We start from the raw sequence: 142,901 nt of genomic DNA on the forward strand, positions 1-142,901 counted from the left end.
CTGCGCAGCCCCGGAAGCACCCCGGAAGCACCCCGTTTCAGGGATGGGCTTACAAAGCAGAGACAGAACAACTGAGAAGTGACCAAAGGAGGAGGGGGAACCTGGGAAGCGCTGATCACCTGCCCCGTGTGGGTGCGTGTGGACTGTGTTCCTAGGTGCGGGAGGAGGCTGGAAACTGCCCCTGGGGGGCTCGCTCTCCACCCGCCCACCCCTCCTCGTGCCACTGCAGTAAGCAGAGGGCAAGAGTGGCCAGGACAGCCCATCACCTCTGCCCGTGGAAGGTGGGGCACTGAGCAACAGGAGGTCAGGCAGGTGGGGGGCGGGGGGATGTGATGGGACTCAGAGCCGCCCTCCCCTTTCCAAGCTCTGGCTTTTTGGCCCAGCCTCCTGAGGTGAAGTTTAGCGGGGGGTGGGGGGGTGGGGGTGTCACAGGGCCCCTGAGGGCGAAACGCCAGCCACCTGCCCCCCAACCAATCCCCTCTCCCAGGGGACCCCCAACCAAGGGCAGAGAGGAACTCTGGGCCGCGCGGTGCTCCCCCCAGGAGCACAATGGCTCTGGGGCACAGCTTCTGGAAGCCGCCCCTTCCCCGCGCCCCTGGAGCCCCCACCCCCTCCACCCTCCACCCTCCACCCCTACCCCCTCCCAGACGCCGCGAGCTGGAGCAGGTGCGCAGGGCCCGCACCACGCCCCCCGCCCCTCACCCCTGCCCGCCGGGTCCCGCCCCTGCCCGGTCCCCACCCCACCCCACCCGATCCCTGCCTCCGCCCGGTCCCCGCCCCCCCTCCGGCTCGCCCCCGCCGCCCCCCCCCCGCCCCCGCGCTCCCGCTCGGCTCGGCCGCCGCCCGGCCTCCTGCGCCCCGGCCCGGGAGAGGTGAGTGCGCCGGGGCAGCGGGGCCTTGCGGGCGGGGACCAGAGCGGCGGGCGGCCCAGGGGACCCCTGACCTTCAGCCGGGCCGGCCCCCCGACCTCTCCTGCGGCGGAAAATTCAAAATCCAGCCCGGGATTAAGGCCTCCGGGGAGCGCAGGCGGAGAAGCGCGGGGATTAGGTCCCTGTCGTTCCGCGGTCACAGGGATGGTGCCCGGGGCCCCAGGGACCCCCCCGGAGCGTGGGGCACGAGGGTGCCGTTGGGGGGCGCAGCAGGCCAGGGGGCTGCCCCGCCCAGGGCCCCGCGGTGGCCGCGATCGCCGAGATCCTACAGCATCCAGGTCCCCGGGGGACGCGCCCGACCCTGCGGCACCGCCGCTGAGGCCCGGAGAAGAGCCCTGGGGACCGAGTCCAAGGACCAGGTCCGGGCTGGAGACCTTCCGGGGGGGCGGTGGGCAGCGTGCTGCGGGCGCCTGCGGTCTCAGGCTGGGGCGCCCCCGTCTCCGCCCCTCCGGGCTGGAGCCCCACATGGGGGCGCTGGCCCCGCCCTTACATCACACCCCAGCAGGAGTAGCTGCTTCTCCTTCTGCCCTAAATCATCAGAATCCAGGGGGCGCCCACCCCCAGCAACATGTCCCGGCACTGCCGGGAAATTCTTAAGCCTCCACCATGGACGGCAGGACCCGGTCTGTATCCACAGCGCCACACCCACCTGTCCCCCGGAGGATCCCCAGCAGGCCTCCTCGGTTCCCTGCAGGTTTCAGTTTAGAAGTCACCTCTTCCAGGAAGGCTGCCCTGACTGCCTCCTCTTGATCAGGTTCTCTGGCAGCTCGGGCTCCTGCAGGGTGGCCCTCCCCACCCATCCTCCTCCACTCATGGCTCTTATCAGGGTATGCTCAGGGCTTTCCCTCCTAGGTCACTTTCAAAAACTCAGCCATCCAAGTTCCATTTTATTACATACGTAACATTTCTCTTGACTATTTTTACTTTGGAAACTGGATTATTGGGGAACCTCTAGTCAGGGAACAGAAACTTGAAACTTAATGTCTTGGGACCACTATGGTCAGATCTCCCCCTGGACTGCCCCACAGCTCCCGGGCAGAGTCCATCAAATTTTTGGTCCCTTGGGTACAAGCCCTGATACCCCAGAGTGACCCCTGGGGCTCCCACCTGAGGGCAAAGAGAACTTCTATTCTGAAGAGGGGATGGGCACCAGGGCCCCCTCCCCATCCACTACGTGGGGGCAGCAGGGAGAGGCCACCATCCGTGGCCCATGGTGCAGCCTCCCCCAGTCGTGTCCTCTCACTGCTGTCATCTCTCCTCTCTGGCCCTGATGGCACCTGGGTGGCCCCTCGGGGGCGCAATGTGCAAGGTGCCCTGGGGCCTCCCTGCTGTCCAGACCCTGACATGGGCACCATGGCTTCACAACGGCTCCCCCCACTGCTCCCTTGGCCCCTGCCCCCGACAGCCCCCTGGGAGCCCAGCTCCCCCCTGGCCCCACCCCCCGACAGCCCCCAGGGAGCCTCCTGCCACACATGCCCCCCCACCAGCCTCTCAGGCCCGCAGCACAGGTGGAGGCTGTGCGGGCCGCTCCCTCTGCCTGGCGGTCTCTGCCCCTCTCCAGGCTTCTGTCCTTCCCACCTGAGAGGCGCAGGGAGCCAGGGGGCCGGCATGCTCCTGCCCGCGCAGATGGACCCCTGGGTGCTGTCTCTGTAGCAGCCCCCACCCCCCACCCCCCGCCCCGAGAACGCTCTTGGGGAGTCTCAGCCTCCCAGGGCTTGCCCACCCGGGTTTGGAGATGTGTGTCCGGGTGCAGATGAGGATGTGGAAGTCGCGGGGGGCAGAGGGGGGCACTCAGTGTGGCTGTGTTTGTCTTCAGCTGGACCCCAGTGCTCAGCTCCAGGGCAGAAAGGAGAGCCCCCCACCTCCCAGCTCCCGACCCACTCATGGTTCTGTTACACTTAACTACACTTATTTTTAAAAGGAAATTGTGTCCCACTCGCCAAGCTGGCACATTAGCACCCTCTGCCACTGAAGGCAGTTAAATAAAATCAAGACAAACCAAGCAGTGTTGGTTTTCAGCTCAGGTCATAAGCACCTGTCGCCTGCAGGGCACACCTGAGGCAGCTCCCTAGTTTAGGGAGATTAGCGAGAATTAGGAAGTAGAGACACACTAACCCCCAGCTAAGACTTTCTCCTCAGTGCAGTAAAACAGGTTAAGAGAGAGTTGGATGGGGAACAAGAGATACATGGCTGCACTCCTGCCAGCGAGCACCTACTGAATACAGAGCCTAAGTGATACAGAACAGGCCTTCCGCTTATCAGCCCCTGAAGGGCCACTTCCTCCAGGAAGCCCCCCACCATGTGCTTCCTCAGCCAGCTGTACTTCTGCTCTAAGGGTTGTCCTGCTTTACCTCATGGGTATTGGCTTCCATCCCAACCATAAGTTCCTAAGAAGCGCCACCAGGTCTGGGGCACTCACTTCTCTATCCAGGTGTCTGCCCCTGGCCACGGGGCCTGGAGCCCCAGTGTTGAACAGATGTGTGAATAACAGGGTGACCTCCTTGACGTTGGTCCTGCTGGGCCCCCTCCAGCGATGCCTTTCCTTCCTCCTCCTCCTACCTGCTCAAACCCTACACCTTCTACCGGCCCTGCTCGAGGGTCCAGCTTTTCCAGGAGTTTTTCAACCCACTGAGCCCAGGCCGAGCTCTCCTGCTCTGGGATAGTCAATCCCTGATGCTCCCTGTGCCCCCGGGATGGTCTGTGCCATGGTCCCGTGTGGTCACCACCCCAAGCAGTATGGTGACTCCATGGATGCTTAATAGCTCCTGTGGACTGATGGGCGTGGCCCTCCTTCCAGGGTGCAGGTGTGGGCTGGGGTCTGGGCAGCTGTGTGAGGCCCCGGTGCCGGTGCCGCTGCACCAATTATGAGCTTAGGGGCTTAGAACAATGCAACTTAGTCTTACGGTTTTGTAGGTCAGGATGGGCCTCGGGCCGCAGCCACAGTGGAGCTTCTTTGGAGGCCTCAGGGGAGACCCCACCTCACTTCCTCTGCGTGTCTAGGGACTGCTGCCTTTCCTGGTTGGTGGCCGGCTCCCATCTTCAAAGCCGACTGTTGCTGGTTGTGTCTTTCCCCCCATGGAATATCCAGAACTCTCTCCCCATCTCAAGATCCTTAAATGAATCATCCCTGCAAAGTCCCCTGTTGTTGGTAGTTGTTTTTCTTTAAAGATCCATTTATTCATTTGAGAGAGAGAAAGAGAGCAGGGGGTGGGACAAGCAGGCTCCCCCTGAGAAGTGAGCCAGACGAGGGGCTCAATCCCAGGAACCCGGGACCACAACCTGAGCCAAAACCCAGAGTCCAACCCACGGAGCCACACTGGTGGCCCATTCCTTTTTCTTTTTTTTAAAGATTTATTTATTTGAGAGAGAGAGAGAGAGCAAGCATACTCTGCTGAGAGTATGGGGAGGGGCAGAGGGAGAGACTCTCAAGCAGAACCCCCCAGCTGAGCGCAAAGCCAGACACACTATTCGATCCCATGACCCATGAGACCATGACCTGAGCCCAAACCAAGAGCCAGAGGCTCAATGGACTGAACCACCAGACGCCCCTGCCAAGTCCCTTTTGCCATGAAAGGCAACATAGTCACAGGTCCCAGGGATTGGGACATGGGCATCGTTCTGGCTGCCGTTGTTCTGTCCTGGTCAGAGCGTGTTGTGGCTGGAGGTGTATTAATGGTCACTGAGATTTACTGAACACTCACTGTGGGCCAGGCACTGTGCTGAGCACCTTCCACACCACTCTGAGGTAGGTGGGAGCCACTGTCACCAGCCTCACCGCGCAGGTGAGACACTGACAGATGAAATAGTTTGGCAGAATAGCGGAGCTGAGATTTGTACTGGGCAATCTGGCTCCACCGTGTGCATCCTCCTAACCTTGGGGCCACACGGCCTGACACCACTCTCACCTCCAGTCTACCTGCCAGGATACAGAGCCTGGGAGAGGCCAAGTCCATGTTCCAAGGCCCAGCCAAGATTCAATCCATAAGCAGGAGGCCCAAAGCAGAGGCCGGCCCCAGCCTGGCCCACCCTATTTTGGTCGGCCAAGCCCCTTTTGTACCTTCCCAGCAGAGTCTGCTCTCTTTGTACCTGCTAGGTTGGGCCTCTGGTTTCTTGAGAGCACTTTTATATTTCATTCTTACACAGACCTTCACTAGTACCCCCATTTTTACAGGAGGAAAAACAGGCACAGGGAGACTGCAAAACTTTGCCAGAGCTCTCCCAACCAGAAAGCTACGGGTTTGGGATTTGAACCCAGACGTTCAGATGTTCCCCCACTCCCGACTGCCTGAGCCTGAGCAAGCTCAGCCTGAAGGGGTGCTCCAGAAGTCTGTGGTCTGGCCAGGCATGCAACAGGGTTTCCCCGGCTCGCCAGATGTGTGTGCTTACACTTCATCTGGGCTTGCGGTCCCTCCCCACCAGTCTCAGAGTTTCCTGCCTTCAGGTGGCCACATTAGTCACACTCTGTCTGAGAGCCGAGGTATGAGTGGGAGAGGAAACAACCCTGTGTTACTCAGGTCAGTCTGATTAATCAGTTCAGGCCCAAGCCTGCTAGAGTGTAGCTGATGCCAGGAAATGATAATTCTCAGAACAACCAACTTCTTGCTGCTTGAAACTGTCCAGGGAGCCGCTTGACTCCACAGTGGCAAGTGCTTCTCAAAAGGAGAGACGTACGCTCCAAAATGAGCAGCCAGGAGGCTCACCGTGACAGGAAGCTCAGGACCGAGGAAAATCTGCAAGAGGCAGAGGCCCCGGGACTGAGCAGGGGCCACGAGGAGCTGGCGCCAGAGCAGAGTGAGAAGCAGGGACCTTGTTATTCAGGGGATCCAGGCAGAGTTCCTCTGAGGCTGGCCAGCTGTGCTAATTAGAACTGGAAAAACAGTCATTTCTTAAAGTCAATCATCTGTGCACATTCTAAACCGTGTGCATAGTCTTCCCTTAGCATGTGCAGTGGAGATGCCCCCGGTCGCCCACCGGGGTCGGTCAGGGTCTGGCGGGAAGCAGAGGCCCAGCCCGGTGACCGAGCCCAGGGAACACAGGGACGCTTTGCAGAGGTGTGGGCAGGGTTCAGGGAACCGGTGCAGGACGGGGTCTCAGGGCAGCCGCACTGCCCACGCGGGAGGAAGGAGAGCGAAGGGCAGGGCAGGACTCCCGCAGGAGCTAATGGGAGGCAGCCAACCTGACGTGACCCTGGCAGGGGATAAATACCCCTTTCCCTCCCCTCTCTTGCCCTCCTCTGACCTCAGTGGGTGCTTCCCACTGGCCCAGCCTGGGGGCGAGGGAGGCGGGGATCCCACCCAAGCAGGAGGATGGAGGCAGGTGGATCAGGATGGATGGATAAAAAGTCCTCATCAAGGGCAGCCCGGGTTGCTTTGTGGTTTGGCACCACCTTCAGCCCAGGGTGTGATCCTGGAGACCCGGGATCGAGTCCCACGTCGGGCTCCCTGCACAGAGCCTGCTTCTCCCTCTGCCTGTGTCTCTGCCTCTCTCTCTGTCTCTCATGAATAAATAAATAAATAAAATAAAATAAAATAAAATAAAATAAAATAAAATAAAATAAAATAAAATAAAATAAAATAAAATAAAATAAAATAAAAACAAGTCCTCGGCACACTTCCGGCCCGGGTGCGATCACCTCTTTCATTCATCCTGTCTTTTGCCATTTCTGAGCACCTGCAGGTGCTTCCCTAACCAGACACAGGGGAATCCAGATGCTGAGACCAAAAACCCACGAGAGACTAGAAAAGCAGCAGTGGACGTAAACGTCACCTGGGCCAGGTATGGAGACATTCTGCCCGCATCTCTGGAGTCCAGCCCGTTGTGGGAGATGATTGCTATGGGCAAGAAAGCCGGTTATTAGTGCCGTGTCTCAAATCAGCATTTCATGAGCATGGGCCATAATTTGCCATTCCCTAGGACCAGGAAGGTTCTGGAAAACAATACATGCTTCATTTTAACTTACTGAGCTGTTTGTTGTTTGCAAGGCCAATGCCCGCTTTTATTTACAAAAGAACGAACCCTGCCACCCCTGCTGAGGACTCGATGGGGTAACACCAAGAGACACAGCAAAGTCTAGCCCAAAGGTGACATTGTAGGCAATGCGATGCCTCTCTTTGCTTCTCTAAATCGAGCATCTTTTTTTTTAAGATTTTATTTATTTATTCATGAGAGACACACACACAGAGAGAGAGAGAGGCAGAGACACAGGCAGAGGGAGAAGCAGGCTCTATCCAGAGAGCCCGACGTGGGACTTGATCCTGATTCTCTAGGATCACGCCCTGGGCTGAAGGTGGCGCTAAACCGCTGAGCCACCCAGGCTGCCCTCGAGCATCTTTTTGAGGGGAGCACGGCCAGAGATGCCGACCCTATATTCTACAGGCCAAGTTGGGATCTTTAAGTAACAAGTGGGAGGTGCCATGCTGTTCTCATCTCTAAAAAGTGGAGCCTGAATCCAAACGGAGCTCATGTTAATTGGAGAGTATTGACACTTGTAAAAGGATCTGTGTTTGGAGATCTGCACGCAGCCCGCGTGCTAAGAAAAGGCAGGGAGAGGGGGCCGCCATCTGATAAGTTATGGTGTGTATGCCCCAGCACCCCCCCGGAATCGTGCATCACGGCAGCCCGGACAGGATTCACTTTGTAATAAACTGTCTAAACGGCATACGCTGTATGTACCCTCGGGAGCTGGGGTCCTGGATTTGGCGATTGGTGATAGGCTTTACAACACCCCACTTCTCTCCTGGGGAGCTAGGAGGATCATTGTTGTCAGAAGCAGCTTCAGTTGGGAGTCTATTCAGGTCCTGGTTCAGACACTCAGGATTGAGTGGCCTCGGGTAATTCGCCGAACCTCAGTTTCCTGATCTGTAAAGTGGAAAGGATAAAACGCTTTGTTCGAATTCAGAGACACCGTGCATAAGCGCTAGGGACATGGTAAGAGACTCATAAAGAAGGTCTGTAGAGGGGACAGTAACAGCGAGCCTCCCTTGAACCCTAATATCTGCTAGGTGTCAAGCTGAAGGCTTTGCGTGATTTAGTCATGAAATCAACCACCTTTTGAAGCCTTGTCCCCATTTCGCACATGAAGAACTCGATATAGAGGGGTGGAGGGACTTACCCAAGGTCACCCTCCCTGCTGCAGGTAGCAGAGCTGGGACTTAAACTAGGCACCCTGACTTTTGAATTTTTTTTTTAAATTTATTTATTTATGATAGTCACAGAGAGAGAGAGAGAGAGAGAGAGAGAGGCAGAGACACAGGCAGAGGGAGAAGCAGGCTCCATGCACTGGGAGCCCGACGTGGGATCCGATCCCGGGTCTCCAGGATCGCGCCCTGGGCCAAAGGCAGGCGCCAAACCGCTGCGCCACCCAGGGATCCCAGCACCCTGGCTTTTGAAGGCGAACTCTTAACAACTAGTCTCAGGGTAGCGATCTTTAAGAAGTAGATGTGCGTTTTTATGGCATGAATAGATAATCCAGAAAACTCCATCTGTGAAGATTTTGCAAGAAGGAGGAGTTTCAAAATGAGGACCCTCGCAAGGGGCTGATGCAGCCTCTGAGAAGAGCTGGCAGGGAGGTGCTTGCTCCCCCGCCTCCCCGGCCTCCCCCGCCCCCCCCCCAGCCAGGGCATTTTGCCCACTGCCCATGTCCCTCCAGAGACTCACTGAGGGGCTGAGTCACAGCATGGGTGACCTGGAGTCACCCAGAGGGCTTAGGAGAAGGTGAGACGTCCATTTCTCTCTTTGCCTCTGCTGCCCGCTCTCCGGCTGCCCTCCATCCTAACCTAGGCCCAGTGGTCCTGGTGACCATGGCACAAGATTCTGCACATGCCTGCAGTGACCCTCCCCAGACACTCATTGCACAAGCAGGGGCAGGGTACTCCCCCCCCGAACCAGGCGCTGGGCCAGGACTGAGTGTCCCGCAGAGGGATGCTTTGTGCCAGTGACCCCAGTGCACAGTGCAGAGATGCTGGGAAGGGGCCTAGCTGGCAGGGTACAGACTGGGGGGAGCCAAGAAAGCATGAGCAGGCTCTAAAGACTGGGGCTGGAGTGCAGGGGACAGGGACAGGAGTGCTTTTGAATGGGGGGGGGGGCTAGAAATCAGGTAGGCAGCTGCGGAAGAGCAGAGCACACAAGGAGCAGCTAAGGGTAGCCTGGGGCGGATGCTGGCTCTGGGCTCCCCTGCCTGGGTTTGAGTCTCAGTGCCTCCACCTATCACCTGTGTGACCTTGGGCTTGTTCCTCGGCCTCTCTGTGCCTCATCCCCCCATGGGCGGCAGGTACCCAACCCACTGGTGAGGATCAAATGAGCCTTGTGCCACTAAGTGCTTCACATAGTGCCTGGCACACAGTAAGTGCTCAAGTGGCAAGCCTGGCTACTGTCACTGCTCTGGGCGTGTGGGGTGGGCACGCAGAGGGCCATCAGGCCTCCCTGAATTCTCAGCAAACCGGGCAGGACGTCCTGCTGTTGTGCGCACCACCCAGGCTGGGAGGCACCGGGGCAGGGAGCCTAAATGCAGACCCCTGGGCGGCGGGAGCGGAGGTCAGGGGAGGTGGAGGTCAGGGAGGAGGGAGGCCCAGGGCAGCAGCGCCCCAGGGCGTCCACCCGAGCCGCAGATGCGCGGGCGCCCAGGTTGTGGTGAGGAGCAGAGACAGGTGCTCCGCCGACTCTCCTGTCAGCCTACCCAGGGGTGTGGCTGAGGGGGACCCTCGTCCTCTTGCGGCCAAGGCCAGTCTGAGCCCACACGTGGCGGCTCCGGAGCCTGTGCTGGGGACGCGGTGGCGGCGGGGGTGGGGGTGGGGGTGGGGGTGGGGGTGCTGTGCCTCTGGGGCAGGTCTGAGCGACTGCGGTTCTTCCTGGCAGGCGCCTGGCCTGTGGCTGGCGGTCAGTGAAGGGCAGGGCAGGGACCGGCAGGGCTGGGTGTGCCGGCGGGGGGTGGGGGAGATGGGGGAAATCGGGGCACAGGGAGGAGGAAACGGCCCCGCCGCGCTCCCGCCCCACCCCTGCCAGCAACCGGAGGACGCAGCGCCCACCCTGCCTGCTGCGCGCCGGCCCCAGGCGGGGGCGCGGGCCAAGCGTGGGGTGACTGCGACCGGCTGCCGGCCCTCCACCGCGCAGGTACGTGCCCCCGCAGCCGGGCTTCTTCCTGTCCCCACGGCCGTGGGGGTCCCCAGCGCACAGGGCACCGCTGGCGGACGGCGGCCTGGGGCCTCGGCACTGGCGGCCACTTCGCCTTCCCGGCGGCGCCGCGGGCCGTGGGTCCAACCAGGTGTGGGTGCGCGGGGCGGGGTAAGGTGGGAGGGACCGCGGGGGCGGGGAGGGGGCGGGGGGACCGCGGGGCGGGGAGGGGGCGGGGCTAGTACGGGAGGGACCGCGGGGGCCGGGCGGGGCGGGCTAGTACGAGCGGGACCGCGGGGGCGGGGAGGGGCGGGAGGGACCGCGGGGCGGGGAGGGGGCTGGGGGCGGGGCCAGCGCGGGAGGGACCATGGGGGCGGGGCCGGTGCGGGAGGGGACCGCGTGGGCCGGGAGGAGGGGGGCTAATGAGGGGGCGGGGCTAGTGCGGGGGACCGCGTGGGTGGGGTGGGGTGGGGCGGGGGCGGGGCCAGCGCGGGAGGGACCGCGGGGCGGGGCTAGTGCGGGGGACCGCGTGGGTGGGGTGGGGTGGGGCGGGGGCGGGGCCAGCGCGGGAGGGACCGCGGGGCGGCGCTTGTGCGGGTGCGGGTGCGGGGGCCGCGGCCAGAGGAGCGCGGGGTGCGGGCGCCCAGCGGACGCGGGCGTGGGGGCTGCGGCCAGGCCCGCCCGCTGTCTGTGCCGAGCGCCCGCCGGCCGGGCCCCTCTGGGCTAGCGTGTGTCTGCCCGCGGTCGCTGCCTCCGTGTCCACCCGGTAATTACGCACCAGCACACACGCGCGCGTGCACGCACTCGCACAGAAGCTAACTAACACCTCGTTTCCCGGAGCTGGGCCAGCACAGGTGGCGCAGAGACTCGCGTGGCCAGGCCTGCCTTTCCCAGAGCCGCGCCGCGTGCCTTCCGTGAAGGGCAGGTGTCCGGGACGCTGCAGGGCCGCCGGATGGATGGGGGGACGGAGCTGGGGAACAGCGAGGCGGCGGCCAAATGGCACAGGGAGGAGGTTGGGGTTTAGGAGGGGGGCTAGAGGACGGAGCCCTGACTCGGAACCAGAGACTGTGTGACCCAGGGCAGGCAGGTCGCTTCCTGTGGCCAGGGCGCTGTGCAGAAATACCTGCTGGCTGCGGCCACCACCTGAAGCGGTGTGAGGACAAAAGAGATGCGAGAATGGTCCGAATCTGAGATGCCGTGATTGGTTTTGCCCCCACCCCCACCCCCGCCTTGCACACAGGTGAGCTTCTTGTGCTTAGCAGGATGCCACGCTGGAGCAGTGTGGGCGCAGTAGACCCCGGCCTCTGCCGCTGAGAGCCATTCCAGAGCCAGATGAGTGCGTCCGCGTCTCAGCCTTTTCTCTTATTACACCTATCACCGTAAGCAAATCAGTTACCCTGTTTTTTGAGCCTCGGTGTCACTCTCTGTGAAATGGGCACGATAGTGGAGCTTGCTTCCTAGGCTTGTTGTGAGACCATGCAAGTGAAGTCAGATCTTGCCTTGAGAGCCTTGCGGTTCCCCCTAAACGTTAGCTATAAACATCGTTGTTACCCTTGTGTTGCACCCATTTGGGGTACAGTGCACACTGTAGGGAGAGAAGACTCGTCCAATAGCAATCAGTAGAAAACACGTTTTATCCCTCCTAGCTGACTTGTCTCAAACAAGCCACTTTCCCTCTCTGAGCCTTAGTAGCTCATGGAAAAAAATGCAAATTATTCATACCCATCTCACGAAGTTGTTACAGAAATTAAAATAACAGTATGAATGAATCCAGCACGTGATAAGCCCTTTCCTGATTTTGAAGCAAAAGAATACTTGCGTTCCAGTTATCTACTGCCGTTTAACCAACCACTTTGAAGACAGTTGCTTAAAAAACAGCACTCATCTATTTTGCTCAGGAATGTGCCATCTGGGCAGGGTTTGGTGGGGACGGCATGTCTCTGCCTTTTGCACCACCTGCCAATAGGGCCCAGCTAGGGCAAGAGGATCTTCTTCCCAGATCCCACACTCATGTGACCAGCCCTGGATCCTAGCCATCAGCTGCAACCGTTGGCCAGGTTCTTTGTTCCTCTCAATGGGGCCACTCTGTGAGGCTGCTTGGGCCTCCTCACAGCATGGCACCCAGGTTTCAAGAGCAACTCTTCCCAGTGATGGGAAGTGGGAGCTTCCAGTCTCTTCAGACTTGGACTCAGAAACTGGCACAATGTGGCTTCCACTTTATTCTATTGATAAAGTAGTAACAGAGGCCACCACGGTTCAGGAGGAGGGGACTTAGACCCCTTCTCTTAATGAGAAAACTATCAAATAATTTCCAACTATCTTGACTCTACCACTACTTGAAAGCCTTCCCTTGTGCTTTTGCTTTTTTTTTTTTTTTTCTCAGTGACACAGTGACAAATTAATTTAACTTTGCAGAGAAGACCAGCAGAGATCCGGACATATCCCTCATTTGGGCCTTATCACAGAGCCTGTTTTGGTGAGTGTCCCCTTCCCTGGCCCTGATTCCAGGCTGACAGGGCAGGCATGCTATATTGTGGCTTCTCTAGTGTCTGTTTCCCTGGAACCTCTGAGGTTTCGATCACCAGTTCTGCCAACCTCTTGTCTTTAAAACAGGAGGGAGAAGCCAGGAGGAGGGTAATTTGGATTCAGAGAAGTAGATTTAGCAGGTGGCCCAGGCTGAGTGTAACGAGCATTTATGCAGCTCTCAGTTCTCTAGAGAAATCTGTTTTTCAAGAGGGTTGCTGCCTGGGTGTTTGGAGTGACTGTTGTCCTACATTATTAGGTTATTAGCTGATGGGTTGGAGTACCGTGGGTGGGGAGGCAGGAGGCCAGAGAGGGCTGCAGGCCCCGGTGAGTCACTATGGCAACCTTCAGGTCTGTAGTTTATGCTTTGGCTCCAGCAGGAAGGCTGTCCCAGACAGTGGAGACCTTCTCAGAGAGACCAAAGTCTCTCTCTTCAGCCATAGGTTTCCACTGTACTGTGTTTTCGTACATGGTCACCCACCCACATTCTCAGAGTTAAAACCAACCCTCTTCCTGTTGCCTCATCCCAGAGCCTGACTGTCTGCCCCAGTCTATTAGCTCCTGACTTCACTTTCAGCCACACTGGGCTACTGAAAGGAATGGATTTTAGGTTCATTTATTCATTCAAACATTCAACACATTTTTGTTGTGCATTTATTTTGGGCCATACCAAATCCTCCCTGAAAACAGACCGAGCCCCTCCTTCCTCATGGGGCTTACTGTCTAGAAGGGGGGATGGACACGATCAGATAATCATACAGATTCCCATGCATTGGATTGGTAATTATGAAAATATACTTAATTTAGACTTGAATAGCAGTGCTGCCATGAGCCAGCCCTGTGGCCCTTGGTCTCTTTGGTGGTGAAGCCAGGATAATAATATTTACCTTTGAGGGTTGCTGTGAGGCAACATCAAGGCTCTGGGATGCACAGCACCTCGCACATAGTGGTAACTCAAAGTATGGAAGCCCCCCCCCCCACCCCGCGTCCTCTTGTCCACACCTGCTTGTTGTTTGGAACTCACTGGGCACCTGTGTCTGTAGGAGGAGCCCTGGCCCCAGCTCCCTGGCAGTCACGGCGGTGAAACGCCCAGACCTCATCTTTCGGAAGTCTCAAGTTGGCCAAGGAAGGACAAAAAGAACCCAGGAAGGGATAGGTGGTGGAGGTGGCATTTGGGCTGTGGTTCTTCGACTTTGGTGTGCGTCAGAAAAACCCAAAGGAATCGCTCAAAGTGCAGGCTCTTGGACCTCATCCCTCAGTGACTCTGATTCAGCAAATCCAGGGCAGGGCCTGGATGCAGGTTTTCCTGAAGCTCAGCTGGGAGACTTGCGGGCAGCACTGACCGGAGATTTGGCCTCAAAGATTAAGGAGAAGAGGCGAGCAAGTGGGTGGGCCATGTGTTGGGCCTCAGAGCAAGGGCTGCTGGGCCTTCTCTCCTTCTTCCCACTTCCACCACCTGCTGCCCATCCTGCCTCCCCTCCCCTCTCGGGGCCCAGCTCCAAGCCCACCCCTGCCCACAAGCTCTGTCAAAACTCACCACCCTTCACAGGTGGCTCTACTGATTGGGCCACATGGCTTTGGTTCCATGGCGCTCCCTTCTTGCTTCCTGTTAGTCCTTGTCCTGGATTCAGGGTGGGGCTGGGAGACCATGCCCAGGTATTTGCTTCCTTCCTTACCTCCTCCACCCCGCAGCCCCTCACTCCAGCTGCCCCCACGTCCAGTTATCAAGCACGTATTAATGCCAGACCCTCAGGCAGCAAGGTACCGGGCACATGGGCCTACAGGAGAGACAGAGACAGGCCTGGCTCAGGGGCCTGGGGGCCTGTTAGAAGTGCAGAAGCTCAGGCCTCACCCAGGTCTACTGAGCCACAATCTGCACATAAACCAGATTCCTGGGAAATTCACACCAACATTTGGGAAGCAGTTGTTCTATAGGGTTTTTAATAAGTGCCACATGGCGGCATGGTCGGCAGAGTAATGCCCCCCAATGACATCTACGTCATATTCCCCCGAGCCTGTGAATATGTCACCTTTTGTGGCAAAGGGAAATTAAATAGCAGATAGAATCAAGCTTGCCAATCAGCTGACCTTTAAATAAGGAGACTGTCCTGGGTTATCTGGGTGGACCTGGTACGATCACAGAGGTCTTTAGAAGTGGAGGAGTTGGGCAGCAGATCAGAGTCAGAGGAGATGTGAGGCTGGAAGTAGAGGCCAGAGTCACACAGTGTGACAGGGACTCAACCCATCACTGCTGTATTGGGAGTTGAAGGGGGCTGAAAGCCAAGGAATGTTGGAAGCCTCTAGAAGCTGGAGAAAGGAAGGAAACCGATTTTCCCCTAGAACTTCCAGAAGGAACGCAGACCTGCCAACACTTTGATTTCAGCCCAGGGACACCAATGTCAGACTTCTGACCACTAGACTACAAGACAAGGAGTCTGTGTTGTCCTTACACTAGGTTGGTGGCAACTTGCTCCAGCAGCAACATGAAACTCATACCATGGTCAAGAGTCTTTGGAGTCAAACAGCTCTGCTCTTTCCCAGTGAGGGGACCCCGGGCAGGTTCCTAGCACTCTTGAGTCTCCATTTCCCTATACCTAGAAGACGGGCATAACCGTGCCTCACACGGTGGGTGCAAAAGTTAAAACAGGAAGCATCTGAAAGGTGCTCATACCAGTGCTAAGCTCATGCTCCCCAAATGGCAATGACTACATTCCTTGATCCTAAGTGGTTCCCACCTCTTCCCTGACTCCACCAGGGCTGTGGTGCCAGGCGCTCTGGGAGGTTCTCTGCTGGTTCTTTTCTTGGTCCTTGAAGCCGCCTTGACTTCACACGTGGCCATCTTTGAACCTGCAGCAACATGGCACCTTGCATGGGCTCCTCCGACGTAAGCCTATGCCAACGAAGAAGGCCTGAGGAAGGCCAAGGCTGGCCTTCAAGACACAAGTCAGGAAGGTCCCTGCCGTCAAAGATGACTCATGATAAGATACTTCTTGTGCTTGTTAGAGCCCTTGGGCAGCCTCCGAGGTCTTTACCCCAACTAGCCCCAAACTGGTAGAGTAGCCATGGGAATGAGGTAGCGCACCATAGTAAACACCTCACAGGGCCTGCCCTTCCTTTACTCTTTCTAGGGTAAATCACTGTATCCTGACTAATGCCAAGAACCTACTAGGTGCTGGACACTTGTGGGACCTCATCTCCTTTGGTTCTCATAGAAGGCCCTTGGTCAGCAGCTGTGCCATCTCTCAAGGTCACATAGCCATAGCCAGACAGTGCCATTGGACCTGTGCAGTCTGGCCCAGAGCCTGTGCTCTTATCCTTCATCCCGTGCCCTTGGGTTTGCTGCCATGTACTGGAGGTCTTGCATGGGGCCACCAGCCCAGGGCGGACTCCACAGTCCTCCATCTGATTTTCAGGTTGCCTGGACTTGTAGGAGCAAGTGGGTGCCCAAGAGCCTTGTGGCCTATTGTCCTGTGGCTCAGAAAAGTCCACTAGCCCTTCAGAACCAGGGTCCTCGAAGTAGAGGTCTATGCTGGGGGCAGACAGGGATCCCCAGGGCTCAGTCTGACATTCTGGGGGTTTCCATTCTACTAGGGGCCCCACAGTGCTTCCTGGCTGTTGTTTTGGAGGGCTGAGAGAGGGACAGGTGGCAGGCCTGGCACTGCTTTGGCCTTATGTCTTTTCCGGATGGAAGGAGCCACCAAGGTGGACCCTGGCAGCCCCTGTGAGGTCACCGTGCCTCCAGAGCTCAGGCAACCTTGCCTTTCACTTAATTCCCTGCTCTGCTCAGTGGCAGCTGCAAGATATTGCCACTCTGGGCTTGAGGACAGGAAGTGTGAACGGGGGTGGGAGGTGGGGAGGCAGGCCAGGGGCCTCTCTTGAGGCCATGTTTTTATTACAAACTCATTACTTTGTACTTAGTTGTAGGTCTATTTCGTGAGGTTTGGGGGAGTCGAAGTCATGGGGTCCCAAGGACCCCTCAGGCCGCTGCTCCATGCCTGGTGTCATTATAGTTCCTAGTCCTTCTTTCTTGTTTTAGGTTAAAGAGAAAATTTTGGCACCAAAGTAGAGCACAGCATGGGCTCCTTTTTTCTCTTATTGAGTGGGTGTCTTAGAGGATGTGGGCTCAGCTGATTTGAGTTGATCTAGAGTAAGCACCAGCCCTCCACCTGCAGTCCCAAACTCCTCCAGGGAGGAAGAGGGGCTCTCCGGCCCTGCAGAGAGGAAGGCTCGCCACTCCAGGTGAGATGCAGTCCATATCGCTTGCAGAGGGGAGCAGCTCCTAGGGCGGGGGTCCTGGGGGGCGGAGGGTGTGCATTGTGGTCAGTGGTTCCTGCGGGTGTGGCCAGTCTGTGCCTGTGTGTCCTGTTAGGCTGGACCACCCCATAGAGACAGCTAGAGGCATCCGCCGGTCGCCAGACACTCACTAGTAAGTTGACCGGGAACTCGTCACCCACCGGTTCCTTCCTGCGACAGGAGGGAATGCCAGCCACCTTCCACGGCTGGGGAGCATGTGCGTCTACACACGCACTAGCACGCCATCATGAGGTGCAGCCTTGTAGCAGCTGACATAGAAGCATTTGCTTGGAGGGCCCAGGCCCCACAGAAGGGGATTTTTTTTTCCTGAGACCCCTACCGATATAGTCCCCCCGAAAGACTAGAGTGACCCACCCTCCGGAGAGGGTGAGTCCCACAGATCACCCACTGGGGCGAGCACCTGCACTTGCTTGGGGACTCCCATGACTGGCGGATGTTGGCTCTCTGGCTCTGGCAGTCCTCCCCTGAGTAGCTTCCGAGGAGATGGTGTCCAAGGGAGGAAGCTCTGCCAACCTAGCATGGTGCCGGAAGTCAGCAGCACGTTTCGAAAACGGCAGCTCTATCCTTTAGCTTAAGGCCCCGGCCTAGGGCCTTTGCCCCCATGTGTCTGACTTCCCCTGCTCATAAAACGAGGGGCCTGAGCTGGGGAACCTCCAGGGGTCCTTTCGATTCAGCTGCACCGAGAAAGTTCTATACGTGGTCCTGAGAGATGGAGGACCCCACGAGGCCTGAGCCCTGCTGGCTCCCTGCTCTGGGCCACGCTGCTTCCAAACACTGACGCTTGCCTGATTTCTAGCCCAGAACCTTCCTCCGGGCCCCTGGCTCTGCTGGCCTGCAGAACAGGATCTAGCTTGCCTCCCCACCACATCGAGTGCTCCTCCACCTGGCTGCCCGCTGGAGTTGTCCCGAGACCTTTTAAAAACATTGGTGCTCGCACCTGGCCTCCAGAAAGTGTGATTTAATTCCTGTGAGGTAGGGCCTGGGCAGCGGATTCGTCTGTGTAAGCTCCCCAGGTATTTTCTCAGGTGAGGTGTGACCCACTGACCCACATGTTGGTTCTCCGCGGCGGAACCAGTCTGGGGACAGGAGTGTAAATCATCTTCCCCTGCCCTTGCCCGTGGCCCGGCCTTGCTGCCGGTGTCCACAGTAGATTCCAGCTGCCTGAACGGCTCAAGCAAGGACCCCCGGGGGGGCAGGGGTTCAACATCCCACAGCCCCTCTGCTGGTGTCCTGTGGGTGTTCAAGGTGGTCTGGTGGGTGGGCTCCTCCAGCATCCCCCCTCCCCACTCCCCGGGCCTCCTGCCCCTGACTCAGGCTTCCCCATCCGCTGAGGGGTCGCCCTGCCCCCCCCCCCCCCGTGGGAGGAGGATGCGTGGAAGGAGCACTCCCCAGCTCCCGTCCCTGGCTGGGGAGTGTTCCTCGGCAACCGCCCAGCCTGATACCGGATCGGAGTTCACATGATTCTCCCTCGGCTCCAACGGGCAGCCTCCAGCTGGGGTTTTCTAAGCCCGGGCTGGGAGGTGTGGTCTATGGAAAATCTCCGAGGGGAAGCCCGGGGCCGGCTGCAGGGCGTCCGCCAGTCCCCGCAAGGTGGGTCCAGTCTCCTCCCCCAGGCCTCCCGGAGCGGCTTCGGGGAGCCCGGCTGTTGGAGGTTTGAGGGCAGAGCCGGGTGGACAGAGAAGCCGCAGGTCCGTAGGGCTGCGCTCCCTGCCTGCTCCTCCCGGCCGCCCTCCTGGGGTCTGCAGGCTAAGCAGGCGGGGCATCGTGCCAGCTGTGTTCAGACGGAGGAGCATGACTCATGAATGGGTCGACAAACCCATTTAGTAGCTAACGATCCGCGTTTTAGAAAACCTAATAGCGATGATCCGGGTGCCCGGCAAGTAGCAGGGTGAGTACTGCTCCGGGGAAGTTGGTTTCTCGGGCCGCTCCGGCCGCGTGCTTGCTTGTGCACCCTGCCTGTGCGTGCTCGGTTACAACGTCAGGTGGGTTCTGACGGTGGCTTGTGGTCACAAGAGCTGAAAAGGGAACCAACTCGTGCTGTGGTGCCAGGTTCGGGATTCGGATCCACCCAGCTTACTGTGGGAACCTGAGCCACCAGGTTCTGCGCAAGGAACGGCAGTGCCAGCCCCACTGGCTTCGGGGCCACCCACCTTGGAGGCAGTTACGAGGGTTGTAAAGGTGACACTGTCTCCCTGCCATTGTTGCTGGAGGGAGGATATTTATTTGGGAGCAAGGTGGGGGAAGGAGGGCTGTCCCAGAGGGAGGTAAATGTGAGGCTCCAACCGCGTGCGTGGGGAAGGGCGCCGAGGGGCAGGGAAGCTGGGCCTGCAGGAAACCCCGGGCTCGTGGGTAAGTGCGTGCGAGCGGCCCTCAGAACAGACGCGGGGATGAGATCACCGTCTACACGGCCGCTCAGTGCCAGCGGCAGGCGCCTCCGCCCTCTGGCAGGAACGCAGGACACTGGCCTGGTGTCCAGGGGGCGCTTCCTTCCTGCCGGGACTGATCTCTGGTGGTGGTTAGAGTCCCAGGAGATGGTGCTGAGGCGCGTCTGTATCCAGATTCACTTTTAGGTGTTGGGCTGTCTTGCATATACAGCCTTCCAGCTTCTCAGCCGGATGATGAGGCTCGGGGTGGGGGTGGGGGACACAGGGGCCCTCGTGTCGGTTCTCTGCCCCGACCCCCACTGCTTGGGCATCTGCAGGACCCGGTGCACACAGGGTTCTGCTGGCGGAGAGGCCAGCGCAGGCCTCAGCCCAGGGCACTCGTGGGGCATCTGAGGACTGGGGCTCGGAGAAGCCCCAAGGTGGACGGTGACACGCTCAGTGGTAATCGTGACAGACGGAACGAGAACGTGACGCGGAAGAGAGCCTGGGCCCATCTGAGTTCAAAACCTGGCCTGCTCCATCATGACTTGAGTCCTATGCAGGTCAGTTCACCTGTCTGAGCCTCAGTTTCCTTGTCTGTAAAATGAGCCCCAGTGAGAGTGGTGTGGAAAGAACGTGTGCACACAAGTGCCCCCGGCCGGCGGAGGGCTCTCTGCTGATGTGGCTTGGCTCTGCCATTCTGTCTGGGTTTTCCCATTTACATATCACTTCTGCACCCACTGTGTCCCCTGATTTATGAGGAGCAGGTTTCCTATGGGGACCAGGTTGAGAAAGGACACCCCTGGCAAGGCATAGTTTCCACCCGGGGGTACCTTGGGAAGCAGTAGAAGCGGAGGCTGACTGTGATGATAAGACCTGGGTGATCTGGGGATCCCTGGGTGGCTCAGCGGTTTAGCATCTGCCTTTGGCCCAGGGTATGATCCTGGAGACCCAGGATCGAGTCCCACATGGAGCCTGCTTCTCCCTCTGCCTGTGTCTCTGCCTCTCTCTCTCTCTCTCTCTCTCTCTCTCTCTCTCTCTCTCTGTGTGTGTCTCTCATGAATGAATAAATAAAATCTTAAAGAAAAAAAAAAAGACCCGGGTGATCAAGCTGGAGTCTCTGACCACCTCCGGAGGCCAGAGCAGGTGCCAGGCTGCTGGAGGGGAGGCCACAATGAATCTTCCTTCTTACTTTTCTATTAATGATATGCCTGCTGTCCCAGCACCCAACCTCAAAGCCACCCATCCAGCTACTCACCCATTCATCCATCTGTCTGTCCATTCAGTCACTCATCTATCCATCTACCCCCTCATCCACCTGCCCCTCCGTCTTTCCACCCACCCGCCTGCCTACTTGTCCACCTCTCCATCCACCTATAAATAATTTTTGAGGCCTCAGGATCAAGTGCTGAGGAGCATCTCAGATTTGTCCCTGACTGGGCTCCCCAACCCTACCTCCCTTCTAAATAGTAGTCAGTTTCTCCAGCTTCTTGTCTCCTCTCTGGCCCTGCTTCCTCCTACCTAAACCCTGTCATGCCAAGCTACTCTACCTAGACCCTGTCATGCCAAGCTACTCTCGGTTCTCCAAGAGTGCCAATTACCTCTCTCATATTCAGCCTGTTGCACACATTGTTTCCACAGACAGAAACCCCCCTCTGCTTGGGCAGCCCTTCCCCCTTCTTCTGTCTTAGCCTAACTGGCTGCTCAGGAAGGCTTTTCTGGCTGGGTCAGGGTACCTCTTATGAACTCCCTTAAAATCACATGCTCTCCACAGGAGCTGGTTTCACCTGTCTTCACCACTGTCCCAGGAGAGGAAAAGAAACTTGAGTTACACTAAGTGACTGTCTAGCGCAATGGCTTCCGTGCAACAGATACTCAATAAGTATCTGTTGTGTGAATGGATAAGTGAATGAATAAATGGGTGGATGGATGGATGGATGGTTGGGTGGATGGATGGATGGATGGGTGGATGGAAGGTTGGAGAGCCTTTGAAGGATTTGAAGTAGGAATGATTACATTAGATTTGCATTTTAGAGGATGGCTTAAAGGGCGGTAAGAGGGAGCCAGAAAGTCCAATAGGAGGACATTGTACTGATTCTGAGGATGAATTCCTGACCAAGCCAATCTAGAGCATTGGTGAGGGAACAGAAGAGGAGGAGACTGTTGGGGAAAAATTTAGGAATTGAGAATGCTAGAACTGAGTAATTAATTGGATGCTTTGGATGAAGATGAGGAAAGAAGCCAAAAGCCATTCAACTAGGCAGGTAGAGATGCCCTTTCTGAGAGCAGATTAGTGCAGAAAATGATGGGAGTTGGGGGGGGTGGTGCTCACTGAGCAGGTCCAGTGAGGCAGCAGGATGCTAGTTGTGTCCACTATCCACCTGCTGGGAGTCATCAGAGTACAGATGGGGTTGAAACCACAGGGGCATGCTGTCCCACAGAGGATGTGTGTGGAATGAAAAGTACAAGCCAACATTAAATGTGAGTGTGAGGGATGCTCACAGCACCACTGTACCCTGTCTCAGGTGATAGCTCCTGTTCTATGAGATTGGAGGCTACCTGAGGGTGGGAGAAACAGAGAAACTGGACTCTTGGGCAAGCCACCCCATCTCTCTGGGCCTTGGTTTCCTCATCCCTAAAATGGGGGAAAGAACAGGGCTGTTGGGAAGACAGGGGAGGGCAGACATGAAATGCTCTGTAAACCATAAAAGATTTGGCAAATATGAGGCATAAGTACCCTGACAGTTCTGGTCACTATTTCTCGAGAGACTGAAGCAGGTTACTGACCTTCCATGGGCTGTATCCTGGCTCTGCCCACAAGGTTCTGCTAGGTTTTCAACTTCCCTCTCAGGCACCTCTGCTCCCCAGCTTGGGAATGCATGTTATCTGGACACTTACCCTGCCCCTTACCAGGAGCCAAATCGCTGGCCTTCTGGACCTCCGAGAGCCTTGCTGCTCAGAATGCGCTCCGTGGGCCAGCTGCCCCGACGCCACTAGGAGCGTGAGGCAAACTCCCCAGCTCCACCCCAGACCCACTGACTTGGAAACTCTAAAGGTGAGGCTCAATAATCTGTTTTAAACAAATCTTCCAGGTGACTCAGAAGCACCCAAGTTCGAAAACCATTGCTGTGGAACACCCAAATCCTCTTTTCTTGCTACAAGCAAACGTAGGAGGTGCTTTAATCTAAACATAGTAAATGTTTCTTCTTGGCCCTGCAGGCTTGACTATTTTTGACTTTGGTTGCCCAAATTTGATTATTGCTGGCCTAGGAAAGAGGAAGGGACAAGCTGTTGCCCTGGCACCCAACCCCCACGTTCCGTGGTGCCCCCCCCCCCCCCCCCCCCCCCCCCCCCCCGCCCCGCGCCAAGTACACTCACCGCTAGTAAACAATAGGCTTCAGCCTGGTGACTTTCAGTGAATTCCTAAGACCTGAGAGCACCTGTTCCTCCCCCCCCCCCCCCCCCGCAATGGCTCCCTTCGCCCTGTTTTGTTAGCACCTGGGGGTCTGTGCTGATGAATGATCTTTTCTTCTTCTTCTTTTTTTAAGATTTTATTTATTTATTCATGAGAGACACACACACACAGAGAGGCAGAGACACAGGCAGAGGGAGAAGCAGGCTCCATGCAGGGAGCCCAATGTGAGACTCAATCCTGGGTCTCCAGGATCACACCCTGGGCGGAAGTCAGGTGCTAAACCACTGAGCCACCCAGGGATCCCCTGAATCTTATCTTCTTGCAGGTGGACTTTATCTGGACTGCAGAGCACCTGAGGTAAATGCAGAGATGGGCGCTGTCCTGGGCAGGTGCTCCTGGGGACTGTTGGGGACCTGTGTGGGCATCTACTTCCTCGTATGGAAGCCAGCTGGCTGTTTGGCCCCACAGGGTTGGGCTTGGGAGGCAGGGATAGGAGGGCTGGTGAGTGGAAGGTGAGTGCAGCTGAAGTTTGATGCGCTGGGCTGCTTGCAGAGTTTTGGGGTTGTGGGGCTCAGCCACCCCCTTTCCCTTCCTCTCACCATGAAAACATATAAGCAAACCCAAAAAGTAAAAAACCAAAAAACAAAAAACAAGAAAATGCCCTTGTGCGCTGTTGATGGGAATGTAAAATGGTGCAGCTGCTGTGGAAAACAGAATAGCAGTTCCTCAAAAAATTAAAAATAGAACTACCATATGATCCAGTTATTCCACTTCTGGGTATCTACCCAAAAGAACTGAAAGCAGGGACGCAAATAGATACCAACCTTCCATGTCCATAGCAGCATTATTCACAATAGCCAATAAGTAGGGTAGAAACAACTCGAGTGTCCATCGACTAATGAATGGAAAAACAAAATATGGTAAATACTTGCAATAGAATCTTATTGAGCCTTAGAAAGGAAGGAACTTCTGTGATATGTTGCAACATGAATGAATCTCGAGGACATTTCTTCGCTAAGTGGAATAAGCCTGTCACAAAAAGACGAGCCCGGAACTGTTTCCCTTATACAAGGTCCCTAGAATAGTCAGATTCCCAGAAATGGAGAGTTGAGTGGTGGGTGCCAGGAACTGGGGAGCAGAGGAGGATGGGGGACTTAGTGTTTAAAGGGACGGAGTTTCAGTTTGGGAAGAAGGGAGTGTCCTGGAGGCGGCTAGTAGTGCACGCACGTTGCACAAGTATGAAGGTCCTTTGCATTGCTGACCAGGGCACCTAAAAATGATTAATGTGGTGAATTTTATGTTATATAGATTTAACCACAATTAAGAACAAGAAGAAGCACTCCCCCCCACCACCATCACTGAGACCCCAGGCTGTGTCCTGGGGAGGATGGAGAGCTGAGCCCCACCGGGAGGCCTCTACTTCTTGAGGCTGAGAGGTTGGGAGTGAGTCTCAGGTGGGGGGACTGGCTGGCAGGGGGCAGGGGGGGATTGGACCTGGAGCAAGGAAACCTGGTTTCTTTCTTTTTTCTCTTAAAGATTTTATTTATTCATGAGACACACAGAGAAAGAGGCAGAGACACAGGCAGAGGGATAAGCAGGCTCCTTGTGGGGAGCCCGATGCGGGACTCGATCCCAGGACCCCAGGATCACTCCCTGAGCCAGAGGCAGACGCTCAACCGCTGAGCCACCCGGGAGCCCCGGGCCTGATTTCTAATGCATATGCTTCCTCCCTCAGTCTGGCTCTGGGCAACCTTGGTTTCCTCACCTGTCAAATGGGGAAGTGGCAATCACTCATTCATTCCAGAAGTGTTTGAGGGTACCCGTGAAGAGCCAGGCACTGTTGGAGGCACATGTGGCCTCGGCCTCTTGGAATTCAGAATTTGCGACCATGGAGACTGTACATTCTGAAGGCAGGGGGGTGAAGTTGGTTTGTGGGTGGGGTGAGGAGAATCTTAGCTATTACAATGATGTGTCACCCTTCAAAGGGCCACAGCACGTAAACAGGTGTGTCGTGTGTCTAGGGCATTAAAATTTCATGGAAAGGAGGCGGTCAGGGGGAGCAAAGTGTTTAATGTGGCCTGCTGGGAGGATGATTCTTAAATAGAAAAATTGAAAAGTCCTGATTTAGATGCAGTGATTTTTCAGTGGAGCCAGAAGGTTCAATCAATAGAGTAGTTTAGGGGGTGCCTGGGTGGCTCAGGCGGTTAGGCAGCTGCCTTGAGCTAAGGTCATGATCCCGGGGTCCTGGAGTTGAGCCCTTGGTCAGGCTCCCTGCTCAGCAGGGAGTCTGCTTCTCCCTCTGCCCCTGCCCCTGCTCATGCACACTCTCTCTCTCTCTCTCTCTCTTGCTTGCTCGCTCTCATAAATAAATAAAAATCTTTAAAAAAAATAGCTTAGGGCTTTCGTTTTGATAGATTAATTTCTAATGAGGGCTTACAACAGAAATCTTTATTTTGTCTTGTTCGGACGTACCTGTATACATAGCAGGCGCCTTCTCTTTGTTAAATTCTTGACAACGCGAACTTCTCACGAGTGTAAGACCACCGTCTTTTCCCCTGCCTCTTTGCCTCTAGCTAAAGACAATGCTGTAACTTTGGCATCCATCCTTTTACGGGGCCCTGACACTGACCCAAGGGCAGGTGTTTCCACGCCCACATCACAGATGAGGATGTGGGTGCTCAGAGAGGGGGAACCATGTGCACAGCCTGGACAGGGCTCACCCCGGCCGGGTGCTCGTGTCTGAGGACCTCGCCTTGGGTCCTCAATTCAATGGACAGGTTGTGAGGCGGCACCGCCTGAGGAGCGCCCCGGAATCGAGGCAATGCCCCATGGGAAGCACGGTCTTTGTGTCTTGCCAGAGCACCACAGGACAAGGCAAGGTTGGGCCTCTTTGGGGCTGTCTGGAAAGGCCCCCAGAAGGATCTGTGGCCTCAGTGTTCCTGGGAGCAAGTAGGAAAAATGTGAATGATGCCTAGTGCGCTGGTAGGGAGAGTGGCTGGGGCCCTCACTGTGTGTGTGGCTTGCGATTGATCTTTACCTGGGGCGTCGCGTGGAGAGAGGGGGCCCGGGAGGAGTTTGTGCTCCCAAGAGCTCCCAGCCTTGCTCGCTGCCCTGAGATACCAGGGGAAATGAATAAGGGATGGGGAGCTGGGGAAGAGGGTTAGGGAGGCAAAAACCACGGTTGAGTGTCTTAGTGTGTGACCAAGACCGTGAACCGGACAGTCTAGCTGGGTTGGCGTTGGTCCATCTTCTCAATTAAGGGAGACCCTGAGAACAGCACCTGACATACAGCAGGTACTACATAATGGTAGCTGCCCTTATGTATCCTGAGCCTCCCCTGCCTTTACCTTTCAGGGGCTGGTCACCCACCGCCGAGGAGGCCCAGCCTTTGCCCAGCTCCAGCCACAGCCTCTGAACACGATGGAGGTCGAGCCCCGGGCCGGTCCCTGAGCCCCTGAGCGGGGAGGCCCCCGAGGCCCGAAGATGGGGAACTCCACCGCCGAGAACAACTCCCTGTGCACCATCGACCACACCATCCACCAGACGCTGGCCCCGGTGGTCTACGTGGCGGTGCTGGTGGTGGGCTTCCCGGCCAACTGCCTGTCGCTCTACTTCGGCTACCTGCAGATCAAGGCCCGGAACGAGCTGGGCGTGTACCTGTGCAACCTGACGCTGGCCGACCTCTTCTACATCTGCTCGCTCCCCTTCTGGCTGCAGTACGTGCTGCAGCACGACCACTGGTCGCACGGGGACCTGTCCTGCCAGGTGTGCGGCATCCTCCTCTACGAGAACATCTACATCAGCGTGGGCTTCCTCTGCTGCATCTCCATCGATCGCTACCTGGCCGTGGCGCACCCGTTCCGCTTCCACCAGTTCCGCACCCTCAAGGCGGCCGCGGGCGTGAGCGCGCTCATCTGGGTCAAGGAGCTGCTGACCAGCGTGTACTTCCTGATGCACAAGGAGGTGGTGGAGGACGAGGACCGGCACCGCGTCTGCTTCGAGCACTACCCGCTGGAGCCCTGGCAGCGCGGCATCAACTACTACCGCTTCCTGGTGGGCTTCCTGTTCCCGCTGGGCCTGCTGCTGGCCGCCTACCGCGGCATCCTGCGCGCCGTGCGCCGCAGCCACGGCACCCAGAAGAGCCGCAAGGACCAGATCCAGCGGCTGGTGCTCAGCACCGTGGTCATCTTCCTGGCCTGCTTCCTGCCCTACCACGCGCTGCTGCTCGTGCGCAGCCTCTGGGAGGCCAGCTGCCAGTTCGCCAGGGCCGTCTTCAACGCCTACCACTTCTCCCTGCTTCTCACCAGCTTCAACTGCGTGGCCGACCCCGTGCTCTACTGCTTCGTCAGCGAGTCCACGCACCGGGACCTGGGCCGCCTCCGCGGGGCCTGCCTGGCCTTCCTCAGCTGCGCCGGGCCCGGCCGGGCCGGGGAGGCCTACCCGCTGGGCGCCCCCGACGCCTCCGGGAAGAGCGATGAGCCCGAGCTGCTGGCCAGGCTCCACTCGACCTTCCAGACCCCGAACTCGCCCGGAGTCGGGGGGTCCCCCGTGGGCGGCTTGGCCTAGCCGGGGGGTGGCCCACCGTCGGGGGCCCCGTGGGGCCTGTGCTGGCACCGCCCGCACCCGCTCGGCCAGGAGCCAGAGCCTCTTTCCGCTGTGGGGGATGGTGGCCTGGGCCGCGGCGAGACCCCTGGTCCCAGGGAGCCTGCTGCGGCTTGCTGAGCCCGGGGGCGCGGGGTGGGCCCCGTGGGCTCCCGGGTGTTGCTGGGCCTCTGTGGAGGGGAAGACAGTGAACTGTCACCTCCGTGAGGTTCTCCAGGAGAAGCTGGGGAAGGGGTGCGTGTGCAGAGTGAGGACGTGAAGGGTGGGGACCTGGAGATGGGAGCGGGTACCTGGGTGCGCACCTGCCGGGACCTGCCAGTGCCATCGTCACAGATGACGCCTGTGCAGACGCCCTGGAGCTTCCCGAGGACGTGACACATGTGGCTGTACGGTCGTTAACACGCGGGCCCCAGTCCTCTGTGGAAAGCTGACCGGCGGGGGTGGCATGGGAAGGGAGGTGGGGAGGCGTTCGGGCCCTGGCACTGCGTGGGGGGGACAGTGCAGGGAGTGACGGGAGAGGATGTGCCCAGCTCCAGGAGAGAGTTGAGCGGATCCCCCAGGCCCGGGGACTAATGGAAGACAGATCCCGGGGCGCCCTGGGGCTCCCTGGGGCCATGCCTGTGGGCCTTTTAAACAGCCAGTACTGAAAGCTCAGGGTAGAGGCCTAAAGCCAGCGTGTCTCACGGAGTTCCCAACACACAGTCTAATGAGTTTTCCGTTTCCATCTGCCCAGAAGCACTGGACACGGAAGCTGCTGTGTGTGTGCACATGCGTGTGTGCACGTGAGTGTGTTCACGGTTAAAATGCCAGGGTCTCCGTGACTGCTGTGTGCCATGACACTGAGGCGAGGGTTATGTGCCTGCTGGCAGCATTGCTCCCCCCCCCACCAGTTCCTGCCTTTGTCCCCTGCCACACACCCTGTGGAGTGTCGAGCCGGTTCAGAGGGGCGCGTGGCATTCTCTCCGTGTTCTCACATACAACAAAACAGAACAGAGACACGTTCTCCAGCATCTCTCAGCCCAGAGGCCTGGGGTTAAGCTCCCCAGTGGTTTAATAGCCCCTGGGACAAGGAGAGGAGGGGGCCCTGGGCTTGCCCTCCCTCCTTGGTCCTCCAGCGAGGACCAGGAGGTCCTCCCTCCCCTCTGCCAGGGGCCCTCCTCACCACCTGGAGAGTGAGAGTGGGCCCGTGAGGCCACCTGTACCCCAGGGGACTGACTGCCATCTTTTGTTCTGTCCTGGAAGGTTCAGCGCGGGCTCATCTCTCCCACAACTTTGTGCCTGACCGCGTTGAGCCTCCACCCTGGTGAACATACCAAGGACCAGAAGAACTTCCTGTTGCTCCAAGGATCTGTCCACCTTTGCGGAAAGTGCTAGCCCTTCAGATTTCCTGGTGGGCGAGCTGGGGCCGGCTCTGACTTCCCTCCGAGTTCTGGGATTCAAGCCACCCACGCCCAAGGGGCTAGGTGGACTCGAGCCTTGGGAGGGGCCAGGGATCGGGAGATACCAGCTGGTGTCCACAGAACATTTCTGGAATCTCCTGAAAGGAAGGCCAAGGGGAACATCTTGAATCTCTCTTCCCCTCTACCCCCATCCTTCTCTAAAAGGTAGAGTTATCCAGAGTCTCTTACTCTCCAATGAGAAGTACCCAGAGGCTGGATGTGCCCAGGGAAGCGGCTTTGGCTTTGAGTGGGTAGCCCTATTCTAGCTCCTTATGGAGAGCCAACCATAACCCGAGGAGCTTCTCTTCCCCTTCCTGGAGAAGGAAGTGACCGGATCTGAAGGTGGCAGAAATGGCCACTCTGCCAAGGAAAGTCTACCCAGCCCCAGCTCAGAATCAGAGTGGGGCAATGGCACTGGTTGAGGCCTCCATGCCTCCTCACCCCAAATTTCCCCCTATTTTGACCTTAAACGTGGGTGTCCCCGTTGGGATGGACTGGGATGAGCTGAGGGTGGTTTCTTTTCCTATCAAGAGTTGTATTTTTGTATTGTCCTCTCTTTTATGCCAAGTATGTGTGTGTTGGACTGTGCAATGGATTTATGTAGTAAACTTGAGTCTGCAAATAAAGTAAAGTAACCAGCCACAGCTGGAGTGTGCTGCAGTCCTTATGGGGAAGGGGGGTCTTTCAACACCAGGGGGATCTAGAGGGCTCTGTGAAATACCCAACAGAGTCAGGAATTTCCAGGGATCGGCTTTCTTAGGGAAAACTCAAACAGAGAAATTAGGGTATTTGGCCTTGGTTACCCAGCAGTAACCAAAAAGAATGAAGCCCTTCAGTGAAGTTGGGTCTTCTCTCCCTCCTCTTGAGACTCAATCAAGTATCTTTAGCTCTTTAGCACATTGTTGCAGATCCACTCTGGGACTTAATTCAGCCCCCTTCCTTTTGAGGACAGAGCCCAGCCCTGTGATCAGGGGACTATCACACCCTCTGATCCCTATCTCCTCCCAGATCCCTGTTCCCCACGATGAGAAAAGGCTTGATCAGACCCTCCACCCTCCTCGTTAGGGAAGATTGCCAAACTAGAAAGACGTGTTGGAGTCATCTCTTGGGGCTGTCCTCACCGCTTGGGCTTTGTCTGGGGAGAGTCACATTCGTTGACCAGCCTTTTAGGTTTTAGCATCTTCTTGACAGGGACAGGCTACATGTTTATTGCTCAAGATCAACTGCATCATGTTAAAACGTAAATTTGGTTTGGGTTACTTAATCCTTCCCTGGGTCAGATTCCGGAGTCCTGAAGTATTCTGCAAGAATTGATCCTTCTTCCAAACAGACTAAATGAGGACATCACTGGGGATTAAGCCTCCTTTCTCCCCCGAGAGAATGGATGGACGAAAAGGCCCATCTGGTTTGGAAGGAAGGTGACAGAGTCATTAGATTCCTTTCTTATTCACCAGTGTTGCTTAGCAAGAGGAGGGCTCATCTTCCTGTTTATATACACTGGTCTGTGGGTTGGCCAGACAAGAGTGGGAGAAATTTTCAGCACAGAATACATCCCCATCTGCTGCTTTCCTCTGACTGATACGACCAAGCGAGCCAGAAGGTAGTCCACTTGGTTCAGTGCTTTTCTGAAAAACCTACTTCTTGAAGCTGGTGACCCTGCCACCTCCATTCCTGGAATTCACCTAGCAAGACAACAGCGTTGGATGGCACCCACCCCGAGGTCACAGTAGTACCTAATAACCTGGAGAAATGGTAGGATTTCAATTCCATCAGCTTTAATTCAACAACTCTCAGGACGCTGCTAGATTAGACATTAGACGTCAGTGCTGGAGTGTACCATAGAGATCATGAGATCCAATTTTCTCTCCGCTAACTTATCCCAGGTATATCCCCACCCCCACCCCCAAATGATGGTCCAGTTTCCAAACAAATACCACCAATGACACCAGTTTGCTCCTACCCAAGGGAAGTCATTCCAGGATCGGGGAGAAAATCCTAACTCCTAACGACAAAGCAGAACCAGTTTCCCCACTGGCCTTTAGAGCACATGAGCTGTGTCTCTGGGGCACATGGTCCTTCAGGTACTGGCATCTAAAGACGGTTTTCTTAGACTCCTTCTCAGTATTAACCCTTCCAAGCTTGTATTAGACAACGCCGCATTATACCGTAGTCATGAATATACCCCCCTCAGATCACAGTGCCTTCGAACAAGAACAATTTGTCTCCTGTTCACGCAAAGTCCAATGAGAGGCTGCTCATTCTGCCAAGTCTTCATCCAAGTAATGGCAGTGATTTAGGATCATTCCATCAAGAGATTCCAGCATCTTGAGGTCTTCTCCTTCCATCCACACAGGTAGGGGAAGCGGCACAAAGAAAATCTCTTGGGGCATTTACGGCCAACTCTGGAAGTGGCTGCTATCCCTGCTGTCCATGCCGCCCCAGACGTGGACACAGGCTCTTCATCGAAACACTGCCGAGACTGGGACGAATGTGAGCAGAACTTTACTAAAGGCTTGACCCAGAATCATCCTGTGGAACAGAAACACATGAAAACTAGATTGTGGAACCCAGCGCTCCAGTGGTCCCTGGGCTGGACCCTGCTAAGGAGTCTACTCTTGGCTTTCTTGCATCCTTGCCCTTTCCTCCCTTCAGGGCCGGGGGGTGTAGATACCTCACCCCAGAGCTAGGACCCTCATCCTCAGCCTTCTCCGGGCTCCCCCCGGTCTCAGGCTCTTTCCCAAACAACTTCATCATCTCCCCGTAACCTCCTAGCCACAGTGCAGATAACCTATGACACAGTCATGCCTTCAACTGCTCCAGGCCAGAGCGGAGCTCTGTTATTACTATTGCAAAACCAAAGGCCCATTAGCGTCTTTCCCCAAAATATGAATCAGAAATGTGATGGCAGCTTTACCAAGGTGAGGTTTCCTCTCTCCTAGCCATGGAGACTTCAGAAATGCCAGGGACGCTCTCAGAGGGCCCCCGTTCCACGGAGCTCTGCAATCGCCAATCAGGGACGAATATATCCCTGGAGGATGACTGGCCCGTGAAGCTGAGAGCCGGGAGGGGCTTGGGGAGCTGTGAGAAGTTGCAGATGGACAGACTGGGAGCTTATCTTGCCATGAGCACGTCAGCCCTGAGCCCACGTCAGCTGAAGCACAGACCTGTAGGTGGGGGCTCCTCGCCCAAATGACAAGGGAAAGTCTGGACAGTCCCAAACCCAGCTATTTCCGGCCAGGGGCTAGGCTGTGCCCCTGCATAGGGAGCACTGGAAATTAATCCCAGATTGCTTACTGATACTTAACTTTAACTTCTGCAGTGGAGTAGGCAACTTAAAGTAGCATGTGTTCCGTGCTTTACAACTAATTCCCCTTCAAGAACTGAAGTAGACATGTTTGTTTTTGTTTTTGTTTTTTTAAGATTTTATTTATTGATTCGAGAGACAGCAAGAGAGCACAAGCAGGGGGAGCAGCAGAGGGAGAGGGAGAAGCGGGACCCTCGCTGAGCAGGGAGCCCCATGTGGGACTCGATTCCAGGACCCCGGATCATGACCTGAGCTGAAGGCAGACGCTTTACCGACTGAGCCACCGGGGTGCCCCTGGAGTAGACGTGTTTGAGGAAATAAAATGAAGCAGGCCTAATAAGCGTCTGGGGCTGTAGCTGGGAAGCTGGACTACCCCATCTGGATGAGTCAGCCATCACTCAGCAGGGAACTAGCACAAGACACTGTCCTGGTGCAGCATGGGAGTGTAATGGGATGTGGTCAGTGACTCTGCTGTTAATTTTTTGGGAAATGTGCAGCGGAAGATGGTAAAGGAGATAAGGGCGAGCTGACTACAGCTGTCCCAGAGGATCCTGGGAGCCACCTGAGCCCCTACAGGGTCCTGACCCACCCCCCAGCTCCAGGAGCCTGGCTGCCCTCCTAGGCAGGGAGGCCAGAACCGCCGGCTCTGGGCTGGGTCTGAGCACATGGGGAGGAAGCAAGGAGTAGGGTCTGGCTCTGTGGTGAAGGGGTGTCTGGACCCATGGGGGTGACCAGAGGTGAGTGGCAGACAGGAGGTGATGGTGATAAATGGAAGGTTTGAAGGCCCAAGTAAACAAAACATTGTTTGAAAAAGAGCATTTCAGAGGTATAAATATTTTGGTGGCGGTGGTCAAGTCCTGAGCTCTGTAAAAGTACACTACATATTTGAACGTTCTATCATTTCTTAATTAGCCTGGGGGATTATTCTCGGCCCTGGTCATGCCTACTCTTGTGTCTGCCTGGCCAGCAATATTTTTTGCGGGTGTGCCCACAAATGGTTGGTCAGAGAACCCTCGGAGCAGAACCATGTGGGCGCCCTGAAGGCGCCAGGGTGAGGAGGGTGGAGATCAAGACCTCTTGGAACTTAGGAAGAAAAGAAAAAACCAGAAACCCCAAAGAAATGTTCACCTTGGTCCATATCAGCTGCACTATCCTGTCCCAGACAGGGGCCTTGCCGGGGCCCGGGCGTGGCTCACCCAGGGCCAGTGTTTCTTCACAAGGCCGTTGGGGAAAACTGGGGGGTCCTCAGGGAACTCCCCCCCGGGGTCCAGGCATGGCCACTGTGTGCACAGTCACACGCACCGGGTGACATCCACCAGCCTCTGGATGACCCGGGCGTGGGTGGTGTGGAAGGGCAGCCTGTCCACCTCCATGCCCACGTTGCCGGAGACCCCGCTCCAGACTCTGTGGTGCACCAGGATGCCCAGCATTTTTTCTTCCTGGAAAAAAGTTGAGGACAGAGTCAGAAGTAGTGGAGGGGGAGGAAAAAGAGAGACAGACACACGATTACGAGCGCGGGAGGCATGTTTGGGCGCAATCTCTCTCTCTCTCTTTTTAGAGCAAAATAAAATTTTGCTTTAGCCATGGGAATGCCCCTGAGAGACTCATCACAAAAGTCCTGCATCACGTTGGGCCTCGTCTGCCCCAAACCCACTGCTCAGAAGCAGCACCTTAGAACAGTTTGGGGTGCTTCTTTTGGGAGTCACCCTCCTGTAACTACATATGGTTCTTAGAAAACCACGTTTAGCGTTTGTTAAAAACACTGAAGATTCACTTCTGCGGATCTAGCATGAGTTACTCCCTGCACCCTCGTCCCTGCTCAGCTCCCATAATGTGCCAGTGGCCTGACTGCCAGAAGGGCTCCCAGTCCCCTGAGCCCCCAGCCTCCATGGGCCTGTCCACACGCCTGCTGCAGCCGTCCTCTCGACATCACCTGGTGTGGACACGGGGGCATCTGCAAGGAGCAGAGCCAGGGAGAAGATGCAGCCCGACCCGGGGCCCAGGAGGCAGGGTTTGGGATCACACAGATCTGACTTGGGTCTTTCCTGCCAGCCTCTCCACGCCTCAGCATCCTCATCTGTATAATGGGGATGTCCATGATAATAATAGCATTAATGCCCCCTGAGCGGCTTGTTTTAAGGATTACATGAGAGAATGCAAGGAAAGCACCCAGTGTGGTCCTTGGCGCACAGCAGGTGCTCATGAAATGAGGTGAGTTGTTACTAGCAGGGCTGGGTCCCCTGGCCATTAGCCCAAAGCTTGTTTCCTTTGACATACTTGCTGATTATTATTATTATTATTATTATTATTATTTAAGTGATTTGATTCTCCTCCTCTCTCCCACTGAAAGGTCCCGAAGAACCACTTGTCTACTCATCCACCATGCATGTCTCTCAGGCTGAAAAGTTCTGGTCCCCCTGAGGAAGGTGGGTCTTAGGTGAAGACACGAGGAGAGGGGATGGAGGAGAGGGGATGGAGTCCAAGGGGCCATGGTGAAGCGCATCCTCTCCCTCCTCCTCCACCAGCAGAGGAGGGGGACAGTGCCAAGACGAAGGACTCTACAACAGGAAGGTTAGGACGGGTCTGAGAAGGGCTCTCGCCTTCCTCCCCGGGTCCTTGCTCATTCATTCCATTGCCCATCAAAGTTCTCTTGAGCACCTGCTGTGTGCCAGGCCCCAAACCAGGGATACGTTGGGAATGTGATGTAGTCCCTGCCCTGGGGGGGGGGGGGGTCACAGTCTAGGCGACTGATGAGGCAGACACAGTCCGTGGGGATCACAGCGCAGAGCAGGGGCTCCAACCTCGTTTATCAGAGTGGCTCAAGTAAGACTTTCCGGAGGAGGAGCAGCTAGGACTACAGGTGAGGAAAGAGCAGGAATGAGCCAAGCCAGGGGCGGTGAGGAGCACTCGCTGAAAACTTGTCTGAACAGCACAGAAAGTACTGGCAAAGGTCACATGGGAACTGTCTACTCCCAGCTGGCCCGAGAGCCTGCATTTCCATAATGCCCTGGGGGCCATGGTTGGAGGGCCACCCTAGGGCATTTCCTGGCATCTCTTTGCCCACCTGCCCACAATGCCATTTCCTGCCCTTTGTCTGGGTTTTATTTTCCATTTCTTCCTCTCTTGGGTCATATCCTCCCTTTATAGGGGAATGCTTCTGGGACCCGGGAGTTAGTGTGGGAGCATTTCCTCCCAGCACACTGCCTGCTGGCACCATTCCCATCCTTTGGGGTTCTGGGGAGGGCCTAGGGGGTGTCAGGCTGCAAGTGACTGGTCAGCAGTTTAGGAAGAGCCCCAGGGAGCTGGCACTCAGCCTCTATGAAGAGCCCCAGGGAGCAATCTGGCCAATGGTGCCCACCTGCAAATTTCCAGGAGTCACAGAATGACCACGTGGTCTTCAAGGAGACCCCAGCAAGTGGAGGTGGTGGCACAGGGAGAGAATGGACCTGGAGGCTGTGACACCGGCCCAGGCTGAGACAGTGTGACATGAGAGGAGGGACAGAGGCCTGAAGTGAGACAGAGCGGCCAGGGCTTGGGGTCCAGTGTGTTGTGAGTAGGGACGGAGGCCCTGGATGACTTCTGGGCTTAGAGGCTGAGTGTGTCGGTGGTCTCCGTGGTTGACACGGGAGCATGGCAGGCTGATATTCACGGGCAGGTGGTGGTGCTCTTCAAAGTGGGACTGGGGAACGAGGCCTTCTAGGAAGTTAGAACTGTAGCATGATCTTGGCAGTAGCTGCATGGATGTACACATATGTAAAAATTAATCTATTGTCCACTTATGGTGCATGCACCTCTTTATTCTATGTAACTCAATTTTAAAAGGCTAGGAAAGAAAGTGGAGTGGAGGGATCCCTGGGTGGCGCAGCGGTTTGGCGCCTGCCTTTGGCCCAGGGCGCGATCCTGGAGACCCTGGATCGAATCCCACATCGGGCTCCTGGTGCATGGAGCCTGCTTCTCCCTCTGCCTATGTCTCTGCCCCCCCCCTCTCTCTGTGACTATCATAAATAAAAATTAAAAAAAAATGTTAAAAAAAAAAAAAAGAAAGTGGAGTGGAATGGAAGTGCTAGAAGAGAATGGGAACCCAGGATAAAGCCATGTTCCTGTCTCTCTGCATTATCCATCCACATATCCATCCATCCATCCACCCATCCCTCCACCCATCCATCTATCCATCCACCCACCCATCCATCCACCCATCCATCCATGCATCCACCTATCCATCCATCCATCCATCCATCCATCCATCAATCCATCTATCCATTCATCCATCCACCCACCCATCCATCCACCCATCCATCCATGCATCCACCTATCCATCCATCCATTCATCCATCTATCAATCCATCTATCCATTCATCCATCCATCCATCCATCCATCCATCCATCCACCCTTAGTCCCTCCTGTAAAGTGTCATCAATCAGCTCTTAGCTCCTGACAAAGTCTGGGGAATGCTCTCCAGCCATTTGCTATGCCCTCAGACAAACATCCTGGGCACAGCAAAGAGCTACAGTGGGCAGAGTGTGCCCTAGATGTTGGTGGCCACCTCCCCCGGCTCCTCAGCATGGTACCCACACCTTCCACAGTCATGATCAGATCAGACCCCTAGGAATTGTCCCTCAACATGGGAGGCCCTGCTTGTAAGCAACTTACAGAGCAGAGATGAGGGACATCCCTCACCCCTTCAGCAATCAGGCCACACCGGCTTCCCAGGCCACAACTCTGCCCAGCATTGCTCCGGGGCTCAGGGATGCCCAGTGAGTGACGTGTGGAATTCTAGTACGACGATTGCAGTTCTTCCTCCTGCATGCTGCATGGCTTCATATGCCTGCACCTTTGCTTATGTGAGTCTTGCTGCCTGGAAGATCCTTCCCACCCTTCCTTACCTGGTTACTTACATCCTACTTGCCCTCCAGGACCCAGCTTAGTGTCACCTCCTCCAGGCAGCCTTCCTTGAGGTGAGCTAAATGCCTGTTCGCTGTCCCTACACAGCAGCTTGCTCTGCACACTTCCATCCTTTCCTGTGTCCTGCCCCAACCCCCAGTGGATCCTGAGCTCCCCACCCAGGGCCTGGATCTGATCCCCCATTGTCTCCCACAGCAAACCTAGCTTGGCCCAGAGGAAGGGCTCAGGGGCTCAACACACTTTTGCTTTGAAAATGTTCCCTTCTCTTTTCCTCACAAGGGTGATGCATTATTAATGTATTTATGATGGACTGTGTAGAAACCTGAAAGGAGAATTTTCCATCCCTGGCGGGTAAGCGCTTGGGTTGTGTGCATTTGTTTGGGCGGGTTCATTCCTTTGTGTCTGCGTGAATCAGGAATCATGTGTGAGGCAGCCCCCTGAGTGAATGTTTCCAATTCAGATCCAGGAAATGCAAAGAAAGCACAGAAGGCCCTCTGGGCCCCACAGGGGCAGACCATTTCCTCTGAAAATGTCACTTGAGCCGCTCTAGTCCCCCCCACTCCCTGTGGCACCCTAGCATTCACCAGGGACAGGAAACTTCTGAGCCATGGAAAGAGCCCAGAGAATGGAGTCAGAGGTCCCAGTGCCCCCTGGTCTGGGTGTGTTGGGCAAACCATCCCTGCCCCCACCACCTGCTGGAATCCCAGCTCCCTCATCTGTAAAGTGGGTATAACATCAATCCAGAGAGGTGTTGGAGAGAAACATGGTTTCAGGAGGGAGAAAGAGACAGAGAAGCCGAGGGAGAGACAGGGCTCTGGATGGGCTCTGGGCCTCAGCGACCGGCTGCCTGGGGACTCATCCCAACCACTAGGCCCATCTGAGCTGCTGTGTCCAGGCTCAGTGCTCAGGAACCTTCCTGCCCTTAGACTGCATTCCCTTCTCCCCAGACCAAGCCTCTAATGCAGGGTCTCAGAATGTGGTCACCCAGAACATGTCGGGGATGCTCTTGTCCAGCTCACCTCCAGCCTACTGAGTCAGGACTCCTGGGTGGGCTTTGCGCTCTGTGATTTAAGATGCCCCAGAGGTGATTCACATGCCTTTGAAGTTGGGAAACTGCTGCCCTGCATCCAGCCACCCACTCATGTATGCATTTGTTCACTTATTCATTCATTCCAGGAGAATTTACCAAGCGCCGTGTTTCCCTCTGCTGGTTGTTGGAAAAGCAGACATGGAAGACCTGGTTCCTGGTGTTGCAAGTAGTAATCGAGACCTTTGGGGGACCAGACTGTGAAAGTGAGGCCATAGGTTGCAGGAAAGCTGATTTTTTGGACTGGTTAGGAGTGGCCGAGGGGTGGGGGGGGCCCAGCATGACTCAGCACGGGAACCCCTCCCTAGGCCTGATTGGACCCAAGTCCTCCTCCTCCTCCTCCTCCTCCTCCCTGAAGAAGGCAAACTCTTCTTTTCACTGAACCTCAATCTGCTCTTGTGACCCCTAGGTGTGAGGCCTGGAGTGGGGCTACTCTTCTGGGCTCCAGCCAACACACCCCAGCTCCCTCCACTGTTTCTTCTCAGACTTTGCAGCCCTGTCACCTCCTGCCTGCTCTCAGGTGAAGGGGAAGCTCAGGTAAAGCTGCAGCTCACAGGTGAAGTCATTTGGGGCCTGGGGTTTAGACCTAAAGTCAGGGCTTTCGATGCCAATTTCTCAGGATCCAAATGGATCCAAATGACTCCGGGAAATTCCCCCCCGAAGGTGCTCTAGGCTCTGGGAGGAGCCAGGGATGGAGAGAGGGTTTGAGCCTGGAATCCGCGTCAGTGGGTGTGGCCAAGGGAATGGCAGAGTCATGGAGTCCTTCTGTTTTTTGTTTATTTGATTTTTTTTTTAAATAATCAGCCTAAAATAATCCATACACCAAAGGGCCAACATCTTCTGGTGGCAGAGTCTGCTCCCCTAGGGTGAGGCTGCGGAAGGGCAGCAGTGATGCTGGGCCTGCGCCCCTAGCCTGGAACCTTCCTCCCGTGGGTGTGGCCTGCTGGGTGTGTTACCTTAGCAAGGACAGAAGGGCCTGATCCCAGTCCCCTTTCCCAGGTGCTCCTGGGCCCAACTGCCTTCGTTAGGTAAGGTCTGTAGTTTAGGATGTACAGCGTGCACAGGCCAAGGCATAGCCTCCCCAGTTAGAAACACCTAGAACAAAAAAAGATTCTATCATAGAAGTGGAGAGGTGATGGGGTCCGTCATCCTGCCTCTAAGCAGCAGGACTCGTCTCCAAGAAGGGCCCCACACTCAGTGGCACCAGCGGCCCCTGAGAATTGGTGAGAAAAACAGATTGATGTGCCCCAGCGCAGACTCATCAGAAACTCGGCGGGTTCGGAAAAATAAACCCGTACAGCCTGCAAAAAAAAAAAAAGAAAGAAAAAAGAAACTCGGCGGGGAAGGCAGGGGCCACATTGAGGGTTCATGAGCCTCCAGGTGATGCTGATTCAAGTTAAGGTTTGAGAACCCCTGCTCCACACCGGCTGGGTTACGTTCTGTTAGCGACCCACCATCAGGGAGATTGGCTCTAACCCTGGGGAGCTGTTTCAGGACTTCTGACCTTAAGGCCTGGCCCTCCCACGTGGCCGACCTGGGTCGCTCATGCTGCCTGGGAGCCGGTCCTCTGAGGGGTTCACTGGCTGTGCGGCATCGCCTCTGCCTGGAGGGCGCCCCCAAGCCAGCCTCTGGCCTCCTGCCTTCTCTGTCAGCTAGCCCCAAGGTGCCTATTCCCCAGGCTGGGCACCACGTCACTGGCTCTTCTCTGAAACCTGCCCAAGTGCTCCATTCGGCTGAAGGAGGACTGATTTTTTTTTTTTTATAAATTAATTTTTATTGGTGTTCAATTTACCAACATACAGAATAACACCCAGTGCTCATCCCGTCAAGTGTCCCCCTCCGTGCCCGTCACCCATTCACCCCCACCCCCCGCCCTCCTCCCCTTCCACCACCCCTAGTTCATTTCCCAGAGTTAGGAGTCTTTATGTTCTGTGTCCCTTTCTGATATCTCCCACACATTTCTTCTCCCTTCCCTTATATTCCCCTTCACTATTATTCATATTTGAAGGAGGACTGATTAAGGACCTCCTGGACTGTAGGTGTCAGAGCCAAAAAAAAAAAAGAGAAGAAAAGAAAAGAAAAAAATGAAGAGCCCCCAACCAGGGAAGAGACTGAGGTGCTCACAGGATGATGGGAGCACTCAGGAGAGGCCTGGCTTGGGAAAAATTCACAGAAAAGGGGTCATTTAATACGGCCTTGCAGGATTTGGCAGAGAAAAGGTAGAGAGTGGGGCACTTCAGGTAGAAAAAAATCCCAACATGCTGTGTGTACAAAGGCATGTGGCACACAAGTACAGGCACGTATCAAAACGTGGGACGTGAGGACCATGCAGGCTGGGGGTGGGGAGGTCCAGGGGGAGGGGTAGAGGGAGAGGGAGAGGGAGCCCAGCAAGGAGCCTGACATGGGGCTCGATCTCACCACCCTGAGATCATGACCTGAGCCCTTACTATTTTTCTGCCTGCTGGATCTGTCCCTGTCTGACAGATGGTGATTAAAGTCTCCATGGATATGAGAGTGGATCCATCCATTTCTCCTTATAGTTCTATTTGTCTCACATATTTGACACTCTGTTTTAGGAGCACCCACACATTAAGAATTTTACATCTTGGGGCGCCTGGGTGGCTCCCCAGTTGGTTGGATATCCAATTCTTGGTTTCCACTTGGGTGGTGGTCCCAGCGTCACAGGATTGAGCTTTGTGCTGGGTGCAGAGTCTGCTTGGGATTCCCCTCCCTCCCCTTCTGCCCCTCCCCTTGCTCACACTCACTCATACACTCCCTCTCTCAAAAATAAATGAACAAATAAAATCTTTTAACAAAACTGATATGTCTTTGGGGTACCTGACTGGCCCAGTCAGAAAAGCAATGAGACTCTTGACCTTGGGGTTGTGAGTTCAAGCACCACATTGGGTGTAGAGATTACTTAAATAATAAAACTTAAAAAAATAAAGAATTGTTATGTCTTCAAAAACGAACACAAACAAAAAGAATTGTTCTATCTTCTTGGAGTCTTTACCCCTCTACATTATGGAATACCCCCCTTTGACCCTGGAAACTTTCCTTGCTCTAGAATCTGCTCTGAGATTAGCATAGCTACTGATGCTCTCTTTCAGTTCTTGTTAGCCTGATATATTTTTTCTTCATCCATCCACTTTTAATCTATATTTATTTTTAACGTGGGTTTCTTACAGACAACTATAGCTGTGTCTTGGTTTTTGATCCACCCTGACAACCTCTGCCTTTTAATTGGAGTATTTAGGCCATTGACATTTAAGGTGATCAATTATGGTAGATCAATATCTGCCACATTTGTTACTATTTTCTGTTTGTTGATGGAGTTCTTTTTTTTCCCGTTTTTGTCTTCCACTCTTTTTCTGCCTGTTGTGGTTTTCACTGAGCACTTCATATGATTTTATTTTCTCTTCTTTCTTAGCATATCAATAATACCTCTTTTTGGGGCACCTGGGTGGCTCAGTGGTTGAGCATCTGCCTTCAGCTCCTGGCATGACCCAGGGGTCCTGGGATCAAGTCCCACATCGGGCTCCCCACAGGGAGACTGCTTTTCCCTCTACCTGTGTCTCTGCTCTCTCTTTCTGTGTCTCTCATGAATAAATAAAATCTTTAAAGAACCCACCTCTTTTTTAAAAAATTATTCTTAGTGGTTGCCCTAGAGTTTGCAATATACATTTATAACAAATCCAAGTTCACCTTCAAAGAACTGTTTCACAGGTAGGGCAAACACTTGAGATAAAACACTCCTCATTCTTCCGTCCTATCCCTTGTATGATTGCTGTCGTCCACTTCACTTACATACATGAACATGACTGAATGTGTCGTTGCTATTATTATTCAGAACAAAGTGTTATCTGTTAGATCAATTCAGAATAAGAAAAACAAAAGTTATTTTACCTTCATTTACTTATTCTCCGTTCTTGGTATAGATCTGAGTTTCTGACCTATGCAATTTTCCTTCTCCCTGAAGAATTTCTTTCAACATTTCTTGCAAGGCGGGTCTCCTAGCAACAAATTACCCTCCGTTTCTGTCTGTCTGAGAAGTTCTTTGTTTCTCTTTCACTTTTGAAGGATAATCTCACAGGGCACAGAATTCTAGGTTGGTGGGTTTTTTCTGTCAACACTTCATACATGTCATGCCACTCTTCTTGCTTGTGTGGTTTCTGAGGAGAAGTTGGGTGTAATTCCTACTTTTGCTACTCATTTATCTGGCTGGGTGTTCTCTGAACTTCCTGGATCTATGGTTTGGTGTCTGACATTGATCTGGGGGGAAAACCTCAGTCATTATTGCTTTAAATATTGCTTCTCTTCCTTTCTTCTCCTGCTGATATTCCCACTACATGAATGTTAGCAATTGTTCCACAATTCTTGGATATTCTATTATGTTTCATCCAGTCTTTTTCTCTTAGCTTTTTAGTTTTAGATGATCCTATTGTCCCCTCTGCAAGGTCAGAGGTGATTTTCTCAGCTGCATCCAGGCTACCGGTCAAAGGAATTCTTTGTTTCTGTTGCCGTGGTTTTGATTTCTGGCATTTCTTTTTTTCTTAGAATTTCCATTTCTCTTCTTATATTATCATCTGTTCATGGCATGTTTGCCATGTTTGGATATGTTTGGATATTTCCCTTCCCCCAGGCAGGTTAGGCTCTGATAAAATCCCAGCAGGCTTGGCTCTGGTAAAATGGTTTCTCTTGAGGGCAGGTCTTGTCAAGAGCAAAGTGTTCTGGGTGGCTCAGTGGTTGAGCATCTGCCTTCAGCTCAGTGCATGATCTCGGGGTCCTGGTATCGAGTCCCACCATCCCACCATCGGGTTCCCCGTGGGGAATCTGCTTCTCCCTCTGCCTGTGTCTCTGCTTCTGTGTGTCTCACGAATACATAAATAAAAAGAACAGAGTGTTCTGATGTATTTTCAAATGGTTTCTTCCCTCTACCCCCTAAATCACAAGGGGATTTTTCTCTGATATCCATGGTGTGGACTGGATAGAACTCATGGGGGGGGTAAAGGTCACAAACATGTGGCGACCCCCTGTGACCTGGACCACCTGGAGTTTTGAACTCAATTCATCAGTTGCAGGTTTTCCTACTTTGACACTCATTCCCTCAGGGATTTCTGCTTATCTCCAGGCTCCGTTTTGAGGATGAAATTGGAAAGCCTTTTTTAGGTATTTGTCAAAAGTACTGAAACTTGTGGTGCTGTCAAGGGAGGAGAGGTAGGGCCTAGAAGGACCCGGATACCAGAAAGATCAGTCCTGGTAGGGAGGGGTGAGAGAGGGCAGCCTGGGGCAGAGGTAAATTTGAGGAGAGGTGAGAAGTCTTTGCTTCCTCCAAACATCTAACAGATTGTTCTCTTCCTTTCCACCATGCGGGAGGAACCGAGAAAAGCATGGATGACCCCTCCTAGGAGAGGCCTTCCCTGACCATAATCTAAAATGTCCTGCCTCTCCCTGTCTCTCATCTACCCATAGCTCTCAGCACTATTTAGCATGAGCTGGGTACTTCTTTCTTAGAGCTCCTTGTCTGTCCACCACCTGCAAGAGCCTTGTGGAGTAGAATCCATGTTAACACCAGGATTCTAGAACAACGCCTGGCACACAGTCAATGTTTGTTGGATGACTGAGTGAGAGGCCAAAGGCTGAGAACCAGGTCTCCCTCTTGCTCTTGTGCCCTGGAGCCCCCACTCCCAGAGGAGAGGAGACTCCGGCTGGATGGATTCCAGGCCTCCAGGGCCCTCCTCCTGGGTAGCCGGGCCTGATGGACCTGGTGATGACTGCAAAGTCGGCCTCCATGTCACAAGTGATCACATCTCCATTTCATATGTGTCTCTTCACAGCCTCCTTGACTTTGCCCATCCTGAGCTCGTTGCCCCTGTAACTGACCCCTGAAGGGAAGTGGAACCATATCAGGCAGTGTTGAGGACTGACTAATATGGGAGTGGTTGTGGGGCAGGGCAGCCCCTCAACATGGAGTTTGTTGCCTTGGGGAGGGGAAAGGGTTGACTCTGGCTATATTTTCAGACAACCAGGAGATGTACATCTCCTTCAGATCGTCGAAAGACTTTAGTTTGGAACTCAGCAGTGTGGGGCCATGTCCCCAACTGATTCACACTCTCTAGTCACAGATGGAGCACCCCCTATCCTGCTGTGACCATCCCTGTGGGAGATGTGGGGTGGTGGTCCTAACTCTTGAATGGCTCCTGCTCAGACCAGGGCTGCAAGACCCCGAACCCCATCCGTGTGACGGGGAACTGGTATGGATCATTAAGCTCAACTCTGTAATTTACTTTTAAAAGCTTCTGTTTAAAGAGTATGAAATATCTGTGTGCCAGTTTATCTTAACCTACAGCAGAGGGTGCCTGGTGACCCACAAGGTAGCTTAATCAGGAGTCCACACCACAGGGGGAGGTTGGTTAGCACATGAAGGACACCAGGTCTGACTGAGCACCGGGTGTGGTACTATATGATGGCAAATTGAATTTATAAATAAATAAATAAATAAATAAATAAATGCCAATCTGATCATCAGCACCTGCAGACTTGTAATTGGCATAACAGATGCTTGAACAAACAGCTCAAAGTACATCAGTGTTAGAAATTACTGAATTCATTGGTGAAACGAATGGTGTTGAAGGTGGGCGAGTTGGCTAAAAGGAATGACCAGGGGTAGCCTGGGTGGCTCAGAGGTTTAGTGCTGCCTTTGGCCCAGGGTCTGATCCTGGAGACCTGGGATCGAGTCCCGCGTCGGGCTCCCTGCATGGAGCCTAATTCTCCCTCTGCCACTCTCTCTCGCGCACGTGCTGTGTCTCTCATTAATAAATAAATAAAATCTTAAAAAAAAATGACCAAGCAAGTCCACCATCACAGGAACAAGGTGACAAAAATCTAACCCAGCCTGCAGCCTGCTGCTGTCTGAGGTGTTGCTAGAGAACGGCTGTTGGTCCTGTGTCCAGGTATTTCTGGAAGAGTCTGTAGGTCAGAGGTCACCTGAACCTGCCTCCAGGGCCGTGGCAGCTGCCCCAGGATAACCACTCACCAAGGCACTGGTCCGAGTGCCTCAAGGCCTGAGGGCCAGGCCTGGCGAGCCTGCCGCACGGTTGCACGGCTATTTCTGTGTCTGTCTCTGCGAAGGCCTGGAACGCGTGGAGGGAGCCCACCCGACGAGGCCAGCATTCATCACGAGGTGGCTGTGGTGGGGGAGGGGGCTGGAGCTACCCCACCTCGAGCACTGGACACCTGCCTGTGGCCAAAAGAATCCGACTGTTTTGGCCAAGGGACCTCAGGTCCCCATCCTGAGCATGTCTCTCAGAATAATTTTCTAGGCCCACAGTAGCCGACTGAATGGAGGGAAATGACCACAAGCCGAGAGCTGCTGCTTGTCTACCTGTTTCTGCTCTTTCGAATTGTCTGAATTTCGTCTTGTTTGCTCCTCAGTCCTGACTGTGGCCTTGTCATCCTCACCTGGTGGCACTCCCGGGGCCTCCGAGAGGGGAGGGCCCCTGGGTGCTGAGTGGAAGGCCAGTGCTATGTCCACAAGGCAGCTGCCTGTGGAAACTGAGGCATGGGGTGTGGATGGAGCAGAGGAGAGAAAAGACCAGGGGTGGCCTGCTGGGCAGTGGGCTGTGGGGAACCACAGCCTGAGGGTACCAGAAGTCTCTAGGGGTCCACCAAAAGGGCAGTTTGAAGGCATAAACAGCCAGCTCCACCCGCTTCCTTTAGGCTCTTGGGAGCAGCCTTAGGGGGACCAGCAAAGATGAGGAGGACCTTCAGCAGGAGGAGAGCAGCTCCTTTGAATCGTGACTGGCCCTTTGGGCTTGGAGACCCCTTCCGCATGCACCAGGGCCATTCCTCCCTCCAGCCCCCAGGTCCCCAGCCTGCCCAGCCCACAGAGACAGGAAGTAGGAGCCAAGTGTGCCGTGGGTACCACACCCAAGGCCTCTTCTGGGAAAGACCAGGCACTTTGTAGAAACTTTCTACTCAGCCAGGAAGACTTTTATTGTCTCATCAAAGCCTCAAAAGCCAAAGGTGACTAATGAGTCTGGGAAACACTCTGAAGTGTTTGAATGAAGAGAACAATTAAACACAGAACAAGAAACTTGCCTTCATTACCTAGGACTTTGCCTACCCTCAGGGGAGCAACACTGTTCTGGGAGCTGCTTTAAGCCTTTTAGAAATTCATTAAGGCAACATGACTCCACGAAAAGCATGTCGGAAGGGGTTCCGGGAGTCCGGACTTCCTAATTCTAGACCAGCCACACTAATGGGCTAAGCGACCTCAAGGAGCTTCCCTGGGCCTCATTTTTGGACACTATCTGCTTCTCTACTTGCCAGGGCTGTAAAGAGGCTTCAACAATATATGGATGTGAAACCTCTTTGAAAACAATGAAGTTTTGTACAAACACAAATGGTCACATTATTACGTTCCCAACAATCAAAATATTGCACTAGTCATGTATTTAAGTCATACTTAAAAATTAATGCGCTCATAAGATGAAACACAGTAGACACGGTACATTCATCCTGTATGGCCAAAAGAATATACCATGTCCCAATTTTATTATCACTCTTTTTCTTAGTTTTTTTTTCTTTTTCTTAGTTTTAATAGTTTAGAGCTGGACGAGTACAATACACTCTATTACGTGTCATTTCCCTTCCTTGCTTGTGGGAATGTCGGATTTCTACGTGACGGTGTCTTTATCGTCTATACCGGCCGTAATAAATAAACATCATCTCTGGATGGTCCCCATATAACTCCTTCTTGTCATACATCCCCCTGTCAATAAAAAGGCAGTTAGTGTTGACACATTCTTATTGAATTCTCAGCTCCCTGCTTACCAGTTGACGAGATTCCAGGAATTTTCTGTGTTGCAAGGAAAAGGTCATCAATGGGGTCAACCAAGTGTTTGATGTTCGTTTTCCTGGTGTTGTAGTAATTGCCATCGGCAGCCCTTCCTGAGTGGTCTATTGCCACCAGATGGTCGAATCTGCCAGAAAGCAAGGGCATAGGGGACTCATGGAGAGGACGGCTGCCTTGTTGGCTCGGTCGTGTATTTGTGTGAAGATCCTCGTATTCTGTATTTGATCCCTTCATTCTTACAGAATTTATGAATAAGTGACAAGGACCTATGCTGGGGGTTAGTCTATCATATCCTTTTTAAAAATACCGTCAGAATCTTAGGGTGTCCGGGTGGCTTGGTTGAGTGTCCAACTCTTGATTTTAGCTCAGGTCTGATCTCAGGGTCATGAGATCCAAGCCCCATGTCTGGTACCACACTCAGCACAGAGTCTGCTTGAGATTCTTTCTTCCTCTCCCTTTGCCCTCCCCCACCCCGTGCTCTCTCTCTCTAAAATAAATAAATAAAATCCTTTAAGAAAATAAAAATAAAAGTATCATCGGAATCTTTAGCAGTTCATTAGTCAGAAGTTGTGAGATTAGGAAGGCTGATGGTCAGGGTCACATGCTGGATGAGGCTGGCAACCTGGCCCCGATCTCCACTAGCCAGTGGGTGCCAGCACCCAGAGGTCTACTCAGTGGTTGCTATTGGTACACTGATGGCTTCTTCCAGGATCTTGTTCCATTTATGTGCACAAACAGACTTAGAAAGAGTTGGAAGACAAAGGAAACTAATGCAAGAGAGAGATTAGACAAGAGGCATAGACTGGTGGCAGTAAGCTTGCAGAATCAGGAATCAAATGGTGTAGGCTTGAGTCCAGACCTTCACACTCCTGGCCATGGCCAAGTGCTTAACCTCTCAGACTGCCATTTGCTACAATAGGACCTGTCTCATACAGTGTTGAAAGGAACCTCCCTGCACCTCATCTTTGGACATGATACCTGCATTAACTACTTTACAGGGTTTTAAAGAGGGTTTAATAATATAGTGGAGAAAATGCACAAGAGGTGCTTTGTAGAGAACCTTGTACCTACCCAGTGCTTGGTAAGTGGTAGTATTTGTGGCTGCTATCATTATTAGGAGGAATATTGTCTTGATAATCCAATTTAAAAAAGTGAAAATTGCAGTTTCATATCTTCTAAATTCCCCCATAATGGAGTTCCTTATTTTTTTTAAGATTTATTTATTTTAGAGGAGGGGTGGAGAAGGGGCAGAGGAAGAGGAGAGAGAATCTTGAGCTCGGAGCCCAAAATAGGGCTCAATCTTACAACCCTGAGATCATGACCTGAGCCAAAATCAAGAGTCAGAGGCTTCACTGACTGAGCCACCCAGATGCCCCATGATGGAATTCCTTAAAATCTTTGCTGTGGAAAACTGTGTGGAGGCTCCTCAAAAAATGTGAAATAGAATTATCACCTGATCCAGCAGTCCACCTCTAAGTATGCACCCAAAACAATCGAAAGCAAGGTCTCAAAGAGACACTGGTACACTCTTGTTCATAGCAGCATTATTCACAATAGGCAAACGGTAAAAGCAACCTGGCATCCACTGACAGATGAACAAAGAGGCCAAATGTGGTATGCGCAAAAAGGGAATATTATTCAGCCTTAAAAAAGGACGGAAATGCCGACATATGCCACAATATGGGTGGATCCTGAGGATAATTTGCTAACTGAAATAAGCCAGTCACAGTAGGACAAATACTCTATGATTTCACTTACATGAGGTATTAGAGCAGTCAGTTCATAGGGACAGGAAGTAGAATGGTGAGTGTCAGGGGTTGAGGTCGGGGAGAATGGGAGTCAGTGTTTAATGGGTACAGCATTTCCATTTGGGAAGATGAAAAAGTTCTGGGGATGGATGGTGGGGATGGTTGCACAACCATGCAATTAATTAATGCAATGCCTTAATGCCACCAAACTGCACACTTAAAATGGCTAAAATGGTAAAATTGATAATATGCATATTTTACTACAATAAAAAAGTCTTAAAAAAATCTAAATTCTGAATGCCTAGCTTTGCCCCCTGGTTGCGCAGAATGTGGTGGCCTCATATATGCTTGGAATCAGGCCACTGAGTAGCTTTTGGGATGTAATCCTGAGGCTACATGCCCAGGGCAGAAAAAGGCCACCACTAAGAAGCAGAGTCAACAGGAGGAAGGAGACTTGACCCTGAATCTCCCCTGGATTGACATCAGTGGTGATGAAAAGCCTGTTTAGAACAAGACCTCCAATTGAGATCAATATGTTCTCTGTTCTTCAGGGACAATATCACCTCTGGACCTTTCCCCCAGGAGAATTCAGTTATATGCCTCATAAAGGTGGATTGATTTTTTTTTCTTTTTTTAGGCCAGCAGGCTCCATTTAGTTACAGTGGGAAGTAATTGACTCCTGGGAAGCCTGCTCCCTGGGAAGAGTTAATGCATCATCTCCAAAGACAGCACGAGCCTCTCTCCCCACCATCAGATCTGCCCCACCTCCCTCCACTCTGAGAACAGAGCAGCACCTGCATTAACTGGCACTGGGGATCCCACCCAAGAGTACTTTCTAGCTTCTCCCTGAAGATCCAGGGCTTTGTTTATATGTCAACCATTTGGAGACTATAAACATCTCTAATATGAACCACACATGTTTTTGCAGCTTTAAATAGCATATGGGATCCACAATTGAACTTTTCTTGGTGACTCAGGTCCTCATTAAGCTCATCAAATTCTGCTGTGAGCTGCAGCACAGCTATGTCCTCCAAACCTCTTAAAGCAGTGTTTTTAAGCTCTAACTGGACACTCATTAGTGGATTGTGAAATAAATTTAGTAGGCCAGGTTGGCATCTCCAGAAAAGTAAAATAGAACACTCTAGAATTAGAATACAACCAACTGGAATGGAAAATGTCAGAATATATTGCACATAGCAAGAGTGAATATTGTTTTTTACATCTTCTGTTTTGGTTGTGTGTGCATGTGCTTGTGTGTGCACACATATTGGTTTCCAACGCAAAAGGTATTACCTTGTCAAACCGGTTTGAAAACACTGTATTAAAAATGATACGGCCTGCAGTACATCCCTACATACCATAAAGATGTATTTTTCAAAATATCTGATCACAACACATAGTGAAAAAATACACACCCTTGCACAAGTTTCCTGAGAGAGTGCTCACCATTGTACGATGCGGCATTTGTCTCTCTTCCCCTGCAAATGGGCTGGTTGTTCCCGCTAAAAGGACACACCGCTCTCTCACGGGTCCTGACCCAGTTTGAGAAACTGTTGGTTTTGGGGTTTTATGACTTTCCCATCTTCTCCATCTATCGGGAAGGCTTGCCATCTCTCGGGTGTGCCAGGCCCGGAGAGCCTCTGCCAAGTGCCCAGTGCACCTTGAACCCCGGCGGCCCGGCCCGTCAGGACCCCTGGGCTCACGGCTCTGCTGTCTCTGGAGCCGTCTAAGTTAACAGTACCCTACGCTTCCCCAGGTAGGCTGGGATGGGATGCACACACCTGGGGGGCTTGGGGTCCCCATCTTTGCAGAGGAATGCTGGAACGACTCCCACCTTGGAAGGTCAATACGGGGATCTGGGTCTTCAGAGCACCTTGAAAATGAAGGCAAAGGGTTGGACACATCATTTTGGAAATTCATGTTGGCTTTTCAAAAGCTTCTGTGCAAAGCATCACAGTCATTCCTGGGAAGCGCCTGCCCGTAGAATACACTTGGCGGGGAAAGCCGAGCCCTCGACGCCAGAACACTGGGTTACTCTCCGTCCTGAGTACACCCTGCAGCTGGCATAGTGGGTGACCCTGAGTGGTGGTGGAGCTGGGTCAGTGTCACCGCTATCAGGGGGCTAGCAGATATGCTGCTTGTACATGCCCATGACACCCCGTGAACAGAGGCCTCTTCTGGGTGATTGCCATCACGAATGTGGGGGACATGTGGCACCCAGGGTGATGGGGAGTTGGCCCTCCGCCGAGCACGGGACATGCATGCTCTCACTTCATTGTCACAACAATTCTATGTGATAAGAACCATCATTAACCCCACTTTACAGAAGAAGACTGAGGCCCAGGGGTGTTGGGTAAAGCCAAGGATGGAGGTCAGTGCCACAACCCCAGTTTCCACCCCAAGTTCTCATCTGCTCTCCCGCCCCGCATACCTTCAGGGAGGTCCCAGAAACAACGGTGGAGAGGCCCCAGAGTCTGGAGTTTGAGTCAGCGATCGGTATTGGAGGGGTGGCCAAAGTGAACAGGACTCTCAAAAATAGCACCTTTTCCAACGACAATGATAGTACATGTTAGTGTAGACTGCGTGGGAAGCACTCACAAATCCCACAGTAAAATAAAAGTGACTTGGTGTCCATGAACGGATCCATCTTGTAGCACTTGGGGGTAGAATGCTTGTGAGGTCTCCCCGCAGAGCCTGTGGTGGCTGACTGGGCCGGCCACAGGGCAACCCCAGGACCTATGGCCTCACTGGTCTGCAGGACCCCCCAGGCCTCTCTGTGGACCAGAGGGGGTGTCGCACGTCCATCATCAGCCCCTCACACCCCTCACGCGAACCCAGCCCCAGTCAGCCCCCCGTCTATGTGAGAACCACCTGCTTGTCCTATAAATGTGGTTTCATGATGCCTGCTTCTCCCCACAGCTTCACCGTATGGTTGCCCCAAGCCCTTTGGGGGCTACCCCCCAACCCCCAAGGGGTACAGGAGCCGGAGTCATTGTCAGACACCCTAAGGGGCCTCCAAGGTGGCTCCCTCCAACCTCCCTGCCCAGTCCCACCCCATGTCTAGGGGAGAAAGACAAGTAGAGGACAGGCCGTCCACCAGGGGATACTCACAGAGCACATTTTCCACGGGACAAGGGGGGAACGGGGGTGGGAGTGAAGGTGGAGTGGTCCCAAGAAGCTGGAAGACCCAGACCCTTTCTATGCTGTGAAGAGGTGACCCTGTGAGCAGACTGAGTGCAGCCAAACAACCCTGGGTGGGAAGCAACATTCTCAGCTGTGTGGACCTTGGACAAGCCCGCCCAAACTCCCTCAGCTGTGCTCTCGTCTTCTGCAAGGTGGGGCTCACCTCCCCCAACTCCACCCTGGTCCCAGGTTTACTATGGATGCAATGATGAGAAACGGGCTGAGCAGAGCCGGGGACCGGGCAAGTACTAGGTGCTCAGTTAAGGCTGGTGCTTTCTTGCTTCCTTGGCATTGGCTGGAGGGTAGAGGATTCTCCTAAGAGGGCCCCCCCCCCCCGGGGTGCCAGACAGGGCGGGAGCATAACACCGCCCCCAGGGGCACACGGAGAGAAAGAGGCTCAGCTAAGGACCCTCAGGGCGAGCAGAGAGCCCGCCCCCGCCCCCGAGCTACAAACAACCACTTTCTGCAGTTGGTCCATTAACGCCTGAGACTAAGGGGGAGAAGTGACTAAGGCTCTTCCTTCTTTAAACCTGTGCAGCCTTTGGTTATAAAAGGAACCGAAATAATTCTCATTAAAAGGCCAAATCTCTTTCACGTTCTTTGCCCACAGGTATCAGAAGTTCTGCAAAACCCAACAGAGCAGATGCCACCTTGTGAGGCAGGCGCTGGCAAGCCCCAGTGGGGGGGATGGGGGTGCCGGCGGGAGCCCCTGGGCCGGCCGGGAGAGGGGGTGGCTAAGAATACCCCAGCCGGTCGTCAGGCGGGAGACACTGCCGGCCTGTTGGCAGCGGCTGGCACGGGGGCCTGTCCCTTCTCCTTGGTGACAACTCGTCCATCGTCCTCCATGGGGCTCCTTTTCGGCCTCCCTGGCTGGTTCGCCCCCTCCGCCCCCGCCCCAGGGTGCCAGCCTGGGGCCTTTCCCCGCCTCTTGTCCCCTGGGTGATCCCAGCCTGTGCCTGGACTCCACAGGCCGTCAGGATGCCAGCCGCTCTCCGGCCTCCCCCTGCAGCCCAGACGGCCCCCCTGAGCTGGACGTGCACATCCGTCTATTGACGTCTGCACTTGGGTGGCTGGTAGATGCCTCACTCTGAGGCTCGGACCCGCGCCTTTGTAAAAATCTTCAAAAACTACAATTGTAGGGATCCCTGGGTGGCTCAGCAGTTAAGCACCTGCCTTTGGCCCAAGACGTGATCCTCGAGTCCTGGGATCGAGTCTCGCATCAGGCTCCCTGCATGGAGCCTGCTTCTCCCTCTGCCTGTGTCTCTGCCTCTCTCTCTCTGTGTGTCTCTCATGAATAAATAAATAAAATCTTTTAAAAAAATACAATTGTAGGGGCTCCTGGGGGGGTCTGTTGGTGAAGCGTCTGCCTTCGGCTTAGGTCACGGTCTCAGGGTCCTGGGGTCGGGCCTGCATCGGGCCTGCACTCAGTCCACCTCCCCTTTGCCCCGGGCCGCTCCTCCTGCTTGTGCTCTCTCTCGCTCGTTCTCTCTCTCTCACCAATACATAAATAAAATCTTGTTAAAAAATTATAACCGTGAGGGCAGCTCGGGTGGCTCAGGGGTTTAGTGCCACCTTTGGCCCAGAGTGTGACCTTGGGGAGCCGGGATCGAGTTCCCTGTCCGGCTCCCTGTGAGGAGCCTACTTCTCCCTCTGCCTGTGTCTCTGCCTCTCTGTGTCTCTCATGAATAAATAAATAAATAAAATCTTTAAAAAAATTATAATCGTGGTAAAACACATAATGCACATTTTACTTTCTTGGCCAATTCTAAGTGTACAGGGTCTAGCCTTGCTGTGGGACCATGTCCGGAACTTTCTCATCTTCCTGAAATGAATTGCTGTCCCCATCAAACACGAGCTCCCCAGCCTCCCAGGACCCCCAGCAACCGCCCTCCTTCTCTCCATCCCTATGATATTAGTCACTCTAGGTCCCTCGTGTAAGTGGGGTCCTACGGCATCTGCTCCTTTGTGACCGGCGTGTGTCACTTAGCAAGATCTCGCCCAGGCTCCCCCACGGGTCAGAATCTCCCTCCCCTAAGGCGGAACATCCCCCCGCCCTTCTGCAAGTGCCACCCTTGCTGTCCGCAGCCGCCCCTGGTTGCTCCCGCCGCCTGCCTGCTGGGACCCTGCCTGAAGGACCCTGCCTGAAGGACCCTGCTCCCCCCACGGATGTGGGAGGATGCCTTTGCATCCCCTGCTTTCCATTCCTCTGGGGAGCAGACACCCAAAAGTGAGGTTGCCGAGGCACGTGGGATTTTCCATATTACACCCTGGGGAGCTGCCTTACTGGCAGTCATGGCACCACAGTGCCCCCCGCAGCATCTCCCCGAGCGGTCCCTGGCAGCTGTGCCCTCAGCCACCTGCCCAACCGCGGGCCGGGCCGTCCTCACCTCCGGTCGCACACCTGCCTCCAATCCACCTGGAACCCACGATTCTACCGTCAAACTATAGACAGACCTGTCTCTGCCTCAAAGCCTCCACCTGTACCATTCATCTATCTGGGGACCCCCGAGGCCAGAGTCTGACACCCAGATTTGGGCATCAGGTGGTGTACTTGGGAGATGGGCCCAGGGGGCAGGTGGGAGGAGTGCAAAGTGAGGAAAAACCATGAGGAGGCTTTGGGCACTTTCGAGGTCACCGCTCTGGGCAGTGGGGGCCCAGTGCAACTGTCTCCAAAGGACAAGAGGCAGCAGGGCGGTGCCCCCTGGTGGAGGGGCTCCCAGAGGCATTCTCTCCCTTACTTTGGGCTGAGTGGTTTTGCAGAGCTTTGAAGAAACCCCAAAGACACTGGCTGGTGATGGGGCTCCGTCAGTCAGTGTGAACCAGAACTCCACTCCAGCTGTGGCTGAAAACTCTGGGGGCCACAGGGGCACCAGGCCACTCTGTACCCCGCTTGCAGTGACCCGGCCAGTTTCCACCCTTGTCCCTACAGTTCCTGGGTGATCCTTAAAAACTGAAGTTAGAGCGTGGCCCTCCTCTGCTCAGTGACCTCCTAGGGCTCCCCACCCCAGGAACAAAAGCCCAGCTACTCACGTGTCCCTTGAGACCCTTCCAGGCTGGCATCTGTGACCTCTCTGTGCTCCCTTCTGGGTTCTCTTATCTGCAAGCCTGCCAGGGTCCCCGCTCCACCTCACGGCTCTGCTCGGGCCTGTGTGACAGGCAGTCTTATCCATCGGCGGATCGCCACAGCCCCCGACAGTGCCTGGCACACAGTAGGTGCCCCGTACACATGTGCCGTGTGAAACAGCCTGTTTGTTCAGACACAGCCTTCTGGGACCTTACAGTGTTACGGTGCTACAGAGCATACCTTATGGGGGGTTCAAACCTGTTTCGGGGCTAAAAGGGAAAAATATGTCCCTTAAGAATGTATTTTCAAGGCCATAGAGAGCGGCAGCGGGGGTGGGGGGCAGGTTAGAGCACCAGCGCCCAGCTGATGCCTGAGCAACAGTTGCAGAAAGGAGGAGAGGTGACGAGCGGAGGCTCTCAGTGGACCCCGGACTGACTCTGGTGCACAGACAGCGGCATCGTGGCCCTTGCACCCCCTGTGGTCTCCAGGGACCTGTGTAGTGTGGGCCATTCCTGCCCACGTGACCCCGGGGCGCAGGAAGGGGGGGAGGGGGAAGGGGGACACTTCCGTCTCCGTTCCTGACTACCACACCTCCAACCTGGGACGTACAGAACTGGCCCGGCTTGCCGAGTCCTCTGCAGGCCACACGTGGAGGGGAGCGGGTGCACAGGATGACCCTGGGCTCTGGAGCCTGGAGGACCCAGGTTCAAACCCGAGCTCCCCGTCCCCCCTGGGGAAATCACTTGGCCCTGGCAGAGACTCAGCTCTTCAGCCATAAAACGGGGATAATGCTGCTCATGCCAGAGAGGTTCCAGACAGGCAGGAGAAGCCCCACGGGTGCTTCGGGAGTTCCCCACTCGCTGGATCCCCTACTCTCTGCCCATTTGGGGAGACGGCCCATCCTCATCTCACGCCTCACCTTGACAAACTTCTCAAACAAACTCAGGGCTCTCAGGTTGACTATCATGGAGACCTCCTTCTCCGAGGCCTGCAGGAAGGCAGCCAGAGCCATGGCTCCTGGGGGGCTGTCCATCTCTTCGGGGAGCTCGTGGCTACATGCATGGGGATGCCAAGCTGGTGGTGACCAGCACTGAGCAGGCATGGGACAGTGACAGGGCGGCTCTCAGCAGCTTGTCTCTGCAGACCAGGTGTCTGATTCCCCGGTGGTCTCAAATGATTTAAAAATTATTCATTTTCTCTTAGAGAAAGAGAGTGAGCAAGGGGAGGGGCAGAGGGAGAGGGGAGAGAGAGAGAGAGAGAGAGAGAGAGAGAGAGAAGCAGACTCTGCACTAAGCAGGGAGTCCAACACGGGGCTCGATCTCATGACTCTGAGATCACAACCTGAGCTGAAACTAATAGTCGGAGGCTGAACCTACTGGGCCATCCAGGCGCCCCATTATTTTTCTTGAAAAGTCGCAGAATAGCATGTGTTTTAAGTAGAAGCTTATGTAAACAGCAGTTTGGTTTTTAATTTACTTTTGTTTCTGAAGTGGGACCGAGGGACGAGGCAGAGACTGCGGTTCGTTCCCCGGAATGGGCCCAGGTTGTCTCTGCCAGACGGGGAGAGCCGGCCAAGGGAGAGCGGGGGTCCTGCGTGCCCTCTCTGCGCCCCCTCTGCACCTGCTGCACACCTCCCTTCCTTGGTGCCCGGGGGGGTCACCTCCTGGGGGTCACAGGGTGTCACGGCAGGGCTTCTGGGTGGAGCAGGTCCCCTTCCTGCTGGAGCCCAGCACTCCGTGGGGAAGGCCCGTCCTGGACAGTTGTGCGAGAGGCCCGCACTCGCATGGTATTTGCAGAGAGCACCCTGGGGTTACTGGGTTGTAGCGAGCCAGCGGACTAACGCAGGGATGTCCATGTAGGAGAGGCAGTGGGACTGCCCTAGTGGGGGATTCCCCAGAAGAAGGCCCTGGGACAAGGACTTGGGGGCTGGTGTTTCCATGGGAAGTGAGCCCAGGAACACGAAGTCAGAAGATGGAGGAAGTGTAAAAAAAAAAGGGAGAAAGGCCGCTGAAGAATGAATGTGTGAGTGAGCAAATCAACCGCAAAGCAACTGGGGCTTGGTCTTGTCCGAGACCCTCTAGGAAACCAGGGGTCCCTCCTCCGGCCAGAGGACAGGGGGACCTGGCACTTATGCACCTGCTGAGGTGGAGGGTGTCTGTAAGTACAAGAGCGGCCTCCGGTGGAGGGACAGGGGGACAGCTGTCCTGTGGGAACCCCAGAGGCCGGGCCAGGTGAAGCCCAGGGGACGGGGGAGACAGGCCCAGTAGCTGGTGCCAGCCGGGCAGCACAGCCTCCCAGGGCCCGTCACGTGTCATCGTGCCCCTGTTCATACCCAGGTCACCTCAGAGCATGTCTGTGCCCCGTGAAGGCAGGCTGTGACTGGGAACTTCCCCCCAGCCATGGTCGAAATGACAGGGAGGCCGAGGAATGTGGCCAGAGGACGTCGGCTTGTCCCTGAGGTACTTGGGGACACTGTGAAGAGACAGGGTTGGGGTTCCTGTCATGGGTGGACGGTTCCAGACTTAGAATCTGGACACTTATGGTAAAGCTCAAAGTAGCTGTGTGACCTTGGCCTCATCCCTTGATTGCTCTGGACCTCAGTTTACCTGCGTGGAGCATGGGGGCGTCCAGGTGGAGGGGGGAAGGCTGCAGGAAGGGGCCCTCCATGTGCCTGCAGTGGGAGTGGAAACTGGGACATTTGTCTGGAGGGGGATTTGTCCTCAGATTTGTATGTTCCACCGCATGAGCTAATCACATCTAGGAGTTTTACCTCAATAAAGGGATGGTGGAGACGTACTCCCACGTGGTAAGAAGGTGTTCATCGAAGCCTTGTTTATGGTGTCAAATAATGGATGTTAATAAAAATAGTGCGACATTTGTGGAATGGAATTCTATGCAAGTATTAAAAAGAATGCTGTAGAAGATTAATGACATGAAAGGATGTTCACAATATATTAAAAAGGAAGATATATATATAAATAATATATAAATTATTTTTTCAGTCTTACAGGTTTAAGACTGCAGAAAAAGAGGTTTTTTTTAAAGATTTTATTTATTTATTCATGATAGTCACACAGAGAGAGACAGAGAGGCAGAGACACAGGCAGAGGGAGAAGCAGGCTCCATGTACCGGGAGCCCGACGTGGGATTCGATCCCAGGTCCCCAGGATCGCACCCCGGGCCAAAGGCAGGCGCCAAACCGCTGCGCCACCCAGGGATCCCAGAAAAAGAGTTTTAAGGACAAATATCCAACTGTTTGTCAATAATGGTTCACTGTGATGGGCTTCTGGTCGTTTTCACTGCCTCTTTACATTCATATATTTTCTGATGTTTCTACAGCGAACATGAATTGTTGTTGGCAGATGGGGAGAGAAGAAGAATATTTTTTAAAGAAAAACGACTGGAATGTAACCTATTTCACAGGATGTGATAAACATCCAAAGAGAGAGGAGAGGAGAGAGAACTTTGTCGAATTCAGAGCAGACGATGATCTCGTCATTTGTGATGATTTTATTATGAGAGCAAATGATGTCACTATAAATAAACTTTGTGTTCCTCGTATTCCCCAGGCACCTCAAAGGCAAGCCAGCATCCTCTCAAAAATGATTGAGTGGCTTTATTACTATGCGCAGGGAGCGATGCTCATCTACTGGCATTAATCTCTCTCTCTTTTTTTTTTACTGGCATTAATCTTATATCTGCTTACCTAATATAGTAGGCATCAAAAAGTCTGTTGTTCTTGAGGATTAAAGATGCCATTAAGATACTCCTTAATAGACAGGATTGACTTGCCCGGACAATCATAAATCCACCTTTCCCCACGCCTCACTCTTCAAACCTAGACACAGTTTGCACAGGCACCCTAGGGGGGTTTTGTGGATGCCCTCCCAGGTCATTCTCATGAAGCTAGGATGCACTGGGTCTGCAGTAAGTTTACTTGCCACCTTTTTTTTTTTTTTAATTTGGGCATTTGGCGGAATTTATATATCATCTTCCCTTGTGACCCTTGTGCTGAATAGAAGAGCTGTCAGCCTGGGTTAGAATGTTCGTGGGGGAGACAATATCACAGAAATTTAAAAAAAATATCCACCCAGGAGATCAACTATGGAAGAGGCCCTCTGTGTACAGAGCCAGGAGTTTTCATCTCTACACATGCATGTGTCCTAAAAGGTGCATAGGTGCGTAGGCATGGGTCCCAGAACCACTGTGGGTTTCTATGCCAAATAAACCGTATACTCTCTGCAGAAGGAACAAACGAATGAGCAATCTGACAGACAAAAACGTGAAAAAGCAATGCCTTACAGTTTTGAAGGAAGTTTTGCTACTGAAGAACTTTGATCCCAAGCCCATAGGAGAGCTCATTTTTAAGGCTGTTCTGCACTGTTAGATTCTTGGCTGAAGGATTAGTCAGCCCAAAAAGGGACCCAGCTTGGTGGCTCGGTAGCTCTGCCCAGGTGCTGTTCTCTGTACCATTGTCACTGTAATCTGCCCTGTCTGGGTCCTGGGCCTCTGGCCAGGAGGCACAACCTCTCCAGGCTGACCTCACGCCGCTGTCTTCCACGAGGACCCCACCACCATCTATTTAGAGATCTGCTTGGCAAACAGGGGACAGATGGGCCAGCAGCGAGACCACATATGCCTCCTTCAAAGTACAGAAAAAACCCCACCGAGATCAAGACTCATGGCTTGTGAGAAGGTGTGAGCCAGGGGAGGCAGGAGCTGTTTTAACTGGCCCGACGGGACTGTGATCTACCATTTAAACTCAGATGCCGATTTATCCAACCCTTTATTGATCGTGGGCCTTGGAGTCAACGTCTGCCCGGATCACATGCTAGGTTATGTGGACTTGGGCAAGTTTCTTAACCCTACATGCCTCAGTCTCCTCATATGTTAAAGGAAGTTCTAATAGCTGCCTCGTAGGGTCAGTGGAAGGATTTGATAAGAGGAAATGTGCCAAAGCTCTTAGCACATGTCTGGTCCAGGGTAAAACTCAGTGGATGATAGCTGTCATTCTTATTACCGACCACAGCCCTGAGAGGGAGGTCTAGTGCTTATTTCTCCTGTTCTGCTGAGGAGAAACAGAGGTGGAGAGCCCCAGGGAAGGCTGCACCTTCACTCTTTTGGGAGCCTTTGCTAGTAAATGGATTGAATTTCTGTGCATGTCAGCATGGGATTAGACATGCTGCTCTTCAACGACGGTGCAGGGCAAAGAGAAGAGCCCCTCAACTAGCTTGCAGCTGACCTCCTCCTCACTGGAACCAAAAGACCCTCATGGATCCCATGTCTAGAGAGCCAGTGGGTCGCAAGCCACAGAAGGACTGTCCTTTCTCTGAGATGCAATATGCTATATATGTGTTGGTTGCAAGCCCTTGTGAGGCCATCACTTGCAGGGCTCTGCCCCAGCAGCATCCTCAAGGGAGTGGGAGCCAGACCCTGCACCCACCTCTGCTGCCCAACACACACACACAAGAATCTATTCTACACCCAACCTCGGGGTGATGGCACAAAAGGAGGAGATTAGGGACACATGGATGACTTTGTTTAAATGGTGGCAGTTGATGAATTAGGAACAACCACACTCCTTTTTTTTTTTTTTTTTTTTTTTTTTTACCTTTCCAGTCCCAATTTAGTGGTGATGGCAATGTGCCCAGTTAATAAGCTTACCTTCCAAACCCTCTCTTATGTTCAGTGTTGAAATTAGTGTGTGTGTGTGTGGGGGGGTGGTAAATAAATTAAAAACCCCAAAAAGTATTCAAAATCGAACCACCAACATCAGTATTTTGTGCATTCGCTTCTTTTGGGAATTCACGAGCACTATTTGCATTTAAAAAAAAATCAGCACTGGTAATTGCACAAAGCATTCCCACTTAATTTTTAGAGAGGCAAGAACTAAGGATTTTGATGAATGCAATCATGATTTTTCTGTGTTTTGGACACGACCTAAGACCGGGCCCTCTCATGTCAGGAGCACACCAGGACAGTCAGCTCAGAGCATGACCCAGGGCTCTGCTCCATCAGCTGTGAGGTGCATGGCAGCTAATCTAACACTAACAGAAGTTTAAGTATTGAAGTCTGAGCATGATTTTTAAAAAAGATTTATTTATTTTTAGAGAGAGAGAATGAGAGAGAGAAAAAAGAGAAAGAGAGAGAGCTAGCTTGGGGAAGGGCAGAGGGAGAGGGAGAGAGAAGCAGACTCCCTGCTGTGTGCAGAGCCCAGATGTGGGGCATGACCTCAGGACCCTGAGATCACGGCCTGAGCTGAAATCAAGAGTTGGATGACACCCCAGTTACAGCCACCCAGACGCCTGAGTGTGATTTTTATAAAGTTAAAAATATTCAAGGTCGTCCCTAAACAATGATGTCATTTGGCCTCATTTATAATCAGGTGGGCTTTTTTGAGCCAGAGCTAATGGGCTCGAGTTTGCTGGGCTGCCCAAGGCAGCGGGCCCTCTTCTGCAGCACCTCCCCCCCCCGGCCCCCGCAGTTGGCGGCAGGACGGGGATGCCACCGTGCTGGACAACATTTACCACACGTGTGTGGGTGTGTGAACACATAGGAGCACATACACATTCAGGAATGACCACAAACTTCTGAGAACGGCACCTGGTCTCGTGCAGCGTTTTATTCCCAAGGTCTGGGTCCGTGCCTGGCATGTAGTAGGTGCCCAATACATTTAATGTCAAAGAAACAAATGAATAGAATTCCATGGACTTATATTAGAAATTATATTAGACTGCTATATTAGAAATAATCTTCCTCTATCATGAGGCCATTCTGATAGCTAAACGTATACGAGTGCTTTCAAAAAAAAAAAAAAAAACTGAAGCAATACTCAATTCTATGATTTGTAGCTCAGGGTGGCTGGCCTGGCTAGAATTTTCTGGTGTCTACCAAACAGGCTTCAATAGTTATTCTTAGGATCTTTCTTTCTTTCTTTCTTTCTTCCTTCCTTTCTTCCTTTCTTCCTTCCTACCTTTCTTTCTTTCTTTCTTTTTCTTTTTTTTTTAATTTATTTTTTAAAAGTTAACATGTGCCTAAAAGGAAACTGAAAAACACAAGAAGCAAAGAACAAAGTCATCCATAATCACAAGCAGTTTACAGTTTGACTTCTAGGTCCCATGTGTGTATCTAATACAAGTAAACATTTTAATGTAATTGAGATCGTACAGTTATGTATCATGCTTTTTTTTTTTTACACACCATGAAAGTCCCCAGACTGTGAGTATTTTGGTAACCAAGAATACACTACACCAGCTCCATCTGAAAGAGAGAAAAATGTAATCCTGCCTTCCTTGAAAGGCGACAAAAATGGCAATGGGCCTCTAGACAAAGATATTGGCAGAGTTATAATTAAAATACTGCATTCCCTTAATGCTCAATTAAAATCAAGGCATAAAGTAACAGAGTACACAACAGATAATATGTTTCTAAATGTTCCTAACACACCCCTGCCTCACTGTGAGCGAGTTAGGGCACCCTCGTGTGTCTCTCCATTGTAATATCACCCCACGTCTTTGAAAAAAATAAACGGACAGTATTGCTTTAGCCAAGATACATTCCAAGACCCCCGGTGGAGGTGAAACCGCGTCTAGCCCCGAACCCTCTATAGACGAGGTTTTCTCCTATCTGTACCTCCCTACAATAAAGTTTAATTTCTAAATTAGGCACAGTAAGAGATTCATGGCAATAACTAATTAAAAAACAGAACGATTAGAACAATATACTAGAATGAAAGCGTTGTGACTGGGGTCTCCCTTTCTAATAAAGATCTTACTGTCCTGTCCTCACCCTTCTTCTTGTGACCATGGGAGACAGTAACATGCCCACGTGATGAGAGGAGGCAAGGGCAATGACACAGGCGTGTGACGTGGCGTGAGGCCACAGCAGACCTCAGGGGACGGTAATCTGCTTCTTGACTGCAGCTGGCTGCAGGTAACCAGCCTCCGGGGACAGAGCTGTGAGGAGCAGGGGACCTGCACCTTGCAAATACATCACATGGGGTGTTTAGTTGTGTCATTGGCCTTCGCTCCTGTTTTCAAAGTCCCACCAGCCTTCAAAATGTTTCAGAGAGTCACGTTAAGTATCTGTCTTTCTGGTAGGATGGACTGGGAGCCTTCTGCAGATGGAAATATATTTAATCAAAACGTATAAGCTGCTGGGGAGACCCAGCCCTGGGCAGAAGAGAAGGAAGCCCGTGGACTCTGCATGTTCTGTGTTTTGTGTTGGGACTCTGCTAAGTCACTGCACTGAAAGCCTATGCTCCCAAGAATGAGAAATCCACCCGTTCCCATCCTGGGTCTCAGGATGGAACATCCCCCTGGAAGCCCTCTGGAAGCCTCCTGGAAGCCCGGACGTATTGCAGCTGCTGACGGCCTCAAGACTGGTCATCAGAGAACGCCAGAACCCTGGAACATCCCCTGGCTGACACACCACAGGATCCGCATAGTCAGGTTTGGAAAGATCTTTGATTCCCAACCATCCTGCAAATGGAAAAGGAAAATGAATTCCTTTGGGTCTTGCCCTGGTAGGTCCCATCCAAGTTGAACACGTCAAGTGGTTTATGTCTCTTTCTCCCAGAGAAACTCTTAGTCATGGGCTTGCTGTCAATGGTACTGGAGAAAAGGAATAGAGACTTGAACAACCCAGGACACCCTCTAACTTCTAGTCCATTCTGAGTCGCACAGCTTCAGAACACAGCATCTCGAATGCCTGGTTGCCAGATGGGCCCGGGATGTGCTGAGCCCAATGCCCAGTGCCGATGGCTAAGCAAGCCAGCATTTGTGAGCTAGTGTTCATTGTGGTACAGGCTGGGTCACCGAGCACAGACCTAACCCCACCAACAGCATCCCTACCCCTGGGCCGGCATCTGAAGGCTGGGAGGACAGCAGAGATGGATGTGTTGGGCCCAACCCATTCACGAGAAGACAGTTCAACTTTGCCTTGGGTGGTCCTGAGGTCATCTTTCTATGAGGAAGGCGGCTGGTGCTGACTACGTTGTCACAGAACACAGGTCCATCTGAGCTACTTGTCACACACTGAGCAATTCAGGCACACTGAGCCCTGACTCTCAACCAAGACCCAAACCTGAGCCTTCATGAGGCCCTCTGAGAACCACCTAGATGGCTGCCATGCTTGGAGCTGCTCACTCAGGCTCTGACTAAGTTAATACACTGGAGATCTGTTCGAGCCAACCTTTGGAACAAGGCCCTTCCCTGCCGAGATGTGCTACTGAACAACAGCCCTGAGCTGTTAGAGGTTGCCCTGAGCTCAAGTTCAAGGACAAATAGGTCAGCGGTCACTCTCTACCACCCGCTCCTCCCACCCCAGGTTCACCTGAGCTTGGGTGAGGTTGGCTGTGAGTCTGAGCCTCATCCAGGATCCCCCACCCACCCCCACCCTCCACCACCCAGGAACTCCTGGGGAAGATGAGGACAAGCTGGAGTTGCTCAGGAACTTAGCAAGTTTCCTCTCTTCTTGGGCCAAAGTTCAAGGGTGGCTGTCAGAACCATGAATGAGAGTGGATGCTCACCCGGGTCACCGATATGAATGGGTCGTCCCGTGTTCCCCGTGGAGAAGCTGGCCCGCACTAGCTGGTCCTTGGGGATGGGGCTCACTGTGACCACCAGCAGGCACCAAAAGCCAGCCGTGGTGGTGCAAGGCACCGTCGTCTGAAATCAAGGCAAAGAGGTGGAAAACAGAATTAACAACAGACGGAAACCCTGGGCCCCAAGAGTTCAGGGCAGCCGATGAAGGAGGGGGTCCAAGCAGCTATTATGGCTTCTACTTTTATGTGACACAGAGATGAGAACGTGCTGGTACTGAGAACCTGAACTTTGTAGGTGCTGTGGACCCTGCTGGTAGCCTGCTGGGCTCCGGAACCCCCGCCCCCTGCTCAAAGTAAAGTCTTTAACTGGCTAAAGGGAAATGCATAGGTTTACAGAGGAAACCGACTCTATTGCCAATGCTGTCATCAGATTATGGGAAAGTATGATACGGTGCTATGTGTGCCTCCCGAACAGCCTAAGGAAGCAGGTGACCATGATAATTTTGAAGCAGTGACCAACTTTGAGGATATTTTTGAGATATCTAGAAGACCTGCCACGGGACACGAGCATGTGCAGGAGTTCTTTGGGCAGCCACGAAGTCATGAAAATAAACACGTAATATTTTTTCATCCAATTCCATGGGCCCCCTGACTTTCCTCCACAGACCTCAAGGGGCCCGTGGATCACAGGTGAGGACCTCTGGGAGAGTCAGAGGTGGAGCCAAGGGCAAAGGGTCTGGAAGGAGGTACTGGGGTCTGCTCTGCCTCCTGAGTCCCCGAGTGGGGTGCGGAACTGTGCCCTGGCAGTGCTGTTTTCTCCCCTGGGTGGTTTCTGGCTGTGGCAGTGGGGCTTACGGAAGATTTAGGACACGGCCAGGATGCCGATCCCCTGGGACAGTCTCGGCTGTGGGTGCCGAGGGGGGCAGTGTGCCACCCCCACACATGCCACTGCGGCACACTGAGTGCTTCGAATTAAAGTTACCTGAGAAGTTGTCATGCAAGACAAAGACTCTGACACCCGTCTCCCCCTGAGAAGTAGGAAAGAAATCCCACATGTGAAGGTCCCGTCCCTGTACGGGCGTGCGGAAGGCCACCCCACGGCCACCGATGGCACATCCAGGGCTGAGGGGCTCTAGCAACAAACCTTGCGACTCCCTCGCTACTCTACTACCCCAAGCCCGACTTCTTTGTCTGCTCAATCCTTCACAAATGTGTTGTTGGTTTCTTTGTCTGAAAGGCATTAAAGGCCTCCTGCTTTGGTTGCGTAGGTATGAAATTAAACTTGTTTCTCTCTTGTTAATCTATCTTATGTCAGCTGACATAGGAGAGCAGCCAAAGGACCTAGAAGGGAAGAAGGGGCAGGTTTCCTCCCCTGCAGCGCGCCTGGCAGCAGCGGGGCAAAACCTGGCCGTGCCCGAATCTCAGGATGTAGAAAGGAAGGGACACGTGGCAGGGGCTTTCTCAGGGCATGGGCAGTGCTCCCTGAGGCCTGCTTCCGGGGGTGCTTCCTCCTCTCTGGGCCCCACGGAATCCAAGATGCCTGCCTGGACCATCCAGACCCCAGGCCCAAGGTGACCGTACTCAGTCAAAACCTACTGGGGCCCCTGGGTGGCCCAGCAGTGGAGCATCTGCCTGCGGCTCAGGGAGTGATCTGGGGTCCTGGGATCGAGTCCCAGGTCGGGCTCCCTGCATGGAGCCTGCTTCTCCCTCTGCCTGTGTCTCTGCCTCTCTCTGTGTCTCTCATGAATAAATAAATAAAATCTTAAAAAAAAAAAAAGAAAGCTATTGGTAAGTGTGATGTCACGGACAGCCAAGGCTGTGCTGAGCATGCACCAGGGGCCAAGACCAGTACTCTGTGCCAAGCATCCCTTCCTCCATCACTGACACTTTACAGATGGGAGCTGGGAGTCCTGGGTGCCAGGCTGGCTTCAGGGTGTGGGCAAGTCCTTTACTCTCTCGGGGCTTTAAGCTCATGCAAATGAAAAGCTGCACATGATGCACCTGCTGCAAATGGTGGTATGTTTGGGGCCCTCTCCCCCACCTCCAGCCCCAGAGTAGCAGCCTCTGTCCCCCTTCCTCCCCTGCCTTTGAGGAGACCACTCAGGCACATACTTCACACATGAAAACTGTTTCTCCTCAGAGGCAGCTTGGGCCTACCTGGCAGGAGCCCCAAATGAGTGGGTTTTCCTAAACGTTGGGGAGGCCATGCCCAAATCTCCAGTCTGAGGACCTATGGGGGAGCCCGCAGAGGACCATGGGTGCTGGCTGTTCCCCCAGCACTGCAGCCTGTCAGTCCTTACACCGAGGTCCTGGAGGGGTCTGTGGCTTGGGGGAATCTGGTCCTCTGGCCTCAATGAGCAGCAGCTGGGCAGGACTTCAGGGACCCGGCTGGGAGGCCATCACTGCAGCAGGTGCATCTCGGGGAGGGGCCACCACACTGTAGTTTTGGCCACCAGGGGCCACCGCTGGCCCAGAACAGCACCCAGCCCTCCTGACAGAAAGATGACCCTGCTGCCACCCGGCTGGCCAAGGCTCTGCCCCGAATCCCTGGGCGTTGGACCAGTGGGGCCCATTCTCCCCGACCCCAGGAAAAGTTTGAGCCCAGGATTTTTTTCAAAAAACTCACTGAGATGCTCTGGGTTAAAGGAGCCAGACAAGTTTCTAAACAGGGTTGGTTTGCACAGCTGCAATAGTGTGTAAGTGCTCAAGGCCACATGGGGTGCTCACGGCCCTCCCACAGGTGGACGCCCCACTTTCCAGAAGAGGGAACATGCTCAGAGAGGCTAGCTTCCTGTCCAGGGCTGCACACCTAGAAAGTGACTGAGCTGAGGCCACGTAGGGGTCCTGCATCCTGGCATCAGTGCTCTCCCTGGGAGCAGAAAATAACGCGGCCATCTCCATTTTCAAGTCATGCCACCCTTGTAGATCATGCCCCTACCTTGTATCCCCACATGGGGCTGTGGCCTGCTGAGTCTCTTCTGGGGAGGCCCACCCTCTCCAAGCCTGCTTCCAGGGAGAAGCCACAGTCCAAGAAGAAGGCCACCATGTCCCTCAGCTGCTCCGTGTACCCCTCCAGTGAGGTCAGGCTCTCCATGCAGGTTCAGGGATGACACTGAGCCAGAGCCAGGTTACTAAGATCTTTTATTATTATTATTATTTTTTTATTTTTTTAAAATTAATTTTTTTTTTAAATTTTAGAGAGCGAGAGCAAGAGACTGAGCACATATACATGTGAGCAGGGACAGAGGCAGAGGTGGAGGGAGAAAAAGCAGACTCCCCGCTGAGTTGGGACCCCCCCCCCCAACACAGGGTTCGATCTCACGACCCTGAGATTTTTTTTTAAGCTTTTATTTATTCATGAGAGACACAGAGAGAGGCAGAGACATAGGCAGAGGGAGAAGCAGGCTCCTGGCAGGGAGCCCGATGCGAGGCTCCATCCCAGGACCCCGGGGTCACGTCCTGAGCCAAAGACAGATGCTCAACCACTGAGCCACTGGGTGCCCCATACAGATCTTGGTACCAGGCTAAGGGGCAGCCATGGAGAGACACTGAGGCATTAGGAACAGTCAGTCTGTGGGTGAGGAGAGGCAGAGAAGGCGTGAGCTGAGCTGGGAGAAAGGTGGGCCCACTGGGGAGCTACCGCAGGAGCAGCATCTATAGGGCCCTTTATGCCATGTGAGTCCGGGAGGACACAGGCGTGGTGTCAGTGGTGGCTGTCTGCGGGTGTTGCTAACACCAGTGTTTTTATTTTCTTCTGCAAGCTGTGCAGACAGGTCCCTGGCCTGGGCCATGACGTGACTGTACTTCTGCAGCCAGGGCGAGAGGTTCTTGGTGACGCCCTTGGGCTTTAGAGGTAAACCAACCTGTGCTTGAATCCGGATCCTGCCCCGACCAGCAGTGTGGCCCTCAGCCTTAGTGCTCCCTTGGATGTGACGGTGGTGATGACACCCACCTCAAAGAGAACCCCCAAGTGTCTCCTCATGTGTCAATCACCAAACACACAGGCAAACCAGACTTAGGGATTGGAGTTACCTTCATCCAGTGGAGTCCTGCATAGATAATTAAAATTTTGGTACGGAAGGAATAGCTAATGATGTTGGAAGATGTTTTTAGCATACGGTTAAAGGAACACCACCAGGTAACAAAACACTGTTTGGCATGGTCTCCTTTTTGTAAAATTGGTGACAGAAAGAACTAGGAGGAAATACATCTAAATATGAATCATGGTTATCCCTGGTGACAAGACTGACTGTTTTTTTTTTTTTTTTATGTTCTCTTTTGGGCTTTTCTCAATACTCTAAAATTCATGTAATAAATAGGTATCATTCTGTAACCGGAGGAAAAACACAAACAAGAAACATCATTTTTTTAAAGGATTATTTGCTTTAAAAAGACCTTCCCAAAGAAAAATGTAATTATGCCGTTTTGGAGAAGTAGCCCTGGTGACAATTCTCCCAGATGCTCGATTTGCTGTATCGACATGTGGACGTATCTTTCCTACAATGACACTGTCCGCTAATATTTAGAGGACTTGCTACATGCCAGGCTGTCCGCGCTGAGTACTCTGTAGATGTCAATCAGTTGTATTTTATACGAGGCGAGCAAGGCTCAAAGGGATGAAGTGACTTCGCACAGCTGGTGTGTGGCACAGCCAGGATTTCAGTTTGTGATGGGGGCACCCCTGAGTCCCTCTTGGGTCACTGTGGGGCTGCGGGCACCAGGCCTCCCTGGGGTGGGTCCTCCACCCCCTCTGGCACCTTCCTCCTCGGGGATGGTAGGATATAAATAGAGCGACCACCTGCGGGGAACATTCTAGGACCCACTTCTGAGCTCACGGCCTGGGACTCGTGACATCCAACCCCCGGTGTCTCTGCCAAGGCCACAGACTTCCAAAGTGAGGACAGACTGGAGGACCTGCCAGTCCCGGACAGCCCAAGGAGGCTGACTGCCCGTCTTGAGCAAGCCCAGCGTGTGTCCCAAAATAATCTGGACGGAGGGGGAAGGGAATTCAGGGGCCCAGACGCCTGGCTTTCCTTAGCCACCCCTTTCTTTCCTCCAAAGCCTGTTGTGAGAGCAAATTGGATTTTTTAATACCACAAATCAGAGAGGTATGTGCACAAACTGTCTTTGTTTCTTTTTTAATTAAATGTACTTCAGAGGGCGCTGTGTTTTGGTTTTGTTCATCTCCACTGTGATGGTGGAGAGTGTCTGAGCTGTCCCCATTAGGAGCAGCACGCCCAGGGAGGCCTCTGCGGCAGGTGGCTTTGGGACGGGGTGGTGCGTGTGCGAGGGGTGCAGAGAGGTGATTCCTCTCCGGCTCCAGCTAAGGTCACGGAGGCTTTTTCTTTGTGAAGAGAAATGAAGTGAGTCTTCTGAGTCCTTTTACCTCAAGGAAACATTTTCCTTATATATTTTTTTTGTTTGCTTGTTTGACTTAATGCCAAGAGAGAGGGGGAAAAAGCCCCTTTAATGTTCCTGATCTGGGGATCCCTGGGTGGCGCAGTGGTTTGGCACCTGCCTTTGGCCCAGGGCGCCATCCTGGAGACCCGGGATTGAATCCCACGTCGGGCTCCCGGTGCATGGAGCCTGCTTCTCCCTCTGCCTGTGTCTCTGCCTCTCTCTCTCTCTCTCTCTGTATGACTATCGTAGATAAATAAAAAAAATAAAAAAATAAAAATAAAAATGGGTTGGGGATCCCTGGGTGGCTCAGCAGTTTAGCGCCTGCCTTTGGCCCAGGGCATGATCCTGGAGTCCCGGGATCGAGTCCCGGGATCGAGTCCCGCGTCGTGCTCCGGCATGGAGCCTGCTTCTCCCTCTGCCTATGTCTCTGCCTCTCTCTCTCTCTCTGTGTGACTATCATAAAAAAAAAAAAAAAAAGTTCCTGATCTGATGCAAAGCCCTGGAAGACATAGTCCCAAACTGGGGTGTTCCGGCCGCTCTGCAGAATGAGCCTCTTTCCCCGTGGAACATTCCACGTCGGCGGCTAACTCGGGTGGGCCGTCACTCCCCCCGACGGCTCCTGTTTCGTCCAGTTCACAGGAGCCGAGGGAGTCACCCCGCTCACCGGGGGCTCTGGCCTGTAAGGAGCAGAACGGGGACCCTAGCTCCCCGGGCAATGCTCTCCTGGTGACACCAAGTTCCAGCAAGCAGTGGGGTTCAGCCTGTGTTTGCGGGCGCTGCGGGGACAGAGGGGTGCCGGCCTCTCACCCCGGTGGGTCCCCACCACGCAAGTTCGCAGCCCCTCGTGGCTGCTCCCCATCGACTCCTCTTTGGCCCCACGCGTCGCTGTGTCCGCGGGACGCCGGCAGGTGTTCAACAGGTGCTCGCACCTTGGGCTCATCCTGACCTCCTGGAGTCCCGACTGGGTGAAGTCTTCCGGCCACCAGAGCCGGAGAGGCCCCTGGTGACAGGGAAGCTGGTGCAGCCCGGCCATGCCACGCAGGCAAGGCAGGACCCCCGCGACGTTGCCGCCCCAGCAGACACGACACCCCCGAAGCAGAAGAAGCACCCGCGAGGCCCAGCCTCATGGCACAATAAGGTTTACGCTGCTGAGCCTGGGGCTGCTTTGTTCTGCGACAGTAGACGATCCCGATGGCCCAGAAACGGCACCAGAGTCACACGGGTCGATCAACGATGAAAGCTGTCCCGCTCAGCTCTTTGAACCATGCTACCGGCTTTCTCTTTGGCCGTTCCAGTTACCAGAACAGTCTCTCTGGTCGTGAAATCATGCTGGGCCTCGGGTCAGGGACAACTTTGCTGGCTTTCTCTCACAGAACCTTTCAGAGCCTTGAGTGTCACGTGTCATCGTGGGAAGAGACCAAGGCGATGGTGCACCTGGGGGGACCTGGTCTGAATCAAAGTCAGATTCAAATGCAGTGTCATCTGGGGACACTTTTCCCCCAGAGGAAAAACCTGTCACATCCTTGGGGGCTCTCGGCGGTTCTCGCCATGGGGTGACCCATGCGGTGACCACGTGGAACTGGGGGTGCCGGAGCCGTCTGATGGGGTTTGCACACCTGAGTCCGGCCCAAGTGCCAGACCTCCTCCTGGGAAATGAGGTAGCCACCAGAAGTAAAATCATCCCGCTCTTACTTCTTGCTTCCCAAGCAGAAGCTAGAAACCCCAGGGATTCCCAGGCCCCGCACAGCTGGTATGTCTAAGGATTTTTTTTTTTAATTTTAAAAAACTCTTGGCCCCACTTACCCCAGCCATGTTGGACACATTTCTGATGTTTGGTTTTGTGTGTAGAATCAAGGTCCTCATGGCAGCGGGGAGGCAGGACTGCAGGTGGAATGGGAAGGCCATCATGCCATCTTGGAATGGGCCAGGGTGAAGGAAAGAAGGGGAACAAGATGAGAAGCTGGCTTCCCCGAAAGGCGGCAGATTCAGCGTCAGGTGCCTACCTCCTCCCCTCCTGCCCTTCCCGGTCCTGCCCCCAGGGGGCATTGTTTGGAGCAAATTCTGGCCCCCACACCACATTCCCTCTCCCTTTGTGTCTCAGTTTCTTTCTTTCTTCCTTTTAAAATATTTTTTTAATTCATATTGGGGGGGGCAGAGGGAGAGAGAATCTCAAGTGGACTCACCACCAAGCATGGCGTCAATGCAGGGCTCGATCCCATGACTCTGAGATTATGACTTGAGCTGGATGCTCAATGGACTGAGCCACTCAAGCACCCCTCATGACTCAGTTTCTCATGAGAAATTCCTAACACGTCAAGAACTTTGCTCATGCCCTTCCCCTGGCCTGGCATGGCCTCCCTCCCTCCCTCCTGAACACCTTCCATTCCTCAGAACTTCTGGGATCTTCTGCCTCTATGAAGCAGCCAGTAGGCTCACACTAGCTGGGGCTGGGCCTTCTTGCCCCCAGAATGTTCTCTGAGCCACTGACTTGGGCCTGATGTTAATTAGGCTCTGAACTCTCCTCTCTCTTTCCCAGGGAGATCCCAAGTACCTGGAGATCAGGGCCTCGTCTTGGGCCTATCCCAGTGCTTACCACGGAGCACAGGACTTGGGCTGGCCATGAACAAGTGATGGCAGGCCACATGCCATCACAAATGGAATAGGCCAGATTTTCTGTCTACGTGTGACTTCTTTATTTAGACTTAGTCTTTTAATAAAGACAAAGTCTTTATTTAGACTTAGTGCCCAGAAGGAACAGGATTTTACGTTTTCCTCTTTATATCCCACCACCATCACCTCCACCACCACCTGCTGCCACTCCAGATATACCACCTTACAGAGATTTTTGGCAAATGAAAAAAATGCCATAGATTTTTATTTTGTTTATGGTTTCCTTTTTATTGGAGTTCAATTTGCCAACATATAGCATAACACCCAGTGCTCATCCCATCAAGTGCCCCCCTCAGTGCCTGTCACCCAGTCACCCCCACCCCCCACCCTCCTCCCCTTCCACCACCCCTTGTTCGTTTCCCAGAGTTAGGAGTCTCTCATGTTCTGTCTCCCTCACTGATATTTTCACTCATTTTTCTCTCCTTTCCCCTTTATTCCCTTTCACTATTTTTTATATTCCCCAAATGCATGAGACCATATAATGTTTGTCCTTCTCCGATTGACTTACTTCACTCAACATAATACCCTCCAGTTCCATCGAAGTGGAGCAAATGGTGGGTATTTGTCACGTCGAAGCAAATGGTGGGTATTTGTCATTTCTGATGGCTGAGGAATATTCCATTGTATACATAGACCACATCTTCTTTATCCATTCATCTTTCGATGGACACCGAGGCTCCTTCCACAGTTTGGCTATTGTGGACATTGCTGCTATCAACATCGGGGTGCAGGTGTCCTGGCGTTTCACTGCATCTGTGTATCTTTGGGGTAAATCCCCAGCAGTGCAATTGCTGGTTCATAGGGCAGATCTATTTTTAACTATTTGAAGAACTTCCACACAGTTTTCCCGAGTGGCTGCACCAGTTCACATTCCCACCAACAGTGCAGGAGGGTTCCCCTTTCCCTGCATCCTCTCCAACATTTGTTGTTTCCTGCCTTGTTAATGTTCCCCATTCTCACTGATGTGAGGTGGTATCTCATTGTGGTTTTGATTTGTATTTCCCTGATGGCCAGTGATGCAGAGCATTTTCTCATGTGCATGTTGGCCATGTCTATGTCTTCCTCCGTGAGATTTCTGTTCATGTCTTTTGCCCATTTCATGATTGGATTGTTTGTTTCTTTGCTGTTGAGTTTAATAAGTTCTTTATAGATCTTGATACTAGCCCTTTATCTGATACGTCATTTGCAAATATCTTCTCCCATTCTGTAGGTTGTCAGATTTCAGGTTGTACTACAAAGCTGTGGTCATCAAGACAGTGTGGTACTGGCACAAAAACAGACACATAGATCAATGGAACAGAATAGAGAATCCAGAAGTGGACCCTCAACTTTATGGTCAACTTAATATTCAACAAAGGAGGAAAGACGATCCACTGGAAGAAAGACAGTCTCTTCAATAAATGGTGCTGGGAAAATTGGACATCCACATGCAGAAGAATGAAACTAGACCACTCTCTTGCACCAGACACAAAGATAAACTCAAAATGGATGAAAGATCTAAATGTGAGACAAGATTCCATCAAAATCCTAGAGGAGAACACAGGCAACACCCTTTTTGAACTTGGCCACAGTAACTTCTTGCAAGATTCATCCACGAAGGCAAGAGAAACAAAAGCAAAAATGAACTATTGGGACTTCATCAAGATAAGAAGCTTCCGCACAGCAAAGGATACAGTCAACAAAACTAGAAGACAACCTACAGAATGGGAGAAGGTGTTCGCAAATGACGTAGATTTTTAAATACAGAGGTGGCGTCTGGGAAATTACACTCAGAAAGGAATCCTGTTTGTTGATGTCTCGTGGAAATTAAATAAAAGGAAACCTTGAGTTTTTTTCAGTGTATAGTTTAAATGGAGTAGTTTAAAGTGGAGTCGGGAGACCAGCAGGAGGAGCTCTCACACCCCACCGCTGGGCGGACTCAATAGGAGCCCCACACCCTGCAAGTGCCACACTCCTGTAGCTGCTATTTCGCTGCCCCGGTGGGAGGAAGGAAGGTTTCATCCTCTCCCACGACAGCCCAGTCAATGACAGTCACGGCTCCGCCAATGAAGAGCCACTGTCCTTCTAACTCCCGGTTTGCCCCAAAGGACTTTCTGGTTTCTGTAACCGCCCTCCCAGTGTCCCCCCCTTCCCTCTGGAGGGGAGCTCTTATCTCTCCTTGGTTCCTTGGACCCGCCTCTGGACTTGTCTGTGGTTTTGCCACAACTTGCTTATCTTGAACTGCAATTCCCTGCTATTTCCAAATAAGCCCATTTCTGCTGGTAAAATAGCTGGCAGCTTCATCTGGAAGGTTAACATGCTCTGGAAAGAGGTCTCGATGTGTCAGCAGAACCTAGGGCTCGGAAGATGAAAAAATGGGGGGGGGATAAAAGAACCTATAGAATGGTCAGATCGGTATTTGTACACCTGAAACGAACATAACGCTGGATGCCACCTATACTCCAACTACAAAAGAATCTAGGGCTAGACAGTCAAACTGTGTTGGCCTCCAAGGCACAGCCCACGACTTCTTCATCTCAGTATACCAGATGCCTAACGCAATGCCTGGCACAAAAATGGGAGTTCAGTGTTTGTCGAATGACTAGCTGACTGTGAAAGGGATGAAAGCAGGATTCAAAGGCAGTGTCCACAGCAGAGGTTCTGGATAAGCAGGATTTCCCACAACCCTTGCTATCTGGAGAAGAACCCCAGGAAATTCCAAACCACCAATGTATGTCTTCAACTCCAGCTTCATAGATAGAAAACCATGCAAACCCCAGAGTCATTTTGATGAAGGTTTTGAGCTTGTACGAAAACTCTCACAAACAAAACAGAAGAAATACTCCCCTGGATGGGGCAGAGATGCATTTTAAACCAACTGTGAGTGCTTTGATAGCCACAGAAGAAAGTGCTTCGGGGACACAACGGAGAGGACAGTTGGTCCCACAGGGCTGAGGTGGTTTTGTGCCGGGAGGGTCAGGTGAGTTTGGAGTCCATCCCCCAGTTGAAGATACTGAGTATTAAAGCAGCTGCTTTGGCAGATCAAGCCTGAGCTTTCCTGCTGGACTGAGAGGGCCCTCCCGGACCCGGCGGGCCTGACCTCTGGGTCAAGCATCCGAGGCACCAGCTGAAGTGGAGATTGGTAGCTCCCCCAAGGTCCCAGCAGAAGGCCTAATGCCTCAAGCCAGGCACTCAGCAAAGGTCGAAGAGGGAAGCATTCCAGAATAATGCAGGGACGGTGGCCAGACGCCGCTGATGTTGGCCTTCACTTCCTATTTGAAGGAGGGAATGGATTTTACCCCAAACCTACCCCCCAAAGGGTACCTGGTAGCCCTTGCCCCTCATTACTATTACTCTATAAGGCAGCCTGTAGAAGTCGGGTGCTGTTTTGCAAATAAATTGTAGCCAAAATACCAAAATCAGAGAGTGATTGCTATTCCTTTCTTTTTATTATTTATTTATTTATTTAAATATAAATCCAGGGGATCTAGGTCATTCCTGTAACAATGTTGTTTTTCTGGCCTGGAGATAAATGAGAGTGGCTTGAAATCCTGCCCTGTGAAATGTACACTGGGAGTGTGCCAGGCATGTGAATATCACCCGCTGTGCATGTCGGGAGGGAAAGAAGACTGAGAACCCTTACCTCACAGAGTCATCCCCTCAAAGCAGGGGTCAAACATGAAGTACATGCCCATTGGCTCATTGCCACAGATGTGCCCTCAATACCCCAACCAGAGAATGCCCAGTCATACAATACCCAATAGCAGTTACCATATATGAGAACCCACTATGTGCCGGGCACTGCACTGGACCCTTTACCCTCATTGGTTTACAATCATTGGTTCCTCACCACTGCTCCAAAAGAAGACATTGTTAACCCCATTAGGGGCAGGGAATGGTTCTTGGGGAGATCCAAGAGACTCCCTAAAATCCCATACCTCGTAAGTGGTAGAGCACAACCCCCCAAACAAGGTCTAACTTTATGCTTGTTTGACTGATATATACCTCTCTATGTCTATGTATCTGTGTATTCATCCCTCCCACCATCCCTCCCTCCATCCATCCATCCCTCCATCTATTCCTCCATCCCTCCCTCCCTCCATCCTTCCATCCATCCATTCCTCCAACCATCCATCATCCCTCCCTCCATCCATCCATCCCTCCATACATCCATTCTCCATCCATCTATCCCTCCCTCCATCCATCCCTCTGTTCATTCATCCCTCTATCCCTCAGTCCTTCCCTCCATTCCTCCATCCCTCCATCCTTCCATCCCTCCCTCCATCCATCCCTCCATCCCTCCATCCTCTGGTATTAATAGGAATCACATCTTTGGGCACCTGGGTGGTATAGTCAGTTAAACATCCAACTCTTGATTTTGGCTCAGGTCGTGATCTCAAGGTCATGAGATTGAGCCTCACATCAGCCCCAGGCTCAGTGCAGAGTCTGCTTCAGATTCTCTCTCCCTCTCCCTCTGTGCACCCTGCTCATGCTCCCTCTCTCTAAAATATAAATAATAAATCTTAAAATAAAATGGGGAATCATATCTTCAGTAGGAAGAGTAGGGGACCTTCCCCTTTTCCCCACAAGGTGATTCCAGAGCCAGAGTCTCTTGAGTCCATATGTTTCTGTGGAGACTAAACCCAATGGTAGAGCATGGGTTCAAAACACATAGACCAAACAAACTGAAGTTTCTCAAGCTTTCCACCAGGGCCTCCAGGGAATTCAATATTGAGTGGCTGTGAGTGGCCAAGAGCCTCAATACCCAGTGAGGTCTTACCCTAAGTAAGGGATCTAATCAATGAGCACTGACTGCCCCGAAAGAAGATACCTTTCCACTGTGAATTCTCTTTTCTCTTTAGAGAGTAACAAACTCAAAGCCCACAAGTATCATTGCTAGCCTCGAATCTACCAGAGAGGGGCCCATAGACAGACCATCAACTCTTTAGAAGCATCTAACACACCCCAAAGCTCAGTGTCAAAATAGCTCAGCTATGCCTGTCACAGATGACTGAAATTCCACCATTAGAAAGTCATTTCTCAGCCTTACCCAAGTAATCCAGTTCTAGGAAGGCAAAGCTCCAGATGTTCTCAAACAGTGGGGCGGAATCGTGGGAGCACACACAGCACCATTTGTAATAGAAACCATTTAGAAACAACCTAATAGAGGTTGATTACATACATGGAGGACTGGTTAAACGGGAGAGTCGCTAAACTGTGGTACCTCCACACCATACAACTAAAGACCGCATAATTATTAAAAAGAATGAGGCTACTCTACACACGTCATATTAGATAATCTCCCAAAGACCTAAAATGAGCAATGGAAAATGAGTAAAACGAACGATGCAAGGTAAAGATAGTCTATGTTGAATAACACACATATTCCCATGCAAATGTGTGCAGACAGTCTCTGGAAGGTTGGAGAAGAGCATGGTATCGGTTGTGTCTGTAGAGAGAGAAATTAGGTGGACGGGGCCCTGAGCAGGGGCATGTATTTCATGTGAATGGTGCCCTCTGGGGTTATACCATGGGGGGCCCTGGTGGAAGAGGGAGTTCCTGCTGTTTATCCTTTCTTTTATTTATTTATTTTACTTTTTTATTGGAGTTCAATTTGGCAACATATAGCATATCACCAAGTGCTCATCCTGTCAAGTGCCCCCCTCAGTGCCCATCACCCAGTCACCCAACCCCCCGCCCATCTCCCTTTCTACTACCCCTTGTTCATTTATCCTTTCTTCACCTCTGAGTGGGACAACATGTAAGTATCACATAATTAATCCATCATTTATTTATTTATTTTTAAAATATGTTATTTATTTATTTATTTGACAGAAAAAGAGCACAAGTAGGGGAGGGGCAGGCAGAGGGAGAGGGAGGAGCAGACTCCTTGCCGAGCAGGGAACCCCATGCAGGACTCGATTCCAGGACCCTGGGGTCATGACCTGAGCTGAAAGTCGATGCTTAACTGCTGACTGAGCCACCCAGGCGCCCAGTATTTTGTGATATAGAAGCAGCATTTAATTTAAAAGTATAGAAAGAAGTTAGAATCCGATCCTTTTTAAGTAATCTCTACACCCTGTGTGGGGCTTGAACTCACAACCTCGAGACCCGGGGTTGCACACTCTACCAACTGTGCTGCCCAGGAACCCCAGGATCAGGTCCTTTTTTAAAAGAAATAAAACATTATGATACAATAAGTCATTCCTTGGGTGCTTGGGTGGCTCAGAAGGTTAAGCATCTGACTCCTTTTTTATAAAAGATTATTTATATTTTTTATATTTTTTAAAGATTTATTTATTTATTATAGACAGAGAGAGAGAGAGAGAGAGAGAGAGAGAGAGAGAGAGGCAGAGACACAGGAGGAGGGAGAAGCAGGCTCCATGCCAGGACCCCGACGTGGGACTTGATCCCGGGACTCCAGGATCGCGCCCTGGGCCAAAGGCAGGCGCTAAACCACTGAGCCACCCAGGAATCCCCAAAGATTATTTTTAATTTATTTATTTGAGAGAGAGAGAGAGAGCACAAGCAAGGGGAAGGATAGGAGGAGGAGCAGACTCCCCTCTGAGCAGGGAGCCCCGCACTGTGCTCGATCTCAGGACCCCGAGATCATGACTGGAGCCGAAGGCAGATGCTGAACCAACGGAGCCACCCAGGTGCTCAAGTGTCTGACTCTTGATGTCAGCTCAGGTCACAGTCTCAGGGTCAGGAGATCAAGCCCCACATTAGGCTCCGTGCCGGATCTGAAACCTGCCGACGATCCTCTCTCCTTCTCCCTGTCCTTCTGCCCCTCTCCCCCACCCCTTCTCTCCCTCTAAAAAATAAATAATAATAATAAATAAAAAGTCATTCCTTATACTTCTTTCACAAGTTTTCCCTCCATTTGGGAAATATTTATTTAGCCCCTGCTGTCCGGGGCAGGCTAGCACACAGAGGAGACTGAAGCAGGACGCAGCCCCATTTAAAAGTCCGGCAGGCCTACGAGTGTGGACACCGTGGGGATAACAACAGGGTGGCTTCCTGGGTGCCTGCGGGTGCCTGGCGTCCAGACGCAGACCATCCTCCACCTGTCATTCAACGGGCATTGCAGTGCAGAGCCCAGGCCAGGCTGCCCGGGTCCTTAACCTGCCTCTATGATGAACAGAGGCTCCCTAGCATCCCGGCGGCTGCTTTCTCATCCAGAGACGGGCTGTGGTAACAATACGCACCTCCCTGCGTTGCGGGGAGCCTGGGGTGAGCTAAGACCCGGGACAACTTCCTGGCCAGGCGCGGTCAGCACCCCGGAAATGGTGCCTGCTGGCTGCTCCACACCTGCTGCAGGGCGAGGCAGCCGGGCCATGCACACAGGTGCCTACCCTCCCACCCCCCGGGCCCCAACGGAGCATCCCTGCGGGGGGCCCGTCTGCAGCAGCTCGGACACCAGCACCGTGTGCTGAGCGCTCCCGGCCGCGGGGAGTAGGGGCCGGGCCGGCAGGGCCGTGCACTCTGGGCCTGGGGACGGATGAGCAGCCTCAGGGAGGCACAGGAAGGGAAGCTGCTGGAATAAGGGGTGGGGGGGGGGAGCCAGGCTGGGAGAAGCCAGCTGCTGGGCCATCCAAGAGCAAGCGAGAGAGTGGTCCGCACTGGAGTGACCTGTAAGACTCTCCTTTCATTAAGAAGGTTCTGGCTGCAGGTCGGGGACCGGACTGCAGGGCAGGTGAAGTAGAAGGAGGGCAGAAGACAGGGGAGGCCAGGTGAGGGTCCCTCGGGGAAGTCTCCCTCCCAGACAAGAAACCTGAAAGAGAGACGATGTTTTAACCACTCCTTTGCCCGATTGGACCCGCCAGTGCTCAACAGCCTTCTGGGCACTGGCACAGCTTGCTCCTCCGAAACAGGGATCTGAGCTCACACACACACACACACACACACACACACACACACGTACACAAGGGGGAAGGCTTTCTCTGCCCCTTCAGTTCTGCTTAGGAAGGACTTTCGACCTGCTTTACTCCTTGCACATCTAGTACCTACAACAGTGCCTGGCACGTGGACAAGGCCCAGTACACGTGCACTGTTGGAGGAGGCAGGCAGAGCGAACGACATGCACAAAGCTGACTGCAATGAGAGCCAGGGAGGTAGGAGAGCAACCAAGTGGCTCAGAAGCCAAGGGAAGCAAATACTGCAAGAAGGCGTTTGTGGTCGTGGAGGTCAAGGAGGATAAAACCTAACAGGCAGCCCTTATGGCCAAGTCATCACGGTTCTGTGGGTTAACAAGCATGGGGGGCCCCATGCCACAGCAGGATTGTGCTTAGCACCTGACCTTGAAGGGCACACAAAAATAGGAGGAGACCCAGTCCATTCCCTTGATGTTCACAGTCCAGCCAGGAAGATCTCAATTATTCGCAAGCATAGGCAAATTCACAATAAAACTCTATTTCTGGTTTCTGTAGATGTCCCCTGGATCACTCGCTCGCAGTCCTACAACTTGATAATGGAAGAACAGAATAAGTAGGTGTACAGACCTCGTCTTCACTCATTAATTTTTGTGGTGGGAGTTGCTCAACATTTGCCAAGAGAGTGGCTGGTGACAGCCTAAATACAACTGCACATTTGCAAAATAGATGTTGCCACAAGGGAGAAGCCATCCTAACTGAATAAATATTTCATAAAGTTTTTTTTATTACAATAACAGAGGCAAAAGATTAGGGGAAACGCTGGCAGTCATGGTTAGTATTGTTTATCTAATAAGTCAGATATGAGGGCTCCCAACAAGCAAAAGATTGTTAACAAAACAAGTATTTTCAACCAAATGGTGGTCCCTTTTACTTCCCCTTCCTAAACAATTCAGTCCTAATGTCAGTAGGTAGAGCTGAGTGAGCTACGAGTCTATGTTGGGGCATGGAGGGCAGGGGCCATGGTGGCCCAAAGCAAGGGATCGGAGCTCAAGTGAGGAGGAGGACACCCTCAGGGAGGGTGGCCGGGGTTATGGTGTCACCGCCTGACCAGGGCAAGGAGGGATGCTTCATAAGGATGGAGAATGCCAGCCGGGCATGTGCCACGTGTGCATGTATCCATATATGTGTGTGCACGTGTGCACGTGCGCGCACATGCACATGCAGGGAAGCATATATTCCTGAGCTCTGCCTGGGACCAGCAACATTTCAACAGGAACGTGCACGTCTGGTGCCCAAACCTTGGATTCTAAATACCATCTTCCATTAAAATGAATCAAGACTCCTTGGAAAAAATGGTTGATTCCACAACTGGGGCCAGGAAATCAGAAGGTAAGCCTAGAACATCTTGTTGTGCTGGAAAGTAAGGGCGTGGCTCAGAGAATGAGGGCGCCATCTGGGAAGAAGGACACAGAATCAGAGAGCTCTCAGTGGTCAAACTGGGGACAATGTGAGCTTTAAATTAAATAACAATGGAAATGGATAAAACCCACTCACTTATATGGGAACCCATAAGTTCACGTGGAGATAAAAAGTAATTAAAGTTGATGAGGGATCTTTACACAGTTGCAAAGTAACTCCCCATAAAATAGTTGTCCATTACAAAGAGGAAAAGACTAGTTTTATAGTGAAGACACGTAGTAGATGCCGCCTTAATGACGTGATCAAAGTAGAGGAAGAAATCAGAATGGAGGACCCTGGGGGTGGGTGCAAGGAGAAGAATGCAGTGTCACTACTATGATATTCCTGCCATAATGCATGACTTGAACCCAATCAGGAGGAAATGTTAGACCTTAACCGAGGGACATTGTACAAGGTCTGATCTTTAAAAGTGTCAAGGTTATGAAAGTCAAGGAGAGACGGAGGAGCTGTCCTCCCAGACTGAAGGGAGACTAAACAGACATACCTAAATCCAAGAGTGATTCTGAACTGGATCCTCTTGTGATAAAAGACACTACTGCAATAATCGGCAAAACCTGCTTCCCGGTTTTGACGGTTGTGTTGTGGTGAGGCGGGGAAGTGACTTCGTGTGTAGGAAAAACATAGGAATGTATTGGAAGATGATGGGATATCAGGATAATTTATTCCCAAAGAGTCCAAGGAAAAGAGGATTTTTTTTCCTTTGGTGCCACCCTTGCAATTTTTCTGTTACTTCGGGATCGTTTCAAAATTTTAAACTGATAAGGAACAAATGTAGAAAAATTAACTTGTAAATAAACCAAATGCGGCATATACACACAATGGAATATTATTTAGCCTTCAAAAGGAAGGAAATTCTAACAGATGCCGTGACATGGAGGAAGCTTAAAGACGTTATGATAAGTGGGACACCTGGGTGGCATAGTTGATGGAGCATCCAACTTGGTTTCAGCTCAGGTCGTGTCCTCGGGGGGTGTGGGAGCCAGCCCTACAACAGGCTCCATGCTCAGTGCAGGATCTATTGGGATTCTCTCTCCCTCTCCCTCCTCTCTCCTTACCTCTCCCTTCCCACTTATGCTCTCTCTCTTTCTCTCCCAAATCAATCAATCAATTAATCATCTTAAAGGAAAAAAGGCATTATGATAAGTAAAATAAGCCTATCACAGGGACCAAATACTGTATGGTTCCACTTATAAGCTGTACCTCAAACAGCTCTTGGAGGAGCGCCATGTGTGTAGCAGGAACAGATCGTAAGTTTGGGATGTTGAAAAGCTCTGGAGATGGAGGGTGGTGACAGTTGTACACCAACACAGATGTGTTCAACGCCACTGAACTGTACACCAAAAGCTGGTTAAAACAGTAAAATGTTATGTCTCTTGTAGCACAACACAAAATTTAAATTAAACAAAAGAAACCGTGATTGTTAACGTGCATTCACATCCAATGTTTAGTTTCAAATCGTTGCTGTGAAAAGCGACACCAGCATCGGTGTGTGTCTTGAATATCAAGTATGCCCTAACTCAGGGTTTCCTTTTGCAGCTCCATGAAAAGGAGCTTATCTTGGAAGAGGAAAGGTTTGGCTTCCCAGGGCCAAACATTAAGTTTACAGCTCTGTGGAAATTTAGAGAAAACTCCTTCTGCCAAACGTGGCTGTCAATGTCCGTTCTCCGAGAGTTCTAGAATGGTTGAGAGCCTCCGTCTTCAAAGTCAATCTGCTTTTTAGTTACTTCGCTAAATTAAGCAATCCAACCTGGTGGCAAAACTCCAAGGTCTGACGTTGCTGCAGGCAAACAAGGCAAGCCCTTCCATTGCGTAGTTTGCTCGGGCTGTAGAACCGGGGCACATGTGTCTGCTTATTTATTACAGAGGTGCCGCGAGGCCCTGTGGGAGCAGATTCCTGTAGCCACAAAACAGGACACATGAATCCAGATAGAGGTTAAGCATACGATGTTAACCGTAAAAATGCTTCATGTGGTTCCACAGGTGAGGCCTCAGGATAAAGCGAACCGTGGCTTTCATGTCCAGCTACCCTTCCCCTGCGCAGCCCAACCGATGGCATGACCCATAAGCCTTCAGGTCTGGGCAGGGGTGCTGGGGGCTCCATGTACTCCCACCACTGGGAAAGGCTTAGCCTAGCGGCCCTACGCTGACACAACACATAAGACACAATGAACCAAACTGAAAAGCACTTTGACTCTTTAGGCCAGAGTCCCTTTGTGTCAAATGTCAGACTTGCCAGGATAGCCTTTTTTTTTTTTTTTTTTTAAGATTTTATTCACTGATTTGAGAGAGAGTGAGAGCACTCAAGTCCAAGTAGGGGCAGAGGCAGAGAGAGAAGCAGACTCTCTGCTGAGTGGGGAGCCCAAGGCAAAGCTCTATCCCAGGCCCCAGGGACCATGACCTGAGCTGAAGGCAGACGCTTAACCAACTGAGCCACCAGGTGCCCCGGGAAAGACATTCCTTTAGTGCCTTCCAATTCTATGGCTTTCATGATCTGTAACTACTTAGCCAATAATTTATGAGTTGATGGTGGTTCATATTGATTATTAAAGGTCTTTTTTTTTTTAAATTCCTTTCTTAGTGCATGTGCGGGTGTGTGTTTCTTTGAGAGTAACATCAACTCTTAGTTGGTCAGTTCTTGGAATTATTGATCTCAGGACTGTACATTAGTCCAGAATTACACTTGCCTTACCCCAAAGAAAGTCTTCCACCTGCTAGCATAATTGTATGGCAATGAATATATATAGGACTAGAGCCCCATTCCAGAAGTGGAGATTATGGGCCAGATAGAACAACACATGCCCTTTAGACAATCCTTTTATGCCAGGCCTAATATAATTCAGGCTTAAAGGGCATATGTCTCTATGGGTCACATTTCAGAAGACCCCATAATGGATCTAAACCCAAATAAACATGAGTTAAGCTTGGACCCATTTCATTTAGACGCAGCTATCGACAGCTGTACAGAGACGGTTGTGCAAATGCTCGGGGATGGCTGGGGCAGTTGTTTCCAAGGGTCTTCCAGCCCCATTAAGGCTGGATCCAGAAATAGCTGAGACTGGGCCCCAGCCTGTAGGGCTGGAGCTTTCACGGGCTGGAAACTACATTCTCAGAGTTGACTGTGCCCTTCCCTGGTCTGAGTTCTGGTTGAGATTCTCTGAGATTTCCTTTCAGGAGTATTTGGACCCAGGGTCAGTGGCACATCTCGCAGACTGGCGATGGTGCAGGGGACAGTGCTCTCCTGGTGGCGGCGGGGGGGGGGGAGCACTGGCTGTGTCGGGTCAGAGCCCCCGAAGCCCCTGATGGCAGTTCCACAGGAGGAAGGCCCTCGGAGAGACCTTGACAGTCACAATGAGCAAGTTAGGAGCTTCCTAGGGCCAACCCACCGTGGCACCTTCCCTCCGACAGAGGAGTGGGCAGGTACGACAGGTGCAACGGCCCCCCCCCCGGGGGTCCTATCCTACTCAGCAGCCACCCAGCAGAATCGCGGGCTCTCCCTAGCACCCAGTGCATTTCCATGGGAACAGCTCAGGAGCCCCGCGCTAGGCGGTGTGTTCCATCTATTTCTATGGCACCTATCACCATGGCACCTACTTGCTCTGAAAAACACAGGCTAAAAACAGAACATACAGGAGAGGGGGGCAAAATCCACTTCTCTGTAGTCACCTTCCACAGCTGCTGTTAGACCTAGGGCTGCTCACGCCGACCTCGGTGTTCCCAGTCTCTGTGTGTTTGTTGTGGGTGGCCTTAAAGGACAACAGGCTGGCTCCCTGCACCACATCCTGCATCCTCTCGGGGTAGCGGGGCCTGAGGCTCTAGGGAGTTTGCGCCCCACTCACCGCAGGGGTGAATCCCCAGGCACAAGGAGCACCTCGGAAAAAGTTACCCCCGGGGCTGGTTCAGGGTCTCCCATGACATGTTCAGGGAAGGCGGGACAAGTGGGGAGTAGAGGAAGGGGAAGGTGACATCAGGGACACAGAGGACCCAAGAAAGGACTCATATTTGTTCCAACCAAGTGGATCTCGAGCTTCTCTGGGCCCACATGGGACCCTCTCTTCAGAGGCAGATCTGTGAAGCCAAATAGCTTCCCTGAAGGTTTTCCCTAAATACAGGTCCACCCTTTACAGCACAGCCCTTAACCCAGACTCTGGAGACAGGCAGAGCATGAGTGTGAATCCTGACTCAGGTGAGATCCGAGAGCCGCGTGTGAGTGGTGGGTTAATATACCATCTGGGAAATGGGCATGAGAAGGCACAGCCCTCAGGGCCAGGCCACCCCCTGTGACCTCAGCCCTCCTGCTCGTTTCTTGCTTTGCCCAGCTATAAAATGGGGGCAGTAACTGGCCTCGAAAGAACTTTGAGACCGTGGAGGAGACGATACATGTCAAGCATCAAGCACTGAGCAGAGCGCTTGGAGCTGCTGCAGAGGATGCCATGAGGACGTGGGTGGTGACATGGGCCAGGACAGGAGGCTCAGCCAGCCCTGGTTCTCCTGGGCCCGACCTCCCGCCTTGGTCCTGATGGGGCAGGTATGAGCAGGGTCCCCACCTCCAGACGCTCATGGTCATCAGTGTGCCTGGGCATGACAAACAAGCTCGCACTCCACAGGAGGAGTCACTGCGCAGCAGGGTCATCAGCTGGCGCTTGCTGGGACACACGGGATGGTGAGGTTCTCATGAACTGAAGGAAATCCCAACTCTGTTCCCTGCTATGGGCTTTTGGAGTCAAGCAGCCCTGGGGACTCAACCTTCCCTCTGCCTACCTATTGACCAAGTGACTCAACTTCACCTCCCTTTCCTTCCCCCTCCATGAAATGGGGTCATGCCTCCTGTCACAGAAAGAGGTTAGGGCATTAAGGGGGGGGGTGCATGCAGGAAGAGCCACCAGCCCAGAGCCAGCACTTAGTGGGCTCTAATCCCCCCACTGAATGTCTTAAAGTGGAGTAAATACTCTTTTTAGTGAATTAAGGGTTGGCCTTTATAATAGAAGGAAACAGGCGTGTTTCCTGAATTTGCTGAGATGCTGGTAAATGTTGGTAAATGCTGAAACTCCCAGATTCACACCAGGCGGGGGGAGGGGGCTGGGGTTGGCATACCCACCTCCCGGGGCCTCCACGGCCCTTTCTCACCACCCCCTCTCAAGAACGCTCTGCCAAACTAGACAGTGGGCTTGTGCTCACACACTGCTTACTAGTTCCTTTTTTTGTGTTTTCTTTTAAGATTTATTTATTCACTTGAGAGAGAGAGAGAGGAGGGGCAGACGGAGAAAATCTTCAAGCCTACTTCCCACCGAGCACAGAGCCCCATGCAGGGCTCCATCTCATGACCCCAAGATCATGACCTGAGCCCAAAAAAAGAGTTAGACATTTAACAGACTGAGCCCCCCCAGGCGCCCCTACTCATTCCTTTTTATTTATTTATTTATTTTTTATTTTTTTAAATTTGTATGTATTTATGATAGTCACACACACAGAGAGAGAGAGAGAGAGAGAGAGAGGCAGAGACATAGGCAGAGGGAGAAGCAGGCTCCATGCACCAGGAGCCCACGTGGGATTTGATCCCGGGTCTCCAGGATCACGCCCTGGGCCAAAGGCAGGCGCTAAACCGCTGCACCACCCAGGGATCCCTCCTTTTTACTTTATAAAAGTATTTCCCCTGTTGTAAGCGTTGTGGCCATCTCCCTGCCAAATCCCGCCCCCCCACCCCCAAGAGGGCCCACTTTCCACTTGAGGGTTCATGGGCTTCTAAGAAAGTGGACTCTACTCCAAGGTGCTGGGGACTGAGTTGTGGTCTGAGCCAAGCCAATCACATAATTCTAACCCCTGCGTGCCAGGACGGGTTCATGTGGCCTCAGTGGGTCCAATCAGAACATCCCTTGGGAGGTCCTGTGAACGAAGAACAGAAGGTCCAGCAGGGGCTGTAGATGTGAGGCCTGGATGACTCTAGCCATTCGACCGTCATAAGCAAGGCCAGCCTGTGAGCAAAGCTGACGCATGAAGGGGGACAGCCAAAGCACCGCCAGGACCTGGAGCTGGTGCCACGATGGCTTTAGAACACCTAGATCAAACTGATTCTCTGCCCCTCAGACTTTCTTGGGCCTGGGAGTCAATGCATTCCACTCCCGTTTAAACTGATTTGAGTTGGGTTTCCCACCATGCAAGAAAAATGCACCAGGAACATGATTTCCTCTTTAGAGTTCCAAAGCCCCCGTCACGTTCAGACCTCTGTTCCAACGCTAGGTCTTGAAGAAAGCTCACCTAATGCTATTACCTCCTTCCCCCTTGGCTCCTGTGTGCTGCTTATTTAAAACTCAACCACGCGTGCCAGCCTCACAATAAAACCGGTAGTGTGTCTAATTCCCCACTGAGGACAATGAGGCCCCAGCAAAAGCATTTTCTCCAAGGTTACCTATTGAGTAGCTGGTAAGATCCAGACTAGAAATGAGGACCCTGTGTGCTAGGTAGGCCATTACTAAATTCTTATTTCTTTTTCTAAATGTGAAATGATTTTAATTCCCCAGTTGGATTCTAATTTTCTTGAGGCCAAAGCTATTTTTTCCTTCCTATTTCCACCATCCATTGTAGTCACTTGAGACATGTTTGTTACCCGGTGACCAAGGGAACCTCCTGCAGCCAGAAACACAATGCCCGGAGGTCTGCCTCGTATTTTAAGAAGTACCAGGCACTGGGCGAAAGGCTTAACACATGTATTCTCATTTTTTTAAGAGAAGGCTTGTTGTATTTACATTACTCTTGGGCCTGAGGGCAAGTGGCTTTTCATCAAGGCTCCAGCAGAGCCTGTTTGGACTGAAAGTGTAGTATCTTTCCTAAAGAACAAACACGGAACACAGTGGTCCTTTACTGTGCACATGGTTGTGTGGAAGGGCCGAGGACTCTGCGGTTTGATTCCTGACACTACTTCTTATTATCTGGGTGGTCTTGGGCAAGTTACCCTGTGTATTTGTGCCTTAGTTTACTCATTTGTCGAATGAAGATATAACCCCAACACCTCTGTGGGCTGTGGGAAGAGTCCATCATATCAAACACCCAGCACACTGCCTGGCATCATTTTGCTCTGTTCCTGCTATGTTTCTTCTTTGCTGGGCACTAACCAGTGGCTGGCCCTCACAGGTGTGTGCCCCACACCCCAGCTTCATGGATGAGAGCCAACCCTACCCAGGGGCCAAGAGAGAGAAGTTCAAGGAAACACTGGCCACCAGGTGGGAGAAGTTTCCATCCCATTCCTTGCCAAACAGATTTGCTGCTGGAAAGCCCAAGCTCGCCAAGGAATGGTTGTGGCCCAGGCTGCTTTGTTTCATTGCAAATTCACTGTGTTTGGATTATAACAAAGCGTTTTTCCTTTTGTCTCTGCCCTGCAAACCATGAACTGTTCCAGATCTGACAGCCTGAGCACCAGCTTATTCAAGAAAGGAAAGGGGATTTGCTGGGTGGTGCAGTATGTATTTTTCAATTACGATGGGAAATTGTTCCTCCGAGCAGCCAGGCTTCCCCTCAGATTTTGAGCATTATCGTATAACCAGTTTACACTTGCTCAGGGCTCTTTGTCAGCCAAGGGGAATGTTCTACCTCTTTTAGTAAATGAGACTGAGCAGCACTTCTCTGTGGCTTAGGCGGGGAGTAGGGTAGGGAAGCCAGAAGGACAGGAAGAGATAAGATGCCTTATATTTTATCACTTCTTCTAATCTCCTCCTCTATTCAAAGAAGGCAGGTAGGCCCAGCATAGTCTTCCACCCTAGGATGAGGCTTCTGGTGTTAAATAGTTCTACATTTCTGCTGGAAGAAGCTCAGTTTCTATTTATGGGAGGCAGTGTTCTCAAAGTATAGATCTCCAGGACCCTTGCATCAGAATCCCCAAGTGCTTGATGAAATGGCAAATTTCTGGCCCCATAGGATTCCTGCTGATGAGACTCTACCAAAGATTGAAAACCTTGTCCGGAAGGTGAAGAATATGTTTTTTAGAGTTAGATCAGTACGGACTAAACCCCAAGCTCCAGCTCCACTATCTACTACCTGTGGACCTTGGCCAGGTTATGTAATCTCTCTGGGTCTCAATTTCATCACCTATAAAAGGGAATGCTGAACAACCAAGAGAGATGGAGCTCATGTGGCTGTTACAAGGATGAAGGGAAATAATGCTTGTTTAACCATGCTTGGCCTGTTGTAAACATTCCCTACATGCTAACTCCTCCTTTTATATAATACCTGCACTCAAAAAGTCTTAGGACCTTGCTATTTACAAGAAATAATACACTTGGCCATCACGACCAGTGTTACGAGTCCTGCTAGTACTTTCCACGGCTACAGGTTTTGACAAGTCTACGGACCACCAGCAACCAGACTTGGAGGTATCATGAGCCACAAGAACTCCACCAGGACTCACATCTAATTCTCAACAACGAGCCAGCCAGGAGAGGGCAGCAAGAGAGAGCCAGAGTCTAACCGACACCATTTGAATCACAATGCCTGAGTGTCAGAGGCACTTGGTGTGGTCCAGGTTGGTGCTAGTTTGAGAAGACACTGGATCTGGTGGGTGGAGATACGGTAGTGTGGATTTCACGCTGGGTGGTGTACATTAGCGTGGTGGGTGGTGGCTGTCTCTCTGACTCAGGGCTTCCAAAGATATTTACTTTAAGAAATTACACGAGCATCACTCTATTGTAGGAAGCAGCAAAACTTCATTGAGATGGGGGATAATCTAAACCAGGGATTAACAAATTCTTTTGTATAGCCTGGGAACTAAAAACGGTTTTTATATTTTTAAAGCATTGTTTAAAAAGAGGAGGAGGAGGGGAATAGTATCAAATAACAAACAGCAAAATAAAAATAATAAATACAAAAACAAGAACAATATTGTGATAGTTAACTTTTTTTGTCAACTTGACTGGGTCATGGGGTGCCCAGATAGCCGGCTAAACATTATTTCTGGTGTGTATGTGAGCGTGTTTTGGGATGAGATTAGCATTTGAATCAGTGGACTGAGTAAAGCAGATGGCCCTCCCCACCTTGGGTGGGCATCACTCAATCCTTTGAGAGCCTGAACAGAGCAAGAAGGTAGAGGAAGGGAGATTTGCCTTCTGTCTGATAGTTTGAGCTGAGACATTGGTCTTCTCCTGCCTTCTAATGAGGACCTACACCACTGGTGCTCCTGGTTCTCAGACCGCTGGACTAGCTGAGGCTGAAAGTACACCACTGGCTTTCTTGGGTCTCTGGCTTTGCAGATAACAGATTATGGGACTTCTCTGCCTCCATGATCCCTTAAGCATTTCTTCTATATTATATATAAGATATAATAGATAATATAGATATATCTCCTATTGGTTCTGTTTCTCAAGAAAAGAAAAAAGAATTTAAAAAACCTATACCATACTTACTGATGAAATGTTGAAAGCACTACAAGGCCTAGGAAGTCCCATTATCACCACATTATACTGGCCTGTATAGTAGAACAAGGAAAAAAAAAAGCAAATCGAAATGCATAAGGATTGGAAAGGAAGGGGGGAAAAAACCTTGCAGGTCTTACGATTGTCTGGATGGAAAACCTAACATTATCTACAAATAAATTATTAAAATTGGTCTGAGAATTCAGGAAGTTTTCTGGATACAAAAGCAATATGTAAAAACTTGATTGCATTTCTATTTATCAGTAACTGTTAGAAAATGTAATTTAAAAAGATACCACATATAATAGGATGAGCAAATACCAACACTCAGGAGTAAATCTAACAAAACATGTGAAAGCCCTTACGGAGAAAATCATAAAACTTTACTGAGAAACACTTTAAAAGGCCTACATAAGTGGAGTGACAGCATCTCATGACTGAAGGATTCAATATTGGAAATATATCAGTTATCCCCAAATTGATGTTTATATTCTAGGCAATCCCAGTTAAAATCCAAACAAGGTTTTTAGAAAGAAACCCAACAAACTGATTCCAAAGTTTATTTGAAAGAGCAAAGGGCCAAGACATGCCAAATCATTTTTAAAGAACAGACAAGTACATGTCTGCTTGGTGGCAGGGTATATTTCCTCAAACAGACATCAAGACTTCTTATAAAACCATAGCAATTAAGATTAAATGAAAGAACTCCCATAACTCAACAGCAAAAACAAAGTAACTAAAAAAACAAAACAAAGAAAAACCCTCAACCCAATGAAATAATGAGAAAGGACTTGATTAGACATTTCTCCAAAGAGGCAAATAGGCCCATGAAAAGATGTTCAAATCACTTAATCATTACAGAAATGCAAAGCAAAACCACAATAAAATACCGCTTCAGGGGCGCCTAAGTGGTGCAGTCAGTTGAGTGTCCGACTCTTGTTTTGGCTCAGGTTAAAACCAAGATCTCAAGGTCATAGGACCAGGCCCTGAGTAGGGCTCCATGCTTGATGTGAAGTCTGCTTAAGATTCTCTCTGTCCCTTTGCCCCCCACCCCCACTCTCTCTCTCTCTAAAATAAATAAATACATCATTTAAAAAATATCACTTCACACCACACCCATTTGGATGACTATTATTAAAAACAAAACACAAAAACAGAAAATAACAAGTGTTGGCGAGGATGTGGAGAAACTAGAACACTTGTGTATTGCTGGTGGAGATGTAAAATGGTGGATAACATTTACTTAAAATCATTAAACATCAAACTACTATCCCACTTCTGGGTATGTACCCAAAAGAATGGAAAGCAAGAACTCAGACATTTGTTCACCCATATTCAAAGCATCGTTATCCACAACAGCCACAATAGGTGGAAAATTCACAATATTCTACAACAGATGGAAGCAGTCCTAATGTTCACTGATGGATGAATGGATAAACAAAATACGGGATATACACATTCCAGGGAATACTCCAAAAAGGAAGGGCATCCTGACACATGCTACATGGATGAACCTTGATAACAGTATGCTGATGAAGGAAGCCAGGCACAAATACCATATGCTTCCACTTATCTGAGGGACGTGAGCTAGTGAATCAATAAAGACAAAAGTAGCGTGGTGATCTCCTCCGTGGGAAGAGGGAGAGATTGGGGAGTTACTGTTTAATGGGGACAGAGGTTCAGTTCGGGATTTTGAAAAAGTTCTGATGAGTGGTGTTGACGGTTGTATAGTAAGCGAATGTGCTTAATGCCACTGAACTGTACACTTAAAAATGGTTAAGACAGAAAATTGTAAGTTATGTATATTTTACCACATTTTTAAAAAAGATTAATTGGGTGAAAGGCACCTGGGTACTCAGTCGATTGGGCATCCAGCTCTTGGTTTTGGCTCAGGTCATGGCCTGGGATTGTGGGATAGAACCCTGCATTGGGCTCGACTCAGTGCAGAGGCTGCTGGAGTTTCTCTCTCTCTCTCTCTCTCTCTCTCTCTCTCTCTCTCTCTCACACCTTCTGTCTCCCACCACTCCTCTCACGTTCTCTCTCTCTCACTCTCTCTCTCCCTCTGCTCCCCCCCACCACCACCACTCCACTCACATTCTCTCTCTCAGGTAAATAAATAAATAAAATATATTAAAAAAGAGATTGGGGTGACATTAGAGCAGTTATAACAAATGTATTAGTAGAGTCGAAAAGTAGCACTACTCAAAGTGTGGTCTGTACATTGCTTGTCGTCTCTGAACTATTTATCACGTGCCCATAATCTGTACAGACATGAACAGCAAGCATTTGGAAACTTGGATAGCAACCTGAAAGAGTAAGTTTAAGTTTGTTGAATCTAATAATAAAGACTTGGGCCCTTGATTTTGTGTGTCTTTTTAAATTTCATTTTTCTAGTAAGTGATTTTTATTATATTTGTAAAACTATTGATCTGAAATGGATTATGGGAAAAATTAGCATTCAACACAGAAAGTTTTGGAGCTTGGAGGTAAAAAAAAACAACCACTCACACATGGAAACTTGATTTTTGATGGAGAAGACATTGCAAATAAGTGGGGGGAAAAGTAAAACTGAGAGCCCATCATCTTAGAGCAATCATGAAAATCAAATCTAGGTAGATTAAATATTTCAAACATGAAAGATTTAACTCTTCAAATATGAAAGACAAAATAAAAAATTCTTAGAAGATAATATTGGAAAATATCTTTATGACCTCAGCCTGGTAAAGGTATCATGGGCAAGAAAATTTCTCATGAAAATGAACAGCTTCTGTTCACATCACCGTAAATAAAATGCAAAGGCAATCCCAAACTGTAAGTGGATGTCTCAACGTACAGAACTGATATTGGATTATAATCCTATAAATCCATAAAGAGCTCTTAGGAGAAAAAAATTTTTAAAAATACCAACAGCCCATTAGAAAATAGGGAAGAGAAATACACAGGTATTTCACAGAAGAGGAAAAAGAAAGAATCTCCACATCAGTGGTAAGCAAATACACGCGAATCACAACCATAATGAGACACAGGCCATGCCCATTTGCCTGACAAAAATCAGAGTTGACAAGAATGAGATCAACCAAAACACTATCATTAACAATTAGCAGAGGCATATATTCTTACAATCACTTCGAGGGGGGGAAATTAGCGTCACCCCATAGATGTGAGGGTGTGAGTACCCTTCAAACTGGCAGTCCCAGGCATAGGTATACACTGGAAAGGATAGAAGAGACACATGCACTGTGGGAAACTTCCACCATGGAGTAGTAAAAATGAACTACGGTGACTCGCATCAACATAAATGAATCTCAGAAATGTGGTGTTGAATAAAAGAAGTCACAAAATATATTCTTAAATATAGCATTAAAATAGGCATGCATGCTCTGCAGGACCAAATCTGCTTAGAGATATGTGTGTGTGCGTGCGTGTGTGTGTGTGTGTGTGTGAAGTAAAACTATAAACAAAAGCATGGCTGACGAATTTTGTTATAGGTTCTCTCTGATGGAGAGGGGAGTATTTACTGGGGAGGAGCATTCAGCGGCTTCTAAGAAACTCACACTGTTCTATTTCTTAACTTGGGAGGTGGGGATGCAGGTGCTTGTTTTACTATTCTTTAAACTGAACATATGGCTTATATGTATGTATGATATATTTTGCAATTTCAAAAAACTACCATAAAGGATAAAAAGCCTCTCCGTGATGGTTGAGGATGTGGGAGACAGGTCAAATCCCCTGAGGGTGCAGGCAAAGGCTGGGTGGGTCATCATATTCCAGACCAATGGGAAAATGCAGATCAAGAAACTGCTCAGAGGCCTAACTTCTGAACATTTGCTTTTGCCCCTCAAGCATTTTTTTTTGCTTTCATTTTTTTGCCTTTCCCAGGAACCCAGAGGGGCTGTCCAGTGGGCATGTGACTCAGGACAGTTAATCAGGGTACCTCTACTTGTCTGGCCTCAGTGGTTAATACGGGGATGAACAGAGGTCCCAAGCTAGCCCCATCAGAGCTGTCCACGTCCTGTAGGAGCAAGCAAGCAAGGGGCAATATTGCCACGTGTAAATGCGTGGCAAATCTAGAGTTCCATGAAATCAGACTAAAAATGAAGCCACCAGCGAGAAAAGCAGAAAAGAGGACTGAGGAGTCACAGAGGGGCAGAGAGAGGGGTGAGAGAGAGAGAGAGAGAGAGAGAGAGACAAAATTCTCATCCCATCATTTGAGTGTCTTGGTCTAACCATTCCTGATTCCCATCCGTAGACAGCTGCACATCCAGTTGCGATCAAAAGTGTGTTGTGTGGCATAGGATTTTGTATCAGGAGCAGGGGTTTGCAAGTGACAAGCTCTAATATGTGGCATTGGCTCTGTTGGGTTGGGGAGCAGGGCAGCGTGAAGTCTTCCTCCCCGACCAGGAAGTTAGCAATATCTGTTAAGTGCAGCAAAGCCACTAAACTCTCTCCCGTTGAGTCTGGGGATTCAAACCACATCCCCAGTGAGTTTGGAAATTCAAAGAATCTGTTAAAACAAAAACCAGTCAGGTTATGGCGTGCAATGGCTACTTCTTCTGTCTTTAGTTCTATAATCTCAGCTGGCCTTTCAGAAAGCAGGGAAATGGGAAAATAGAGCCACAAGATCCTCCTTATGCCTGTGGCCAGTAATTCAACTGAGCTGAGAACCAGAAAATCATCTTTCAGGATTGCAAAAGTCAGATCCTTGCCCAGGACTAATGTCGGTGCCAGCACAGACCAGGAGAAGGAAAACACAGTGGGAGATAAGAGAGGAAGCCTGGAGAGGGCTTGTTCCCCTCCAGCAGCTCTTGCTGGGCCCTCCCAGACTGGTCAAAGTGGCCATTCCCCAACTCCCCTGGAGACCGCCATCCACTGGGAAAGAGCCTGAGGGCAAGTGGCCAGATGAGCCCTGCCTCTCCCCCACTACCCAGTGTGTCCAGGACAGAGGCCAAATGGCTTCAGTTTAAATGAAAGTTAGGGGAGGGGAGAGCACAGAGATATTAGCAGACAGACATGGTGAGGACAGGGTCCAGATTCCAGAGCATGACTTGACTGGGCTCCAGCTCTGGTTGCCTGCTCACTGAGTTATCAGAAAACCAACTGCCCAGCAACTGTCTCAAAGTTTAGAGAGCCATTCTGCCAAAATGACTGGTGCCAGACACCCCTGTCTAGCAAACCACAGCATGAGATCGCTCAACTGCTGGGGCCAGCCCCAGACTTCTGGACTCAGATCTGCACACAGTGGCCTGCGAGAGTATACAGTTTCCAGAAGGCTCTTTCTCTCTGATGCCACTCAAGGAGGATAATGAGCAAGGGAGAGTCTTCCAGACAGCAGAAGCCCAGACACCCCAGATGACTGAGGAACTCCCATCTTGCAAGACGTGGCTTCTGGCCAATCCTCTTCTGTAGTACATTGGACAAGTGACCTCAGAGGGCTGTTTCCCTGATTCTCTTTACTAAAAATGCCAAGCGGTTTTTATTTTTTTATTCCAAGTATCTTAAATGCTAGGGTGTTGAACTCAATAATTTGGCTGTCAGCTGACTGGCGCTTAAGAGTAACATCCAGGTCCAACCAAGAAGAATACACATTTGCCAGCCTTGCTTACATGGGGGCAGCATGCACCATGTTGGGCTGGTGCATTTCTGAAATTGTTTATATGGGAAAAAAATGTTTGTATGGTGGTGCATTCAAATTGTTTATATGCTAAGCAATCAAGGGGTACAGTAGTGGTTACCTATTACTTTCTTTCTGCCCTATGATTAAGCTGAATTATACCCCCTGGCAAAAGATAACATCTAAATCCTAACCAGCTCCTGTGACTGCAAACTGATTTGGGAAAAGGGCCTTTGCAGATGTAATTAAATGAAGGATCTCAAGATGAGTTCATTATGGGTTAATCAAGTGGGCCCTAAATTCAATGACAAGTATCTTCATAGGAGGACAAGACACAGAATAAGAGGAACACAGAAGGAGAAGCCACAGGATGGTGGAGCCAGAGACTGGGATGAAGCTGTAAACCAAGCAACACCAAGGACTGCCTGGGGCCAAAGAAACTGGAGGAGGCTGGGAAGGATTATTCCCTAGAGCCTTCTCAGGGAATGTGGCCCTGCTGACACCTTGCTTTCAAACTTCTGCCCTGCAGGAGTGTGAGATAACACATTTCTGTTGTTTTTAGCCACCAAATCGTAGTGATTTATTGTGGCAGCCCCGAGAAACTCAGATATGTCTGGACATTTTTAAGACTGTCCTTCCCCTGATGGGGCTGTCACCCCCACCCAGGTGACCAATCAAAAGACTCCATCCCCACCAGGGGATGGAGAGATCACATTGGTTGGTTTGGGCGTGGTCAATGCAATGGACTATTTATCTGTCCCCAAAACTCAAATATTGGAATCCTAACCCCAAAATTCATATATTGGAATCCTAACCCCCAGAGTGATGGTCTTAGGCGATGGGTCTCTAGGAAGTGATCACGTCATGAGGGTTGAGCCCTCAGGAACGGATTTCATGCTTTCCACAGAAGAGACCCCACAGAGCTCCCTCCCCCTTCTGCCTTGTGAGGACGGGGTGAGAATACACCTGTAAGCCTGGGAGTGGGCTCTATCCAGACACCAAATCTGCCCCCACCTCGACCTGGAGTTTCCCAGCCTCCAGGACTGTGAGGAATACATGGAGGTTGTTTAACTACCACCACCACCACCCCTACCCCACTACCCCCACCCTGGACTGTGGTGTTTTCGTTTCAGCAGCCCAAACAGACTCACATAGTTGCCCGACCCCGGAGAGGCCATCAGAACTTCGTGTGGAATTACAATGACTGTTAGGAAAGAACAATCTTTGCGGCCTGAAATGGCTAGATGCAGGGACCCTTTCTGGGGAGGGGGCTGGCCTGGGAAGGAGCTACTTCTGGGACTTTGCAGCCAGTAAGTTCATCTTTCTGGCCTAAGACATCTTTCTGGCCTAAGTCACCAGTCGGGAGCGTCACCATCACCCTGGGTCCCGCTCTGTTCGTTCAGTGAGGCATCTGATCCCAGCCCTTCTCCCTTCTCATCTGGTCCCTCGTCGGGTGACAGGGACGAGGCTCCTGACATCCTTGGCTCGGGGTCTGGGCCAGTGGACCGGTCTCGGTCTACACAGCCGGACAGCCAGCTGTGGTGATCACCGAAGACCAGAGGCAGACTCCCGCTGTTCCCAGCCGGCTGGGCACCAAGGAAAGCTCAAGGTCGGTGGGTAAAATCGCATCACGGCAGACAACAAAGGCTGCTGTAAAATGGGGCGATGTGCTGCTGTGAAGCGAGGAATCCCAGCAAGGTGCAAACAGCCATCCTGGGGCCTGAGCCCTCTCTGCCCTGGGAGCAGCACCTTGTGGGGGGAGGCCCAGCTTTCACTGTGGGGGGCGGGGGGGGACAGCACCTTCCCAGCACTTCCTCCAAGGCGCTGTTCACAGAAAGTCCACTCCACCATGAGTTAAGGAGCAGCTATCCCCGGGGAGACCATGTTTCCCACCCGAGGCCCTAAATCCTGCTGAATTGCCAACCACCCAACCACCACCCCCAGGCCGAATGCAGTAACTAAATAAATTCAGAAACCCTGGAGAATACAAATTCTCCAGGGCAAATGCAAAAATACCATGTATTCTTAGAGCCCAGAGAAAGAGGCAGCAGGGAGGAGGGACAGTGGTGTTCCCCTCTGCCTAGCTCCTTGGGGGGAAATCAGCCAGGCTGTCTGCTCCACCCCGTGCGGCTGGGCTGGTTGTCGAGGCCACACCATGCTTCCATGAACAAATCAGACACAGGGGCACCTGGGGGCTCAGTGGTTGAGCGTCTGCCGCTCAGGCTGTGACCCCTCAGAGTCTCGGGATCGAGTCCTATATCGGGCTCCTGCATGGAGCCTGCTTCTCCCTCTGCCTGTGTCTCTGCCTCTCTCTCTGTGTCTCATGAATAAATAAATAAAATCTTTTTTTTAAGTGGGGTGTGTACAAGAGTAGCTAGGCTCTAGAAAGAAAGAGTCACCTCAGGAAGGGAACCCCCAGCTGGACCTGGGGAATGGCCACCTGTCACATTAGCTTGGGCATGTGCTCCCGGGGACCTACACCAGGTTGCAGTGGGGGATGGAGGACTGAATGAGGACTGAATGGGCAGGTGGGCGGTGTCCACAGTCAGCATAGATGACTCTTTGAAGAAGGTTGGCTGTGAAGCGAGAGAGAAAAGGAAACTAAGGGAGAAGTTAGACAGAAATAAGGGATCCAGTACAGAGGACTATCTGGACTGGAGAGATAGATGAGAATGTGGGTAGACAGGATAGCACAGTGACTGAAGGGAGCTTCCAGGGGAGATGGGACAGCACCTGTTGCACACGGAGAAGGTTGGCTGAGGGCAGGAGCACACCCCTTCCTGCAGCGAGAGGAGCAGAGAAGCAGAGTAGGAGACATGCTGGGGGCCTGACGACCAGGGAGGACCTGGAGGGTTGCTTGGGTTCAGTTTTCCCCATGGACAGAATGGGTCCTCCGTCATGACAATGACAGACAACGAAATGGAGGTTCATCTGGGGGTTGATGGAACAGGAACAGTCAGGAGGAGACACCAATGACAAAATTGGTGGGACAATTTTGGGATTCCAATTCCCATGGGACAGGGGAGGGTCTAGGGACACCTGGGAGGGCCTTCCCAGCAGCCTTGGGAGCCCAGGACTGTAATGGTCCAAATGACGTGGTGGGCAACTCCTCCAGCAGCAGCCAGAGCCCCAGGAAGGAGCAGGGTGGTTGAGTGGGAGGAGCGCACACAGAAGGGTAAGTGGGCAAGAGGGAAGAGAGAGAGATGTGGGCTAGAGCGAAAGCCCAACCGCCATGGTCAAGTGAAGCCAAGTCCTGAGTTAATAGCAGCCACTGGTTCACGTGTTAGTACAGGGGGTCAGGTCACTTCTCCAGTGTCTGGGGGCAGATGAAACAAAAATGGAAAGAGGAGGAGTTTTAGAATCAAGGAGGCGCAGCGTTAAAACCATCCCTACCATTTCCTTCTCTGAGCTCACGCTTGGCACCCACAGAATACGAAAAATGCACGCTTTGCAGAATGTACAAGGCTTAAATGAGATGGTTAATGCAGAGCACTCCTGCTAAAGTGTAAACGCCATCAGGTGCCTGTTTTATTATTTAGAGCTCTCTGGCTTCCGCCTTGAACAGGTGCTTGGTGCGTGGCGGGCCCTCAACAAATACGAATTTCCTTCTTCATCTGTTATGCAATATACATCAAAGAACCTTCCCTGTCCCTGGAGTAGGCTCCCCCTAGACCGTGAGTATTCCCTTTTTTGGCCCATCCAGGCTCAGCTACTTGCAGTGGTAAGAATGGAACATTGAGCTACACTTCCTTTCCTCGAGCCAGCTTGTTATTTAACTTAATGCTTTCAGGAACGTATACACCATGGATGTTGAACTCTAAGACCACAGAGCTGCAGGACCATGTGGCTGCCCATTCACCCACCAAACATGTGGCTTATTTCTTTATTACAGCCCTGTGGGCTCCTAAGTAATATTTGATGGGGTGGGGAGAAGATTCCCTCCTCAACACATGTGAGCATGGCCTCCAGGGAGTGGAAGGAGAGCAGTGGCTTTCCTTCCTCAGCCACTCTGGACTCAAGATCACAAGGGGTAGTGACTCTCTGGAGACAACCCCTGGAGCATGGGATTGACATTGCATGTTGGGGAAGTTGTCAAAAGATCCAGAAGAAACAAAAAAATTAAACAGAGCCAATGCCACCCTTGCTAGGAGGTTTGGACAGTGAGGGGACAGGCTGCCAACCCAATGGACAGTCAGTCAGTAGGACCAGCCGACAGGAGATACCCATGCTGCTGCCAAGGACTGCCCTGGATTTTGCTACAGAAGAAATGCAAGAGAAGGTCAGGCATCCAGTCGGAAGGAGAGCTCACCGGACTGAGAAACTGGCAGCCTGAGCGGGCACTAGTCACTTTAGGCACAGGTCCGAAGTGCACATCTGTGGTGGTATGGCCCTGTGGCCGGGAACTATTCCCAATTTCCACCCTCCCTTCCTTCCGTTCAGGAAGAGAATTCTTACATTCTCCTTGGGCATCCTAAGTGGGCCTGGCTATTGGCTACACTTCCCAGACCCACTCGCAGCCAAGTGTGCCCGAGTTCTGGTCCTTGAGGGATACAGGTGAAGGGGCCTGAACCCCTCCTGAGTTATGTCATCAAGAAGGGGACTGTTTGCCTGCAGGCAGGGGCGGGAGGCAGACGCAATGCCGAGCAGCTACGACTGGGCACAAGAGGCAGACACCCTAGGGGATGGGGAGGAAGGAACACAGTGCAAGAAACCGGGTTCTCGAGGGACCCTGTGGGGCAGAGTCATTCACCTGCCCTGCGCTGACCATCTGCCTCCTGGCCAGTAGGTGAGAGAGAAATGCACTTCTCTCCTTTGGGAGCCACTGTATTTTGGGGTCTTCTTGTTACAACATTTGCCCTAATTCATATGCAGAGTGTTTTCCAAAGGTACAGAAAATAATAGCACTGACAGTAGTATTTATTAAAGACTGACGGCGTGCCAGGTATTGTGCTAGACACTTTGCGTATGTTCTCTCACTTGATCCACACAACGCTCCTTAGATAAGGGCTGCTCTCCCCATTTCACAGGAGGCACAGCGAGATCCAGTAGATGCCCAGCGATGGAGAGGCCTAACCAGGGGTCAAACCCGGATGGAGACCCTGCCCTTAGTCACTCTGCTTTTCAAAGCAGAACGTTTTACACTTCCACGCGGCATCAGAGACATGGCTTACTCTAATCAACGTTTCTTCAAAATTGCTGCAGGACCAAGGCAAGTCATTTAGTTACTCTGCTGTTGTTTTTCTCCAAGGGAGCCCAGGGAAAAAGACCCAAACTATCGACCTCACGGAACTGCTGGAAGGAGGAAATGAATTCACTTACGTTTAAGAAATGCTTTAGAAGCTCTCAAGTGGGGGCATACGTGAAATATCGCCTCCATGCAGGCCGGGAAATACTGAACACCAAACTAAGAAAATGCACTCCATTTCTTAAATGCAAATGCCATCTAGCAATTTGGCGGATCGCCTGGGAAGGCTGTGGAATCTGCTAAGGAGAGGGGTATGTTTGGTTTTGTGCATCTGTCATCCTCAACGGAAAAGGGGAGAGATTAATTGAAATTCATTGAAAGAGAGCATACCCGGGTGCCTGGCATGCACACACACACACACACACACACACACACACACACACGCACACATAGGCTCACGCACACACACTCAATAGAAGGCTCAATAGAAGAGAATCATTATCAAGACCAGGAGCAGCAGCAATTTGCAGAGCCCATGGGAGCCAGGCAGGTGGGTGGGTGGTGGGGGGACTGGGGAAGGCAAAATGCGTTTGTGGGAGTGAGGACTGCCAGGTGAGCCTGGTGTTCAGATCTTTCGGAGGTACAGGTGAAGTCTCCCCATTTTCCCAGGATGCTCAAATTAATAAATACGTAAAACATCCCAGGGTCGAGCAACTGATCTCTGGGATCTAGCCCCACAGCCAGCCGGATGTCACATCTGCTCCTTTGAATGCTCCATCATCACTATGGATAAGCCACAGGGAAGCTTTGTCTCACCCCACCCCACTCCACCCTGCCCCGCTCACTCCAGGCCCTTCCTCTTCCTTCTTCCTCATCTTCACCTCATCTTTCTCTTTGCTCCCTACTCTTGGACCTCCCCTTCCCTTCCTTCTAGTTTGTGCCCAGTTGTCTTGAAGACACAACGTAGCTTCCCTCCTCTGCGTGCCAAGCAAGGCCAACCCTCTTCTTTCTGCCAATGTAATCTCAAACATGCTTCCCGCCCCAGTGCATGGTAATTTTGGCACACGTTCTCAGGAAGCAAAGTGGGTCCTAGCTAGTTCTAGACTGTCCGGGAGGAAGGAGGGGGGCAGGTAGGCCCAACTAACGTGAGGGAAGAGACGCCCAGAAGTTGCAAGGCTTTGCCTTTAGCATTTGGTGGCACACACGGGTCAGAAGCACGCCACTGTAGCCACCTGTGCCAAGTGGGTCCTGCCCCCACCCCCGCCCCGCACCCCGAGTGGAGACGGACCAACAGGCTCACAGCCTGGAGAAAGCCTGGCACAGGGTTTACAGAGCTCTGCTTCCAGCCCAGGGGGTAGGGGTGATGATCCAGCTGCTGCCTCCCCTCCACACTTCCCTCCTCACACAGGCCTGGGTCCTGCAGGTGCCCGGGAAAGCTTGCAGGCCAACCGCCCCGTGTCTGCCATACGGCCTGTGGCCATCCCCGGTCATTCTAGCCATTGGCGTCCTCGCCTCATCCCCAGCAAGCACATGGCCCAAAGCCTGACGGTTCAGCAGACGGGTTTCGGTTTTCCTTTCTCTGTTTTCACACGACCTTGGTATACTCAGGGCCGTGAGGTGGACCTCAAAGAGGACGGCCACCCACTCCTGAGGGGTGGTGGGTCATCGGATGCTACCTGATGTGAGCTGAGCCCTGACTTTCAGGACCACCTCCCCCCAGCTGCCTGGAGAAAGAAGCCCAGGGAACAGCTCCTGGGCAGCCCCCCTTCTGCAGAGCCTGCAGGTGTGTGTGTGTGTGTGTGTGTGTGTGTGTGTGTGTGTGTGTGATGTCCTGGGGCATGGGAGGGGCTGTGCAGTGTCCTGTGCCCTCCTGACTTACTGTTTGTTTGAGATGTCTGTCCTAGGGCTACAAACAGTTCCTCTCTTTGTTTCCATGGCCTCGCAGAATGTGTGCTTCCCCCAAAGAGGCATAAAGATCCCCTTTCTCCAGCTCAACTGGCCGATCAGCAGGGTTCAGGTCTGCAAGCCCGGGCCAGCCTGGCGTGCACTGCGGCAGCCTGCAGCCTGTGCTCACGAGGCCCTGTAATGGTGCAATGGTGGGGTGGCCTCCTGTAGCCTCCTGGGTGGCAGCCAGCAACAGTTCTTAAAGCTGCAGAGCCTCCGGTGGGGTGGCAAGGCGCCTGGGGCTCCCTGCAGAGTTAGCCTGCCCTCCCTGGAAAGGGGGATACATAGTGTAAGGGGTTTGGGGCACCTTGGAAAAATCCTGCTGCCTGAGTGGCAGCCCCGGGAATTCTGATGGAATTCATCCAGGAGGTTAGCTCCGGAGGTTCTAATCTGCACTTAGCCTTGGGAATCACTTTAGGGTTTCTCAGAACCTCAGTGCCCTTGGGAACCACCTGGGGATCCTGTTCAGATGCAAATTATGATCCAGAAGGAATAGAGCCTAGGTTCTGCATTTCCAGCCACCTGGGGGTGGTGGGGGGTGTCGCTTCTGCTCCGAAGACCACACACCAAGTCACAGAGTAATGTCTGTGTTTGCCTCCTGCCGCTGGCACTTGGAGGACTTGGCAAGTCTCCCTTGACCTCATCACCCATCTGCACCCACTGTCTCAAGGATTCCCAGCCCAGCCCTCGGAGAGTGCTCAGTAGATGTTGGCTCCCTCAAAGGTAGAACAGGATCTGCTTTCTTCTGCTTCAGAGCCATCAGGACTTCTCTTTTGCCCCAAGATTAAGCCCAAACACCAAGAGTTCCCTCATCAAACAGTCCCTGCCCGCACCTGTGGCTTCACCGCCTCTGCCTCTCACGAATCTCTGTACTTCCACCTCAAAACACAAGTCACACACACGTAAGCCAGCTGCTGGTCCTCCCTTTCATCTCTGGGCCCTTGTGTGCCCCTCCCAGGCCTGGTTCACTCCATCCATCCTCTGCTCCACCGGCTAACTTCTTCCCTTTCCTAGTGACTTGGCACAGTTGTGACTTCCTCCAGACAGCCTTTCCTGGCTCCCAAGCACAGGAGAGGTGCCTCCTCTGGGCTCCCACAGCACGCCATACTTCTCCCGAAGCCCTTACCCTTGGGCTTTGTCAGTGTCCGTTTGCTGGTCTCTGTGCCTCTTATGGTTGGAAGCTCAGGATGAATGAATGAGTGAGAGAACAATAGAACAAATGGATTTAGTTAATTGAATGAACGAACGAACGAAAGTTCTCTTTTATTGTAGAATCAGGAGACCTGCGTTGTGCGATCTCACCCACCTAAGGACGCCATCTCTGGCCAGCCAGACCCTCAAGTGTAGCTCTGCAAAGATCCATAGTGACCATAGTCACTCATCCTTCCCCATACTTAGCCTCAGTTTTGCCGGCAGAGCCCGGATGTTGAAGTTGCTCTGACTGACCTCCTGTTTCTAGAGAATGAAATGAAGTAAAAAGTAGTTGTTACATGGGTCCTAAGTCACAGAGGAGCCAGATCCCGTGTATCATGTTAAAACCTCATCAGACACTAGCCCAAAGATGCAAATAACCCAAGTGTCCATCAACAGACGAAGGGATAAAACAGTACGTGGCGTATATACACACAGCGGGAACTATAAACGAGGATGAAAGCCTATGCAAGCCACAACTTGGAAGAACCGTGAAGACCTTGTGCCGAGTGAGAGAAGTCAGACACCAAAGGACAAATACTATCTGATTCCACTTACGTAAGATACTTAGAAGGGTCAAGTTCATAGAGTCAGAAAATAGATGAGTGGTGTCTGGGGCTGGAGGAGAGAATGTGGAGCTACTGCTTAATGGGCACCAAGCTTTTGTTTGGGAGGATGACAATAGTCTGGAAATGGTTAGTGCTAAAGATCGCATGACACTGTGCAGGAAACCCGATGCCACCGAATTGCATACTTATAAATGGCTAAAATTGTAAATTTTATGTGTCTATATTTGACGGAACACGTACAAAAAGCTTTATTAGAGGGACACCTCCTGGGTGGTTCTAGTGGTTGAGCATCTGCCTTCGGCTCAGGTTGTGATCCCGGGGTTCTGGGATCGAGTCCTGCAACGGGCCCTCCGCAGGGAGCCTGCTTCTCCCTCTGCCTGTGTCTCTGTCCCTCTCTCTGTCTCTCTCATGAATAAATAAATAAAATCTTTTTTAAGAAAGCTTTATTAGAAACCTAAACTATGGCAACCCCCTACCCCTCACCCCTCAAGGGGTGACCACTTATTACGGAGCAGTTTCGGGTTCCGAAACACGCCCTGGCCTTTTCTTCCCATTTTTCCTTGATGCTTAGAGCTGAAATGGAGAGCCCCAGAAGGTTGGACTGTGGGGACTTCCAGAGGTACAAGGAATGTCAAATATTTACAGTTGGTTTCTTCAGTGGGTGAAATCCAGCAAAACTGCTAGGAGAGGGAAACAGCACAATATTCTGATAGCGTCAGAGCATGCTTTGGAAGAGAAGTGGTTGCTTGTGTTGAAAGAATTTAGATGTATAATGAGCTATTGTTGGTAATTGCTTAGCTAAAAATGAGTCCCTCTTGAAAAAAAAAAATTAAACCCAGGTGACTATTGTATGTCAGGTCATTGCAACTATTCCAATGTTGAGGGAGGGCAATTGAACGGACCTAGTGGGTGATAGGAATAGAAATTCGAGATGCTTTTCCCAGCCTGAATTAGATAGGAAGCTTCCAGAAGTGGCTGCCCCTGTCAGTGGTGGGGCTGAGGGATGGGTCCTCAAAAGTCGACCCGGGCCTGGTTAGAATTGAGGTTTCTTCCAGCAGCTGAACAAAGACCAATGTCTTGTTCTGGCTCCACGGAGACCTCAGGGAGAAACCTCAAGCCATCGGCCCACAGCCATGGGCCCGTGGCCAGCACCCCTCAGCATCACTTTGCTCCTTTTTCCATCAGCCCAGGAAATATCAGTTAGGCAGGAAAAATGCAAGCCCCTGTCTGCTGAGTCCTCAGAGGCAGCGGGGAAGGACTTGGATTCCCATCCTCCGGTGCAGGCCTGCAGGCCTGGTCTCCAGCCAGGTTTCTGCCTTTTCGGGCCTCCTACTGCTTCTCCTTCCTGCAAAGTGCTCTCTTTCGACTCTGACCTCAGTCGCTTGACCTCTGGGGGGGGGGGGGGGAGGGAATGCAGGGAGGGAGATGCCTGAGCATTGCAATCTGCGTCTTCCACCTGGTGGCCGAGCCCCCCCCCCCGCCCCCCCGCCCCTGCTAGAAAATAGGGGAGCCAAGGTGTGCAGACCTCCAGGCGTCAGAGCCCCTGCAGGTCCAGGGAGTGACCTAGGGGCACACTGAATCTCTTCCCTCACCGGCAGATCGGCAGATGGCATAGCAACCTTCACTTCCTCCAGAAGTGTCCCTGCCCCCACCCCCGCCCCCACCCCAAGTGGCCACCTTCTATTGTAAGTTCTCATAACCGCCAGGTTTTTCCTTCAAATCACTTTAGGGAACTCTAAGTTCATACAGTTATTTGATTATCTGATTCTCCACTAGACATTAGGGTGCAGCACAGGGCCCCACCCTGCCCATAATATATTTAATAAGCTAACAATGTTTTAGAAATTAGATGCCTCTCAGTTGAAGTAATGATTTGTAGAAAACTAGGGTAAACAATTCCAATAAAATCTCAGAAATAAGTGTAACAACTTTTTTTAAAGAGCAACTGATTGAGAAAAAAGAAGACTAAAAATAAGAAGGGGTAACTAAGAAGTATTAAAAGTTGAAAAATATTTAGAAAGGATGGAGACCTGAAATACTATCCCAGAATGAGAAATGTCAGCAATAGATAACGGTAATCAATCCTCCCACAAGTATTGGTCGTATCTGTGATCTTTAGTTCTGGAGGAGAATAGAAGTCAGCAAGCTGCGCCCAAGCCCAGCGGACTTCGGTTTATCTCAGGGGAAATCCAGGTAACTTCCCTTCTGGGACAATGGGATGTAGACCATTTAGAAGTCTTCTAGAATGGCTGTCAAGTTCTGGGCCTTTATGATCCCTTAGAGTTAGTGATTGTTCTTCTCCCTTGGTCAGGCGGGTGTCCGCTGCGGTGCATGGAGCCTGCAGCCGGGTCCTCACGCTCAGGGGGACACCAGTTTATAGGGCAAAAGACAACGGGCAGGTAACTCTTAGTCAAGCGTTTCTCTGCTAGTTGGGCCACACACTCCTGCAGGCGCAGGTGCACACGGCGCGGCTGAGCCCCGGGAGCCTCCGCGTGGCCTCCTCAGCCCCGCAAGCTGGCGCCTCGGGCGTCCCTTCACTGCCTCCCCTGCCCAGTGCAAGTTGAATCTTGCTCCCATGTTTATTGCACTTTATTCCAAAGTTATGTTATAATAGCTACCACGTCCAACCCTACCAGCAATCATTGTAACCATTTATTGAGTTCTTCCTGTATGCCGTGCTCATGTTTTATCGCATTTGATCCTGACAACTATGCTCTGGAGTAGGCACTACTGTTTTTCCCATATCAGAGATGAAAACACTGAAGTTCCAAGCCACGGGTAATAGACATCAAGTGGCAGACCAGGGATTCGATTGCCGGGTTTTATCACATAAACTCCATGAAGGAAGCGAGGCTCAGAGAGGTCAGGCAACCTGCACAAGGTTACTCCACTGGGAAGCTACAGAGTCAGCTTTCAGACTGGACCCTGATGCCAAAAGACTACTCTCCAAAAGAAATATTGTCAGGGCCCAGTAAAAAATGTCATTTTGGGGAAATGACTAGAGAAGTCGGAGTCAGTGACTCCACCAGGATGGATTCGTGCCAGAAATTCCGATTCCACTGAACAGAGATGAGAGAGGTTCCCGCTGAAGGGTCTCCAGCTTGGTAACCATCACACATTCCTGTCTGCCTCGGTCTCCAGGAATGACCTGGCCTCTGAGTCCCCCAGCCAGCAGCTGCCAGCTACCTTGGATGGAACCATTTCTCTAGGACCAAAGCCTGGGGTGGGGAGGGTTTCCTGTGACCTCCCTGTACATGTCCCAGCTTCCACAGGCCCTGGCGGGCCCACAGCCAGGTCCTCTCCCCCGCAGGGCCTGGGCCCCATGCAGCTGGGAGTTCCCGAAAGGCTAAGCAGCCTCGTCCCCTGCCTTAGGAACAGAGCAGCTCTTGAGCTCATGCTGCTGGCACAGCAGGGAGGGATCTCGCCCTGTTAGGAAGGGGCCCACCCAATGGCAGATTCCTAAGCTTGGCAGAACCGCCTCAGAGGGGACCCCTGGTTTTTAGTGTTCTCAAAAGTACGTTTCTCAGCAATGAATAATGCCATTGTCACAGCAGAACTTCCTGTTTTGCACAAATCGACCATATTAAAAACAGAAAGAGGCAAGAAGCTGGCGTTCATCGTGTCTGTTCCGTTGCTTGACTTCTGGGGCCAGTTTAGGGGCAGGCAAAGACACGCGAAGGGCATGGGGCCACCAGCCTTCCTGCCACAGCCTACTGCTCTAGCACCCCAGATAATTCACAATAAATTTCCCTGCAGATCCGCGTTCTGGTCATTTCCACTCATTCTTCACACCGCTTCCAGACCAATAGCCCCTAGGTGGTATTTTTTGGTCGCATCACCTATTTGTTCAAGACCATCCAGTGGCCTTTCCAAAGACCACAGACTGAAGTCTGAAGACTTAGCGAGGCATCTTAGCCCCTCTTGTGACTGTGACCACATTTACCCAGACCCTGTTCCAGTGTTGAAACCAGGGTGTGAAATTTAAGAGGGAACCAAAGAACTTCAGTAACCAAAAGTGCTGATTAAAAAAAAAAAAAAAGAAAGAAAGAAATTAATGCAAAAAAAAAATGATGAGCAAAATACCAAAATTTCACCATTTCAATGGTCAGACCGTGCACCACACTGGCCTGTTTGCTTGCTTAGCTCCGACCTCTCGTGGCCTGCTTTAGTTTTTCCCAGCACAACTCACCATCTGATGCAACCTCCTGTTTATTTCTCTCCAGTTACTGCTCTAGAATCTAAGCCTGGTGAGAGCAGGGCCTGATGTCTGTTTGTTCATGGCTGAATCCCAGAGCCTGGAATGGGGCCTGCTGCGTGGCACATTTCAATATTTGTCAAATTGAATCTCTTCAATTGAACTCCTATGTACATCCTCAACATATAAAGCAGATAAATGAAGAGTTTTAGTATGAAATAACCTTCTACATTCAAATTTATATAATCACTTAGAAAGACAGTCAAAGGAAAATATTTTGGTTGTTTGAACATAAAAATTTGAAAGTTGATATTATGGACACTTATGGGCATCGCCTCACAGCATCTTCATTTTACTTTATTATTACATTTTATATATTTTTTAAAGATTTACTTATTTATTTGAGCAAGAGAGAAAACACGATTTGGAAGGGCAGAGGGAGAGGGAGAGAGAATCACATGCAGACTCCATGCTCAGTGCTCACAACCCTAGATAACAACCTGAGCCTAAACCAAGAATCAGATGCTTTATCGATTGCATCAGGCACCCCTATTGCATTTTCTTTGTACAATCTAGAGAGAATCTGACTGACCAAGCTAAGATAAGCAGTTGCAAATTGTAACTATTGAAAAAAAAAAACAACTCAAACTTTAAATGGGTGAAATGTATGGTATCTGAACTATATCTCCAAAAAAAGCTGTTTAAACAAAACAAAATAGCTCCTCTTGCAACTCTTCCCTGGATGAATGAAGATTTCCTGCTATGAAATAGAGATGGAAGGAGACACTTACTTCCTCACAGTCTGGACGAAAATCTGTCAACCTGAAATGAAGCTTAATGTACTGCCTTGAAACTGAGCCCATAACCTGTTCGTAAGTGCGTTCTTCTTACTGCAATTTTAAAATAGTTTGAAATAGGGGTGCCTGGCTGACTCAGTCAGTGGAGCATGTGACTCTTGATCTCAGGGTCATGAGTTCAAGCCCCACGTTGAGGGTACAGATTACTTAAAATAAATAAATAAATCCCCCAAAACATCATAATTAAAAAAAATAATTTAAAATATATCTCAAGGGACGCCTGGGTGGCTCAGTGGTTGAGTGTCTGCCTTCGGCTCAGGGCATGATCCTGGAATCCTGGGATCGAGTCCTGCATCAGGCTCCCTGCAGGGAGCCTGCTTCTCCTTCTCCCTATGTCTCTGCCCCTCTCTCTCTGTGTGTCTCATGAATAAATAAATAAAATCTTTAAAATATATATATCTCAAAATAGAAATTTGAATATTGAATCATTCTGCTGTATGCCTAAAATGAATACATTATGTGTCCATGATATTTCAATAAAAGAAATACAGAGGTTTGAATTCCAGAGCTTGAGGACCTTCCTACCTGAAGCGTCTTTGATGAATGGATTTCATGGAATCCTGTTTGAAAACCGTTGTCTTCTGGTAATTGGGCACCCATCTTAAGCTAGCTATCATTTCCTTGTACTCTTCTGAGTTCCTTTCCTGTGTACTCAAGGCAAATAAGCTCTCTGGGGTAGGAATTCCTAGCCTGAATACTGTGCCAGGCACACAGTGCTCAAACTGTGTTTCTTTTTTTTGTTTTCTTTGGAATTAGATTGGACTTGACCCCTGTCTTGATTTGAGCTGCTGAGTTCTCACTAACTATCTGTGTTTGAGCTCTCTGGTAAAAAGTAAAAAGGCACACAATTTTTATGTCATAGAGTCAGAAACACCAATAATAACAATTAATGTGCATTTAAACTCCTTGTCATGAGATTTACTTGGTTTTCCTCATTGAGTAATTACATTTCTGCAATTAGGTGGTATAATTATTCCCATTTTACTGAAGAAGAAACTAAGGCTGCTGAGTAACTGAGAAGAAATTGTTACTATGGTCACACAGCTGGAAAACTGAGAGCTGGCACCCAAACCAGACAGAGTGGCTCCAAAGCCAGCATGCAAATGATAGGAAGCCACTGGGTGGGCCAATTAGGAAGAGAGAGAAAAGAGAAATACAAGAAAAAAGCCCAGGACTGAGTCAGGTAGAGGAAGAACATGCAAAGGGATGCCCCAAAATATAGGTGGAAAACCAAGAGAGAGAAGCATCTCAGAATCCAAGAGAGAAAGGCTGGGTGTGTTGAGCACGGAAAATAAGTTCTCAGACTTGGCACCATGGGAGCTTTGGGAACCTTGGCAAGAACACTCTCCATAGCAGGGGTCCCAATGACTGCCCTACTGACATTTGTGGTCAGATACTTCTGTGCTTGTGGGTGGCTGTCCTGCGCACTGTAGATTGTTAAGCAACATCCCTGGACTCCACCTGCCAGGTGCCAGCAGACCCCTCCCCTGAGTCGTGATGACCAAAAATGTTTCTAGACATTGCCAAATGTCTCGCAGGGGACAGAAATGCACCAGGCTGAGAACGACAGCTCTGTGGCATGGTGGGAACAGAAGCTAGATTGGAGGGAGGAGAGGAGAGAGACAGAAATGGGGTGGGAGGCAGTGTCAAGGGAGTACCTGTTGTTATCTTTAACACTCATATATAGTCATGAGTTTTATATAGATGTGCATGTATAAACATACATGTGTGTGGTGTGTGTATACATGCATACATGTCTACAGATGAGTTTCATTTTAACATGTATATATTATTATTATACATGAAAGTTTTACAACTCTCTATATACATATGAGAGATAGCAGAGAAGATCTATAGGTTGATGGCAGTGATCCAGGGGAGAGTGAAAATTTGCTGAGGAAGGAGAGAGAGAAAGAGAGATAGAGAGAGATAGAGATAGAGAGAGATAGTGATGATTTTCTGGGATAAGCAAGAAGGAGTAGGATCCAGACCACGAGTTGAGGGATTTGCCTTTGAAGGGAGTAGAGACACTTGTTCCAGTGTAAGAGAAGAAAGAGAAGCGTGTTGCAGAAGTAGGTGTAGGAAGGTGTGTACATCTGATGGTGGCAAAAGGAGGGAGTTCCCATCTGTTGGCTTCTATTTTCCCAACCAAACATGCGGGCTCGGTCAGCAGCAGAAGCTGGGATGGAGAGCGGGGAGGAGGTGGGAGGAAAAGGCACAATACTTGTAGTGGAGTGAAGCAAGCCAAGAGGAGAAGAGGTAGTGTTGATGGCCCATTTGCAGTCTGAGACCAGGAGTTTGGAATGAAGCCAGCCTCTGTGGTGTGAGGATTTTCTCCAGTAACTTCACCTGTGCTGGGGTCGGCTTGGAGCCGGTGGATAAAGCCTCTAGTGCCTGGCAGCAACTCCCCACGGGCAGTCTTCAGGAGCCAAGACCCAACGTTTGGTTGTTCTTCCTTGAAGATCAAGATCCTTTAAGATCAAGATCCTCCAGATCAAGAACCAGGGGCCACAGCACCTTCTCCTCCCCAGGAGCAGGTGCACAAATCTTCCAGCCTGTCCCCCATTCTGCAGGTCCACACTCCTTGCATATGCACCTGTGAGTCCATCTCTACCTCGCTAAGCTGTGCCCAAAGGCCACTGACCCCCCACATTCTCCCAGCGATGCCCCTGCCCCTCTGTAAGTCATGGACCTTCCCACTCCCAAGGACACCTTCCTTTTGTCTCCTGTTCCCAGGCCCAGAGAGAGGGACAGCAAATATGAGCAAGGCTTCCACGTAGGAATCGACATGCAAAATTCTAAGCCTATGATCTGCACATAAATGAGGCAAGTCCTCTACTAGACCTGAGACAAATGGAGGTCCTAGTGAGGGAAATTTCAACTCACCCCAACACCTCCTTCTGGAATCCATCCATCTTCTCCGAGAGAGCACCCAGAATTCTGGAGTGCTGATCAATTTTTTGGAGCCAGGAAACCAAATTTGAAAAACTATCTCTGGCAGCTTACTTTGACTTGACTCAAGAATGCTTCAATAAGCCAACTGTATGACTTCTGTGGCATTCGGAACACCCCTCGAGTGTTAAGATATTACCCCCTATGCAGGGAGTGGATGGTTTCAAATGTCTCGGGCATATCATTGTAAGGGCATCAGGAATGTTGGCCTTCTGAGGATCACCAGGTGTGACCCTGCCCAAGCTACTGGCAAGGGGCAGCCTAACATCATACAGGGATTCTCAAATGTGAATGAACATCAGAATCCCCTGGAGGGCTTTCTGGGGTGGGGGCACCCCCAGACTTCTTGATTCCAGTAGACCAGGGATTTTGCATTCCTAAACTTCCAGGGGCTGCTGCTGCCGCTGCTCTGGGGACCATACTTTATAACCACTGGCCTAGTGGAAGACAAGTGTTGGTTGGCATCGGATTCGAGTTTGAATCTGGTTCTGTCAAGCTGTGGAAGCCTGGGCAAATTACTTCATTGCTCACTTATAAAATGGGGATCGTACTGCACACTTTGAGAGCTTGTTTTGCGAATCAGAGTCGGGTCCACACTCTTAGTAGGCAGTCAGTAAAGGAAAGTGGCAACTATTTTTATCACTTCTCTAACACTCTTAGCTATTTGGATCAGGCATTCAAGACAAGCATCGACTTGGCCTCAGAAGTCGAGGGGAGGTTACCGAATTGGTAATCTCTCCACCCTCTCTTCCTCCTCTTCTGAGCATCCAGGCACCAAAATAGCCACCCCCCCCCCACGCCCACCAGTGCACTTCCAGCGATGACACTGCCAAGCGGAGGAGATAACTGATCACTTTCACATTTTGTAATATTTTAAGTGCATTATCTTTAAAATCTAGGTCAGGATGAAAAGTGAACTTGGGCTCATGAAATGTTAGAGCTGAGAAGAAACTTTAGAACCGTCTAATTTTCTTGCTAAAGATGGGAGAGCTGGAGGTGAGGAAACAGAGACCTGGGACCGGGGGGGGGGGCAGGGTTGGGGGGGAGGGCAGGTCTGTGACCTGTGAAGATGGCACAGCAGGTCAGGTGGCAGCTTCAGCCCTGGAAGCCAGGTGTGCTGCCTGCCAGCCCTGGGCTGTCTGTCACCCCATGATTCTCAGCCTGTGTGTGGGGGGTTAAGCAAGGAGAGGGGTCATTGCAAAAACAGCCCAAGCAGACCCAAAATGTTATTCTTTCATCAATATAATTGCAAATCCCCCAGGGGGTGGTGGGGAGACCCAGGAGTTCTGACTGAATATGAGAGGTTGTCATCCAAAAGCAGTGGTTATATTTCCTAGGGGAGGGGGGACAGATCACAACCTCTGGGCAGAAGGGGACATGTTTATGCTTATCAGTGAGGGCCATGTGTTAAAAAGAGTTTGGACACACTGACCCAACACCATGTCACTTCCCCGTTTAATTTTTTATTCTCTTTAGTAGGCCAGAAAGGTAGGCCGGTTTCTTTGCCTTAATTCTTTTAAAACTACTTCCTGCAAGCAGATTCCTTCTGCCCTTTTTCGTCTCATCTTCCCCTAGTCACCCTCGCCAATGCAGAGACCTTGCTCAGTGCCTGGTGCAGAACGGACATCTTTCCCTTTTATTTAACTTATTAAAATGAATAGCTCAAAGACCTATTTGCATTAATTTTTAGCGTTAATTTTTCCGCTTATTCCATTATTTCCCCCTGTTCAGAAGCCTAAGATTTGTCAAGCACTCTTAACTGCCTCGGTGGTTCAAAGACAGCGCCTTGCTGTCAGCAAGCAAACATGTGCTAAGCGAGCCTCATACGTGCTGGCCACCGAGCCCCACAGATGATTCGATGATCCACAAGATGGGCACTGCCCCTGCTCTTGAGGGTGTTCAGGCTGCTTTCTAGGAAATGATGTTTTTCCAGTAAAAAGGCAGGCATGGCCAGGATGAGATAGGAGCTGATCATTAAACTTTTAGGGACTTTGTGAGCTAGTGGTTAAATACAGCCATTATTTAAAATTAAGTCATAGACACTTACAACGAAGCAAATGAAAGATGAATGTATGCACACAATATTCATCACAAAGGTGATGGAAACACACTCAAAGGTGGTACGCACTCAAAAGTCATCCCTTCCCAACCATTTTACGCTGCTTTATGTGTTTCTGGTTATTAGCATCCATCTGGTAGAAATGCCCTACCAGTGCCCTGCCACGCGCTCCCCAACTCTGCTTCAGCCATCCGGCAGCTAGTTTGACCTAGGCCGAGGTTTTTTTTCTCTCCCCCAACAGAGCTGGTTGTTAACCATGTAGTAGTACAATGCTGCTGTGTACAAGTGACACAGTATAAGGTAGAAGAACCAGATGAATAACTAAGAACGTTTGGTAGAAGTGGCTCTAACTGGTCCTTGAATGCTAAGTAGAGAGAGATGCGTGTAATGGTGGGCAAATCCGTCTACACACTTGTCTTGAGGGGATTGTCAATGTTGAATTGTCTTTGGAGGGAAAGATGAGGCTATTTGTCTCAAGCAGTTTTATTGAGATGTAATTCATATACTTATATAAGTTGCCTATTTGAAGTGCACAACTCAATGATTTTTTTTTAGCATAGTCACAGAGTTGTGCAACCATCACCACAATTAACTTGAGGACGTTTTCCTCACCCTCGTACCTATTTAGGAGACACTCCCTATCTCCCCATTTCACCCCAGCTCTTCTCCCCACCCACAGTCTTAGGCAACCACTAATCTACTTTCTGCCTTTATAGATTTAAGGTGTTTTGTTTTTTTATTTTAAAGCTGACACAGAAACCAGAAATTGTATGAGTTAATCTTGGAGAGTGCGTCATGGGTTGCGTGCCCTGTGTCAGTCAGTCATCTACCCAGTTTTCCCAGTGCGAGCCTGACCAAATGGCCTCTCGACTGTCGCTGACCTACCCCCTCCCAGGGGGCTGACTGGCTTCCCCAGGAAGGAGCAAAGAGGAGAGTTGATACAAGGGAGCTGAGCTGTCATTCAAGCTAGCCCCAAGCTGAAGGTGTAAACTGCAATCATGATGGTTGAGGAGTTCGGAGCAATTCCTCAAGCAAACCAGGGGCCTGCGCACCTCAGCAGTGGCCTGACGTGACTGTAGAGCATTCCAAGTTCAGACAAGCTTCTCTGGAGAACTGCGGTGTGTGGTCAGTCTCTAGGCATTTCTGAGAAAGCCCAAAGCCCAGACAGCTGTACAAACTCCTCCACCACTGACTTTGGTGACTCCAGGAGGAGCAGAAAGAGGGTCTCACTCCCTCATATTCAAGGGTGTATATGGCTCCACGGGTTCAGGAGGTCCCTTGTGCGGCTCACTTGAGGGCATGATGAAGACCTCACCTACCTCAAACTAAATGCCCACCTCCAGCCAACAATAATACCTGAAGTCCCTGTCATTCTTCTGAGTTGTCCCATTATTCCCAGAGGCATCGGGTAAGATTCCCATGATGTGGGCTTGGGTCAGGTGGTTCAGGCCAGCAAGATGTCACCTTGGGGAGCAGGGATGGGGTCCTGCGTGCAAGGGGACACTGAGATGTGAGGTTTGGACCAAGGTGGTGAGAAGTAGTGATCATTCCAGATTCTAAAGATAAGAGGGTGTATTTTGGGGAAAGGTGGACCCAGATGAGAAACTGGGGTCCCATGAGGATCCTGAGAGCCAGCAGGCAGGCCATTTTTCCCAGCCACAATTCCCAGAGGCGGATTAATTTCTTAGTGGTGATGACTGTTTCTGAGACCCTGAAGCACCTCACCTGTGGCCACGGCTCCTAGGTACTCTTCTTGGAGGGCCAGCCTGTCTCTGGGATCTGGTCTTCATGTGGGCTGTTGTTGCTATTTTGTGTGGGTTTTGCTCTTGTTGCTATAAATTGCGATAAAATGCACATGACAGAAAATTTGCCACTTGTAAAGTGTACACTTTGGGGGCATTCAGTGTACACGGTGTTGTGCGGCCACTAGCTCTACTTCCAGAATGTTTCATCACTCCACGCAGGAACCTCATACCTATGAAGCAGTTCCTCCCCGTGTACCCCGCTTCTTACAGCTCCTGGCAACCACTAATCTGCTTTCTCTCTCTATGGATTTACCTATTCTGGACATTGCATATAAGCAGAGTCATACTTCAGGAGCCTGGGGGGCTTAGTCAGTTAGGTGTCTGCCTTTGGCTCAGGTCATGATCCCAGGGTCCTGGCATCGGGTTCCCTGCTTGGAGAGGAGCCTGCTTCTCCATCTCCATTTTCCACTCCTCTTGCTTGTGCTTTCTCACACATGCTCTCTCTCAAATAAATAAATAAAACAAATGCATAAATAGAGTCTTACAATATGTGGTCTTCTGTGTCTGCCTTCCTTCATTTAGCATAATACTTCAGAGGTTGTCCACACTGTCGTGTGGGTCAGCCCATTTGTTCCTTTTTATGGCTAAATAATATTCTATCGCATGGATAGACCACACTTTGTGCATCTGTTGTTGCTGTTCCACACCTCATCAACCCAGATGCAAAGCTTGGCTCCTTCCTCCATTTCTGCGATGACCCCTGCTCTCAGTTTCCACCTGGGAATAATGATGCTTCATAGCATCCTAAGAGAGTTAAATTATACATAACAAATAAAGCGCCCCATGCGCCCAGCAACTAGTGCTTGATAAACATATCGTTAATTCTATCATGATGAGACATGAATTCCTCTTGACCCCTTCTTCTGTTGTATCCACCCATTTATTTTACAAACTATCTTAAACGCCATCAGGGTTGGACAGCAGAGAGAGAAGATGCCTGGATTAGGTACTCGCAAGCATTGTGTTGAATGCATCCCCCCATGGTTCCCAATCGGGGGACCACAAAGCCACAGGGTCGTTGACTACCAGGTCATGGCAAAGGGTTCCTGAATCAGGTCTGTAGCAAACGTTCTCCAGTGCCTCGTGGCCTCTCTTCCTCTCCTGCACACACAGGCATGACTGTTTCTCGTGTGTGTGTGTAGCCTTTGTTGGGATGAACAAAAGCCAAGTCATCCAAAGCCCTTGTTGCCATGTGCTTCTTTGGTACAGCAACACTCAGACTGCCACTCGTTGTAGGTGGAGGTCCTTGATTTTGCAAAGGTTAGGAGCCCAGCACACAGCAAAACCAAAAGAAACCAAAACATTCTCACTCGCTCAGACTGGATACCAAACCATTAACAAGAATTGACTGAACATTGACCACGAGTTTGGCACTAGCCTGAGCAACCACAGAGGGGGCATGGGAATATGAATAAGCAGAAGACTGTTTCTGTCCTATGTGCTCCAGGGCTGAGAAGATCAGACCCACAGGCTAGTGCAAGAGCGGACGATGCATCTGCACAGGGGGGTAGGGAAGGAAAAACACGTTTTTCTCTACCCTTCCCAGTTCTTGGCTGGGATACCTCCTGCAATGAGAGAGGAATTAACAGCAAAAAGACCAACCCAACAAATTTAATTTCATGTGTATGTCTTGGGGCCCCAAAGATATGAGACCCAAATAAGTGACCAAAGCATGGGAGCTTTTATTCCTTTACCACAAATGATACATTGTGAAGGGTGTGGGTTTGGTGCAGCAAATTACTGCAGAAATACTAGGTTTGTTGATATGGCTTTTCGGCCCTGGAGTCCCTGTGTCTGGGAGAAAAGCTTCCTTCTACCCTTCAGATGCAGAGGGTACACTTCACCTGCGGAATTTATTTTCTGCTTTCAGGGGGACAGAGGAAGGTCAGAATGCCTTATTGACACTGGTTGCTTCCTAAGGAACTTTTAATTAAAAAAAAATTTAGAAAGTGGCACGCCTTGGGGCTGCCTGCCCCGAACCCCATCAAGATCAACTATTAAATTAGCCATATGGATGACAAACGAAATCAGAAGGGGCTGAAATGCTCAGGAAAGGCTCAAGGAAGAGTCTGGCTTAAAGGACAGGCGAAGTTTGAAAGGGCAGGGGACTCTAGGCAGGTGGCGACAGGAATGAGTAAGGTATTGGTTTGCCTGGAGTCTAGGGTCTCATTTGGGGGACATGGCCAGTCCCTAGAATGAGGTCAGAGGATGGAGCACCAGAGGTGCAGGGGTGACTGATGGGCATCCTAAAGCCCTGAAGTGCTAGTGCAGGAGGTGGTTGAATGAATGGTGTGTCCTAGGCAACTTAGCCTGGCTGAAGCAGAAGAGCCTGGAGTCAGGGAGGGGTTCAGGGCACTCAGGGATCTTCATTCCAGCCTGCGGTTATTGCAGACAGTCCTCCGGGGCGAAATAGGAGTCTGTACTCACAGTGGGCTCTTACGACAGGAGCGGGGTGTGTTTGCCCTCTATGCCCACTCTCTTCTGCTCTGGACATGAACCTTTGAATTGCTCAGGTAGGCTATTGGATGTTTGCCTAGTCGCCAGAGCTTTTTGTGTTAATTCAAGGTTCAGGGAAAGGCCTGTGCCCCCTGGGAATGGACAGTTGGACTGGAAACTTGCCAAGCTGGTGTTTTATATATATCTTCCCATCTCGACACTCCTTAAAGCAATCGCCCTTCCTGTGGCAAAGTCCACATTGGCCACACCTCTCTCCCACTCCTGTGGAGGGCAAAGGGTGGAAGACTGATGGGGAGGGATGTTTCGAGAAGCCAGAGTACAGGTGGATTTCCACCTGAGGAGGCAGCCTCTGGGGCTGACTCTTGGTAGCCCCTGATAGCTCAACCTAAGCGACCCCAGGTGACAGGGCTGTCACCACCCTCAGGTTGCACATTTCCTGGGGTTCTGACCAGAACGGCATGGAAGAAGCAGCCTGGCTCCACGAGGAGCCCTGGGCATCTGCCTCTTCCTACTTGTCCTGAGGGCTGACCTGTGTGATTCCTCAAATGGCACTGGAGGAGTCTGGGGGGCCGGGGTGAGGGGCTGGGTCACACACCCCATGGCCGTCAATGGGCTCTCTTTCTTACCGTCAACAAACTCCTGCTGGGGGCTCCTAGTTTCCTAATTGGGACTGGCCTCCCCCAGAGCCTGCACTGGAGACACTGCCCAGCCCTCGGAGACTCCCCACGGTCCACAGCTCAGGCGAGGAGGCTGCTCGCCACCAAAGCAGCCTGGGAGGGGAGGCCTTAAAGCAGCCACAGGCAGGTGGTAGCCCAGAAGGCGGTGGCACCTGCAACAGAAGAGCAGAGCTCAAGGGGACAGCATCGCTGCCGCTCAGCGGGTTCCCTTCCCCTCGCCTTTCCTGGGGTGAGAACAGGGGGCCGCACAGAGTAAGTGGTCTTCGCTGAGATCCACGGCTGGGGTGGGGACCAGTCTAAGTCCTAGTCTTCGGGGTTCTCCCCACCACAACCCCATACGGGTTGGAACAAGCCTGGAACAAGGGGCTTTCATCGGCAGGGAGCCAGGAGGAGGAGCTGGCCTGGTGCGGTCTGCAGCTCCCGGCTCCACACCTCCCCGACCAGGCACCCTCCTGGCGGCCCGCCCGCTCCACCTCGGCTCTGGACGGACTGACGGACTGACGTGCCCCACCGCTGTGGTCCTGGGCTGCGGGGAAGGTCTGCCGGCACCATCCCAGGTCACGGCTATTGTCCCACAGCAATTATTATTACTAGTGACCTCGATCGTTCTTAAAATGTCCTGGTGCAGACAGGAAATAGCTCGGTCCTCCTAGTGACAAGCGACAGGCTTGCCTTATGCCCAGAGTCGGGTAAGCAGAGGGAGGTTGTGCTCACGTCCGCAGGCCGGTGGGGTGCGGGGGGGGGGGGGGGGCAGGGACTCCCAGCCCAAACGACCCCTCGCTGTGCACCCTTTCTGCTTTTCTTCACTCTGGGGCCTCACTGTCCCTTCCCTCTGCACCCCCGCCCCCACCCAGTCCCTGGCTCCTACGTTGCACGGCTTCCCTCACCGCAGAGACACTGACTTTCTCAGCCCAAGTGCACTACCACCCCAAGGAAGGGACTGGGCCACCACCCCAAGGAAGGGACTGGGCCACCGCCCCAAGGAAGGGACTGGGCCACCTCCCCAAGGAAGGGACTGGGCCACTGCCCCAAGGAAGGGACTGGGCCACTGCCCCAAGGAAGGGACTGGGCCACCGCCCCAAGGAAGGGACTGGGCCACATGGGGTGGGGGGGGAACCTCAGGGCTCTCCGGGGACCAGACTCACGGAGGGGGAGGCAGTTTTGAGAGGTGAGAGGGGCGGAGAACATGGACCGTCCCCTCCATGTCCAACACAGGCAACACCAGGCCTTCACCGGGTGACCCCGAGTATCTGACCACCTGGCCGCCGTTTATGCACCGGAGAGGAGGCCTTTCCCTCTCAGGCCCCGCGGACAGAGGTCAGTCGTCCTGGAGCCAGCGACAGGGGCGCCCTTGCTCCAGGGCTGATCCCCCCGGAAAGATGCTGGTTCCCAGATCGCGGGCGGCCTTAGGTTGGGGGCCCTGTGTGAGGGTGTACATGCCTGTGTCTGTCTGTCTGTCTGTCTGCCTGCCTGCCTGCCTTCACAGGGCCTGACGCCCACTGTGGCCAAAGCACCCCCCGCTGAGGCTTCCCGGGGAAGGCGGCCCCCCTTCCCTGTCCCTGCCTGCAGCCCTGGCGGGGGGTGGGGGGGACACAGCCGCTCCTCAGCCTCTCTGGCTTTGTCCTCAGGAGACACAGCCTCCGGGACGCCCTCATGGACTGAGGAGGGCCCTGGGGTTGCGGGACTTCCAGAGGCCTCCCAAGAAGGGAGGAAGCGCATTCTCAGAGCAATGGCATGGGGGCTCAGAAGCACATTCAGACCATCTTTCTTTCTCCTGGGGCGTCTGGCTGGCTCAGGCTGGACAGCCTGTGACTCTTAACCTCAGGGTTGGGAGTTCAAGCCCCATGTCGGGTGAAGCACCTACTCTAAAAAAAAAGTACCCCCCGGGTAAGAGGTGAGGCTGAGAGTAATGCTCTGAGTTGTTATTTATTTCACTTTTAATGTATCTTTTTTTAAAAAAAGGATTTTATTTATTTGTTTGAGAGACTGAAAGAGCAGGAGAAGGGGCAGAGGAGAGGCAGGCTCTCCGCTGAGCAGGGAGCCCGACTCGGGCTGGATCCCAGGACCCCAGGATCATGACCCCAGGCGAAGACAGATGCTTAACTGACTGAGCCACCCAGGCGCCCCTTCATGTATCTTTTACTGTGAATTCCTTGAAGGCAGGGTCTCTGTTTTCCACTTTGTGTCACCCTAGAGCTGGGAACAGCATGACTTGGCACATACCCTGAATTCTCAGTAATTACTTGCTGTTCCCAAAGGGCCCCTGCTCTGCCTGGCTTCCGGCTTGCCTTCTGCCTAGAACATCTTCTTCTGGCCCTTTGCTTGCCTAACCCCTCTTTGTCCTTGGAGACCCGATTCCGATGTCCCCTCTGTGAGGCACCTCCTCCAATTCCCAGGCTGGGCTAGAGGCTTCCCCCGTGGGCTGTCTCACAGCACAGACCATACTGCACGACTGCGGCTGGTTGTGGCTCTGTCTCCCCCACTGGCTGGGGGCTTCTGGAGGGCAAGTCCACAGTAGGTGACAGTAAATCTTTTTTGAATGGACAAAGATGATTTTGTAAGCAATGTTTGATTCTGGGCACAAATCAGATGAGTAAGATGTTGGCCGAGGCCCCTGAATTTCTTTGGGGATTGACTTTCTCAACATGACAGGGAGGCCAGGTGACAAGGTCTCTTTATATCAACATTATAGCCCATTGCTGGACTCCATCTGTGTCTCTGACTTTCAAAGGTGGGTCCTGTGAACTGCACCTGCTCGGGGCTCTGGGATGAGTTCTGTCCTTAGGGGGAATCTAAGGAAGCATAGGTTCTTTCTTTATTTTAAAATGTTTCCTGAGTATTATGGGTCAAATGTTTGCACAAACTCCCCTGCCTCTTCCCCCCGCCCCCCCCCATTCATACACTGAAGGTGGGGCTTTGGGAAAGTAAATCAGGTTTAGATGATCTCATGGGGTAGAACCCTGGTCCCATGGGATTCATGTCCTTAGAGGTACCAGAGAGCATGCTCTCTCTCTCTCTCTTTCTCTACCATGTAAAGACACAGCAAGAAGGTGGACACCACAAGCCAGAAAGAGAGTTCCTACCCAAAACTGAACATGTTGGCACCCTGATCTCAGACCTCCAGTCTCCAGAACTATGGGAAAATAAAATTCTGTTGCTAAAGCCACTAAGTCCATGGATTTTGTTATGGCGGCTGGAGCTGACTAAGTAAGATACTGACTGCCTTGCCCTCAAGGACGACCTAATCTGATAGGGAATTTGAACAAGTGAAAAATAATTACCTGTCAGAGCTGTGGACAGAGTGCTGGGGAACTTAGGGAGTGGGCAGTTAGCTCTGCTGAGGTAGAAGAAAAATATGTGGGCAGGCATCACAGAAGTGCCCTTTGAACTGGTCCATGAAGAGAAGCAAGAGTTTCCTAAGCACAGATCCAGAGGGAGGACCCACATGGGTGAAGGCAGGGCAGAGGGCTGAGATTTCACAACCTCTTTAGGAGGCAGAGCAATCAACAGCTCCCATAACTTTGAAAACCACACCCTACCCTCCTTGATAAACACAAAATCTCAGGCCCTCCCCCTCCCAACATTTGATTATAAAAAAAATTAAACATTGTGAATATAGAACAAAGCAAAGCTAGGGTAAGAAAGCAGAGCTTTGCTTTCATTCTGCACACCCATCCTCCCTACTCCCACCTCCAGTTCCAACATAGCTGCCTGAGGATGCCCCTCTCCGCTGCTCTACAGCACGCTGATTTGCATGGGGTGGCAGTGGAGGTAAGGCTTGTGAATACGGAAGCAGAAGTAACCCTTGGTGGCAGAGTGGGATAGAGACTGAGGCAGACAGAGCAGTTAGGACCACTCTTGTCTTAAGGGCTGAACGTTAGTGTTGGTGTTTGGGGGGATAGAGAGGACAAGAGGGACTCAGAATGGGTGATGGAGGAGGAGAGAAACACAGAATTGAGTAGTTGTGGTGCAAGCAGGAGTTTAGAGCCTTGACCCAGACAGTACCACTCACTTGCTCGACAATATGCACTATGAACCCTATTGTGTGCCAGGGACGGTGCTAAGCACTGGGCATTCTGCAAAGACCATCACAAGGAGTACCCCAGTTCCCACAGAACTTTCATTCCAGAAGGGGGGAAATGAGCAGCAAACAAGCAAATAGATACATGAACAAGACCATCTGGTGAGCGGTTGGTACTGGGAAGGCGATACAGCTGGGTGAAGAGATGGGGGTGAGGCAATGCTTTCGTGGTGAGCTGTGGGAAGATCTGGAGGCAGAGCATCTAGGGCTCCAGGGCAGGAACACGTATTTCTTACATATTAAAACAAATTTTGTTCTTTTAAAAACGCACATATCCTGTTCTTAAGTAGACATAGAGGCAAAGAGGCAAAGAGACATCTCCATATTCTCCTTCTCCTTCTGTTCTTGCTTGTTCACAGCTGGACATCTGGAGACTTGCTCTTTTCTAGGTCTTTCTCTCTTCATTCTGTAAGAGCGAGGCAGGCCACAACCCCCAGTGTGATGGAGGTGTAAATGGGCTCAGAGCAGGCCCACAATCAAGACTCCCCTATGTTGTTCCCACATAAGATTTAGGGTTGTAAGAATGAAAGACATGTACCTGTATCTCCAACAAAGTTAATCAAAAGCCTGTGTTGGGGATGATGGGTCTACACCAAACATGAACTTCACTGGGATACTTAAGTCTGCCTTAACCCAGTTTCCAACACTGAGGAGAAGAGGGGGTGATTAATTGGCACTGTCAAACCTGTAAGATCTGGCCTCAATCTTACAGAATACCAGGGTTCCATGTTGAGAACTGGGAGATGTTGAATTACAGGAATCACAACCTCAATAAGTCAAATGTAGGTCATATGCTCAAAAGGATTGCAGGTTTCCCTGGTATTGAGACTAAGAAACTTTTCCCCTCATAAGGATGTGATGAGGGGCATTTGGTTCCTAAGTGTCCCCGAAGTGACCACAGTAACAAGCTCCATGTGGCTGTTTCTTAGAAAGTCCCTACATGCAAGGCCAAGAACAATTAGTAAAAGCAAAGCAATTTTGGTGAGTGGGAGCATCACAAGGGCCACACCTAGGTTATGTACCTCTTTCATGGGAAGAGGGTTGCTTGTCTCACATTTTATCTTGGAGTTCTTCTCAAATATGAAAAGGTGTTTGCATGCTGGTAGTCAAACTAACAAATACCCTTTATATGCTCTTTCTAGCACAATTTCCCTCTTTCCTGCTTTTCCAAATCCTACCCAGCTGTGGTAGGCTGAATAATGGCCCCCAAAGATGTCCATGATCTAATTGCTATCACCTGTGAATAGGTTATTCCCAAACATGACTGGGACTTTGAAGATGAGATGAAGAATCTTGAGATGGGGTGGGTGCCTGAGTGGCTCAGCTAGTTAGGCATCTGCTTTCAGCTCAGGTCATGACCCCTGGGGTCCTGGGATTGAGTCCCACCTGCCCTGCACCAGGCTCCCCGCTCATTGGGAGTCTGCTTCTCCCTCTGCCCCTCTCCTTGCTCAGGCTCCCTCTCTTTCCCTCTCTCTCCTTCTCTATCTAAATAAAATTAAAAAAAAAAAAAGGAATCTTGAGATAGGGAGATTATCCCAGATTTTTCCAGGCAGGCCCAATGTAAATCACAAGGTCCTTCTAAAGAGGGAGGCAGGAGGGTCAGAGAGAAGAGAGGAGATGTAACAATGGGATTAAAGCTTGGAGGGACAGTCTTTAGAAGGCTGGAGGAAGAGGCCGTGGGCCAAGGAATGCAGATGGTGTTTAGCATCTGGAAAGGACAAGGAAACAGACTTGCCCTAATTGGCTCCGGAAGGAACAGAGCTTTGCCAACATCTTGATTTGAGCCCATAAGACTGATCTCAGACTTCTGACTTCTGGAACTGTAAGATAAGAAATGCGTGTCATTTTAAGCCACAAAATACATGGCAACGGATTACAACAGCAAAAGGAAACTACCACACCAGCTAAAATCTTCCAACCTTTGGAGGAGTTCTGTAGGCCCAGACCTGAGGCCCTCAAGGACTGTTCTAGTTTATAAATGCCTATTACTTGCTGTTTAGTCATTTGAAAGTTAATATTCTGTAGCTGTGGAATGTGCCTCCTGTTTTTTTTTCTTGAACAATTCCCTTGGCTTTGTTGACATGGCACTTAAAGAACATAGAGCAGGGCTTTACCTAGCATGGTGCTTTCTAAGTAAATGCTTTTGAATTAGTGAGTGAAAAAATAAATCACAATTTCTCTAGACTTCTTTGTATTTCTCAGAAGGATGAATACTGCATGAAGCGCACAAAAGTTACTCATATATCTGTTGATCATTTTTCTAAAGTTTAAAAGCATGTCTATATTTCACCATGGCCCTCCTTTTGCACTGGTTTCACATTTTTTTTAAGACTTTATTTATTTATTTATTCATGGGAGACACACACACAGAGAGAGAATGAGAGAGAGGCAGAGACACAGGCAGAGGGAGAAGCAGGCTCCATGCAGGGAGCCCGATGTGAGACTCAGTCTCTGGACTCCAGGGTCAGGCCCTGGGCTGAAGGTGGTGCTAAACTGCTGAGGCACCCAGGCTGCCCTGGTTTCACATTTATAATTGAAGGCTTTTTATGTGAATTTGGGACTGGCTGGGTAAAATGGAGAAAATCATTAAAAATGGCAACCCCTTCTCTAAACATTTAACTTAAAACATATAAATGTAAACATTCACCAAATTTTGATGGACTGACCAAGGACTTGGAGTATGTGCTAATTGGAGTTCCATCCTCCAGTCACTTTTGTCTAAGTAACATATAAATCTCCCCGGTAATTTTTTAAAAAGATTTTATTTATTTATTCATGAGAGGCACACAGAGAGAAGCAAAGGCACAGGCAGAGGGAGAAGCAGGCTCCCTATGGGGAGCCCGATGCAGGACTCCATCCCAGGACCCCGGGATCACACCCTGAGCCGAAGGCAGACGCTCAACCGCTGAGCCACCCAGGTGTCCCTCATCCGTAATTTCCAGTTGGGTCCCTATAATATGGTATGAGGTTCCTCAAAAAGTTAAACATAGAATCATCTATTTCCAGGTATATAAAAGAATTGAAAGCAGGCACTCAGATGCCCAGACACTAACACGCACAAGAGTATTGCTCACAACAGTCAAAGGGGGAAACAGCCTACATGCTTATCAACAGATAAATGGATAAATGAAATGTGTGGTATTTATGGGCAATGGAACATCCCTCCTCAATAGGAACAGAATGAAAATGTATGGGATGGCCCTTGAAAACTTCACCCTAAAAGAAGTAAGCCAGTCACAGAAGGGAGATTATCATATGATTCCACTTATATGAAGCCCCCAGAAGACAAACTCACAAAGATAGAAAATGGAGTAGAGGGTCCGAGTGGTGGGGGAGGGCTGAGGAGGGGTACCATAGAATGGGTACAGTTTGTGTCCAGGATGATGAAGTGTTTTGGGTACAGATATAGAATAGATTTAAGCCACTGTGGGACACCTGGGTAGCTCAGTGGTTGAGTGCCTGCCTTTGACTCTGGGCATGATCCCAGAGTCCTGGGATCGAGTTCCGCATCCGGCTTCTTGCAGGGAGCCTACTTCTCCCTCTGCCTATGTCTCTGCCTCTCTCTCTCTGTGTCTCTCATTAATAAATAAATAAAATATTTTTAAAAAGATTTAAGCCATTGAATAGCACACTGACAAATGGTTAAAATAATATGTATTATGTTTTATATAGTTTTACGACTTTTAAAAGTGGTAAAAAAAATTCAAACGTCTTTGAATTCATCCAGTGCAATCATATGAAGCACGAATATCCCCCCCCTTTTTTTGCAGAAGGCTCTTCACCACAATGTTGTTTCTAATTGTAAAATATTCTAAAGAACTCAAAAGTTTATTAGCTGGTGATTCGTTAGGGTGCTAATATGTATGCACACTGTGGACAGCCATTAGGAGTCCTGTTCACCGAGAGATCTTACTGACATGGAGGGGACGCTTATAACAACGTTACAGTAAAAAAAAGGCAGGACAGGGCAGCCTGGTGGCTCAGCGGTTTAGCACTGCCTTCAGCCCAGGGCCTGATCCTGGAGACATGGGATTGAGTCCCACATCAGGCTCCCTGCATGGAGCCTGCCTGTGTCTCTGCGTCTCTCTCTCTCTCTTTCTGTGTCTCTCATGAATAAATAAATAAAATCTTAAAAAAAAAAGGCAGGATATACTTTTGTGCTTAGTATGATTCCCAGGGATGTTAAAAATAAAAAACCAAGGGGCATCTGGTGGATTCAGTCGATAGAGCGTGTGACTCTTGATCTTTGGGTTGTGAGCTGGAGGCCCATGCTGGGTGTAGAGATCACTTAAAAAAAAAATCTTAAAAAAATTTTTTAAAAGAATTAAAAACCTAGGATTAAAATATTAGGAGAAAAGTGTCCCAAAACAGCAGAGGTTTCCCCCACGTATTTGGAGAGAAGGTTGCTTTCCCCCATTTCTTTATTACTTCTCTGTACTTTCCAGTTTTCCTCAGGAAACATGCAATACTTTAAAGACCAAAAACCAAAACCCAAAAATGTCCCAAACCCCAAATCTGCAGTGTGGCAGAGCCGTGGCTCATTTGGGGCTGCCGCATCCTCCTGGGTACAAGACTATCTTCTTTTCTGACAAGTGCCACTTTAATCCTACTTGTTGAGGTCAACCTAGCATTTTCAAAAAGAGGCATAGGCTTGTCCACAGAAACACAGACGGACCAGTCCTTGAACAAATGAGCGACTGGAAAGGAAAAAGGGAAGGGGAGGGGAGAGGGGAGGGGAGGGGAGAAGAAGGGAAGAAAGGGGAGGAGAGGGGAAGGAAGGGGAGGGGAGGGCAGGGCTCTAAGGAGGAGACTCTGGAGGGGCAGTGTTCCTTCTCCCCCACTGTGACCTCTCTGTGAAAAATTAGGTTCTGAAACCACAAATTTCCATTTCCAGGATAAAAGCAAATGACTGGGGCACCTGGGTGGCTCAGGGGTTGACAGTCTGCCTTTAGCTCAGGGTGTCACCCGGAGTCTGGGGATCGAGTCCCACATCGGGCTCCCTGCATGGAGCCTGCTTCTCCCTCTGCTTGTGTCTCTGCCTTTCTCTCTGTCTCTCATGAATGAATAAATAAAATCTTAGAAAAAAAAAAAAAGCAGATGACCAGATCCCTTGAAAGTAAGTGTAAGGTCAAGGTTATTAGGTTCAGCTTTTGAGGGGGAGCACAATTTAATTGCTCACTAGTTCATGATCCAAAGTAGCCTTTGTTGGCATTGATACTGCCTTTAAGAACAATTAAGAAGGGATCCCTGGGTGGCGCAGCGGTTTGGCGCCTGCCTTTGACCCAGGGTACGATCCTGGAGACCCGGGATCAAATCCCACATCGGGCTCCTGGTGCATGGAGCCTGCTTCTCTCTCTGCCTCTCTCTCTCTGTAAGTATCATAAATAAATAAAAATTAAAAAAAAAAAGATTAAGACAAAACAGCTTTGTTTTCTAAAGCCCACCAACGTTGACTGCACCAGAAAGACCTGACAAGTGGGGTCTGTTTTGCAGGATGTTATTAAAAAGCAGCTTATTTTACTCTGCCATTGGGCTTTCCCAGTTCCTGCGGGGTTGCTGCATCCTCATGGCCTGGCGTGTGACTCTCTCTCGGGCCTGTGGCCTCCTGACTCTGGTCGCTGGCAGTTCCTGGTGCCTCCTGGGCTGTGTCGTGCCCTTTGGGTTTTGCTCTTGCAGCTCTGTCGCCTGGCATGCCCTCTCCAGGCCTCACCTGCACCCACACACCTCCCAGCACGGCCGCCCCGTGAAGTTCCTCCCCTGCCCCTCCTCGGGGGCTCCAGTGCTCGCCCCTCCTCACCTCCACTAGGCTCCTATCAGAACCTCCAGGTCACCGCTGCACACGCTTGTTCCCACGTCTGTCTCCTCTTGCCGTGAGCTTCCTGAGGGGAGGCCCGCTTGAGATTCGAGTTTATGACCCCCGTAAAGTAAACCTGGCCAAGGAAAGCTGCCTGGCAAGAACAACTGCTGAATGGAGGGGAAAACTTCCCACCAAGCTAGCGTGGATTGCTTCTTAGGTAGGTGGCAAGACCAGACTTAAAAGGGGATTTAGAGTCTTACGTCTAGAAAAGAGAGAATTTAGTCAAGTTATAAAAGTCAAGGTCTTAAAGAAATGAGCAGGGCCAAAGGGAAAATAAAGGAAACCAACAATTGGAAATAGAACTGTAAAAAATAAAGGGGATATTGCAAGATGCATTTGATCGGGGCCACTCTCACTCTGTGTCTCTGCTCCCATGTCAGCCAGCTGCAAAGTCAGGCCATGCTGTCTCTGAGACTCCATGAATTGTCTCCTAATTATTAGTGTCTCTGCCACACGTGCCCCTAATCGCCCGTGGTCTGTTCTGTGCACACCCCAGGGGTGATGGGAGCGATTGCATGAGCATGCCAGAGGAAAAGTTTAGGATTTCTATTACCGTTCCCTTGTTTTAAATTCTTATCTGCTGTGCACAAATTATAACTCAATATTTGTACCGTCGTTAATAACTCTTAGTTAGCCCTTAATGATATTTTCAGGGATTATTCCAGGCACTTTACGTATATTCACTGATTTGATTCTTGCAACAATCCAATAAAACAGGTATTATTTTTATCCCCATTTTTCAGAGGAGGAAATGAGACACAAGGGCTAGGAAATTTGTCTAATGTCATAAAGTTAGTGAGTGGCAGGTCTGGGATTCAAACTCAGGCAGTTTGACTTGCTAGCTCTAACTGTAGTTATAGCCCTGACCAGGCTGCTTGCATACGTTAGTAATGTAGGACACAATAAATATTAAATAATATATACATACAGGACGTGCATGCCCAAACTTTTATTGGTGATAGAGTATGTACTAAAATAATTATACTCCATGACTTTTTTAAGGCACTGGTTATGCCAGAGGTTGGCAACATTTTTCTGTAAGGGGCCAGATAGTAAACACTGTAGGCTTTGTAGGCCAAGAGGCAAAATCAAGAATATCATATAAAGAGTCATATAACAAATTTTCACAAATTTGTATCGAAGTCAAAATATAATAATAATTGAATATTTCATAGTTATCAGTCTACCAATGAGAAGAATGGAATTATTTTCTCTAGGGTAACATTTCACCTAAGTGGGGTTCAAGGTTCATCAGATCAATTGTGAATGGTTCTTAACTCGTGGCCCAGAAATGGACAGTGAGCAGATTTCTGCCTGTAGGCCACACTTGGCCCATCCCTGTGCCACTATTGCCCAAATTAGTGCAAACTCCTCCACAATACAGTCCCAAAGGTTTTTCCAGCTTTGACCACTGCTGTTCCCCTGATGTTTTTTTTTCCCCCATCCAACGGGATTACTGATGTTCCTCAGACATTCCCTGGAATATCCTCCCATGGTCCAGTAGAACCAAGGAGAAGTCAAGAAGATCTAAGTTCAAATCTGGAATCTGTCACTTTATAGCTCTATGCCTTGAGCAGGTGATTTAACCTCTCCATGCCTCAGTTTCTCCATCTGTATGTAACCTTAGTTTTTAAGCCTCAATATATTGTGGGCAAAGACAGAGTCACCACTTTTCCTGCTCTTCATCCCTACCTTTTCATTTAGGGACCTTGGTCTGTTGACGCCTTCCCTCATGACTTCTAGGGGTCCTGCCCCTAAAAGCCCATGCCTGCTGAGCACCACAATTATCCAGCCAAGCACCATGGGCTCTGCTGATGCCCTGGGTCTGGACCCCACCCATGATATCAGACCAGTTTGTTTGGTGGTCTGGGATGACTTGGGAGGGTTACCTTCTCCCATGGATAGTTCTTTTTTTTTTTTAAGAATTTTTTTAAGATTTTATTTATTTATTCATTAGACAGAGAGAGAGAGAGAGAGACAGAGAGAGAGAGAGAAGCAGAGATACAGGCAGAGGGAGAAGCAGGCTCCATGCAGGGAGCCTGATGCGGAACTAGATCTCAGGGCTTCAGGATCTTGCCCTGGGCTGAAGGCAGGTGCCAAACTGCTGAGCCACCCAGGGATCTCCTCCCATGGATAGTTCACTGTTAGAGAGGCACCAGAGTAGTCTACATAGAGCCCAATATTCAAGTTTCTGGCAAAACCGTCCTTCCATATCAGCCCCTACTCTGCAGAATTCAAAGAGAAGATCACTGAAGCCTGAGCCAGGAGAAGCCTCAGAGGTCCAGCCTGGAGACTAACGTCAGAACAGCCCTATTTCTCCAACATCCTAACATTCTTATCAGAGAAATCTCTCTGTGCCTGGATGAGCTGCTTTTTCTCCTGGGATGTTCCCTCTCAAAGGCTTTCTAGCTCCTCTGATAACAGTCTTCTGTTGAGCTTATCCAACTCACTCACTTGGACTTGTGATAACATGCCCCCCCCCAACCAATTTCATGTCCCAGGGTCAAGAATAACAGCAATGATGTGACTGCAACTTTCCTTTGCATTAGATAACAGCTTAGAATAAGCATACAGAACTCTACTTCCACCGATACACACCGCTGAGTGCCTCTTAGATTTTTCGTTCCATATCCTGATGACCTGGCTCCTTTTACTCTAGATGACATCACTGTTGGCAGCAGTGTCCCCGCATGCAGCCTTCTCAGAAAATGTATAGGCCTGGTTTCTGGGGGGAGTTCCCAGGTGCCAGTATGCAGATTACATAGGTTCTGTGGCATCCATGTCCCCTTGCAGGCTCCAGATGTGTCAGCCTGGTGTGAACAGCATCCTCCCTGACAGCTGCAGACCTCACCTCTCTGGAGGCTGCAGATACTTGCTGGCACTGCACAGCTGTGTTGCTTTACTTCTGTGTGGCCTCAGCTGGCTTGTACTGGACAGAAGTGGATGTTCTCAGCCCGCCCCGGACCAGTCCAGCAGAACCACATCTGCACTGTTACCGCTCCCCCGCCACCCCTTCCACCTCCCATCGGAACCACTGGGCAAACATCCTTTTAATAGCTGCCTAACCCCTCATCATAAACACAAGTTTTATTTAATCATTCTCTTACTGTTAAGCAAGTAAGTCACTTTCAAATGGTTTGCTCTTGTGAAAATTGCTTCAGTGAACATGCTGGTACCTGAATCTTTGTGTCATTCAATATGAAATGTCCACAACAATGATGAAACTGAATGGCAGAGCAGACACTGAGTCTTGGTCATGATCTCCCAACCAAAAGAAATGCAGTAGTCCCTGCCTCCTAATCGCTGGGTTGGCTTAGAACTCAGGGTGGCCACGACACCACAATTTTCCGTCAGTTTCCCAAAAGACTATTAAGTGGCACAAGAGATTCTTTGGGAGGAGACCACCACATAGAGTTCTTAAAAACCTAAGGAGGATGCACGTGTTCTAGAAATGCTCTTCGCACATCATCATTTGGATATGGGAGTCAGCGCATTCCAAGGACATCCGATGACAGGCTCACTTTCTTTTCTAATGTATGTTGTTATTTCAGGTGTCTTGTTATTTAAAGAAGTTTAGTCAAATAAAATAAACTGCAGTCCATTGCATCAGACGGGATGACATCAACTCTGAAATGACTGGAAATTTCATCACAGAGTAACCTTGGGATGTTTCTGAGGTTCCTTTCCTGCCCCCACCTGGGATGCATGTTTAATTTCTCCAACAGAGGCAAGATTCACAATCACAATACCACCACTTTGCACATTATCTCATTTGATTCTCGGAACAGTACTCTGAAGTACAAACAGCTATTTTTATTATCTCAGTTTAATAGAGGCAGAAGCAGAGGCTCAATGATGTTAAATGGTTTCTGGTCCATTTCCCAGTTTCCAGGCAGGCCTCTGGCTAAAAACCACCGCTTGTCACTAGGGTATACAAACCAAACAGAGCATCCACACAATCACTCCTGGGGTTTCTTTCTTTCTTTCTTTTTTTTTTTTCTTTTTTTTTTTTAATTTTTTATTTATTTATGGTAGTCACACGCAGAGAGAGAGAGAGAGAGAGAGAGGCAGAGACACAGGCAGAGGGAGAAGCAGGCTCCATGCACCGGGAGCCTGATGTGGGATTCGATCCCGGGTCTCCAGGATCGCGCCCCGGGCCAAAGGCAGGCGCCAAACCGCTGCGCCACCCAGGGATCCCCTTTTTTTTTTTTTTAATATTTTATTTGTTTGTTTAGAGAGAGAGAGTGCAAGCAGGGGGAGGGGCAGAGGGAGAGAGAATCTCAAGTAGACTCCTCATGTGCTGAGTGAGAAGCCCAACATGGGGCTCAGTCTCAGGGCTCAATCTCGAGATCCTGAGATCATGACCTGAGATGAAATCAACAGTCAGATGCTCAGTTTACTGAGCCACCCAGGCACCCCCATTCCTGAGGTTTCTGGTCTTAGCCTCCCTCGCAACCCTCTTTTTTTTTTTTCTAAAGATTTTGTTTATTAATTCAGAGAGAGAGAGAGAGAGAGAGAGAGAGAGAGAGAGAGAGGCAGAGGGAGAAAGCAGGCTCCATGCAGGAAGCCCGACATGGGACTTGATCCCAGGTCTCCAGGATCACACCCCAGGCTGCAGGCGGCGTTAAACCACTGGGCCACTGGGGCTGCCCTTCGCAGCCCTCTTTGACACCTGTACATAGTAGTGATGAGCCCTCTAGATGTGATATTGGCTTTGTCATCCAAAAGAAAGAGGATTTCTTTGAGCAAAATTACTTAAGAGAAGGAGAGAGAACAGCTGGTTTAGGATCTAAGAGAGGCAGTAGGGTTGCAAATGTTACAAAATCGGAAAAGGATCACCAAACCCACCTTCTGGAGTGTCTGTCTGGGTTCAAAGAAGACACACTGCCTGGGTTTGTTTTAAACGGGCTTCTGTGGTCAGCTGGCGGGGTTCTGTGATGGCTTTTACTCTCGTTCCCTCTATAATCTCATGTCAGGTTTTCTCTCCCACAAGCAACATCTAGAGGCAGCAAACTAGTTGATGTAGCTGGCCTCCAGTCACAGTTGAATTATTTGGCAACCTTTAAAATCATTACTTAATATTATTTAGTAATCTGCATTTTGATGTTTCTTGGAAAACTGGAAGACTGGGTTATGGTTGGCCAGCATTCCTATGCGGTGGCAACTGGTAGCAGCGAATGAGTGACTGCCACTTTGAATGAGGTTGTGTACCCCCGCCCCCCACCACCTCCTCTCAGGGGCTACTCCACTAAATCTCTCCAGCCGATGTAAGTATTTTGAGTCTGAATCTTTGAGGGAAAGACTATGATTCTCATGCACTATAAGCACTGAATAGTGCACAAATCTATGATGTCTGTCAGAAAATCAGCCCAAATTTCTCATCCCTCTTTATCAGTCCTTAAGCATGCAGTTTCTAGAATGCTATGGTTAGCAACAGGGACCCCAGCTTTGCAATCAGAGAGTGGTTTTAAGCCCTGGCTCTGGCATTCAGGAGCTTTGAGATGCCAGGGAAAAACCAAAGTCATGGTCTAGATTTGTGGTTCCCCAAGTGGTGTGCAATAATCCAAGGAATGGCAAGGACCACCCATAGGGTACATATGGAGGGACATAAGGTGGGAGGAGGCTGAGCTTCCTAACTGAATCTCAGAGAAGCTCAGGATGTAACAACATCAAACAAGGCAAAGGATTTGAGATACAGGGCTGAAAACAGAGGAATTAATTGAAAGTACGAATATGGAACAATTGGGCCTTCCCATCTCACCCCTATCCTGAAACAAGGTCTCGATCACCCAGGAATGGTACTGTCAGATTCCACTCCTAAAAAAAAGATCAGCACATTCTAGTAGGAGGACTGCTGGCATTTGAAGCCTTATAGTCAACAAATCCAGGCACACAGAACTAATCAACTTCTTGGAGTACTTTTTTTTTTTTTAAAGAGTTATTTATTTGAGAGCGAGAGAGCGAGAGAGCATACATGTACAGTGGGAAGGGGCAGAGGGAAGAAGCAGAGAGAAACTCCAGCCAGTTCCATGCTGAGTGCAGAGCCTGACATGGGGCTTGATTTTAATACCTTGAGACCATGACCTGAAACCAAGAATCTAATGCTCAACTGACTATACCACTCAGGTGCCCTGGACTTCACTCTTTTTTTTTTTAAGATTTTATTTATTTATTCATGAGAGACAGAGAGAGAGAGGCAGAGACACAGGCAGAGAGAGAAGCAGGCTCCACACAGGGAGACCAATGTGGGACTTGACCCCAGGACCCCAGGATCACGCTCTGGGCCGAAGGCAGGCACTAAACTGCTGAGCCATCCAGGGATCCCCTGGACTTCACTCTTAATTAAGAATGCACAATGAAGAATCTCCAGATACTTCAGGAAAAGACTCCTATAATAAAAGAGAGAAACAAAAATAATCAGAAAAAAATGGATGTTAGCCAAACCTACTATGATAATCCTTTCACAAGATATGTAAATCAAACCATCACACTGTATGCCTTGAACTTATGCAGTGATGTACATCAATTGTTTCTCAATAAAACGGGAAAAAAGTGAAAGTAAACAGGAAAAACACAACAACCTTGGAAGGAACATTTATTTGAGGAAGAGAACCCAAACCAAAAAAAACTGAACTAAAAAGCTCTAATTGATATATTCAGAAAGACTCAGGAAGCTATATCATCCATAAGAGATGAACAGAATGCTATGACAAACAAGATGAGTTCTTATAAATTAAAAATATGCCTGTTACAGTTATAAAGGAATCAGTAAAAAAGTGTGAATGTTAGATTATGATATTCTCTCTGAAAGTAGAACCAAAAGAGATTTTTTTAAAGATAAGAAAAAAGACATAGAAAATAAATACAGGAGGTTCAATACCCATTTAATAGCAGATTCCAAAAGAGAGAGCAGAGAAAACCAAGGAAGAGGAAGCAGTAAAGGAATAAAACAGGAAAAAAAAAAAAGGAATAAAACAGGAGAATTTTCCAGGACTGAAGCCCATACATCTTGAGACAGAAAGGTCTCATTGAGTGGTAAACACAGAGTTGGAAAAAAATAGTCACTTAGTCACATAGTCTGATTTTAAACATCAAAGTTAAAGACCACAATCAGAAAACTTCCCCCTAAAAAGTTAATCTATAAAGGAATGAAAATAAAACAGGTATCTCATGGGCAGCCCCAGGTACTAGAAGCCAATGTGTAATGCCTTCAGTATTCCATAGGAAAATGATTTTCAATCTATAATGTCATACTTAGCCAAACTATCATCCAAGTATGAGTGCAGAATAAAGATCTTTTGGGACAAATAGGGCTCAGGAAACTGACTTCTCACATACTATTTCTTAGGAAGATATGTGAAAATGTGCTACAGCAAAACAAAAGCATAATCTAAGAAGTAGGAAGATATAAGTCTTGGAAAATCTTGGAACTGACCCAGGAAAAGGGAAATCCCATCAAGTCAGCTATACAGCAGGAAGACAGTGGGCCTCAGAGGGGAATATTTAAAAACTCAGCAGAATACCTGATTGGATGAAGAAGCTAGGGGGGAACGAGCAATAATAAAGAAAAATGCAACATGTTAAAGGAAAGACAGATGGAAAACCCAAAGGAACAAAAAGTTGTACCATGACAGGAAGAGCAATCTTCATTAACATTTTTGCCTCTTCAGAAAATAATATTTTAAAAATCACAACAATGTAAATGCTGTATAAATGATTTTCATTTTTTATGATCAGTCAATGGGAGAGCTAGTTATCAAGAAGAGAATGTAAATATTCTTTATCCTTAAAATTGCATATGGCAGAGATTGAGAGGTAGACACAAAAGAGAAGTATAGGGATGCTGTTACCTTCACCTTTTTTTTTTTTTTTGTGAGAAGTCAGGAGATGACTGCCCTTAGTTGATGGAATAAGGGATAAAGGTATATTAAAATAATGTAGGAAACCTATAGAAAAATAAAGTTATGTAACTTTATAAAGAGGAGAGTGGGTATTGGTGAAAATGCATTAAACCCTCATTTATCATGTAAGGAGGAAAGCAGATAAAGTATAAAACAAATCAATCAATAGTGATAAAAGCAAATTACTTAAAGATATAGAGGTGACACCAGAAGAAATATCTAAGAGAGATGAAATGACTGTTTATGAGGATTTGAGAGAAAGAGGAGATGGAACAAAAAATATTTTCACTTATCACATCTGTTCAGCCCCCCATAATGTTGCTGTCCTATCCACTTCTCACACATTCCCATCCTGTCCCCTTCATCCCTAGCTTTCTGGTTCTATCTTGCCTATTTATTCATTTAGAACCTTTTGTTTGTGTTTGGTTTGTTGGTTGGTTGGTTTAAAAAGCCAACTAGTACAAAAGGAGACTCAAAGTCTCCATGAACATCTGACCAAAGTCAACTAGTATGAAAGGAGACTCAAAGTCTCCATGCACATCTAACCCCAAACTAGAGTCTTCCAGCTGTTACACAAAATAGTCCATTTTCTCACAGAGTACGTGGAGCTTCTGGAGATGTTCTGTGCTCTGCAGATAAAGTAGTAAGGACTCACAACAGGGTGAGGATGGCAGAGGCAGGGTGATGATAATGATGATGAGGATTCTGATTCTGCATGTTTGGCGTGGAGAAATAAAATGTTCACTCACCACCTTTTTAAGTTTTCTATTGCTGTGTAACCAATGGCTGCAAACTTAAGCAGCTTAAAACAACATCCACTTAGTATCTCACAGTTGTGTAGGTGAGAACTTGCCAGATCAAATGGGGTCCCTGCTTAGGATCTCACAGAGTTGAAATTGAGGTCTAGGCCAGGTGGGGCTCCCATCTGGGGGCTTCAGCAAAGAACCTATTTCCTAGTTCATTCAGGGTATTGGTTTAATTTAGGTCCCTGTAGTAGGGCCGATGGCCTTGTTTTCTTGTTGGTTTTTGACAGAAGGGCTGCTCTTTGCTCCTAGAGGCTGCTCTCAGAGCTTTTCCATGTGGTACTCTCCATTTTAAAGCCAGCACCAGGATATCTCCCTTGTGTGGAAGCCTTTTTAAAACCCTTCAAATCTCTGTGACTTTTGCTACCAGCTAGAGAAAACTTTCAGCTTTTCAAGGGCTCATATGATTAGGTTGGGCCCACCCAGATCATCCCAGTCTTAAAGTCAACTAATTAGTAACTTTAATGACATCTGTAAAGTCCTTTTGCTGTATGACAGGACATAATCACAGGAGCAACACCCCAGGACAAAGGTCATGGGGGCCATTTTATCGTTCTACCACACTACTCAGAAAATGACTGTTATTTTTATATATGATGTGTTTTCTGATAAAAATAACATAGAACAGTACAAAGGGGAAGTTTTAAGAAACATGCCCCAAATCTCACCAGAAACAGCCATCGACCTTTGGAATGCATCATCTCAACAGGCCCTTGTGCATAGAACCAGAACAAAAAGATCAATAGGCAACACTGGGATTTGACTTTGCAAATAACTTTTTTTTTTTTTTAAGATTTTATTTTTAAGTAGTCTCTACACTCAATATGCATAATCTCCAACTCACAACCCTGAGATTAAGAGTCACGCTCTACCAACTGAGGGAGCCAGATCCCCCTGCAAATTACTTTCAAGTAAAATTTAGATTAAAATTAATCTTGTAGGAAAAGAAACAGAAGTAAAACAAAAGTTGCTGAACTTGAGCTAAGTGTTTCCACACCACAGAAAATCTTACAATATCCCCTTTAAAGATAAGAAAAACTAACATAAAATCATCCAACAGTTGGAATCATGCTTGCTTAAAAAAGCTGCAATGATTAGTTCCCTGCCGTTAAAGATGAGTAAATGTACATCCTTCCAGGTCCTCCCACCACAACTTTTCCCTCACTTCCCAATTTTTGCTAGGTATGTAATTGTATTTAAAGTGTAAGCACTTAGAGTATTTATATTTTGTTCTTTAACCAAGAATTCCACAGCTGTTTAGTCTTAATTCCATATTTAAAATGATTCAAAACTCAACTTCATTATTTTAAAAAAGAATCCTCAGTCCCCGTCTTGATTTCTTTTGGTTCATCCCTAGGTTGACTGGATTTCAGAATAAAGGACATTTTTCAAGAATGTGGAAACCCGGAGTTCCTCCATGTTCGAGAATGGCTGCCAATAGCCTTTATATTTAATGGACAACTTGGCAGAAATAAAATTCATGAATCACATCGTCATGCTTCTAATGTAGAGCTTGCTTTATTGTCATTTAATATTAGACGTGGCTTTTGATTTTTTTTTAATCTGGTATATTTTATTATTGATCACTCTGAACAAATTTTACCTTCACACAGTGCATGCTTTCTACCTGCTGAGTCAATCTTCATTTCAGTTAATATTCTTTGTGTTCTGGGTGTTTCTTCAGGCATGCCAACTACTCATGTAGTGGGCCTCCATTGTTTATTTTCCGTAACTATTGCATTTTTACAAATTTCAATATTTCTTTATTATTTTCCATATTGTTCCATTATGGTTTTTAAACTTATGTTCATCCTATTTTTGGTTGATCCTTTTTTTTTTAAAGATTTTATTTATTTACTTATTTAGAGGGAGAGTGCAAGGGGGTAAGGAGTAGAGGGGTAGTGAGAGAGAATCCCAAAAGACTCCTCGCTGAGCACAGAGCCTGACATGGGGCTCGATCCCAAGACCCTGTGATCACAAACCTGAGTCCAAGGCAGATATTTAATTGACTGAGCCACCCAGGCATCCCTGACACTCAGTTTCATCATCTTTTGTTGCCATATAATTTTTTATTTGCACCCCTGAGTCTCCTCTTTGTGATTTTTTCCTGTAATTTTGTAATTTCCCCACCTCAATGGAGCATTCTTTTTTTTTAATATTTTAAAATTTATGTTTTGGAGAGGGGCAGAGGGAGAAAGAGAGAGAGATTCTACACTAAGTGAGGAGCCTGATGTGGTGATCCATCTCATGACCCTGAGATCATGACCTGAGCTGAAACCAAGAGCTGGATGCTTACCTGACTGTCACCCAGGCACCCCAGGGCCTTCTCTGTTAAAGAATAACATGGAAAGGGTCAAAGAAGCATTTTGAGGCATTTGGCAGCTTTCTTTGGTGTGTTTCCAAATCTGTTAATTTCTTCTCCATGAAAGAATGTCTCTTAGATTCTCAGGTTTGGACACTGAAGAGGTTACTGAGGCCCTCAGCAAGGACCTCTCAGTCTAAAGCTCTCTGGGTTGGAATCTAGCAATTACCTCTCTATCCCTTACATTATCATCACCAGAAGACTCCTTTGGCATAGAGGCCAGGTCACAGACAATAGAAAAAAATGAGCATCCACCTGGTTTCTCCTTAGCATGGACCCTCCTTGCTATCATCCCGGTCCTTTTTTTGTTTGTTTGTTTTTTGGTTTTTTTTTTTAAGATTTTATTTATTTACTCATGAGAGACACAGAGAGAGAGAGGCAGAGACACAGGCAGAGGGAGAAGCAGGCTCCATGCAGGGAGCCTGATGTGAGACCCAATCCTGGGACTCCAGGATCATGCCCCAGGCCGAAGGCAGGCACCAAACCGCTGAGCCACCCAGGGATCACATCCTGGTCCTTAGCAAGAACACTGCCTCTTTCTCCTCAGACCTTGTTACTCAGATTTAAATTTCAGTTATTGGGGTACTACTGCTACAATTTTGCTTCATCTGCATATCACTATTATAATCAGTGTTCTTCTTTGAATCAATTCTAGTTTTTACTTATTTAAAAAGGAGGCATATAACGATCAAAAATGAAAAGCAGTAGTGTTTGTGATAAATAGGAAGTAACTATTAAATGCAACGAACACAAAATAATGATGGTATGTTTTAGCGAGAGACAGTTGTCTGCTCGAAGCTGAGTCTGAGGGCTACATATTCCTGGTTAGAAAGAGAAATTACTACACACTAGAAATAAATTAAAGACTATTGGCACCAAACCAAGACTTTCTTCTTGATGTAATCACAAGTAAAGGAGAACTCTAAGTGAATTACTTTTTCATTATGTTATTTGATATAATTAAATGACTATTCGTGTACCACCTAAACTTATTTCCTGTTCCCCAAGTAATACAAGGCCCCTTGCTTTTGAGAAACCCCATTCTAATTCAAGGATCAGTAATTTGGTCCCTTGGGACAGTGACACTAGCATCTAAGAAAAGGTGTTTCCTGCTCAAGGCTGGAGGCAGTGTATGTTGGCTCTCAGCATTTCACCAATTTCAGTACAGATTTTACAGTACTTGGCAGGCAAACTTCATAGTTTGTGGTTTGAGGT

General features: G+C 50.5%; 2 protein-coding genes across 6 annotated transcripts; one reads left to right on the forward strand and one right to left on the reverse strand.

The window, feature by feature from the left end:
* The first annotated feature begins 829 nt into the window (after positions 1-829).
* On the forward strand, positions 830-29,337 carry GPR68 (G protein-coupled receptor 68). Of its 5 annotated transcripts, none has more exons than XM_055303559.1 (2): positions 830-872; positions 26,007-29,337. In XM_055303559.1, the coding sequence occupies exon 2, from the start codon at positions 26,136-26,138 to the stop codon at positions 27,216-27,218; it is 1,083 nt and encodes a 360-aa protein (XP_055159534.1). In that variant the 5' UTR covers positions 830-872; positions 26,007-26,135; the 3' UTR covers positions 27,219-29,337. The 5 variants fall into 5 exon arrangements, with proteins under 5 accessions (XP_055159534.1, XP_055159532.1, XP_055159531.1 ...); XM_055303557.1 differs by lacking the exon at positions 830-872 and adding an exon at positions 9,962-10,037; XM_055303556.1 differs by lacking the exon at positions 830-872 and adding an exon at positions 18,485-18,762.
* Positions 29,338-33,289: 3,952 nt separating this feature from the next.
* On the reverse strand, positions 33,290-71,688 carry DGLUCY (D-glutamate cyclase). Its single transcript, XM_055304433.1, is given in 16 exon segments — positions 33,290-33,436; positions 38,944-39,042; positions 39,045-39,082; positions 43,523-43,532; positions 43,763-43,872; positions 46,823-46,971; positions 50,374-50,418; positions 50,420-50,465; positions 50,628-50,670; positions 55,759-55,905; positions 55,907-56,007; positions 57,446-57,510; positions 63,193-63,319; positions 64,369-64,507; positions 67,322-67,471; positions 71,587-71,688. Coding segments are annotated over 16 exon segments (1,518 nt in total).
* Positions 71,689-142,901: the final 71,213 nt, after the last annotated feature.

The sequence above is a fragment of the Nyctereutes procyonoides genome, unplaced genomic scaffold (assembly GCF_905146905.1).
Source record: "Nyctereutes procyonoides isolate TBG_1078 unplaced genomic scaffold, NYPRO_anot_genome, whole genome shotgun sequence".
Classification (NCBI taxonomy): domain Eukaryota; kingdom Metazoa; phylum Chordata; class Mammalia; order Carnivora; family Canidae; genus Nyctereutes; species Nyctereutes procyonoides.

What these genes read in the sequence shown, in the direction of transcription:
- GPR68 (XM_055303559.1), top strand. Translation starts at nt 26,136, where the DNA reads ATGGGGAACTCCACCGCCGAGAACAACTCCCTGTGCACCATCGACCAC.